The following is a 121,896-nucleotide window of genomic DNA, read 5'->3' as shown; positions in this document are numbered from 1 at the left end:
TGACTGCTTAGGCAGAGCAAAACCTTTGTGAGTGGATAATGGGGCGACAGCTTATCGGGAAGCCGGCCAAACGTGGGGAAATCATTGCCAAGGCCAGCACGATAGCTGAGATGACTACGGGCACTGGCGCTGGTAGCGGCTGGTACAGGCGCTTTATGAAGCGGCGCCGGCGTCGATTAAGCAAGCCGCTTGGCTTCACGTGAAGAAAACCGTCCAACAACAGCTTCTCGTCCTCCCACCACCACGCACGAAAGGCAGGAAGCGGAAGACAGCGACAGTTGGTGGGCGATTGCTAACCCGTGAACTACTAGAGAACCTACAAGCAAAACCTCGAAAGGCACGGCAAAAAGGTTCCCGACTGACACCGGTTCATACGGAGGTTGAAATGCTCCAGGCGCACCCGAGCAATCGCTGTTTGAAGTTTAGTCAAGAGATAAGACAGACAGGCAAATCAATGTTAGTTACTGTAAGTCAATTGCACACACAGATGAGCAGATAATCATACCTTTATAACAGTGCGGAGAATTAACGTGTCCGAGGGGACTCGAACCCGCGACAACCATGCTCCCCGTAGGGCCCTCAATAAGCCAGCGGCGTTAACCGACTGAGCTGTCAGCACTGTCGAAATGACAAATTATTTCCAAGATACATATCCTTTCAATACTGATGTGTTTGCGTTTTTATCGAGTATTATAGGTTACCTAACCACTGAACGAAAGAAACACTGTCCAAGTTTGAGAAATGCTGGTTCATACAAATACTAAGATAAAAAGGAGCACTAAACTGGCAATCAGCAGGAAATAGGTCATTCACTACAGTCCATCCCAACTACCCAATAAGAGCCTCTCCATACCAGAATTAATCTGTGAAAGAGAGTAAACAAACACCTGTCTGGGCATGCATATTGCACACTGAAACTCACAGTAGACTTTCGGCTATCGCGCCTTGACTGATGCCCTTTGAAAAGTGCACTAAATTGGCAAATTCCCTTATTTCGTCTGATGAACATAAATATTATGCCTCCTAAACTTATTAAGTACGACACGGGGACTCACGTAAACGCCAACGGGAACGGGAACAACGCCATTTCACGTAAACTGGGTTTACGTCCCCATCACTAAAGTTTACGGGACGACCCGTCAACTAACAGTTGCATTCGACAACGAGTGGCCAGGATGTGAGTAGCTACATGTACATACATGTAGTCTAGAGTACAAGAAAGTACATCTGTAAAGGCAGTTGATAGAGCCCATGTTTGCAAAAAAAAAGGAGCACAGTGAAAATTTCAAACATGGCGAAACATGACCAAACATGACCAAACAAGTTTGGTTTGCGGGACGGGAGTCATCGTCTGCAAATCTTCTACAAATCCTATGTGTCAATTACTATTAATACTTCTGTGAGAAATTCTCTGGGCAAATAGCTCTCAACGACCCATTTCAATGCCCGCGAGCTGCAGTTTGACCTGTCACGGCGTTGATGCCTCACCACCGCAGAATATAGTCCCCCTCAGAGATTCGTGAGCCACCAGATACTGGAGCAAACGCATACTACCACCTGAAATCTTGTACACCGCGGTTAACATCAACAAGTCGGAGAGTTCATCCAGAAAGGAATCGACCTCTCGCAACCGCGTCCGAGACGCGCGGTGGGAATGCCAGCCACTCACTCACCTGTGATCACACGGGCGGGCTGTGGATCCCTTGGAGGTACTGGAGGCGGAGATGAGTTCATCTTTTTGTCTTGATGCATGTTCAGCTGCTCGTGTGGTCCAAGTCTGAATGCTTCGTCGTAGTTTCCCTCCCTATTAATTAGTGTCAAAAGTCTCAACGCATTGTTTTGCAGTTCGGCTAACTTCGATTTCGCATTCGCGGATGGGGCATTCGCATGGGGCGGAGGTATTGCGGTTTTGTGGCTCGTAAAGTATATTTGACGCTACTGCCTACCGACAAACGTATAGTTCTGCTCTCTTGGAGCACCTAGAATGGCCAGGCCTTCTCGAGCTTCGGACGGAAATTACCGTCGTTCATCGGTGTGTTGGCCTTGCCAAAGCGCACCGAGTTGAGAGCACTGCGGGCGTCTTCTGTCATCTGCTCCCACATGATCAGGTCTTGGAAAGTACCGGCCTTGTCGGTGGTGTCGAGTGCGTGGTTGATCGGCCAAGCGTGTTCGTAGTTAACCTTCACACTGTTGCCGTCGAGATTGTCGGCGGGGGGCGGGGCGTACTTCTTGTAGCCGCTATGGGCTGACGCCGAAATGCCAAGAATTTTAGGCTCAGCGACGTCCGGGTTGTTAATCCAGACCACGACGTGCTCCCAGTCGTGCCGGTGACCCATTCTCGACGACGGCGAGTCCTTGGGGAAGTACCAGCAGAACATGATGGCCCAGACGTCGTTGAACCAGCCCGCGCGTCCGTAAACTTGCGAGCCGTGACCAGAGCCCCGACATCCGCCCTTGGGGCTACCAGAGATTTGAAGACCACCGCTGGTCTCGCCAACGTCGTTCACAACGGGGTATGGGACGCATCCAGAGCCAATTCGGATCTGCGGTTTGAACTTGACAGCGGCCTTCTCGGAGATGGTCACGGGCTCAGGCTGAGGGAATGGTTTCACCTCGTCGTGGCCGATAGTTTTCGTTACCCACGGTGCTGGTGGCGGGGTCGGAGCTGGAGTTGGCGCCGGGGTTGGTGGCAGGGTAGGAGATGGTGTCGGCGGTTCCGTTTGCCGCGGATCGGGTCTCGTCGGCTTAATCGTCACGTTTCGCGTAGGCCTCGGGTACTTGGTGGCAAGGGCTTTCCCAATGTCCAGGTACTTTACAGTCGGCTTCGGCGTGGCAATGTGCTCTTGCTGTTGCTCTTCGGAGGCGTCTTGGTTCTGAACGATTTCCTGGGCTTGAGAAGCATCTTGGCTTTGAAGAACACTTTGAGCTTGGGCGACGGCGAGCAGCGCTGCCGATAGGAAGACGAGCAGCTTCATCTGGAAGAGATATTCGTAGTACCGAAAGGGCTCTCGCTGTTCGGTGGGAAAATCGAGAAGTGAGAGTTTCTCGACCGGCGAGAAAACAGACGAGCATTCGCACTGCAGGTGATCTGGCCTTGGCCGTTATCAGTACGCGAATCGTTCCCTTGTGGTCCAATCCCAGCCGGTATCATCGGAAGACTTTTGTACGTACCTGTCATACCGAACAGGTGACAATCGTTTGCGAACACAATTTGCACCATCGTTCAACCACCGAGCACGCTCCTCTACCGGGTCTAGGTATTTATTCAACTTTAATATCTGGTACAGTCAGCGCTGTCACTTCCGACACGGGGGTATGCCTATAACCTTTTTCACATTTATATAAATCAAAAATCAATTTGTACAGGTAATTTTGGGTGGGAAAATGGTGGGCTCTGAGGACTGCTCACACGCGCTCGCAGTACGTTGGCGCTCACTTTAAAACAGACCAAGTCCGAGAAGCAACATGGACCGCTGGCTCAACATTGGGCACAAACGAGCCATTATACGAAAGTCCGAGATCTGCCCGTCCACGTCGCAAGCGGAGATGGCAGAGTGGGTGGCGAAGCGCTTCCGCTTGCGCACCAAACCTGCTCAAAACACAATCAGCGCCATCAAGAAGAACGCGTCAGCCATCATGAGCACCACGTAGTTTGCCCTGGACAGACGTGTGCTGACGTGTGTCTGCGTGGCGCTGACCGCGAGATGCGGGCTGCGGACCGCCACATCCTGTTACTGTTCGACAACTAGTCCTTTCATGATGTGGGCCCTCTAGCACTGACCAATGTGACCGTGCAGCATCTCCCATCCAACACAACAGCCTTCCTCCAGCCAATGGACGCTACGCTACATCCAGGATGACCTCGTCCACTTGTACGTCGTCTCCGTAGCTGGTACGGAGACGACGTCCAAGTGGACGAGGTCATTCTTCGCCTGTCAAACTTATATGCGGAATAGGATTGTCAAATCTTATCTCTAGCAAGAATACGTGTCACTTTAGAAATTTATGCATGTACCCATGTGTCGGAAGTGGGCGCGGTGTCTGTATTTTGATTAAAATCACGATTTGCCAAAGGTTAGTCTGTGTGACATACCACGGTATCCACGTACAACTACGTAGTACTACTAGTAGAAAATCTGCGAAAAAAGTATGCATCCTGTCGCCCCTAAAACCCTTCCCTGCCGGGCATACCCCTATCGGGCCGAGCGAGTTGGATCCATGTTTGGTCCTGGATTTAAGACCGCGCGCGCACGGAGCTTAACCCACAGGCGTAGTTTTGGCTTGGACCCTCCCCGGAGTTAACGTCAATTTTGGTGGAAGAGCGACGTTATGGACATAAACGCTGCGCCCATTAGCTTTGCAGGAACATCTTCGAGTAGGAAGCAGCAACGGTGAATCGTTATGCAAAGACGACGTCGGTCATCCTGTGCCCGTACCGTAATACCTGTAGGGATGGTTTCGCCTTGACGCTGTACCAGCTTGGCACCCAGCTGCAAATTTTGCGCGGTCGTTTTGAACACCAGGGCTCGCTCTGGAAGTGCCGACAACGCTCCGGCGGCGATGGGATACTCGAGAGATTCTTGCCCACAACCTCGCCGTTCTTGCAGCAACCAGAGCATCGCTGTTATGGGTGGTCAATTGTAAAGTACACGTACTGTCCTGTACTGAAGCAGCTTACATGTAAGCACCTCGTGGAACACTATTGATGTTGTTCTTGTTCGCTTCTACCCGTCGCCATCAAGCAGTGCTCGGAAAAAAAGTATTATAATAAATAATAATACTATTTGCGCACGGCATTTATTATTATTGCAAATTGAAATGACGGGGTAATATTGCAACTTTTGTAGATATATTTTTCCTAAGTCATGGGACCTCATAGTGAATGTAAGTCAGGTTGCTGCATCCACTCAATGTCCATATTCATACATTTTCCTAGTCAAACGGGCTACCAACGTGCAAATGTATACTTTACTACAGCCCGGTTCTTAGCGTCATCCCACCGACCAGTATGTAAGCTCGTGTTGACGCCGCAGAGGGCGTCGTTGCTGCCGCTCAATTATGAGATACTGGCGTTTCTGCGTTCAAATCGCAAATACTGGGACGCGCATACCCTCATGCGTGTCGGTATCGCGGACATCGAGGACACCTAGGTACAGCGAAGAGCAGTAGCGTGCGCGCAATACAATAGCTATTGTCCCGTTATTTATTATTGCTGAAGTCGCAGCGCAAGTATTTATTATTGAGTGGCGGAATTGACATTACAATTCTTTATTATAATGTCCAGGCACTGTCATCAAGTCACTTCGAGGAAGCTTGATGGGACGGCCAGCACCATCGCTAATACACCAGTCACGGTGGCGATGGGCATCGTGGGCTGCACAGCGCAACCTTAGGCACATGCATTTCGATGCGTGTGGCTTCGTGTAATACGGCTCGTCCAGCACATGGATAAATGAGAGACGACATGTATGCACATCATTTGACAGTCCTGGAAACAGTATGGGACAAATCATCACATCGACCCCGTATTCTATTGTTGGTGTGGGACACATTCTACGCAACATTCACTTGGTGCCACATTCCATTGGCGCGACCTTCCAGCAAAGCGGCGGATACATTCCAGCCGAGCGACGTCGCCACCATGGTCAGCGCTGCTGCATCTGCGCCTGCGCCTGATGCGCCTGAGTCTCCGCCTGCTCGCTAACGTTCTTCTCCTTCTGCTGCTGCTGTCTCTGCTGTGTGCGTGTCGCTCTCTCTCTATTGCCGGCAGCCAGGGTACGAGGCCGAGGAGACCATCAAGCGCATCAAGAGTCACAAGGGCGTGCAGGCCGTGCTCATCGTGAACCAGGAGGGCGTCCCCATCTACTCGAGCACGAGCGACGAGGAGTTCGCCATGGACCACGCCGCGCTCATCTCGCAGCTGGCGGCCAAGGCCAAGTCCACCATCCGCACGCTGGACCCGACCAACGACATGACGTTCCTGCGCATCCGCTCCAAGAAGCACGAGATCATGATCGCGCCAGGTGCGCCGGCCACAGAACTCCATGCTTCTCGCTGGCTTGGGAGCTGACTGCTGTGTTGTGTGGTGTTGCAATTGTCGCTGGTGTTGCTGCTGCAGACAAGGAGTACGCGCTGATCGTGATCCAGAACCCGAACCCGGGCGCCGAGCTGGACAACAACGACGCCAGCAACTAGCGTCGTCGCTCCCCCACTGCTTTGCATACAACCCACGTTTAATAGGTATCATCCATCATGAGAAAATAAAAGTTTTGCTATTGCAGCGAAGTTAGTTGCGATGCCAGCAAGTATTACCAATCTTCAGATACTAGGGTGAACCCGCCACGATCGACTGAAGGATATCAGTGCCAGTACAGTAGTGTGGCTGTCGTAAACTTCTCGCGTCGGATGAGGACTATCATGACTCGACACGGATGCCTCTTACTTCTTCCACGCTGGGGTGGTCATGTGTGCACCGCGACCTCGACCTCCAGGGCCTGGGGCCACCTGTTGCGGACCATCATTGTTGGCGCCGAACGACAACTGCATCGGCTCTTCAGACGAGAAGCCAAACCCAGCAGGGACTCCTCCAGCGTTCGGTGGCGAATTGATACCGTAATTCTCTCCATAGAACTCGTTGACCAGTGCAGCAGCCCACTTGGACAAGTGCTCTTCACCGCACTCGAACTGTACAGTCTCCAGCGCGTCAATGCCCTCGTTCACCTCAACGAGCGAGACTCCCCGAGGGGCCACACGCAACACGTTCTCGATGAACCGCAGCGAGTTACCGACGATAGCCACGTCTGCCACAGTCAGGAGGTGCAAAAAACCCTTGAGGACGTCCAGCGCTAATACCTTCTCCATGTGCGCCGCGCTGGTAAGTGCGACATTGGTCAGCGCAAATGCCACTTCGCGGCGCACTTCGTAGCTACCATCTTTGAACTGTTGGGCCAGCAGAGGGAGCAACTGAGCCTGCATCAGCAGCTCCACAACCTGAGCGTCACTCGCAGCCAAATTCGAGATCACCCACGCTGCTTCAGCAGCCAGAGACTTTTGCTGGGCTCCAGCCGCCGCGGGCTGAAGGAACTCGCGCAGCTTCGGCAGCACCACTGAATCCGCGCCGAGCAAGCGACGCACGTATGGCATCTGCCACTCGTCGGTGTGGTGGTCTGGCGAGCCGCAGCAAATGTTGCCGAAGACGCGCAGGATGGGGGTCAGCAGCAGCTCGTTGTTCGTGGAAAAGTACGGCAGCAGCAGCTCCACAAGTCCATTCTCGAGCATGAGCTTCAGGTACTCCTCCTCGCGCGCGGTCAAGAAGCTCAGCAGCCAGGCGACTTCGACCACGATATCCTCGGAAAAGGTGGCTGGCGAGCTGGACTGAGACAGTCCTCTGGCCACCACCGGAACGATTCCGGCGTCGACGAAAGGCTTGGCTGGGGTCTCGAAGCCTCGAGCCAGGTTGGACAGCGCCCACGCACTGGTCTTGGCCAGCTCCTTCTCGCTCGGGTTGCTCAGCAGCTTGACCAGCGGCACCACGGCTCCGTTGGCAATGAGCTGCTGGCGGAACTCCTCGCAGTCCGCCGCGATGTTGCCCAGCACCCAGGCGGCATGCTCCGCCAGCGAGTGGTTGGATCCTTCCAGGAACTGCAGCAGGCGGGGCACCGCCGGCAGCACCAGCTTCGTGTGCTCGTACTGGCCGCTTGCAATGTTGGTCAGGCACCACAAGATCTCGCGGTACACCTCCCCACCGGTGCGGGTGGCGCTGGCCAGCGGCGAGGCCGAGTTGAGCAGGGTCACCATGACAGGCACAATCTACCATAAATAAGCACAAAGTACCACAAATAAGAGCACCATTCCACATTTTAGTCTCAACTGCGTCCCACACAAGTGTCCCGTTGATACAAAATTTGCGTGGCACGACCACTTCAATAGGACACTACAGCGCGGACACGCACCCCGGATTCGATGATCTGCTCCACGGCCTCGTAGTCGTTCTCGTGCGTGGCCAGCAGCACGCGGATCTCCTTGAGCGTCTCGAAGCGCGCCTGGCTCTGGGCCGCCGACGCGTTGGTCGTGTCCCCCAGCACGCGCACCAGCTCGGCGATGCTGCGGCCCGTGAGCGGCGGCTGGTCGGCCGACATGAGGCGGCGCCGCTTGGTCTGCACGGCGGCGCGGCGCTTGTCCTTGCGCACCTGCGTGGTGGTGCGCTGGCGCCGCGCCTTGAGAGCGCGCGACTCGGCGGCCGCGTCGTGCTTCTTGAGCGAGCTGCGCGGCGTGCGGGGCGGCATTTTGGATCGAAAAATGGAGCACGATAGTCCGCCCGGCCTTATTTATGGCGAAACTAATTTTGGTCCGACCAAAAAGTAGTCAAGGACTTAAAAAGCGACGGACGGGGGTGGAAATGCCGAGAACGTGTTGCGTGTGGTCCCCGAGTCGGGGAGTCTCGCTCGTTGAGGTGAACGAGGGCATTGACGCGCTGGAGACCGTACAGTTCGAGTGCGGTGACAAGCACTTGTCCAAGTGGACTGCTGCACTGGTCAACGAGTTCTATGGGGAGAATTACAGTATTAATTCGCCACCAAACGCCCTGCTGGGTTTGGTTTCTCGTCTGAATAGCCGATGCAGTTGTCGTTCGGCGCCAACAATGATGGTCCGCAACAGGTGGCATCAGGTCCTGGAAGTCGAGGTCGCGGTGCATACGTGACCACCCCAGCGCGGAAGAAGTAACAGGCATCCGTGTCGAGTCATGATAGTCCTCATCCGACGCGACAAATTCACGATAGCCACACTACTGTACTGGCGCTGATATCCTTCAGTCGATCGTGGCGGGTTCACCCTAGTATCTGAAGATTGGTAATACTTGCTGGCATCGCAACTAACTTCGCTGCAATAGCAAAATTTTTATTTTATCATGATGGTACACTACACCAGAAGCATACAACGACATCAACGAGGCGACTGGCCCTTGAAGACGAGTAGGTAGCCATCGCGCACACGAAACAGAATAGACAACTCGCGTCTTTCACTCGGAACGAAGCATGCGGTACCCCTTCTGGGTGGTCGCATCAGTGCTGGCGGTGCCCGTGACGTTGGTACCCACTTTGGCTCCGCCGTTGCTGGTGACAGTCGTAGTAGGTCCGCCAGCACCGGTGTCAGCGGTTCCTCCCACACTGGTGCTCACACCCGCCTTCCCGCTAGCTCCGGCAGTTCCGCTTACACGGCCGCCGACTCCAGCGCCGCCAGCTCCTCCCACACTAGTTCCAGCACTAGCGCCCTTTCCGCCAACACCCGCCGTTCCGCCGACACCCGCCGTTCCGCCGACACCCGCCGCTCCTCCAACACCAGCGGTTCCTCCAACACCCGCCGTTCCCCCAACACCAGCGGTTCCGCTCACGCCACCGGCACCGCCCACGCTAGCACCAGCGGTAGCGCCGCCGTTTCCGCCAACACTCGCAGTTCCTCCAACACCGGTGGTTCCGCTCACGCCGCCGCCCACGCCACCAGTCCCACCCACGCTGGCAGTGGCACTGGCGCCTGCATTTCCTCCGGCACCGGCAGTTCCGCTCACGCCGCCACCGACACCGGCAGATCCTCCTACGCCGGCAGTGCCGCCAATACCAGCACCACCAGTTGCTCCAGCATTCGTATTCGCATTCGCATTGGCGCTAGCACCAGCGCCACCGTAGGCAGCGCCTCCGACGCCGGCTCCGCCGTAGGCGTTGCCGACACCTCGGCCGTACAGACCGGCGCTAGCTCCACCGTAGCCGTTGGCGATTCCCTGTCCGTAGAGGCCGAAGCCGCCAGCTCCGTACAGGCCCGCGCCGCCGTGTAGACCAGCGGCCAGTAGGCCGAACGTCTGAGCGGCCGCTTCCTCGGCCTGTGCACCGCTCGAGAGGGCCACTGCAGCGAGGCACAACGCGGCGATCTTGGTGCTGCTGAACATGGTCGAGTCGCGTGTAGTTGGAAGTCTTCAAAAGAGTTGTTGGCTGATGTGCACTCGAGTGCGGGAATTTGGAAATGAGTCCGAGGCAGCGCGACGCGCCCTGGAGTCTTGGAGTCTCAGAGTCTCGAGACATGGCAAGTGGTGCTGGCTCGGCTCAACCGATAGACGGTGGAGGCGCCAGCGAGAGAGCTATCCTGATAGATAGATACGAGGCGTCGAGTGCAGGCAGGTGGCGTGCAAGCCTCGATCCACACGATGACCAGCCTCCGCAGCAGGTACGGCGGCACCCAGCAGAATGACCACGTTAACCGTTCGCAAACCATGCGAGACTCGCCATCCGACTCGACTGATCCAAGTGCGTCCCGTATGGATTCGGTTTTGCCTTTTTGCTGTTATAGCTGTTCGCAGACGTCCGAACCAACACTCATCCTGAGTGCGCGCTAATAGATTGGTATGTCTGAGCGTGTGGCCAAATGCCGCGCTTCTCGAGTAGAGCACCTACACCGGGGAACGGACGAGCTGGTGAGAGCTTCACACGCCGTGTCGGTTTGGGCAAAAAATAGTATCGTTCTCGAGCTATCCTTCAAATCTTCAAAACGTCGATCAACTTCAACTTGGGCAATACAAAGGATAGTATTACAGCTGCAAGCCGGACGCCAATATTCCCAGCTGCAATCGATGATGGTAAACATCGCCGTCGACAGTTTCGTTGTTGTTGTTGTTGTTGTTGTTGTTATTGCCGTCGGACGATTGCCCAGGAACGGGCTGCTGCTACCGTATCTTCGGGTATCCCAGTTTTGATAGGGTGGATCTTGATGGCTACTTGTAGCGCACTATAGCGCACTATACATGGTACTTGTTCAGGTCTACTCAAACGACATGGTGGTGTCTTGAACTACTTCAAGTACTTGTAGTTTGCACGAAGAGAGTGTATGCAGATTGCAGGTGTTGGCAGTATAAGCCCAGCGCACACAATCATGCTGAATCAACGTTAGCGTTGTCGAGTCCAATCTCAGAAATGCTTACACTGTCAATAATAACTACACAAGAGCGCATGCAAGTGATTGCGTCAAAGTTAGAGCTTACGTGTCAAATCTAGACAGCTGCACTATAGATAGAACATAACATCAAATAGAACGCCGTTAATCACCATCTAGACAGCTCCACTCGTATTCTTCAGTCGATTCTGGCGAGTTCATTCTAGTATTGGGAGCACGGTATTCGCATCGCAATTCAGCAGAGCATCTCGGCACCTGCTGCCATCGCGCCAGCGCCTTGATGAATTCCAGTCTGCTTTGGCAGGCCGATATGCAAACACACGCTTCTACTATTCGAACACCGCACATTCGGACACCCGCAGCAGGCTTATCGGAATCGGAGTCACTCGCGATTGGGGACACTTGCTCTTCTATTGAGTTGCAGCGATCAAACAGACGCCCGTGTGCGTAGCAGGAGCCCGTTCCTGGGCAATCGTCCGACGGCGATAACAACAGCAACAACAACAACAACAACGAAACTGTCGACGGCGATGTTTACCATCATCGATTGCAGCTGGGAATATTGGCGTCCGGCTTGCAGCTGTAATACTATCCTTTGTATTGCCCAAGTTGAAGTTGATCGACGTGTTGAAAATTTGAAGGATAGCTCGAGAACGATACTATTTTTTGCCCAAACCGACACGGCGTGTGAAGCTCTCACCAGCTCGTCCGTTCCCCGGTGTAGGTGCTCTACTCGAGAAGCGCGGCATTTGGCCACACGCTCAGACATACCAATCCATTAGCGCGCACTCAGGATGAGTGTTGGTTCGGACGTCTATAGCAGCAAAAAGGCAAAACCGAATTCATACGGGACGCACTTGGATCAGTCGAGTCGGATGGCGAGTCTCGTATGGTTTGCGAACGGTTAACGTGGTCATTCTGCTGGGTGCCGCCGTACCTGCTGCGGAGGCTGGTCATCGTGTGGATCGAGGCTTGCACGCCACCTGCCTGCACTCGACGCCTCGTATCTATCTATCAGGATAGCTCTCTCGCTGGCGCCTCCACCGTCTATCGGTTGAGTCGAGCCAGCACCACTTGCCACGTCTCGAGACTCTGAGACTCCAAGACTCCAGGGCGCGTCGCGCTGCCTCGGACTCATTTCCAAATTCCCGCACTCGAGTGCACATCAGCCAACAACTCTTTTGAAGACTTCCAACTACACGCGACTCGACCATGTTCAGCAGCACCAAGATCGCCGCGTTGTGCCTCGCTGCAGTGGCCCTCTCGAGCGGTGCACAGGCCGAGGAAGCGGCCGCTCAGACGTTCGGCCTACTGGCCGCTGGTCTACACGGCGGCGCGGGCCTGTACGGAGCTGGCGGCTTCGGCCTCTACGGACAGGGAACCGCCACCGGCCACGGTGGAGCTAGCGCCGGTCTGTACGGCCGAGGTGTCGGCAACGCCTACGGCGGAGCCGGCGTCGGAGGCGCTGCCTACGGTGGCGCTGGTGTTAGCGCCAATGCGAATGCGAATACGAATGCTGGAGCAACTGGTGGTGCTGGTATTGGCGGCACTGCCGGCGTAGGAGGATCTGCCGGTGTCGGTGGCGGCGTGAGCGGAACTGCCGGTGCCGGAGGAAATGCAGGCGCCAGTGCCACTGCCAGCGTAGGCGGGACTGGTGGCGTGGGCGGTGGCGTGGGCGGTGGCGTGAGCGGAACCACCGGTGTTGGAGGAACTGCGAGTGTTGGCGGAAACGGCGGCGCTACCGCTGGTGCTAGCGTGGGCGGTGCCGGTGGCGTGAGCGGAACCGCTGGTGTTGGGGGAACGGCGGGTGTTGGAGGAACCGCTGGTGTTGGAGGAGCGGCGGGTGTCGGCGGAACGGCGGGTGTTGGCGGAAAGGGCGCTAGTGCTGGAACTAGTGTGGGAGGAGCTGGCGGCGCTGGAGTCAGCGGCCGTGTAAGCGGAACTGCCGGAGCTAGCGGGAAGGCGGGTGTGAGCACCAGTGTGGGAGGAACCGCTGACACCGGTGCTGGCGGAGCTACTGCGACTGTCACCGGCAACGGCGGAGCCAAAGTTGGTACCAGCGTCACGGGCACCGCCAGCACTGATGCGACCACCCAGAAGGGGTACCGCATGCTTCGTTCCGAGTGAAAGACGCGAGTTGTCTATTCTGTTTCGTGTGCGCGATGGCTACCTACTCGTCTTCAAGGGCCAGTCGCCTCGTTGATGTCGTTGTATGCTTCTAGTGTAGTGACCATCATGATAAAATAAAATTTTTGCTGTTGCAGCGAAGTTAATTGCGATGCCAGCAAGTACCAATCTTCAGATACTAGGGTGAACCCGCCACGATCGACTGAAGGATATCAGCGCCAGTACAGTAGTGTGGCTATCGTGAATTTGTCGCGTCGGATGAGGACTATCATGACTCGACACGGATGCCTGTTACTTCTTCCGCGCTGGGGTGGTCACGTATGCACCGCGACCTCGACTTCCAGAACCTGATGCCACCTGTTGCGGACCATCATTGTTGGCGCCGGACGACAACTGCATCAGCTCTTCAGATGACAGCAGGGAACCCTCAGCCTTCGGTGGCGAATTAATACCGTGATTCTCCATCTAGTGCGTTTTAAACATTAGTTGTACTAACAGCAGCCGAAGCCTGGAGCCGTTAATGTCTCCATCAGTCGAACCACGGAGCATTTATGGATTCCAATTCCGTGTAGTTATAGGAATTATAGGTACACGTGCTACATAGAGACCGGTCGAGCAGCCGCGAGTTCGAAATTGTTGGTCATGACCATGTGACCCAGACAGACCTTGCCTTGGTCTGGTACTTTGAGTATCTGGTGTAGGAGTCTGCGAACTGAACTTTGCACATTGTATTACGGCCACTCTCTCCTTAGATTTGGGTGACCACGGCTTCAACTTACAGTTGGTTAGTTTTTACTACGTAATACTAGCCGAATTTAAAATTCTGATAGTACTATTATAAATGTATTTTTTAAAAAATATGTTCTAAATATTTTTTGTGAAGCAGAGGTGAACCACTGAGTAATTGCCGTGACTAGGGACGCGTGGCTCGATTTGATTTTCACAGTCGTATGCTATGGTAAGCGAGAAAACCCCGAATGGCCGGGTGATTCGCGGCATTCGGGCTTTCTCGTCCTCTAAGGACTGCTAACTTGCCTCTAATCTGAATAACTTTTATTAATAGCTCATTTCATAGCAAATCCCTACACCCTAGTCTCGCCTATCTTATTCCCAGTTCAAGACATCCACTCGGTGAAAGGCACAATAGTATTTAATGTAGCACTACGTATTGGCCCCACCAAGGTACTCAAATGGTCCGCACATGGGTGGTTTCCGAGCAACGAGGTAAACAGTTGGCTTTCCGAATTCTTCGCACCATCCTTTGCCGAGCTCAGCTGGATATCCGACGAGAGAGACCTCTGTTTTCATGGCACTATTAAAGGATTAATAAGATTCTCCATGTGGAGGGCTCGTACTGTTCCTACACGTCACGATGGCAATGCAATGATAGCAAACGCGATGAGATTCTCTATCCGAACACACCAAAATTAATCAGTGGACTGCAAGTCAGCCCATCTGTAAGCTAACGTTAAACTTTCGGTCTCGGCTTAGCGTTCGAACCACATCTCCACTTTCCAACTCTCCAAGGCGGTCCTCAATCTCCAATACAGTGTGCCGACCAACTGCGTCATCGGTAGAAATGATGCTCGGTGCCTTCTTCGCCACCGTTGTTCTTGCTATCGCTGCGATCCAGGCCCAAGATGACACACAACAGCTACAGCAGCAACAAGATCAGCAGCAGCAACAGCAGCCCGAGTGGCAGCCCAAGACGATCCCTCACAAGGATGTCAAGCCATTCCCTCAGCTTGATCCTGTGACAATCTCCGAGAAGGCTGCACTCAAGTTTAAGCCGCAGATCGACATCGTCACCGGGTGCGTCCCATACCCCGCTGTGAACGGCATCGGCGAGACCAGCGGTGGCCTTCAAACTTCGGGTAGCCCGAGAGGTGGGTGCCGAGGTTCTGGCCACGGCTCGCAAGTCTACGGACGTTCTACTTGGTTCAACGGTGTCTGGGCCATCATGTACTCGTGGTATTTCCCTAAGGACGCGCCGTCGTCTCGAATGGGCCACCGTCACGATTGGGAGCACGTTGTGGTGTTCATCGACAACCCGGACGTACCGGAGCCCAAGATCTTGGGCTGTTCGCCGTCGTGGCACAGCGGCTACAACAAGTACGCTCCGTGCCCAGCTGACGTCATCGACGGTACCAGCGTCAAAGTCAAATATCAACACTCGTGGCCGCTTAATCACGCGCTGGACATTACCAAGAAGGCTGGCACGTTCCAGGACCTCATCATGTGGAACCAGATGACGGACCTAGCTCGCAGGGCTCTGAACGACACGAAGTTCGGCAAAGCGAATACGCCGTTGAATGACTGGAACTTCCTCGGAAAGGTTGAGAAGGCCTGGCCGTTCAAGTGATGGCACCCGCGGTTCTTAGCTGAGCGAGCGTTATTAATATCTGACCAATATATGTACCGGTAAGAGTTTTTTTGGTGAAGGTGTATCAGTCATGGTGTGACCAGGTGACTATTCCCGTTCCGCACTCCTGCATACTTGTAGTAAGTCTTACTTACCGGTAAAGTATGAGGCGGAGACCTGAATGCCACGATCAAACGCATTTTTAGTGACCGCTGCGGCTGCACATTTCCACCAGGGATAATCGGTGCAGTCCCAACCTAGCCAGTGTGGTTGCAATCCCTTCCATGGTGGTGGACATGATCCCGATACTCAACATGCGCACGAATATTTCAGTGGCTGAGTCAGACTCACTGAGCTGCTCACCTGGAAGAACACCAGTCGGCCACGCATTGAAAATCAGTTTGCAAAAAAATATTTATTTCCAACTATTTATTTATTTATTTTATCACGTCTCACTTTGTCTTGCATGTTGTATTCAAACAAAAATAACTTATTTTGCTCTTTTGTTGCACCAAATACTTTATTTTTAAAATGGTAAAATATTTTTTTGAGAAAAAGATATAGATACTAAATTTTCGGCTTCCCTGCGGTCCCACCGAGTGTGTTAAATGCAACCCGTACGACTTCACGTTGTACTTCGAAGTAGCATCGATCGCTTTGTAGAAGGGCTCGGATGGGACTGACACCTAGTAAAATAGGGCTGGCGAGAGTTTACTATGTAAACTGTACTTGTTGGTTAAGCGCGAGTAAGCTCTGTTAGAAAATCTTCAAAACCAGTCGGACAACGAGGACTTCAGCAACAACGGCCGCGTATATTTTCCAATCATTACAACTCGCTCACCCCGTACCAAGTATGGGTGACATCAGAGTGGCGGTTCGTCAACTCAATCTCTATTTCGATGGAAGAGAAGATGACAATACTAGCCGCAAACTACCCGCATGCAGTCGAACGAAAGAAGCTCAAACGCGCATCTTTTGGTGCTGCCCGTGCGCTCAAAGCTGCCGGACATGATTAACTCTGGACCGGAACAGTTATATCCGAGAATGCTTTGTCCAATTTCCGCACCCTCTGTGCCGGACGAACGGCACCGCCGATATCGAACTCTCGAAAGGCGAAAATCACGGCGCTTACTGGGCTTTATACGCAGCAACACACGGCGGCGCTAGGACGTATATGGTACGTCCTGACTACAGTGCACTTTACCACAATTTGGACGCAACGCAATCGCGTCATTTTTGAAAATAAAGCAACGTCAATGGTGGCATGTTGTGCCAATTGAAAGCAGTAGCAAAACGCGAGAGCACAAATCCGAAAACGGCGGATAAAGGTACCGTGTTAGAGCAGTGTCTAGACAACCTTTGTATGCCGACTCAATCAACAATTTAGACCTTCCGAGCAGTAAAGCCAGCAAGGAAAATCATTACTGACAGCGATGAAAAAACATTTATTACTGTAGGACTTTTTTAAAATAGGGCTAGATAAATAAAGTTTCGTCTTCGACTGCATACATACTACTAGTGTAGTGCACGAGTTTATGTATTGGCAGAACGTGAAGCCTGTGCTGGAGTAGACAGTGCTACGCTTCCGTGTATGCATTGCGATGAGAGAGTCTCCGCGGATTGCGGCACTAGAGCAAGACACTACGGTTGATTATTATTCTAATGTACCACCACCTGCTTCATGCTCTTGCAACGGAGGTCCCGATTGCGTTCGACAACGCTGTCGATTGAAGCTTTAGCGTGTGCCACCCATTCGCACCTTGCGTCGGCTTCTCCAAACCAAAAACTGGTTCGCGGGCTTGATTCGCAGTTCGATGACTTTTGTGAACGGTACCACAATCGCTGCAACTGTCGCCTCAAAACATGTAGCGTTTCAGTGCGCCTTCCTCTTGTCGACGACTCTCACGCACGGCCAGCGTGAAGCTCCTGCAATTTGCATGGCGCGATTGAATCAGTCGGATTGAGGCTGCAGCCGGCGCGAACGAGATTCGACGCCCGCGCTCTGCGCGCCTCGAGCACTGCGGGCCACAACTCGGCGCAGCTGCGCGCTTGATTCCTGCCCTGCAGCGAGCGTTTCTTAGCGCATTTCTAAGTGGGCCGATACAAAGTGACCAACTGTGCGATTTCTAAATCCCGCGTTTAGAAACGATTCTGAAATCGGCAGCGAATTAACAAACGTAGACAAGCGCTTGCAGCAATGCATTTACTGTACTGAACCTGTGCCTGACCGGCTTCAAAAAGCTGTGCACGCACGCCATGCTAGCCCCGCTGTATGTACACTGTACCTGTATGTCGCCTTGTAGGCGCGGCAGCCTGGTCCGCTTGCTGGGCGTACGTCAGCCCCGACGGCCGCCACCGCCGCCGCCGCGCGTCCAGCCAAATGTGCAGGTACACTTCGGCCGCGCAGCTACAACCACAACCAATGATGCCGCCGCTTCCCTCGTCCGAGGAGTAATCGCGGCGCTCTCTCTCTGCCTGATTCTCTGTCCAACGGAGTGGCCCCGCTCGCTCCGCTCAATGGGCGGACCGTGTGGTGTGCCGGTGCTGCCGCACACCAATATTTGGCCGAGGAAACGGCCAGCGGCTGGCGTCCGTGAAACGCTGTGGAGTCCATGCCAGGCTCCATCAGCACGCACACCTCAACGCGGACTTGAATAAATAGCGTTTGCCGAGTGTATATCGTTTTTATACACTGCCGATGTCCTATTATCCTGGTGCCTACAATTTACTCATGGGGCCGCAAAAATATACTACTTAATTCAGGCGCTGGCGCTTGATCTCCAGCAGCGCGTCCGAGTCGTCGGCCTTCCACTGCTGCGTGGAGCTCCACGAGCCCGTGGGCGCCTGCGAGTTGGCGTTGGAGGGCGTCGACTCGGCCATCTCCACGTTCTCACGGTCCTCGCCCGCCTCACTGGGCACCGGCAGCTGCTTCTTGTCCTCCGACTTCTTCTTGGAGAACACGAAGCGTCGGAGCACTTCCATGCCGGCCTCGTCCGTCTTGGGCTCGTTGCGGCGCTTGCCGTTGCCCGGGCCCTTGAGCACCGCGCCGGGAAGCGAGCTCATCTCCTCCGCCAGCTCCCAGATCGCGTCGTCCTCGGGCATGTTGCGCAGCAGCTTGGCGAAGTAGCCGTACGCGTGGGTGCGCACTTGCACGGCCGTCTTGGTCTTGACGAAGGTCTGGATCTTCTTCCACTTGCGCCCGTAACGGTTCAGGCCCTCCATGAAGCGCGCGTGCTCGTCCTCCGTCCAGCGCTCGCGCCGCTTGTTGGTTTCGCTCGTCTGGCTCACGGGTGAGGCCGCGCCCATGGGGCTTTGCAGCTCGTCGCCCATGGTGGACGTTGTTTCCATGCTCACGTTCGTGTCCACGCGCGGCGGCGCGTAGGCCGTGTAGCTGCCTTCCATGGGCTGCATCATCGGCTGCGGCTGCTGGTACACGGGGGCCATCATCTGCTCCGGCTGCGGGTGCTGCATCTGCATCTCCTCCTCCATAGGAGCCTCCATGGCGGGAGCGGGGGCCTCCACGGGCTCGCTCGACCTGCCCACGAGGTGCAGGAGGTTCGTTCTCGCCAGGATGTCAGCGAAACTGGGCAGACGGCGCGGAGCCGGGGCAGGCGCGGCGGGCGGCGACGGCGGCGTCAGCAGCGGCGCCTGCTGCGGGGGCTGCGGTGCGCTGCGGCTCCGGAAGCTGCCGGACAGCAGGTTGGACACGCTCATGCGCGGCGCGGGCTGCTCCTGCGGCAGCTTCCAGGCGGGCGTGGGCTGCGGCGTGAGCGCGAAGGGCGGCACCTGCAGGCGCGGCAGCTCCTGGAAGCGCACGGGGTGCGGCTGCATCGGCACGGGCTGCGGCTGGTACACCGGGTAGCTGTCGTTCACCGCGCTGCCGGGCGCGTTGGCCAAGTGCTTGTGCGCCATCTCCGAGTACTCCGACATGGCTCTGGCTTGCTTACGCGGCGGGTCCGGGGCCTGATTCGCGGGGTTCAACTGAGTGATAGCACACCGCACGCACGCGCCGACGCTTGCGATCTTTGCGGCGAATTGTGGAGTGAACCAGCGAGCCAGAGGGGGGCCCGTTGCGCCTTCGGGGGCGCGAGTTGCGCGAACGGGGGAGGCGCCCCCTCTCGCCCGCGCCCCTAGCCCTAGTCTAAGGTTTTACAGTACGGAGCGTCAGCCGGTTTTGTATGCGAGTTTGTATGTCGGCGGCGGTTCACCCAGGGTGCAGAAACCTCGCGCAAAAACGGTCTGAAGTGAGTGCGGGGGCTCGAGGTGCTGGTCGGCGCGAGCCGCGGCAGATGGTGGCGGGCGGAGCTGCAAGTGCAGTGGGGCTGTGCGGGGCGGCGCGCGTGGCAGGTGATTTTCCACTGCAGGCATCCAGCAGCAGAGAGCGCGGTGAAGCCTTCGCCGCTGCCTGCATACACTTCGCAAGTGTATGTGTGTTTTCGAGCACGAAATCGCAAAAAAGAGCCGCCGCGTCTGCGCACATCTTGCGCGCCGTATGACCGATCTCGGCACATTTTGCTCACGGCGAAACGGACGCCTAAGGTTGGTGGCGCTGGTAACAGCCTACCTGGATACTCGGCGCTCGTCACTCGCTGCATACGCGCGGTTTCTGAGGTAATTGATTACCGGGTCCCCGAGCCGCCCTGCGGGCCGCCCGGCCAGCGGCGTCACCTCATATGCGTCCCGACGGCGATATCGCGCGGCTTCAAAACGCGAGCTGTCCCAGCAGCATCCGGCGGGGAATGAGAAATTTAAGACCCGGGCGACGCAGGCCCGGAAGGTTCCGGCATGGAGGTCGTTACAGCGTGAAATTCGCGTATTCAGACGATCCATTTGCTGGGTTGCGTTCATTGCTCGATCTGGGGGTTTAGCGCGCGGGCGCTCGGCGCTTCGCCAACGCGTTCACCACAGGCAGGCATGCAAACTTATTAATACACCGTTGTGCGGGTGCGTCAGCGCCGTAATCGCTCCGAGGCGGATCCCAAAGTCGATCGGCGCCAGCTGCGCGATTTGTCTCGGCGACTTTAACGATAACATTTCCCTGTTGAAACGGATTTCGAGGTCCGACCAACGGTTTTCGCGGGTATTTGTATGCCTCAATGGCTGGTCTTTGTGGCGCAGTATCCACTAAATACAGGCGCTATTCTACGGTACATACGGTTCCCACAGTGGCACGCTTGCCATCCAGCAGGCTGAACCAGGAATCCCCGATTCAACTCGCGAAACGAAACGGAGGTGCCGCCACGCCATCGCCCCAACGCTGCTTCAGTCTGCCCCCAGCCTGCGAAGTCAGCATCGTGATCGGCAAATGGGCGACGGTGTGTCTCGGGGGTCTTTGCCGAGCCGATGAGCAGGAATGCGCGCCGATCACACGCAGTCTGTTACGGCGAACTTGGCTCTGCACTGACAGAGCCCCGCTCTATGCCTGCTTGAACATCTCGCGCGCGGCCCGGTCTCTTTTCATTCTGCTTCGGATCCAGTGTATGTACGTGTATCAGTGGCGGCGGCACCGCCTGCTGGAGCGCTCACTCAGCTTCACGCGGAACTGCTGCTGGCAGCGTGTAGCCGCTGCTGACGCAACCGCGATCGGGGCTGGTGTGTTTCAGCAAGATACATGTACACTTGTCGAGCGCGACAGCCGGAGCTGCTGGCATCATGCGGCGTTCACGTCGCGCTTTGAGCCGAAAGTTTGCGGCACATGTGTACTGTAGCGCGATCCTTCTTGATGTCCTCAAATCGCCGCTGCACCAACCATCAGGGCATCGCGCGCGGTCCCTTGGGCGAGAGACAAGAGAAGCGAGACGAAGCCCATGTTGTCCTCCGAAACAGGCCGCTTGCTCATGCTCTTCAACCAGCCGACGTACACTTGGGCCGAGAGCTTCCCTATCCGCGCGCCGACATACACCTCGCTTCGTCAATGCGCGCGCCGCGCATGCACTTGTCCGCCGTCCGCGTCGCGCGCATCGAGGCCCAGAAGCCGCTGTCGAGGTGACGTGGCCCTCCCGTCGGGTTCCGCTGGCGCTCCACTTTACACAAGGCACGGGGATGGTGCACTTGCATGGCTGGCTGGCAGAGAACGTTCGCAGGCGATTGCAGAGACCGCGGCGGGGCGAAAGCAACATGGCTTGCAGAAGACCGCAGTCAACAACAATGGCATGACCACGCCCGTCTGCCCCGCGGTACATGTACGCGACATCTGCGCTTGAGGTGAAGAAGACCGCGAGCGCTTTGCCCGCGCGGCGGCGCGCCGGCGACGTGGCTGCAACTGCATCGAGCGAGCTGGTCCTGCTTGGCGTGTTGCACCTCGGCGTGTCTTGAAGTGGTCTGTCCAACGGCATGTGCAGTCGATTTGGTAGGTTCCACCACCTATCCCCTCTCATCTCTGATTGGCGGATACGTTTGCTAGAGAGACTGTGTGTTGGCGCAGAGGCGGGGCGACGTCGCAAAAATAAGATTCCTTCGAGACTTGGTGCGTACCGTGACTCTGGATGCCATCTCCCTCATTCTACGTAAAGTTAGCTCCTCTGGAAACACATGGGTACCGCATATCGGGCTACCCCGAGCCCGCGACGTTCCGTTTTTCAAACTCGGTATCCCCACCGTTCGCTGCTACCAAAGCCGCTTCGCTCTAAAGAGAGGAGACCACCGCCCCCCGCGCTCGCCCCGACCCACTCGCGATGACCACCGTGGTGCTCTCCCCGCCTTCCGGGCCTGCCAGCTCACCTGCCGCGGTGCCCAGCAGCAGCAAGAGCGTGCTGATGAGCGTGGCGGTCGACGCTCCGGCGTCCAAGCCCGCCAAGGAGGCCGCGGATGCGTCGCCCTCCGACTCGGACAGCCCCACGAGCGCCGCCGCCATCGATCTGGGCCTGAACCAGGTCGATGGCGTCGACGTCGACGTGGGGGTTGAGCCTGAGGAGGAGGCCAACGACGAGAACGTCGAGCGCAGGGCCAACGGCGTCGCGGACGAGAGCTCCGCCGCCGCCGCGAACCAAGAGCGACCCAACAAGAAGCGGCGGCGCGTGTCCTTCGAGTGCGCGGACATCGTGGAGTTCGAGCCCACGGTATACACGACCAGCGTGACGTCGGGCGGCGTACCTGTGGGGTTGTCGCTGAACGAGCGATCGCGCTCTCGCCGGCGATTGGACTCGTACGAGATGGAGCGAGAGAGCGAGTACGTACTAGCGGCAATGCAGGATTGATAGTGAGACGGCGTGGCGCTGAGTCGGCCTATTCGGAATGCGGACTGACGTTGGTTTGTGTAATAGGAGGGTCGGACGACAGAGCTACATGGAGGAGGGCTACCTGGACCCGCAGGAGCGCGAGATTATCCTCAACAACGCAGGCTGCGAGGAGCCCGTGATCGCCTCAGTAGAGGCCGAGGTGAACACCATCATCCAGCACAGACGCGAGTCCAATGAGGTCGACTTCGACTTCATGTACGGCGTTGGCGAGATGGAGGAGGACGAGGACGAAGTCGAAGAGGAGGAAGTCGAGGAGTCCAACACAATGACTTTCGAACAGGACGGCGTCGATGCAGAGGATATGGACGACGGTGACGATAAGCAGGACGACGACGCAGAGGATGAAGCTGCGCCACTATCAACGGCTGACGAGGACTCGGTTGAGCTAGAGGAGAAAACGGCGTCGTCGGAGACTTCGGTACATCCATGCAGCGACGACGAGGCGGAGGCCGCATCGATATAGAGAGCGCAAGGCCACGTCCGCTACGACAGACTGAACTGAAGGGCCGTCTGCCAGCTCTCGTCGACCCTGCGCTTGAAACTCCTACTGCTGCGCTGCGCGCGTGTACATATCCGCTCCTCGTCGTCCCTAGTCGGTTGGGTTTTGTCCATTTGTATTCCTTTTTATTGGCTGTCGCTTCGACTAGCCACAGTCACGGTATCCCACATATACAGACGCCATCATTGTCTTTCGCTGTTGTTGTCTTTCATGATCGCTTTGAGTGAGTGTGTTGAAGCTGCACGATCAAGTGCCGAAAGGTACCCGGGCCAGTTCAACATCCACTTGACCCACCGTTTGATTGGCTCGCAGTTTTGCCCAATGGCGCAGCCGCTAGCCGATCTTTCCTCGTTGGTTGCCAAGATGTCACAAGCTCATTGACGTTGGCAGTCGCTCCGCCGCCTGCGCCGTCGCCTCGCGCTCTCTGCTCACTCGCTCTCGCGCCGCCGACAGCAACGCAGACGTCTGCACTCGCCACCCACACACAGACGCAATGGCCGCTGCAAGCGACGCGCCCCGAAAGCTCCGACGTGCCACCTGTACGCTCGCGCCACCGTTTCTCCTTGCTGTTTGTTGCGTTGAAGTTGTGCTGACTCGCTGCGCGCTGCGTGCCTCGACTGCAGACGTGAAGGTGCAGGACCTGACGCCGGGTTCACAAGGACACAACCTGGTGCTGCAGGTGGTCTCCATCGCGCCGACGGTGGAGAAGAAGCGTTACGACGGCACCATCTCGCGCATTGCCGAGGCGGTGATGGCCGACGAGACCGGATGCGTCACGTTCACCGCGCGAAACGGTACGCCTGTGATATTCTACTGCGTAGTGGAAAGTGGCGGCTGATTTGTGTGTGTGTGTGTGTGTGTGCGTGCGTGTTGCGATTTACTGTGGCTTGCAGACCAGATTGACATGCTGAAGGACGGGCTCGTGGTGGTGGTGCGCAACAGCAATGCCGACATCTTCAACGGCTTCATGCGACTTAACGTTACGCAGTGGGGCAAGCTGTCGCTGCACCCGGATGGCGTGGCGTCCACGCCGCCGCCGCCGCCCAGCGTCAACACAGACAACAACATCTCCGCCGTGGAGTATGAGCTCGTCACGGTCGACGACGCCGAGGAGTAAACTGGCGCGTGTGCTCGCTTGCCGAGTCCGGCGCGGCACCTCGCAGGAATAGGGTCAGTGTAGTTGCGTTCATCGACGTTAAGCTCGCAGAGCTGCTCCATACAGCAGAGAACCTGATCAGCACCGTTTTTCATCTCACCTTGTTTTGGCACAGGTTACTCTATCCTTCATGTGGTGCACATATTTTTCGCATATGAAGAGATTGTATGCCTCTTTTCAGTATCAGGGCTCTGTCCCAATAATTCCGCTAGCCAACGGTTGGTTGGCCGGCGCGCCTCTGTCTGTTTGTTGTGTGGGGTCTTCACGTTGGTCGCTCATTTCTGAAAGCAATTGCCCAAGAGAGAATTCCTAGTCAGCCATGGGTGTCCGTACCAAGACCGTGAAGGGCTCTGCCGTCAAGATCATCGAGAAGTACTACTCGCGCCTCACCCTGGACTTCGACACGAACAAGCGCGTGTGCGATGAGGTTGCCATCATCCCGTCCAAGCGCATGCGCAACAAGATCGCGGGTTACATCACGCACCTCATGAAGCGCATCCAGCACGGCCAGGTGCGCGGCATCTCGCTCAAGCTGCAGGAGGAGGAGCGCGAACGCCGCATGGACTTCGTGCCGGAGGTCTCGGCCATCGACACGGAGAACATCGAGATCGACAACGACACCAAGGACCTGCTGGCCCACCTGGACCTCAAGCTGGCCGGCGTGCACGTGCCCCAGGTACGATGAGCTCTTTTTGTGTGGAGAGAGACAATGCTGGAGCCGATGATGACCCCACGCGAGTGGTCGGAGCGGTGGACCCATTGCAGCCGGCAGTCAACACCCCGTGTTGGCTGCGTCAGGCGAAAGTGCAAAGCGGAGATCTGTAGCAGACTATCATACGCATAGTTGCAAGTTGCAGTGTGCAGCACTGCGTTGCAGTGCAACTGGGCCACCTCCATGTCATTCATTGGCTCCCTCAGCGTCGCTCCAGTCTTTGGACGATGTAGAGGTTGAGCGCTTTGCTAACGTTACCTTGTTTGTGACCACCACAGCCTAAGGCCCGTGAGCAGCACCACCACCACCGCAACTAAGCGTCTTTCGTCTGAAAGCCTAGGTTGCTATGTGCTGGTCGCTGTAGGAAGACTGTGTCGTCTCGTGGCTCTTGTCGTGAGATGAACACAGTTTTGCTATCTCGATAATCCCATGGACAATTCTTTCTTAGCTTGATGCGTTCACTATATTTCGCTCGCTCATTCTACACAGGTGCGGAAGGGTGTGTGTCTGTGCTGCAGGACTAGTTGACTAGAACTCTGTGGACTGCTTCATGATCATGAAGAACTCGTCCATGTCGATCTCGCCGTCTTGGTTCTGATCGAACTCGTCGATCATAGCCTGCGGTCGGCAGCAACAGTCAGACAGCTGCTGCTTCTGCCTACACTACACTGTAACTCTGCAACATTGTGCACACACACCTGCAGCTCGTCGTCGCCGAGGTTCTCACCTAGCTCCTTCGCCACCCTACGCATTTTCTGCTCAGAGAGAGGATCGAACGCCAAGAAAGCGACTCCATTCAGCAACTCCACATAGTTTATCAACAGCAAGACGGCATCAGCCGCCAGAAAACACACCCGCAGTGTGATGGCGCCTGACCCGTCTTCATCGAACAGCTCGAACGCCTAGAGGCAAGCGGCACAGTCAGCCCGAGTCCACGTCCGTGTCTGTGTCCGAGTTGGTGGGGTCGTGCGGCGAGCGGCCCACGCGTCCTACCCGCGCGATCTCCTCGTCCGGGTCTCGCGCCAGCACCTTCCGCCGCACTGCAACAAATGCACCACACAGAGACACACACTCGTTAGCCTCCAGAGCCACACTTCTCGCCCTGCTTGCTGCCTTACTGATCTCCATGTAGTCGTTGAAGTCCACGCGGCCGCTGCGCTGCACGTCCACGTCCTCCACGAGGTCCAGCACCTCGCGCTTGGTCACCTGGAAGCCCAGCGCGCGCATGAGCACCTTGAGCTCGTGGTAGTCGATGGAGCCCACTTTGTCCGTGTCGAAGAGCTCGAAGGCCTCGCGCAGCTCCTTCTTCTGCTCGTCAGGCAGCTCCTGCTTGGCCCTGCGTCCTGTGCGCGACGTGCGCGAGCTGACTGCAGATCTGGACGTGCGGCTCAGCGGATACAGCGGCACGGCGCCGTCCCCACGTTCCTGATGGCTGCGCTGCACGCGCGTCGAGCTCATGGTCTGGTCCTGCGTCCCTGACTCCTTCGTGCCTCTTCGCAATACTGAGCCACAGAGAATCGCCCGTAACGGTTAGAAACATCGCTGATTGGTGGAAAGTGACTCTTCAACCGCCTTTTCGATCGGTTTGGACGGGGACCTCTTCGCATGCAGCAAGTCAAGTATCTACTGGTACCAGGGGCCAATGGAGGCGGCACCCTTCTCCACGGGCGTGTCGATCCAGTACCCGCACGGCCGCCTGCCTGCGGGCCACTCGGCGGCCCATCGAAGCGGCCCCATTGAGTACCCGTTCGCGTTTCCTGCAGACTCGAGCGCGGCCGCGAAGCGCCAGTTCAGGTCCGACACCGAGGCCTACAGCGTGTGCCAGGAGCTCGCCTACCACTTCGCCTGCGAGAAGACGCGCCGGGCTGTGCAGGAGCTGCTGCGCAAGAACAACGACACCAGCTACAGCCACGTGCTCCGCTTCTTCGAGAAGTACTGCGTGCGCGACGAGGCGGCGGACGTCAATGGATCTACTGCTGTTGTGTCACAGTCGCCGTCGGGGAGGCGACTGCGCGACCCCAACGCGCCCGTGCTGCTGCCTCAGTTCCACGCGTTCCCCACAGCCGCGGTCATTGCTGGAACCGACGCCACGTCGAGTGATCTCTGGGTGGAGCCGCTGACGCACAAGCTCAGACGCACGTTCCCGCTGTGCGTGCCGGTGCAGCGCGACGTGTCCACTGCTCGGCGGTTCGTGGAGTGGCTGGCTGCTAGGATGGCCAAGTTGCGCGAGGCGAAGAAGAGAGAGGAGAAGTGGATCGAGGGCCTGGTAGACAATTTCGATCTGCTGCCGTTGGATCAACCGCCCGTGGGGGCAGGCAGTGTGGGTCAGAGGGTGACGAGGCAACAGCAAGCCAAGGCGAACGCGACTGCGACGACTGAGATACTGAAGGACGAAGACGACAAGGACGCGCAGAGCGATGCCAGCTTCTTTTCGGAGTCGAGCTCAGATGGTAGTGATAGCGAGGAGGGCGTAGCGAGGAGGGGGAAGCGAAAACGACGACTGCCGACTGTGGCGTACGGGCGATGGACAATGTCGAAACTGTTGACGACAATTCAAAATGATGTGGACGAACTGGTCTCGCCCAATAGTGGAGATAGCGCTCGTGAGTGGGTTTCGATGCTTGGTGAACTGGTGCACGCTCGAATTGCGGAGGCGTTGACCGTTGTGAAGGAAGTTCAAGAGAAGGAAGACGCCGTGGTTATCCAAACTATTGCGTGTTACGACGAAGCGGTCATGTGGCTGCAGCGGAAAATTTCGACATGTCAAGTCACAGCAGCAAAACTGCTAAATGTAGCACGAGAGTTGGGACCAAATAACCCCACCACTGGTCACATCGGCAGCACCGAGATGGCGTTGGCACTAATGTTGCAGCGCGTACTGTACCAATTCACAGCATTTTTGGAGGCCTGCACTCTTGATCGGGAGGTGGTCCGTGAACGACGGAAATCGGTGAAGCAGCTCGTTTTTAACCAAGAGAGTGACTACAGCCTCAAGTTAAATGGCACACAAGCGCAAGTCCTAGCATCCCCGTCGTCTTCGTCCTCTCCGCGGCCATTTTTGCTGCTCTGTATCGAGCAACTTGAAGCGTTTTCGCAGCAGGTACTTGGTGAATTCCTGGAGATTTGGACAAATTTCATGCGACAGCAGCAAGAAAATCATCTAGCAAAAGAAGTGGGGTGCACTTTGGGGTTCGTAATTGGAGTGGCTTCTGCGACTTCGCCGGCGCTTCGACGTTTAGATCTGACGGTGACTAACAGGCTCGAGTTGCAGTTCTTCTCGCTTGTTGACTCACGGAAGTGCTTTGACGATGTTCTGGAGTCGCTAGTCGTGAAAGCAAGATTGCCGCTTGCACTCAGCGGTGAAGTGCTTCGAGGTATTGCAAGCCGGCATCACCGCTTACCAAGCGTTCCGCGTCTCCTGCTAGCGCTGCGCTTCTTGCTCTTCACACATTTTCGACGTTGCCCCTGGAGCTTTCTTGCGCTCGCTGTAGATGGTATATCTTCGCCTGGTGTATCCCCCATCCTTGCAGCAGCTAACGGTACTCCGATGCCTAGCCGTGTCTCCACTTGGGTAAGGCGGCAACGTCGTCGTCTAACCCGCGAAGCACAAGGTAAGCCTATTGACTCCGATTCTTCTTTGGCGTCGTGGCTTGCTCCATGCAGCGCTTTGGAATTGGAGGACTTGGCTTCACGAGTGTTGCCTCCTGAAACTGCGACTGGTGAGGAAAACTGGTTAACGGTGTTAGAGGGAGCATTGCTCCGTGAGCACCACCGCCATGCTCGTTGGCGCATGGGTTGGCAGTGCTTTCGATCTGCTTGCACGTGGTTGGACGTGCGCATTGAAGGCAACATGGAAGGAGGCCACTATGCTGGGAAACAGGAGCAAATGGCAGTGTTGCACTTAGCGTTAGCTCTTGAGGGCCGACTTGGTGAAGCACCGCGCTTTATGGAAGTGCTTCGTCGGCTCCAGAATTGTACGCGGTGGGCAGCGCTTTCGGTGATGATAGAAGACTGGCGATCTTCAGTTCGCGCATCAGGTTTGTACGAGGATGATCTTGAAACGACGCTGAGCGAGCTAGCAATGTTGTGTGCTTATGCAAGAACCGAGAAAACTCCTGTCAAGATGTTGGAGGCATTACGGGAAGAGCTCGTGACTGTGTTCACCACCCGTCTCATCACTGCATTATTGCATCCACCGACGCCTGGCACAACAAGATCGACTGCCGATGTACTGGTTGAAAGGTGGTCGGTGTTGACAGACGCGAACGTATTGGAGGAGCGACTGCAGTTCGAGTACCACGACAACCTCCGGAACGTTCTCCAAGAAGCTGGAATTGGCGAAGACATCGACCCCAACAACGACGAAGACGTCAAAACGTCGTGGGTGCACGATGTGGGGCTCGCCTTCTTGTTCTATCAGGAGAGCGCGAGCGCGAGCATGAGTCTTCGCGAGTGGTACGAGAGTTTCTCTGCGGAGCTGAAGGAGGAGTCCAAGTCTGCTTCCAAAAGCAAGAAGAGGAAGGCGGGGGTCAACGGCGAGGACGCAGCCATCAAGGCACGCTTCGTACGGGCCGTCTGCACGCTGCGGCATTGGGGCTTCATCAAGCACGACGCGCCTCGCGACGCCGAGCAGGATATCATCGAGAAGCTCGTCTTCATCTAGCTGCACAATAGAGGTTAGCTGTATGGTCAGAGAGTGAGAGAGGAGGGACAAGGCTGAGTCGAGTCAAGATGAACAGTGCTGCTGGGTGCGATTTAAAGTAGGGAAGGAAGACTATAATACTGTCACAAGAGCGGCCGTAGCTCTTCGGTCTCCATGCTCTCACGCGTCGACGTCAGGTCAGCTCAGCACACTCAGTCGTCGCCTCTCTCGATGGCTGCAGCAAAACAACACAACACAGTACAGCGGCAAACAAGTCAGCTACAACGTCCGCAATGTGTCGTAGGTATTCAGGGGACAGGGGGCTCGTACCGCCCGTGTTGTAGTGCAGCAGCTTCTCGATCAGGTCCACGTGCGTGAGCATCATGCGGCGGCAGCAGTAGCGCTTGAGCGACAGCTCGTCCAGCGCGTCGCGCTCCGTGTAGTCGGCGCGCAGCAGACCCAGGTACGTCTCCCACTTGTTGGCCAGCACCTTGCCACACGTGAAGCAGCGCACAGGGACGATCATGGCGACGTGAGTACTTAGCTCCTCCGGAGGCGAATTACCGAGTGACACCGGCCAGCCAGTGGTCGCCCCGATAACCGTTTCAGCCAATCGCCGTGCAGAAAATGTTTTCAGCGAATCACGCGCCGAGCGACGCTTCGACGTGGTTTTGCACCAATCGGGCGAGTTTTTGACTCGATTAAGTACGATATTGTTCTCGTCCTGTTAGCGTCGAGTGGCTACAGAAAGAAAAAAGAAGCGGCGGATCCAAGGCAGGAAGCGGCGACGGCCTCGGGGAATGTGAGTATGGCGGCGGCGGAAGAGCACCAGCAGCGGCCGCACGCGGCCTCTCCGACGGGCGAGAACGCAGCACATGTGGCCAACCAGGTTTCATCCAAGTCGGCGCAGAAACCGCTCGGCAATGGCGTCGAGAAGGGTAGAGAACAGGCTCCCAGTGCATTGGATACGGAGAAAAACACGCAAAAGTCGGCGAAGGAGGCTGGTACGGAGCTCGCACCGAGTGCAGAAGATGCTCCACAGACGCAGCTACGTGATGAAGGCTCGGTGGGCTCCGTGCGAGCAGATCCGGCGACAACAGACACCGAGAAGGAGACAGACGGGAAGACGGCGGATTCGGTGGCTCTGGAGGACGTACCCGTGCCTATGGACGTGGACACTGGTGGACATGAGCTGCAGGAGGACGCGGCGTTGTCTGCGCAGCCTGTAGAGCGCGTTGAAGCAGGCGGAGAGAAACAGGAAGGCGTTGAAGCGCTTCAGCAGTCTACGAAGCAGCCACTGGAAGGTGGAATCGATGGTGGAGCAGCGAAGGAGAGCCTTGACGATGAAGCTGCTGCTTTGAAGGAGACGGCGGCGGCTATGGAGGTGGATGAGAGTGAGAAGCACGAGGATAGTGCAGTGGCGGGAGGTGAGACTGGTGCAGCTACACCGTTGCTCGGTGGAGGGGCCAGCCCTGCAGTTGTTGCAGGTGAGGTGGATGGAGCTAATGCTGACAAGATGACGGAGGAGCTCACAGTTGCCATGGAAGTGGACGGCAAGGAGAAGGACACGAATAATGCGCTGGTGGGAGACAGTTTGGAAGAAAAGAGAAAGGTTGAAGGATCAGCTGTGCTGCACAAGGAGGAAGAAAAGCGCGCTCCAAGTGAGGAACGCAAGGATGTTGCAGCTGCTGGAAATGTCGAGATGGCTGTGGAGGACGCGACACCGACGTCAGCGGAAACTCAAGTTGGCGTTGCGCAGCAGACGAACGACGCAGGGTCTCGACGTAAGGAGGCGGAGGTGACAGAGGTGGTGGAGCAGATTGTCACCTCGCTTGTGGACAACGTGGTGGAGTTTGTGGATGAGACCGTGTCCATGGACACCGAGTCGATAAAGTTGATCAACAGCCCAAAGATGCTTAGCAGTCCGAATATGCATCATCTTAGTGCTGATGAGGCGATCGAACTACTCGAAGTGCACCAAGGTGACGACCACGAGCTACTTCCGGAGCACGACGATGGCGCAGATGCTGATGTGGAGGGTGAACCGTCGAAGAATCGTGAGTATCAATGGTTTGATGGGGATGAAGATGATGACGAGGGGGTTGCTATCGAAGCGCCCTCGGTGTTAGACGTGCCAGAAACCACCGACGATGTGTTTGGCCTCGGTGGCGTCGTCGATCTGACGGGTGCCACCCCTCCTGATAATGTTGGCATGAACAGTGACGGGAGCGCAGATACACTCGTCATTCGCTCTAGCAGCAGCAGCAGTAACAGCAGCTCGAGTGCAGCATCATCCAGATCGTCATCATCGTCATCGTCGTCTTCGTCTAGCAGTGCAAGCTCGGCGTCAGAAGATGAGAGTGTTCATCGCGGATCTAAAAAGCGGCTGGCGTCGGGAAGTAGCGGCCCTCGCAAGCTGCTAAAGTATAAGAAGCAAAAGCGATCACGTCATTCGGAGCCTCAGTCGTCACGGAGACGCCCCAAGCGCAAGCGCAAGATTCCCCAACCGGATGTTCCACCGGAGTTTGACGTTTTCCTAACTGAGGCTGCTGATCCGATTCTCAGAGGCTCATATGCTGTGCGCAACAACCGACGTGCATGCTTTGTGGGAAACTGGGGCTTCAGCGATGAGGCATTTACCAATATCGAGAGTGTTAGCCCGTTCGAGTATACTTCGCGCACTCGCGTTCCTCAATCACGTCGCAAGAATGACAAGCGTCCAATATCGGGCAAGTACGGGGGGTTCTTCAAGTTGCGTCAGTTTAACGGGACCCTCGTCAAGATCCGAGAAGATCAAGTGGACTTGCAATTTTTGCCCATGCCACCGTCGGATGAAGAGGATGATGACGAAGATATGGAGGGCTACGAGAGCGATAGTGACGACGGCGAAGAACCAGCAGCTAGTCGCTACATTGTGCTTGGTAAGGGTAAGAACCGCTTTGGCCGGTTCCTCATCCGAGGATACCTCAACCCAGAAAGTGGGCGGCTTACGGTGAAGCGCCGGTATTTGGAGTAGCGCTGTTCGTGTAGGTGATGTGTCAAACAGTCGAGCTCGCTGGTTCGGTGGAAGAGGAGGAGGTATTGGTGCAAAATGCAGTAATGCAGAGTTTATGAAGAAAATTGGGTGCCGTTGATACCACGTCTACTACCGTAGTAAGCTAGCAGGGCGTTGTCGTTTGCGCATGTCGTGCCATGACTTCACGAATTCCTGCGAGGTGAATGGGTCGTTTTCAAGATCAAGGCTGGCTTGTTACGATGCAGGAACTGTTAAACGTGTCAGAAATACATACACAGTTCGGATGCAAGTATTGAGGTTGAAGTGCACCGTCCAATCACACGTGTCGGTCTTCGCTTCGTGAGCAAGCCTGCTCCACTTGATACACATACACCCGCCGGCACCAGCTTGCCCGGTCGTTGCAGAGATCGATATTCTGCCGTGGGTCTGGAGTTTTGGCGCTAGACCGATGGCGTATGGTCGACAACGCGTCAAGACGGGGTCCGGACACCAGAGCGCTCGACAACAGAACTCATTCTTCAATTCGCGACCTCTTCAACACTTCAACCTAGTCGACTTCTGCTCAAGGTGCTGCTTCGTGTCAGGCTGGCAGTCAGCCGCACTACACTCCGCCGTGGCGCTCGGTCGCTTCATATTGCCAAGGACATCACCGAGCTGGTGGGCAACACGCCGCTGGTCTATCTCAACGCATTGCGGAGGGAAGCCACGCCAAGATCTGTCAAGTGTGAATTCATGGAGCCGCGGAAGATCGCATAGCCATTGCTATGATCCTCGACGCCGAGAGGAGCGGGCGCTTGAAAAAGGGTTCGCACATCATCGAGTCAACACTGGCATTGCGCTCGCCGCTGCGGCGGCCATCCGCGGGTACAAGCTCACACTGACGATACCCGGGTCGATGTCGCTGGAGCGCCGCATGGTCCTCAAGGCATTCGGTGCAAACCTGGTCCTCTCTCCGGCGGAAAGGGTCTGCACAGTGCAGTGCACTGGTGCGCTGATCAAGGCGGAGGAGTTGGCTGCCCAGGAACCGGACACGGCGCTGATGCTGGGGGCAGTTCTTCACCCCGGCCAACCCGCAGATCCACTACGACACGACGGCCCCTGAGATATGGAGCGACGCGGACGGCCTCGTGGACATTTTCGTGGCGGGCAGCGGCACGGGCGGGACTATCACGGGCACGAGCCGCTATTTGAAGTCCAAGAAGCCGGGCCTGCAGGCCGTCCGCTGTACTATCCGGCGGAGAGCCGGGTCTGCACGGCATCCCTGGTATCGGCCCTGGCTTCGTGCCGGATATCCTCGGGCGCGAGCTCATCGACGACGTCTTCACGCTCTCCACGGAGGACGCGTTCACCACGGCCAAGCGGCTCGCGCTGGAGGAGGGCATCCTCGTCGGCTCATCATCGCGCGCTTCCGAGTACGCGACTCTGCAGATCGCCAAGCGCCCGGAAAACGCCGGCAAACTCATCGTGGGTATCCTGCCCAGCTTCGGAGAGCGATACCTGTCGTCAACGCTGTTCGACGAGTTCGCGGCCAGTTTACCACTTCCGAGCTGCCCTACGCTAGCGGTGCAGTTCGTTGCTTAACTTCTGCATAGCTCTTCTTCCTCTATTGCACTGCAGCTTCACCTTCAAGGGGCAAATGGCGATGCAAATCAGCGGTGATGGTCGACTAGCGGAGACCTTTGCCCTCAGCCAATCGCCGGCCCGCTGCGGGCCACTTCAACTTCGGAGGGCCATTTGCGGCCAGGATTCGTCGATAATAAACGCGTTTTTGACCAATGCCGGCGCTCCGTATCACTTCGTGTATATCTTTACATAGCCGGGACATCCTACGTCACACCTGCACCCACGGTTGCTGTTGGGTCCAGAGAGTTTTAGCACACCGAGCTCACTCTGCAATCCGCGCCGTACCCAAGACTCGCCTCGCATCCACCCCCCCCCCCCACCACCACCACTCAAGATGGCCCCCAAGATCGCCAAGGACATGACGGAGCTGATCGGCAACACGCCGCTGGTGTACCTGAACCACGTGACTGAGGGCTGCCACGCCAAGATCGCCGTCAAGTGCGAGTTCATGGAGCCCTGCGCCTCGGTCAAGGACCGCATCGGCCTGAGCATGATCCTGGACGCCGAGAAGAGCGGCCGCCTCACCAAGGATACGCACATCATCGAGCCCACGAGCGGCAACACGGGCATCGGCCTGGCCTTCGCGTCGGCCGTGCGCGGCTACAAGCTGACGCTGGTGATGCCCGACACCATGTCGATGGAGCGCCGCATCCTGCTCAAGTCGTTCGGCTGCGACGTGGTCCTTACCCCTGGTGCTAAGGGCATGACCGGTGCTGTGGCCAAGGCCAACGAGCTCGTGGCCAAGGAGCCCGGCAAGGCCCTGATCCTCGGCCAGTTCGACAACCCGGCCAACCCGCAGATCCACTTCGAGACCACCGGTCCGGAGATCTGGCGCGACACTGACGGCGAGATCGACATCTTCATCGCTGGCGTGGGCACGGGCGGCACCCTCACGGGCACGGCCCGCTACCTCAAGCCGAAGAAGGACTCTGTGAAGATCATCGCCGTGGAGCCCGAGGAGAGCCCCGTGCTGTCTGGCGGCAAGGCGGGCCCGCACAAGATCCAGGGCATTGGCGCCGGTTTCGTGCCCAGGGTCCTGGAGACCGACCTGATCGATGAGGTCGTGACGGCCAACAGTACGGAGGCCTTCGCCATGTCCAAGCGCCTTGCTCTGGAGGAGGGCATCTTGGTGGGACCCTCGTCGGGTGCCGCTGTGACAGCGAGCATCAAGGTCGCCCAGCGCCCCGAGAACGCTGGCAAGTTGATCGTGGTCATTCTGCCCAGCTTCGGTGAGCGTTACCTGTCCTCGGTCCTGTTCGAGAAGGAACGCGAGTACGCTGCCAACCTGCAGACGTCGGAGCTGGCGGCCTAAGTCGTACAACCGTAACGGCTCCAAGTCGGAGTGTGCAGGTGCCAAGCCTATGATGCCCTTGGCACCACCATGCTTTGTGTTATTGTAAGTAGTGACAGATCTAGAGGAGTAGAGCACACTAGTGTCGGTAGCTTTTCCTAAATACACGTGGGCTTGCGTCTCTTACACCGATGCTAACAATAACGTCGCGCCAGTCGACTGCTGTAGACGAAGCAAACTACGTGTACCGCGGCGTTGGCGTGCGTCCGACGGGATCGACATTGCCACCAGGCCAAAGGGAAGATTCGGCCTGGGTACTATCCGCGTAGATTGGCACTGTCGACGGTACATCTACGGTCACGTAGAGGCAGCAGAGCACTGGAGGCTTCATCGTTCCATTATGGAGCACGCACCCGTGAATTGCCTTCACCCGGGCAGCACTGCAGGAAAAGAATAAGACCAAGTCGTGCTCGACGGGTGCGAATCAGCAAGTTGAAGTTGATGGAATACGTGCGTTTGATTGGCCGCGAAATTCGGATCGAAGTGATGCGATTCGCGAAAAACTGCAGTCGCCACGTACTTGTCCCTCGAGGACGCCCCACTTGCGGACGGCGAACCATGTCGAATCCGTCTTGGTGGACAGCGTGTCCTTGCATCCGAAGCAGCCTGTCCAAGTCTCTTCACTTTGACTCGGTCTCGGTAGGATTGCGCGCACCTCCCATTTTATCCAATCATATTCCGCATAGCACACGTTGAAGTGGGCCGCACACCTATTGGCCCAAACAGTCCAATACATTTTCCGAATGAGTCTTTCGTGGCACGCAGACGTACCCCCACCCCTCATATCGGATACCGGTACGTGTACCAGCGCCGCCCGATCCATCACCGGCCTCATTCTTGAACCCGCGGCGTCCCGGACACACCGTTCCTCCTCCTCCTCCGCCATGCTGGCCCGCTCGCTCCTCTCCGGCCGCCGCGCCCTGCTGCGCAACGCTCGCTCGCTCCACATCGCCAAGGACATGACGGAGCTGATCGGCAACACGCCGCTGGTGTACCTGAACCACGTGACCGAGGGCTGCCACGCCAAGATCGCCGTCAAGTGCGAGTTCATGGAGCCCTGCGCCTCGGTCAAGGACCGCATCGGCCTGAGCATGATCCTGGACGCCGAGAAGAGCGGCCGCCTCACCAAGGATACGCACATCATCGAGCCCACGAGCGGCAACACGGGCATCGGCCTGGCCTTCGCGTCGGCCGTGCGCGGCTACAAGCTGACGCTGGTGATGCCCGACACCATGTCGATGGAGCGCCGCATCCTGCTCAAGTCGTTCGGCTGCGACGTGGTCCTTACCCCTGGTGCTAAGGGCATGACCGGTGCTGTGGCCAAGGCCAACGAGCTCGTGGCCAAGGAGCCCGGCAAGGCCCTGATCCTCGGCCAGTTCGACAACCCGGCCAACCCGCAGATCCACTTCGAGACCACCGGTCCGGAGATCTGGCGCGACACTGACGGCGAGATCGACATCTTCATCGCTGGCGTGGGCACGGGCGGCACCCTCACGGGCACGGCCCGCTACCTCAAGCCGAAGAAGGACTCTGTGAAGATCATCGCCGTGGAGCCCGAGGAGAGCCCCGTGCTGTCTGGCGGCAAGGCGGGCCCGCACAAGATCCAGGGCATTGGCGCCGGTTTCGTGCCCAGGGTCCTGGAGACCGACCTGATCGATGAGGTCGTGACGGCCAACAGTACGGAGGCCTTCGCCATGTCCAAGCGCCTTGCTCTGGAGGAGGGCATCTTGGTGGGACCCTCGTCGGGTGCCGCTGTGACAGCGAGCATCAAGGTCGCCCAGCGCCCCGAGAACGCTGGCAAGTTGATCGTGGTCATTCTGCCCAGCTTCGGTGAGCGTTACCTGTCCTCGGTCCTGTTCGAGAAGGAACGCGAGTACGCTGCCAACCTGCAGACGTCGGAGCTGGCGGCCTAAGTCGTACAACCGTAACGGCTCCAAGTCGGAGTGTGCAGGTGCCAAGCCTATGATGCCCTTGGCACCACCATGCTTTGTGTTATTGTAAGTAGTGACAGATCTAGAGGAGTAGAGCACACTAGTGTCGGTAGCTTTTCCTAAATACACGTGGGCTTGCGTCTCTTACACCGATGCTAACAATAACGTCGCGCCAGTCGACTGCTGTAGACGAAGCAAACTACGTGTACCGCGGCGTTGGCGTGCGTCCGACGGGATCGACATTGCCACCAGGCCAAAGGGAAGATTCGGCCTGGGTACTATCCGCGTAGATTGGCACTGTCGACGGTACATCTACGGTCACGTAGAGGCAGCAGAGCACTGGAGGCTTCATCGTTCCATTATGGAGCACGCACCCGTGAATTGCCTTCACCCGGGCAGCACTGCAGGAAAAGAATAAGACCAAGTCGTGCTCGACGGGTGCGAATCAGCAAGTTGAAGTTGATGGAATACGTGCGTTTGATTGGCCGCGAAATTCGGATCGAAGTGATGCGATTCGCGAAAAACTGCAGTCGCCACGTACTTGTCCCTCGAGGACGCCCCACTTGCGGACGGCGAACCATGTCGAATCCGTCTTGGTGGACAGCGTGTCCTTGCATCCGAAGCAGCCTGTCCAAGTCTCTTCACTTTGACTCGGTCTCGGTAGGATTGCGCGCACCTCCCATTTTATCCAATCATATTCCGCATAGCACACGTTGAAGTGGGCCGCACACCTATTGGCCCAAACAGTCCAATACATTTTCCGAATGAGTCTTTCGTGGCACGCAGACGTACCCCCACCCCTCATATCGGATACCGGTACGTGTACCAGCGCCGCCCGATCCATCACCGGCCTCATTCTTGAACCCGCGGCGTCCCGGACACACCGTTCCTCCTCCTCCTCCGCCATGCTGGCCCGCTCGCTCCTCTCCGGCCGCCGCGCCCTGCTGCGCAACGCTCGCTCGCTCCACATCGCCAAGGACATGACGGAGCTGATCGGCAACACGCCGCTGGTGTACCTGAACCACGTGACCGAGGGCTGCCACGCCAAGATCGCCGTCAAGTGCGAGTTCATGGAGCCCTGCGCCTCGGTCAAGGACCGCATCGGCCTGAGCATGATCCTGGACGCCGAGAAGAGCGGCCGCCTCACCAAGGACACGCACATCATCGAGCCCACGAGCGGCAATACGGGCATCGGCCTGGCCTTCGCGTCGGCCGTGCGCGGCTACAAGCTGACGCTGGTGATGCCCGACACCATGTCGATGGAGCGCCGCATCCTGCTCAAGTCGTTCGGCTGCGACGTGGTCCTTACCCCTGGTGCTAAGGGCATGACGGGCGCCGTGGCCAAGGCCGAGGACATGGTCAAGAAGGAGTCTGGCAAGGCCCTGACCCTCGGCCAGTTCGACAACCCGGCCAACCCGCAGATCCACTTCGAGACCACGGGCCCCGAGGTTTGGCGCGACACCGACGGCCAGGTGGACTTCTTCGTGTCCGGCGTGGGCACGGGCGGCACCCTTACGGGAACGGCCCGCTACCTGAAGCCCAAGAAGCCCAGTGTCAAGATCGTGGCCGTGGAGCCCGAGGAGAGCCCCGTGCTGTCCGGCGGCAACCCCGCTCCGCACAAGATCCAGGGCATCGGCGCCGGCTTCGTGCCGCGCGTGCTCGAGCGCGACCTGATCGACGAGGTCATCACGGCCAGCAGCCCGGACGCCTTCGCCATGGCCAAGCGCCTGGCTCTGGAGGAGGGCATCTTGGTCGGCCCCTCGTCCGGCGCCGCGGTCGTGGCCAGTCTGGAGCTGGCCAAGCGCCCGGAGAACAAGGGCAAGCTGATCGTGACCATCCTGCCCAGCTTCGGTGAGCGCTACCTGTCGTCGGCCCTGTTCGAGAAGGAGCGCGAGTTCGCCGCCAACCTGCCGACATCGGAGCTGCCCTAAGCAGGCAGACGGACAGGCCGCTTGCCCCAAAGCACTGTTGCCTTGAGTTCCTTAACGTACGTAGTTATCGATCTGCTGTAGATCACTAGACAGGGAGGGATCCTTCGTGTCGACAACAAGTGCCGCGCGCACAATCCAATATATTCCACTCGAACTACAGCCTTGCGTTACAGCCAACACTTGTTGCTATAGTCGTGCAGGTCTGGGACAACCACAACGTGACTCACAATTCCGGTGCCGTTTGATCACCACAGCTGAGCTAAAAGGTGTCGTCACTTCAGATGACCATTTTGCAATTTTTGCAGCTCCTCAATTGCGCTCCTCATTAAAATAATAACGTGCATCTGTCCTCCTCCGTCTACGCTAGACCAAAAGGCTAGACCCGTGGGCCCTTGAGCATCGACGCGGCCTCGTCTGCATGTCGCTCCAAGTAGCTGGCGCGCGCGCGGCCGCGCTCCGCCTGGAACTTGCGCAGCTGCCGCAGGTAGTGGAACTCGCGTAGCATGGCATTGGCCTCCGTGTAGTCGCTGCGCACCGCCCGGGCCCGCGGCACCTCCATCTCCGTGTCCATGGCAGTGGCTTCCCCCGCCCACCGCACGCCATGGGCTCCTGCACTCAAATGCACAAAATAAGTTCAACCTGGCGATTTGGTGTGGGATTTCGGACTATTGTGTACCGTCGTAGTTGTAGGCGACGCGCAGCCGCTTCATGTCGTTCTCGATGGCCTCGCCGCCCTCCGAGCTGCTGTCGTGCGGGTCGGTGGACGTGGATGTATCGCTCTCGTACGCGTTCAGTCGCGGGGCGTCGCTCCACTCGCGCTTGCGGCTCATGGTGATGCACTCTTCCGATGCAAGAAGACTTTCCGAAGAAGACTTGCGATTTGATCGCTTTTAGTCTTTAGTCTATCTAAAATAGTACTTGATCCATTTTGGTATTTGTAATTTGGTCCATTTCAAATCTAGTCTTAGATCCAATTTGGTATTTGGTCCAGTATGGTCTTTGGTCCAGATTGAACGCCTGTGGTCGGAACTGACGAATTGCTGCTGATCCCGAATAACATAGATGACATGGGCCCGCTTAGCCTTACATCGCACTTCAGGAATGAGTATATGCAGCACCAAATTCAAAACTACACCTTCTCCATCAGTACACCATCACTCCCTCGTCTATCGAAACTACTTGGCCCCACAATCCGGTCTTGAGTGGGAGGCCGTGCTAGTTCTACTGGCAGATTTGTATTGATGATCCCCGCATTGCTTTCGAGTTCAAGGAATGTAAAACCTAGACAGCCACTTACAGCAACTACTAATAGTCGTACTACAGTAGCACGATTACACTAGTATTTTTCTCGCAACGTTACAGTAACCTACACGTACGGGACTACACTGTGGAGTCGACTAAAGCAAAAAGGAGCTCTCGACTTTGGTCCCCAGGCTGACAGATCAAGCCTGGTCATCTCTTAAATGTCGACCACCCTCGCTCCTGCTGCACCTGCCGTTGTGCCGCACGGTATATCCCTTGTTGTCGCTTATTCGCGTAGGTGACGCCGTTACTTGCACAGACGAGCTCATCTGGGCCGTCGCAGGTGATGTAAGGAAGCGCGGCACAGGTAAAACCTATGTCAGCCGCTGCCTCAGCGGAGTTTCTGACGACCAGGAGCGAAGCGAGTACGGCTGCGATGACAAACTTCATGGCTTCGGACTTCGGGCGTGTGGTGGTAGGTCTTCAGTTCTTGGGGAGTCGGGGAGGCCCCGGAAGTTTGGCTGTAGCTTGTAGCTGGTAAATAGCTAACTGAATAGGACACGAGCTACTGCACTCCTATGTACATACGTATTATAGTGCTACGCCTCCTGTAACCGAGGAAGCCGCACAGACGTAATCTACATTTCTGGTCATCTAGTTTGCCGTTACCTGGAAGTACGTGGTATGGTATGCAAATTCGTTGCGTCGCAGTCAGTCATCTAGCATTTCGTTATTGACTGAGAACAACTGTGGTTTGCGACTGTGTTGGCACATCCGATTTGTTCTTACCGATCTGAAGCCTCCAGGTCTGATTTATCTAAATCAGAGTCCTTGGGCTCTAACTTCAACAGTTAGTATTGCGATCGTGGTCAGCATCTTATCGGAGCTTGTCTACTGCGGCCTAGCTACTTGACTGGCAAGACGGAATGGACTGGCTAGTTGGATGTTGAAGATCGTTAGTTAGTTAAATGAACCAGACCCCATTATTTCTAAAATGGTAGAATTGAATTCCATAACTAGGGCTATGCCTAGGCTGGGATAGCAAAGCTCTCATGACTGGATGATAGGAGAAAGAAAATACTTCTTACAGGGACTGGGTTGTTTCTCACCGGGGAAAATTGCAATGTGTACATGATAGCAATTAAGAAAGGCATTTGAACTGCAGTGCGGAAGCTTTAGTTTATCTCAACACGCGGAAGAACCGCTAAATTCCTCACAACAATCTCATATTTCGTTTTCTGAACTCGACGCGATTCAATGAGTGTCACTCGAGGCACTATTGAATGGCCACCTGCGTGACTCCGACGCACACAAGTTTCATCAATTTGCGGCAAAACACGAGTTAGTTCACGCCAGAGCTTGTAAATGGCGGACGGAATTGAAAAATGAATTTGCTCACACGCGAGCAGTAGGAATTGTGCACCCCGCGTTGCGATTTTCCTGGAATGTCAACATGCATAAGTCGATCATACGAGAAAGCACTTCTCCGTACGTCAACTCCTCCGGTTCGGCAGAAACGCGTTCACCCATCTTGGCATTCATCCTGGAACCAAAAGTACGGTTTCTGGAATCCGTGTAATGATGCCGTTCATGTTGAGTCAAAGGGGCAACGCTAGTTGTTCACGTGGGATGGAGAAGTACTTGTCGTCAAACTCCTTCCACAGGAGAGCACAACGGTTTGCTATGACGTGAATGTGTTCGCCCAGCAGTGACCACGCCACCAACAACTCCCGAATAGCGCGTCTTCCACTCGAGCTCTGATGAGTTTCCACCACCAACAACTGCGTAACTTCCGGTGCGGTCGCAGCTTCTTTTGCTGTCATAAAGCGAGACCCGAGTAGAATGCTGTCCGCCGGCATTTTGTACAGATAACCTCGAGCCAGACTCCACTCGCCTGTAATGTACTGCTACGAGTCCTCCCATTTACCAAAACCTGATCCGACAACCAACAGCACGTTCTTCGATCGACGAGTAGCGGCGTAGATCCCCTCCAGGGGCTGGTGGAAATCCTCGAAGCTGTGGTGACCACCACAGCTTCGAGGGCGGCCACCGATCCACTGCATCATCCATCATCACGTTCATTGTTGGCACAGCAACTGGAATTTCCAGTGACTGGGTTTGAAGCTCACCAACTTGATGCCGGCGGTGTCGTAGTGTCAAGCGCATGCTCTTTCGTCGGAACTTCAGCACCGATCGTGATACCCTCAATCGGAACACCGTCGCGGCGCATACGGAGCACCATTGGGAACTGAAATCCTCATCGCTTCGTGTTCAGGTACAGCATGTTTATCGAAATGCTGACGCAGAGTTTCACCTTTGGCACCAGGTTCATCACCGTGTACTCGAAAAAAATTGACCGCGACAAACCACCCGCGGCAAGCTTGTAGTGTAACCCAGCGTTCAAAGTGGTTGTCACGAGTTCAACACCTTTGAGACTGGTAGTCGGCGTCATTCCAGTGACCATAGCAGGCGGTCTATTGAGCACGAGCGTGGACTTGTTGCGCAGCTTGCCCGACTCGGTCACCTGTGGGCCGCATTTCTTCGCCTTGGTCGGCGCAAAAGTTGGTAATGTGTCGCTGAATTGGTGGAGGCCCACCAAAGGAGCTTGTTGCTTCGAAGACTTCGTGGTCAGGTGCTTTGCCGTTGGGATGACGACTTCCATGCCCAAACCTTCCGCCACCTTGTTGTTAAATTTGGTCGCTCCAAAATCAGGACCGAGAGAGTAGCACTCGATTAGTGCTTGTTCTCGTGGGCCACACCAGTGAAGTCAAGGCAGTTGAGGTAGATGGCGCACTGCGTGAGCATCAGCAGCGGCACGCTGAAGAACGCTCTGTTCAGCTCCAAGCTCTCGGGGTAGTCCCCGATCTCCAGACCCTGCAGCCAGCTGCGCAAGTCAATGACAGCTTCAAAGGCGAGTGAAGCATTGGCAATGTCCGAACGAACTCAACTCCTCCAGCAGAGCCTGTGCCGCATCGTCGATAAACACCCGACCCGCGCGCTGCTGGTCTCCGATACAGCATACAACTGCTGCAACTCCGCATGCGTCCGTAGCAGAGCCAACGGGGTCACCGAATTTTTCGCAGGAAATTTGGTGGTCTCGTTCCTGCTGATGGCTTGGTTTCGACGTGAGTTTTGGAGGGAGGCACGCTTTTCAAGTGGTGGTGTTGCTGGTTAAAAGCGGTGGATCGAATTGTGTATGTGGCTTGACCCCGTTTCTTCGATTAGCTTGTTATCGCGAGACCTCTCGCGTCGCTTTCGATCATGGAGAGATAGAACCATCGTACTGTTGCTGACTATCATACCACGGCGACTTCGACATGGGCAGCGTCATGCACTGGGCCGGCCCGGAGTCCCTCGACGCAGTGCGCGGCACCATAACAATCACGCCGCGACTGCCATCGATATCTGCACCTTAACAATCAAAATCGCGATTACTATAATATTATATCACCAGCTGCGCCAAAGTGTCCCATCCGAATAGTACGTGGCATGGAGTGAATGGGCTACACTCCCAATTGTCGTACATGTACTTGGCCAGGGTCACCGCTATGTAATAACGCGATGATGCCTCGACAATTTACCTAATCTAGGTAGTCCGCGAGTTACTACTATCACTTATCACGACAAACAGAAGTGCAACTGTCAACTCCAGCATTGCTCAGCCAGCCCACGAGAATCTAACGTCAATATAGCAGGGCTGAGCGTATTCCGGGGGCCCCTCTCACTTTCGGTGAGCAAATGGTACCAACGACTCACCATACAACAAGGAAAACTCATGGGATCGCAGTCTGGTGATCGTGGCGCCCTGCACAGGGTTTTCGCACTGCTTTATCGCTTTATAGAGGCGTTCAGAATCGCGCGCGCTCATTGGCCCACTCGGGCGTGGTTCAGCAACCAAAACCAAACCACCTGCCCGCCTTGGACTCAGTACCGGTATTAGCACCGACGCAGCACCAGCGCAACATGACGCAGAGCCCGAGCGTGTCGCTGCGGTCCACGCCGGCCGCGGCCGCGGGCGAGCTGCGCCTGTCGGCCAAGTCACGCGCGTCCTCGGCCTCGTCGGTGGCCTTCTCGCCCAGCCACGCGCGCGGCCTGGCCACGCCCGCGCCGGCGCCGCACGACGTGCCGCTGCGCTTCCACTGGGAGGGCTACCTGCAGAAGCGCAGCGACTGGCTCAAGCACTGGGAGACCTACTACTTCGTGCTGCGCGGACGCTCGCTGTACTGCTACCTGTCGGAGGAGGACGCGCGCCGCCAGAACGCCAAGTCCAAGATCAAGAAGGGCAAGTTCGGCTTCTCGGACCGCGTGTCGCTCGTCAAGGCCTGGGACGTGGAGGAGTCCCCGGCCGCGGCCGGCGCCGGCCAGACGGGCTCCGCGGCCTCTACACCCGTGGCCGGCGCTGGCCCGCAGGCCGAGGCCGGGGCCGGGGCCGACTCGGCGGCGGCCGCTACGAGCCCCTCGTCGGCCGCGGCCGCCGACTCCGAGTCCGCCTTCCGGTTCTCCATGGCCACGCACAAGGGCCACCAGCTGCACTTCCGCACCAACTCGGAGGCCAGCAAGCACGTGTGGCTGCAGCTCGTGGCCAACGCCATCGCCGACTACGACCTCGCGGGCCACATGCGGCCGCCCGTGCAGCGCCTCCGCACCAACGTGGCCGACTTCTACACGGGCTACGAGTACTTCTACGCGGCCCTGTGCGCGCGCGTGACGGCCGACGAGAGGGGAGTGGTCATGGAGGTGCCCCCCTCGCCGTCCGCGGCCGGGCCGGGCACCCCCGGCGTCGCATCGTCAGAGGACACGGACAGATCCAGCCTGACGCTGACGCTGCCGAGCGGCAAGAAGCCCTCCGCGTCGTTCATGCCGGTCACACCCAACCAGCCCATGGCCAAGACCAATGTGGTCGCTCCGATGGATCACGCGCTGCTGCGCTTTTTCTCGCTGCTCAAGTCCGACGTGATCCTGCGCAGCAACTACTTGCCTATGGTGCCCTTCGAGGGCAAGTATCGCGGATATGCAGGTGTACTCGAGTACTTTTCCAGGCTGTCCCAGTCCGTGCAGATGGAGCAGTTCATTGTCGAGAGCATCCAGATGGAGGAAGATGAGGAGGGAGGTGAGGCCCCGGATTTTGAGTCACTTCCCCGCCGGAACCGCAACAGAGTGGTCGTCATTTCTGGGAGAGAAACCATGCAGGTGCGGTACAACCAAACTACGTTTATGCAGCAGTGGACACACAAGCTGCACTTCAAGCCGAACGACAACGGCCGCGTATGCCGCTGGGAAATCTTCGGCGACGTCGTGGCCTCCAGTGTGGTGTTCAAAGTTCCTGGCTGCACGACAAACCTCACATTACCGTCGCTGGCGGAGCGTATTCGCGAATCGGTGGTTGGCGGGTATGTTGTTTCAATTAATTTGCACCAGATTACGGACGTTCGGTCGCGCGAGTTGCGAGGGGACGAATTCTTTGTGCGCTGCTCGCTGGATACCAACGAATTTGAAGGCGTATGGCACACAGAGGCACAGTCTCGAGCTGCGGCCCCTGTGGAGATTCCGGGAGACTCATCCGGAAGTGAGTTAGCGTCGTGGTCCTACAACTACCACCAGGAGCTGTTTTTGCAGTTTGATCGACTGTCGCGCGATGACAATACGGTGCTACTCGTTGAGTGTTGCCGCAACTCAAACCACGAGGTTGTAGCTCGTACCCACGTCAATCTTGCAAGTTTCTTGAATGGTAACGGTGGTGTTAGCAGCATCAGCACTGCTAGTGGAACAATCTCCAGTCGTTTGATGGGTCGACGAAGTCGACGAAAAAACAACAGCAATGCGTCAAGAGCAGGCGAGATGCACTCCTACGTGCTGTCCAACGACCACCAGAGCTTCTTCGGTAAATTGCTGCTGGGTATTACAATCTCCGCTATGTCCCATCGCTCGGTGTCACAGCGGTCCTCGACGTCGAGCTTCCGCGATAGTTACCGGGACAGTATTGGCTCGGATGATGGTAGTTTGGGCCCTGCTTCGTTCGCTTCGGTCACATCGTTTGAAAGTCCATCGGCGCGCAACAGTTTCCGCTCGTTTACCAAGCAGTTTTCCCCTCCCGGTGAGGATGTTATGCACCAGTTTGTTATCAACGGCGTACGGTATCAGTTGGCTGAAAAGTACCGAATGGTGAAGATCGTAGGAAAGGGTACGTATGGTGAGGTGATCGCAGCGAGCGATTTTGTTAACGGCGGCACCTTCGCAATCAAAAAGCTGGGCCAGTTCCTGCGGCACCCGAAGGTGGCTCTGTTGGCTCTACGCGAGATCAAGCTCATGAGTGAAATCGGCACACACCCATGCCTCATGGGTTTCCACGAACTGCAGCGGCCACTGGATTACGAACACTTCGAAGATCTATACATCATTCAGCCTCTCATGGAGACAGACCTGTGCCGCATTATCCACTCGAAGGAGAGTTTGAGCGATGACCAAGTGCAGTATTTCTTGTACCAGATGCTGTGCGGTATCCACTACCTGCACTCGGCGGATGTCTTGCACCGAGACATCAAGCCGAGCAATATTCTTGTGAACTCGGACTGTCGGATCAAAATCTGCGATTTCGGGCTTGCGCGGCATGCAAACGACCGGGACCTGGCCGAAGGTCTATCAGAGTACGTGGTCACCCGATGGTACAGAGCACCGGAACTTCTGCTCGCCAACGCGTACACAAAGGCTATTGACATGTGGTCTATCGGGTGCATCTTCGCCGAGCTGCTGGGTCGGCGCATCATGTTCCCCGGAACGTCCTATGTCGATCAGCTCAAGGTGATTGTGGACATTGTGGGCACGCCCACGACCTTCAGCTTCTGCGATAACCCGGTGGCGCGCCGCTACGCTGGACGGCAGTTTCTCATCCAGAGTCAGAAGGTACCCAAGGTGGATTGGGAGCAAGTCTTCCCGGAGGCCAACCCGGACGGACTGGACCTACTGGACAAGTTGCTGCAGTTTGACCCAGCCAAGCGAATCACGGCCGCCGAGGCGCTGGAGCACCCGTACGTGAGCCAGTGGCGCGACCCGCAGCTGGAGATGCCGTGCCACACCGACGTCGCGACGAAGCTGACGCAGTTCGACTACGCACAGGTGTCGTACGACCCGCAGACGCTCAAGGACCTGCTCTACCAGGAGGTCATGAAGGCGCAGCGCCCGCCGCCGCAGCAGCCTCAGACCATCGCCGAGTGAGCGGCGCTGTAGACCTGTACCATGTAGAGAAATAGGGCACGGAGTCAGAAACACTAAAAACAATCGTCATCAATAAAGTACCAAAAACATGGGGCAAGTTGCACTTGTACATGCGCTGTAAGATGGCTACACACTCAGCCCTCTCTTAATGCATACACTATCCCTACCAAATATCATATGCATCTTTTTCGACCAATGGCATGGCGTTATTCCTCTCCTCCACACACCCGCCGAGCCATTTCACGCCTCTCAATCCCCCAGACCCACTGGCGATGAAGCTGCTGCTGCTGACGGCGCGTCGCGTGGCGCGCGCGGCGGCCCCCGCGGCGGCCAGCGCGCTGCGTCCGTGTGCGCGTCCCGTGCTCAACGCCGTGTCGGTGCCTGGCGCGCGCTTCCTGAGCGACAAGCCCGGCGACAAGAAGAACGCGGACGCCGCCAAGCTCTTCGCGTCCAAGGACGACAGCGATTCGGACTCGGACGGTGACTCGGACAGCGACTCGGACTCGGAGGACGAGGAGCAGGAGGCTGAGGAGCAGGAGGTGGTGGAGCTGCTGCCCATCGACGAGGAGGGCATCTCCACGGCCGAGCGGCGGCGCCGCCTGGACGCGTTCCTCGAGCACAACGCCACGTACTTCGACGAGGAGCGCTGGGGCGCCCAGGACGGCGACAAGTGGTTCGGCTTCGACGGAGACCTGGACGCCGTGACGGAGGAAGGCGTGCCCACGTGGCTGCAGTCCGTGCGCAACATGATCAGCGTGGAGGAGGAGCGCGCGATCCGCGCCAAGTCGGCGCGCATCGCCTTCCACGATGCCAGGAACAAGATCGTGCGCACGCGCAAGCTGGACGAGAAGGGCCGCGCGTACGGCACGGGCCGCCGCAAAACCAGCACGGCCCGCGTGTGGGTCAAGCCCGCCCCGCAGCCCTTCACGGGCCGCATCAAGGTGAACAAGAAGGACCTGGTGGACTACTTCGTGCGCGACACGCACCGCGAGGACGTGCTCAAGCCCTTCTCGGTGGTGGAGCAGATCGGCGGCTTTGACGTGTACTGCACGGTCAAGGGAGGAGGTATGACGGGGCAGGCCGGCGCCGTGCGCCACGGCATCGCCCGCGCGCTGCAGAACTTCGACCCAGAGATGCGCCCGGCGCTCAAGAAGGCGGGCCTGCTCACGCGTGACCCGCGTATGGTCGAGAGGAAGAAGGCTGGTCAGGCCAAGGCCCGTAAGAAATTCCAGTGGGTCAAGAGATAGATGCACACGCAGTCAGGCAGGAGAGGAGGCTGCTGTCAGACAGGAGCCTCAAAAGAGGCAGGCAGCGAGGCGACGAGAGGAGAGAGAGAGAGCTGGCTTCGCAATGCATTGCAATGCAGTGCACTGCAGCCACGTTGTATCTGCCCAACTCAAAGCATTACCCGTCTGCCAGCCGTGTGTCCGATTTTCCGTTTATTGCCATACATATCTGAAGAAGCTTCAGCTCGCTCATAGTTCGTCACCATGCACCGAGCTCGTTCCTCTTCAACCTGCTCTTTTCTTTCGACTACAACGCCATAGACGCCTCGAGCTTCCGCAGCGCCTCCAGTTCGTCTTCGTCCGCGTTGCCCACCACGTTGATGTTGGATTCCACGGCGTGTGTCGGCACGTCCGGCAGATTATACTGCGCCAGCGGTGCGGGCGGCGCCGACGGCGCAGAAGCTGCAGCTGCAACGGGCGCGGGCGGCGCTCTGGCCGCGGCCGCAGTGGCAGCAGCTTCTGCAGGCGCGATGACGACCGGCTCGAGCGTCTTCTCCTCCAGCTCGAGCTCCTCCATCTCGCGCAGCTCGTCCTCGAGCTCGTCGTCGTCGTAGAGCTGCGAGCCGAGCGGCTGCGAGATGGCGCGGCCGATCTCGTCGGCCGTGGCCATCTCCTCCTGGATGTCGTCCATGATGTTGTCCACCTTGTCCACGTTCATCTGGCCGTGGATGGCCTTCATCTGCTCGGCGCCCGAGCGCAGCGCCGTGAAGGTCTCCATGTTGACGTGCGCGCTCTCGAGCGTCATGACCTGCGTCTCCAGCGTCATGCGCGCGCCCTGCAGCTTCTCCACCTCGGCTTCGTACATCTTCTTGCGCTTGAGCGCGAAGATGGCGCCGCGCTTGTCCTTGGCCGCGCTCTTCTGCTTGGCCTCCTGCAGCTGCAGCGCGATCTTCTTCACGATGTGCAGCTCGCGCTTCTCCAGCGACTCCAGCTGCTCGCGCAGCTTGCGGATCGTCTCGGCCGTCGCCACGGGCCCCGTGCGCGCGGGCGCCGCCGACTTGCGCCCGAACAGGTTCATCCCCGCCCTCGGTATAATTTGCGTGCTGATTGATACCGGCGCTGAGTCGAGAATCCAGGTGTTACTTCACGTTTTGGGTACAGTTGGTGTGACCACTTAACAGTTACTTCTCTCGGTTGTTGGCACCGCATAACCTGTAATCACTCATACCCTACTTCACAGCATACCGAAAGAATCGCCGAACTGCTTAGCTAAACCCATGGCCTAGAATCTTCGGAAAGAATACACCTGCGCTAACGCCTGTTGTGCTACAATGACGCGACGGTTGCAGCCACATGGCCCGTGTGACACATGAAGGCATCCATTTTCGGGTCGCGCGGCCTTCAGTTCCCGAGCGAGTTTCTCCCTCTTATGCTCGCGCGCATGGCCCGCGAGTGGAGCGTGTTCATGCGGCAGCCCGTGCTGCCGCGCCACAGCAAGCACCCGCACTCGTGGCTGCGCCAGGTGACGCTGCTGCGCGCGCTGCTGCTGGGCGCCGCGCTCTTCCTGTGCTGGGGCTACACGCAGCTGCTGGTGCGCTACGGCAGCATCTCGCCCGCGGCCACGGCGCTCTTCACCACGGCGTACGACGGCCGCCTGGCCGACGACCTGCCGCCGGCGTCGCCGCCCTGGCGCCCGCCATTCCGCGTCGTGGTGTCGCTCACCACGACGCCCAGCCGCCTGGACAAGGTCATGGACAGCGTGCGCTCGCTCACGCGGCAGTCGCTGCGCCCCGACCAGATCTACGTCAACATCCCCGAGGGCCCCATGAAGCGCCACCCGGAGCGCTCGTACGACGAGACGGAGATCCCGGCGGAGCTCGCGGGCCTCGCGCCGCTCGTCAAGGTCAACCGCTGCGTGGACGACGGCCCGGCCACCAAGCTGCTGGGCGCCTTGCGGCTCGAGAGCGACCCGGCCACGCTCATCATCACGCTGGACGACGACTTCGAGTACCCGCCGGAGCTGGTGGCGTCGCTGGCCTGGGAGGCCGTGGCCAAGCCCGACGACGCGCTGGGCGTGTGCGGATGGGGCATGCTCCCCATGTGGCACGAGGTGGGCGTCGTGCCCGCCTACGTGCCGTACTTCATGCGCCCCCGCGGCCGCTACGTGGACATCCTGCAGGCCTGCTGCGGCAACGCCTACCGCCGTGGATTCTTCTCGGACGTGGAGGCGCTCGCCGACATCCCGTCGGTCTGTGTGACAGTCGACGATGTGTGGATCGCTGGATACTTGCGGACGGTGGAGCAGCGTCACAGCGCGCTGATCAGCAAGAGGCTGGATCCGTCCGACCCGGAGTGGAAGAAGGAGGAGGCCCGCTCCTCGGAGCGCCAGATGACGCTCTCGAGCTTCAATCACGAGCACCAGGTGCACTACAAGTGCGTGCAGGCCCTCGAGGACAAGTTCCAGCGGCGGTGGACGCGCAACTTTGAGGAGTAGGCAACAGGTAGCATAGCTTGATAGGTAGATGAACAGACGACCATGGTCCGTCTGTAGCCCATAGATAACCGCATAAACATTGGGTAGGTATGTACGCATGTGTATTACTCGAGTTCTTGCTACCGTGCTGTGCGGCGTCACCATGCAGCCGCAGTCCTTCACCTCTCCTCATTCCAACGGAGGAGGATACCCCACCACGGATCGATCACCTGCCGTCTAAATCAATGCGCAGGCAACCGGAAACACAGAAAGGGAAGCGTAAGGCAAACTTGAGTGACCCAACGCCTTTTACACCGGGGCTTTCAGTCTCCTAACAGCGCAAGACGCATCTACTCGTTGCCGTTGTGGATGGCACCAGCCTCGTCCACGGACGAAATTTGACTGCAAATAATACGCAACATCAGTCTCTGCAAAACACAACGAATGCAGATGAGCAAGGAAAACGTACATCCACTTCTTGTCGAGCGTCTCCTTCCACAGCGTAACCTTGTGGTCGCCGGATGACACGGCCAACACGTTACCGGTGACAGACCAGCTCACACGCCACACAGGAGCGTCGAACGTGTGCAGCAGCTCGCGCTTCCAGGTAGAGTCCTCGGCAGTCTGCGACCAGATGTACACGTGCTTGTCCTCCGAGCAACTGGCAATGAGGTTCACGGGGAGACCCGTGCTCGGGGCCCAAGCCACATCACGGACCCAGTCGCTGTGCGCCGGAACTGAGCTCAGCTCCTGCTTCGTCCACTCGGTCTCGCCCTCCGCAAGGCTCCAGATCTTGATCGTCTTGTCGCACGAAGCCGTCACCACGCGGCGGATCGGGCCCGCGGGGCCCTGCGAGCCCACCGAGTTGAACGGCGCCCAGCTCACGGCGTTGCAGCCCAGCGCGCTGTCCTTGAAGTGGCTCACACTCCAGCCCTCCGCTGCAGCAATCACACACAGCATAAAGCAAAATCAACAATATGCCATGCAATACCAACTGGAGCTAAACACGTACGCGAGTAGCTGAGGACGGAGACGGTGCCATCTGCCGAGGCGCAGGCGAGCGCGAGTCCGTACTCGTGCGGCGCCCAGGCGATGCTGTTGACCGAGGACTCGTGGAAGGCGTGCACGTAGGCCTGCGTCCACTGGTTCAGGCTCTGCTCGCGGTAGATGATCACCTTGCCGTCATACGAGCAGGCCGCCAGGAGCACGCCGAACTTGGGGTGCGCCCACGCCACCTGCCACACGGGGCCCTCGTGACTGCGTAGCCCAGCACCACACCACAACCACCAACGAATTAATTGCCGCGTCCGAATTGAATTGCCCATGGATCCATCCGCTGCCACGTACCCCGTCAAGATCTGCTCGTTGTTCTGCACGTCGCCCGTGACGTCGTACACCTTGATGGTGCGGTCCGAGGAGCACGTGGCCAGACGCTTGCCGTAGTAGTCCAGCTGCGCGTCGTGCTGTCAGACGCGAGAAGTGCAATTGGCAGTGGGAAATCGTCAGTTTGCGGGCGTTAGAGGCGCCTCAAGAGCACGCGGGAGGAGGCAGGAGGCGGAGCATGTAACGCACGATCATGTCCTCATGCTGCGTGTCGATGGAGAGGATGGGGGCGCTCATGGTGGCCGCGCGGGGGTCGAGTCTGGGCTGGCGGTGGGTGCTTCGCTGGCAGCTCGGGCCTTTCGTGAACTTTTGTTGTCAGCGAGGGGAGCGAGATCCGGCCGGAAATTTTACGTTATGTGCGCCACATAATGCTGCAGCCAACCAATTAGACCGCGAAAAAGCGAAGTTTAACATTGCTTTTTTGGCTAGAGAAACTAGGACGCACACTGGTAAAATGTGTGAAGAGAGCTTTAGATTGCTTTGAGCCGCTGGACGGCACCACCTTGCCTCTGCAACGAAATGAAGTGGGGATGCATAGTACAGTGTCGACAGACAGCTAAAGTGGTGCTGGGGGGCTGCTTTCCGTTGAGACGCCGACAAAGCGCTGCTTTACCAACCCGCGTTCTCGTCCTCGTCGGGCACGACCATGACGAGCCTCTGCCAGCCGAACTCCTTCCAGTTGAGCTGGAAGAGCAGCACCCACGACACGAAGAGCACCGTCCAGAAGCAGAAGCCCATGAACGACCGGCGTACCCCTAGCAACAGCGAAAGAGAGATATCTCAACGTCAGCACGATCGTAACAGCCACGGTGGTCACTACTACAGCGAATAACTGCTTCGGAGCTGTGTACGCACACATGGTGACGGTAGCGTCGATGGACGGGTCCACGAACTGCTTGCGGTAGAAGATGACGTTCACCAGGTGCAACCACGGCAGACACGCCATGCCGCCGATAAACATCTTCTTGGCGATGCTCTCGTCCGCCTCCTTGTTCAGGTTGCGCGTGAAGTTGCCGCGGTTGTTGGACTCGGCGGGCGGCTCCACGCGCGGGGCCTCCTCCAGCACGGGCGTGTCGGTCACGGACTCGGTCTGCTCGTGCCTCGCCATCTTCGCCTTCCTGTCTGGCTTTTGGCCGGCTTCTGGCGAAACCTGTGTAACACTGGTGTAACGCTGGGTAACCCCGACCGAAAAAAAAGGTAACCCCTACGGTTACGTTTCTGCGCAAAGACGGCCAGAGTTGAAGCCACACACAAATCCAGTCGACTAAAGACAGCGCCGCGCCTCCAAGTACCGAGCGAGCTCTGCGACGACATGTACGGCGGCAACTACCCTCCTCCGCCGGGAGGTGGCTACCCCCCACCTGGGCAGCCGGGCTACCCGCCTCCACCCGGAGGCTATCCTCCGCAGCCAGGTTACCCTCCCGGCCAGCCGTACCCACCAGGTTACGCTTACCCGCCTCAGCCGGGATATCCGCCCCAGCAGGGCTATCCGCCCGCCGCAGGATACCCGCCCGCGCCAGGCGCGTACCCGCCCCCGCCGCAACAAGCACAGGCCTACTACGCGGCTCAAGGTCGGCAGCTGTTCGTGCAGGCGACGCTGACGCCTGTGGCCCCGCAGCCAGCCTACGTCGCGTACCCGGGCGTCGTGTACGCCGGCGGCCACTACAAGCACAAGCACTACAAGCACTACAAGCACAAGCACAAGGGCTTCAAGTTCAAATGAGTAAAGCTTAGGTAGCGAGTCTGCAGCCGCAGACTCGAGCAGGTTGAGCAGCTACAGTGGCTAAAATGCGGTAATGCAGCGTACCCCGCCGCGTAACCCCGGGTTACGATCGGGCAACAATTGGTACTTTCGCGATGGCCGGCACGCGGCTGCAGATCGTCGGCGCCTTCGTGCTGTTCGCGCTGCTAGCGGCACCCGTGGCCTGGCATCTCACGCAGGTGGAGCGCGTGGAGCTGCCCGTGTCGCGCATCCAGCGGCTCTCGTGGGCCGCGTCGCGCTTCGGCGGGCCGGACGCATTCCAGGTAGACGTCTACAGTCTGGGGAGTAACAGGCCAGGAGGACCCTCCGCGCTGCCCTCCAGCGCCCCCAACGTCGTGTACAATACGCACCACTTGGAGCTAAGTGCCGGGCAGAAGCAGACGCTGCAGACGGCCGCGCAATCAGGTCTGCAGGCCACGGACGATGCACTGCAGACGCTCGTGAAGACGCGGCACAAGCGCTTCAGTGTCTTCCTGCTCTGCGACGACAAGGCGGCGGCGGGTGCTGCGTCTGTGTTGACGGTGGGGAAGCACCGCCACGCTTGGTCGTCGCAGTGCCAAGTGACAGAGGGAGATGCGGTGCATTCGGCTATTGAGACGCTGGTGGGGCGACATGTGTACCCCCGAGCGGACGAGAAGAGCGAGAAGAAGAGCATCGACACCAAGACGGCACGGAGGGCGCTGCACTACCGGCTGCAGTTCTCGCTGCTGAAAGAAAACCCAGTGACCCCGTGGACGGAGAACCTGCAGACGCTCGTGGATCGGTATTTGGGGAGGTTCGTGCAGAAGGTTGGCGCGGTCGCCAACTTTACAGTCGAGACGCAGGTTGTGCAGTACGCGAGGCTGGCGAGAGAGGTCACGCCCAGTGCGGATGGGAAGGAGTTTTATCTCAACGCTGAGGATTTGAAACAGGTGAGGTCTTTGTGTGGATGGAGTGAGTATACCAGCGACTGATGTGCTGCCTGTTGGGTTATGCTGTGTAGTTTAAAAGTGCGAACGACTTCCTGGACACCTCGGTTCTGGATGACGGGGAGCAAGTGCTGCATTTCATGGCGGCGCTGCCCGATCCTATGCATGCCCCACTGTTTATCCGTCCAGCAGACCAAGAGAAGAGTCCGGCGACGTCGTTCGAGCTGCCTGGGTGGGGCATCGTCGTCATCTTGAACCCTCACGCGCTCAACAGCGAGCCTTCTGTCAACGCTTTAGAAGAGAAGATAGCTGCAACAGCTGCCAAGACTAAGGAGCAGGAACTGCAGCGGGTCATGGGGCTATTCGTATCGGAGTTCCGCACTCTGCTCGGCGTTCCGTCCTTCGGTCGCCGGCAGCGAGAGGAGGATGCGGCAAGCCGGCGGCTGCAATTCCTGCCCTCGCCAGCAGACGGTATCGCTGACTGGGAGCTGGACGTCGTCATGCGCGACCGGTTCACCAAGCTCATGCAAACGGCGATTGAGACGCTGCAGTCGACTGTCGAGCTCGTGGAGACCCTGCCTGAGTTGAGCGTGCTCGAGCGCGTGCAGACGCGCGTGGAGACGGCCGTCACCCGACTCGAGGCCATCCTGTGCGACAGCAACGTGGAGCAGCAGCAAGAGTGCGCGGAGGCGTCGGATCTGCGCAGTCTGCTGGCCATGGCGCGCCAGGCGTCGGAACTCACGGACGCCGCATACTACGACCACACCATGATCCGCCAGCTCTACTTCCCGCAGGAGCAGATGCTGGGCGTGTACGCGCCGTTGCTCGCGCCGCTCATCCTGCCGTTCCTGCTGGGGTTCGTGCGCGAGCTCAAGCGCTTCAAGGCCAAGCGCGCGGCCAAGCAGGTCAAGTTGCAGTAGCGTCCACATCGCTACAAAATGGCTACAGTAGGTGGACACAGCCAACTCCCTTTCAAAATTGATAATTCTCCTCTCAGAATCGTTATAGGCGAGGCTCTCCCCACAAAGCCAAAGTGGAGGGCCACAACATCCACGTAGCTTCGTTCCAGTAGCTCAGGTACGCCGCTCTCTCCTGCTGCCCACGATTGCCGCTTCGGCGGGGGAGTGACAGCACCATGTCCGTCTGTGTCTGCGCTCTCCGGCCATGCAAATTTCATCTCCGCTCGCGCTCTGTGTCTCCCGCAAAGTGCTAATCTGCATTTGTATCTGTCCGCTGCGCAGCCTTCTTCCCCCCTCGCCTTCGCAGCAGCCCCAGACGCCCGCCCGCCATGGCCTCGGGGGAGTCGCTGTTCGGCTCGTCCCTGGACGGGCTGCCGGCCTTCTTCACCAACGGCAGCGTGGACGACACCAAGTACGAGTCGCTGCTGGCCGATCTGCGCGCGCACGACCTGCTGGGGCCCGTGGAGAGCGGCGCCCAGGCCAGCGACGCCGGCGGCTCCTCGCTCTTCTTCAACGACGCGTTCTCCGCCGTGTTCATGGGCAACTTCCAGTCCGGCGCCGCTCCGGCCGGCGGCAAGTCTAGTGGAGGCGCGGCCGGCCGCGCGCCGCCCGGACTGAGCGCGCCGCCTGGACTGGCCGCGCCCTCGGAGGACCTCAACTGGGCCCGAGGCCAGCAGGAGTTCTCGAGACTCGAGGAGAAGTTCCACGGGTCGACGGCCGACAAGACGGCGGCTTCGGCCACCGGCGGACGCGCCCCGCCCCCCGGGTTGAGCCTGGAACAGGACTCCGAGCTCGATGAAAGCCAGGTGCCGGGCCTTAGCGGCCTCGGGCTGGATGACGACGACTCAGTTGTGGATTCGGTGCCCCCGCCGTCGAAGCAGACGCAGGCGCCGCCTCCACTTCCGCAGGCCCCGCCGGTCCCGGCGCCGCCGATGCCTCCCACGCAGAATGCTCAGCCGCCTAACGCGTGGGGCGCACCGCCGATCGCTCCTCCGATGTCACCACCCAACCAGCAGCAGCAGCACCAGCAGATGCAGTTCATGCCGCCCCCGCCACCGCAAATGCAAGGACAGCCTCCGCACCCGATGTACATGCAGGGTCCTCCGATGCCCCCTCCGCCGCAGGGAATGTACCCCAGCCCGCCGCCCCCGCAGTTTTTCGGACGTGGCCCGCCGCCTCCTATGCGCCCGCCGTTCCCTGGACCACCTGGAGCGTTTGGACGCAATGGTATGCCTCACCCGCCCCCGCACATGCAGCCGCCTGCATTCAAGATGATGACCCCGCGCGACGTGAACTTCGTGATGCAACAGCAAATGAAGTGGCTGCGCTCGAGCGACCCGTTCAGTGATGACTACTATTTCCACAACTACATGCAGAAGCGTGCCCGTGCTGGCGTCCCAGGCCGCCCGTCGGTCCCGCTTCCGTCATGGAAGCTTCAGCACGTGAAGTCTGTGGACCCGCGTGACGTACAGCGTGAAGTCAAATCTCGCAACTGGGAGTCGGAGTACCATGTTCTGGGACGCAACGCCAAGAGTAGTCTGTACCGACCGAAGCAGTTGCTGAACCTGGCAGGTACCGACGAGACGTCCTCTCCGCCCGCTTCGTCACCGACAAATGCTGCCGATCCGGAGTGCACTCCTTCCAGTGCGAGCGAGGAAGAGACTGCGGCCCAAGTGTCCGCAACGGCTGAATCGAGCAGTGAAGCTGCCAGCTCTAAGCATGTTCGCGGTTCGAGCCCTGGTGCTCAGGCCGTCGCTGCTGAAGCTCAGGCTGCTAAGGTTCTTCGCATGAGCGATGATGCGGGCCGAAACTCTGTGTTCGCGAACGATACCTGGAAGCTGCGCCTGCAACTTGACCGCGGTATGCAGTGCCTATTGTCGCTGCAGGACGCTCGCCACTTGCTGGACGCGCGCGGTATCAATGTGCAGCAGTTCCACTCGATGAACGAGGACGAGATGGATCCTGCGCTTGTCGAACTGCGCTCGCGCACTACGTCACTGCTGATTGAGCTGGCAGGTTTGCTGGGAGTAACTGTTACACAGCCTGCCGACGCTAACAGTGAAGCTGCTTCCCGTGGAGTCATGAGTTGTGATGTCCAGCAGCTGCAAAGGATGCTGACGGCGACCAAGGGTAAGATGTTGGTGAGTCGCGCGCTACCGTTGCTGCACCCGTCTGCACGGTTCGTGTTGCTGCCTCACCTGGTGGACTACCTCTTGTCTGGACGGACCGATGGAGGACGCCAAATGGACGTCAATGATGCGGGCGATGACCGCTTGTGCCAGACGCTGGTGCTCATGCTGCTGTACATCCCGCCTGCGCCGCCTGCCGAGCTGCTGACCGAATGCCTGCAGCGGGCACTGAGCGGACACGACGTGCAGTCACTGTCAATTGTCCTGCACAACCGCGCGCGTGCTGAGTCCCTCCAGGCCCTTCTGCAACGTGGTGGATCAGCCGTCCAACAGCTGACTGAAGGTGAAGGAGCCAACGCCGAGCACGCGAGTAGTGTCAAGCAGCAGTGGGAGCACCACCAGGGCGTGTTCGTGCAGCTTGCCACCGCTATCAAGCAGGCGGCTTAATCCAAGGTGTCGCGTCCATTTCTTCATGCGTCGACAGAGCGATGCCTACTGCAGGAAACGCTGAATTACATACAATGCCTATTGCATTTGCGTTTATGGAAGTTTATCCAAATAGTCGGTGTTTGCATCGGAGCGATTTTTGAGTGCTGCACCCAACTCGTGCACACCCCAGTTTCCCCTAACCCTTGGAAACCGTATCCGTCCTGCGGGTATACGTCGTATAGCGTATAGCGGCACTCCCCCCACTCATTTTTAAAGCGGGGGAAATCACCAGCAGCCAGGAAGCCATGGCGCCGCGCGTCAAAGCGGTGGTGCGACCGCCGCGCCACGGGTGGGCGACTGACACGGAAGTAGTTGTGGACAGCGACGAGGAGTGGGTTGACTCGTCGGCGGAGTCGTCGGGTACCGGCAGCTCCACGTCCAAGCAGCGTCGTTCGGATGATTTCGACCGTCTCCAGACAATACAGAGCGACAAACAGCCAGTTGTGATGGCGCCGTCCCCCGAGATGACCGGGTTTGTTTCCTGGGGAGCGTTGGACGAGTATCTAAAAGGATATTTAGCCGAGACGTACCAGGTAACGTTTGCTGTTCTGAATAGGACAACTGCAGCGGTTTCGCATAATCTAACTTGTTATCCATTCAACTGCTTCATGCAGAGCTTCCGTGTTCGCACAAATAACAAGGTCGAGACGCGAAACAAGAAGATTCAAGATTCCGGGTCCACGAAGCCGCTTGTGCCTGAGGAGTGAGTTCACTACTCGAAGACATTCGTCTGCACCCACGCAGGAAGGTATAAGCCGCGAGGCCAAGGAAAGAGAACGCGACAAGAGTCGCGAGCTCTTGGTTGTGGCGTACAGGTATGTATGGTGCTCACTTGGGCTCGTTTGGGTTCACACGGGTTCGAATGGTGTACAATTGGGTGCTGGGTGGTCGTTCATGGGCTCATGTGGGATTTGTATCGTTTCGTAGATCAATGCATGCGTGCAAGTGGTCGATTCGGCGGCAGCTGTTCCCACGTTCGTGCTGTGAATTACTGGGGCAAGTTTGGAGCATAACCACCCGCTCTCTATACATACGTTTGACCATTATTAGCACAACCGGACTTCTTTCGAGCCTGAGCTGGCGAGGACTGTCAGAGAGCTTGTTAAAGCCGAAGCCAAGAAGAAACGCATCCTACAATTCATCCACGAGAATTCCAGCTGCAACCCAACCAGCCAGGACGTACACAATTTGGTGCGCAGGCTGAAGAAGCAGACCTATACAGCTCAAACATCCGCAAAAAGATTGAAGCAATGGATGGCCGAGTTCACGCAAGAGCCAGGGAATGTTGGAGGCGTCTTCGTCGACACCGTCCATGATAAGGTGCGAATGCTATTGCAACTGCTGCTTGGTTATCCTTCGTTTAACTTGTTCTTATATTGTAGACTATTGCTACCTGTATCACGTTACAGACGAAGCACATGCGGGAGCTCTTCGCCCGCTTCCCAGAGGTCGTGATGATTGACGCCACGCACGGCACCAACTTGTCGAAGTACAAGGTTTTCTCGATCATGGCTCACGACGCATTCGGCAAGGGTCAGCATCAAATGCATTTTGATCGACAAGGATTTCGGCGAGATCAGCGTGCTGAAAAAAGTTTCCCGGACGCGACGTTGCTGTTGTGTCAGTTTCACGTGTTGAAATATCTGCGAGAGCAGATAGCGTCAAAGGACTATGGGTTCAACGCATGGCAGAAGCAGCAACTAAACGGATTGATCAACTTGCTGGTGTACGCAAAGACAGAGCGGCAGTACATGCGACTGCGCGAGTACATGCGCCATATTATCGATGTCGGGACTGGTAGAGTGTCAGCTGTGTCGGCTTGGTCTGGAGGTATTGAGTTGGGCACCAGTCGGGCGGAGTTGGGCATCGTTGGTGACCAGTTGGGCACCAGTCGGGCGGAGTTGGGCATCGTTGGTGACCAGTTGGGCACCCGTCAGACGGAGTTGGGCACCGTTGGTGGAGCGCGTGATGAGCACCCGTTTGAGGCGTACTTCGTGAAAAACTGGGATAATTGTCGTCATATGGGTGCTCGTTTGAAAGGCAGAATGCTTGCACCCTGGGCAACAACACAAATAACCGTCTCGAATCTTCGTGGAAGCAGCTGAAAGAGCTTGTGGACTCCTTCATGCAAGTGGATGAGTGCATCGTGTCGATAATGGTCTACCAAGCCCAGGCGGAGAGGAAGTTTCTGGACGCGGTCTACAAACTATCTGTCGTGCATCATCCGAAGTACCATCACGAGATGAATTTTCTCTCGATGTTGGTGAGCGAGCACGCGTGTGAGCTTGTGTACGAGCAGTACGGCGTTGCGATCACCACGGCAAAGTATAATTTTCACGAGGCGGCCCCTGGAGTATACTTGATCCAGTGCAATACAGACGATTAAGACTCATTGGATGAGCCGCGCAGCGAGTACTCTGTCACGAAATCGAATTGGTCTTGCTCGTGTTTGTTCATGGCTTCGCGTTTGTTGCCATGTCGTCATGTGTTCTTCATTCGGAAGGCACTCGACTTTGAGAACATTATTCCTACTCAGCTTCTGGATTCTCGCTGGCTACTCTCGTCGCTTCGGGTGGAATCCGAATTGCCCCAGCTGTCCGACGAACCGTTTCGTGTGTCAAGAGTGTTGAAGGAGGCCAATACGTCTTGGGATTCCAACCGGAAATTCCGCGAAGCAAACTTCGTGGCAACTTCGATTAGTGAGCACTTGAGTGGATTGGGGATGGTAGACTACCGGACAGCGATGAAGGCTTTGCGAGGCGTTGCTACACTTTTCAGGCATGGGAAGTACAGTAGCATCACTGAGATAGCTGGTGGTCGCGAACACGAAGACGACTTGAGTGGTGAGGGTATGGACACGACTGGTGGCGTGAGTGAACAGACTACAGACAGCGAATTGGTGACCGAGGCAACAGAGGTAGTTCAAGATATCCCGTCTAGACAAGTGGATACTGTAATCCAAACTGTGGCGTCTGCTTCTTCGCTGGAGAGCACTCAAGTCTGCGCAGACCCACCGGATTCGGGCACCGGGGATGAGCAGTTGGGCACAGGTGGTGACGAGTTTGGCTCAGTTGGGAACGAGACGTACACGGGTGGTGACGAAATGGTAGAGGATCCGACATCGATTGCTACGGAAGCCGAACATGCCAGCTTTCAAAGCGAGACGCCTCACGAAAAAGACGACCACGGCTCGACACTTACCCTTGCAAACGCGACCGACGATTTCCAGATCATGAGTCCTCCAAAGTCCAAGGGGCGCCCGAAGCAAAAGCCACGGACTGTCAAAGCAAAGCAAAATCAGGCTATCGCAATGGTACAGGAAGACTTGGGCGTGCACAAGCGCCAAATGAGTTTCCTGACAGTTTACGAACTACTTGATGGTGAACCCAACTACAAATCGACACACGAGAAGCTGCTGCAGTTCAAGGGGTTCGTGTTCGCCAACAAGCTCAACCCCCCATCGCCCACGAGATAACCAAACTACCCCTCACCAAACTCCTGACGCGACCAGAAGAGGTGGTGCGAATCTTTCCCAAGCAATTAATTAACAAGTGCACATCCAAGGTCACGGCCTACCAAGCAAAAAAAAGGAACTTTGGAGATGCAGTTGGCACTTGAGATCGTTGGCGTTGGAGTGTTCGCGAACTCTACAATAGCGCTCATGCGAAAGTGGCACACAGCAGTAAAATTCGTCAAGAAGATCAAAAGAGCGCTGACCTGGATTGATCGGTTAGAATTCACGCGTCACGTAAACTCTAGTTCTACGTCGAGGAGGACCCCACTATACCTACGCTGCTAGAAGGTCTGTCAATTCTGTCGAGCGAGTATGCAGACATGGTGGACCTAGCTGCGAAGGAAACTCTTAGCGCCCAAGTCATGCAGATGATCCTACACAAACTATTTGGTGCGGATCCTAGTGTTCGAGTGATCGATCCGTCTAACCTGGGGATTTCAAATGGAGCTGTAACGACAGACAGTGTGCATTTTAAACGGGCGTTGGCCGGCACTACGAAGAAGATGAAAGTGCTGTTTCCAATCAACTGCAACAACAACCACTGGTGCGCTGTGCTGATGAATTTGGAGAAAGGCAGAGTGTACGTCTACGACTCGATGGCGTCCTCCTACGCTACCACTATCCGACCTGTGGCACAGCAGATGATCACTATGCTACCAGACGGTGTCAGACCCAGTGCTCGCTTGGTGACCCACGATCCTGGCCTTGGCATTCAGAGCGACAGCTACAACTGCGGTGTGTACGTCCTGCTGGCCTTCGAGATGTTCTGCGGGTCAGAGCCGCTCGGCCACCTCGACAAGAAGACTCTGCAATGCATGCGCTACCGCTACTTGCGCATGTGCATGAATGGAGAAAGAAGTAGCAGTAGCTAAGGGCTGTTAGCACGAAATAAGTAGGAGTAGCTGCAGCTAAGTCACTGAAATCGTTGCACTGAACTATGTTTGTAGAGTTATATGTTTGATGTGGGCTTTAGAAATCGAAGGAGAAAACCTGCCCAGCAGAACATTTCTCCTGCCTCGGACTCTGGCTGTCGCCACTTATCAATGCCATGCCGCTCTGGCTCTTTTAAACCTTCCGGATATACGCGTATAGTGTATAACTTTTACGCAGGCTCTCACGAGTTGGGTGCTGTAGTGGGCACAGAATGGGTGCCAAACGGTCACAACTGGGTTGGGATGGGTGCTGCTTGGGTGTCGTAACTCCATCCTGTCCCGTCCCATGTGCACGGATTGGGTACAGGAATGAGTGCCATTTTTTATGGGTCAACCGCTGCGCATGTCAAAATTGGGTCAACACTTTTCTTTGGTCAACCATGAATCAACTTTGACCATATTTGATCCGGAGCAAATCATGTGATTGTATAACTTCGATACATCTTATAATTTATAATTTATAATGTTCAAGATATATTATGCTTTTCAAGAAAATGTATTAGTAGCACTTGTTTTGTCATGAAAATTTCAGTATGTCCATAGGGCTTGTGCCTAGATAGACAGGAGTCGGTATGGACTGGGGCACGGACTCTACGGCTCGAAATGTCTCCCAGTAGACGAACATTCTCGCGACTTTGCTGCCTGATCACATTGATGAATTGGGTGGTGTCGGGGTGAGCTCCAGAGAAAGCTGAATTAAGGGTGCGATTGCAGCGTTCGAGTGGATTGTTAGTCCGATGTACGATATCCTTGCTCACACTGCTAATGTTCCACCACTCTGGGACAAACTTGTGGATCCAGCCTTTCTTGAAATATTTCCAAAACTTCTTCCAGTTGGCCCTGAAGTAACTGATTCTCCTGTCGCGGCAGTCGCGTTTAATCATCGACCGGACGTCATGGACGCCTCGAAGGGTGATATCCATGCGTCGAATCAGTGTCAACCTGTCCATGCAGCCTTCCCGCATAGCCAAATCAACTTCAGGTTCTGAAATTTTCAACTTCAACATCTTTAGACGGAGGGCTTGCTTGAAGTGAAACTAACATCCGACGATTCTTGATTCTGGAAATCGGCTCTGAACGGCTTTAATCATGGCGAACTCAAAATCGCACACAACATGTGCAGGGACCTCCTTTTTCTTGACGAGATATAAATGTTGTGAAACAGCTGATCGTAGACTTGAGACGTTTTTCCAGTCGTGAGGATGTACCAAACTGGTAAATAGAGCTCCAATATAGAGTCGTAAAGCATCACGATAACCAATTGGTAGAAGGGCACCGGCACACACCGACATGTTGCGTCGACAAAACTTGAACTCTGGCGCTGCTTCATGCGATCCATAAGCTGCAGATGAGTCCCGTCAATCAGTCGATGTTGTACTTCGTCTTCGTAATAAGTCGCATGGAAGCCGAAGAACTTCAATCCAGCACTCTCTTTTATGTCATAAAGTGGTTCCCGCTCCAACCGACCAAAAATCTCCCGGCCAAAGAGCTTCGCATGGGTCCGATATAGTCGACCCAAAACTTGCTTTTTGTCGCCCTACGCACTATTTCATTTTCAGTCCCGTAAAATTGGTCACGCACCATACGCTAGACTTCCGACGAAGTCAAAGTAACATCTCGGACACAGATTTTATCCGTAACCAGCAACATCTCCTCCTTGCGATCGCTGATAGGTGGTGCCGGTCCAGTCGGGATTCGGTGAAAGCCAGGGACACAATCGTGCATGTGCTCGCCGGTCTGTGTGGTACCAAGGGGCCCCACAAAGAGCTTCGCCTTGCACTTGGTGCGTCGGTAGGCGCTGCAGCGATAGTGGTTGGTGTCCGATCGGACGTTGAAATGGTACCGAGCGTAGGAATATTGTCGTGTAGGAACACGCGCTAAATTATATATTGGCACACTTTCCCCACCAACAACACCCACCAAGTCACCAAAGACTCGATGGGCTTGTTAGGGTTAGAACCTGAAGGCCCAGAAACTTTCCCTTGCACCGGGTTGGTGTTTCCTCTGTGCACCGAACTTCCGCTAGTCGACCGACGGAAGACTCAGCGTCACTAGCCACGAGCAAAGGCTAGCACGCTCTCGCACACAAAATATACCTCGCAGGCCCTCAGAAGGAAGGGTCCTGGCCTTTTACGGCGTGATACGAGGGTGCCGGAGCTATACTCCGGCGGGAAAAAATAAATGGAGTGCGCTCTCGCTCCTCCAGTTCCTGGCGACAACTCGTCGCTACCAATACACCGGCCACTAACTCTTGGACCTGCCAGGGATACACGCTACACTAGTAGATGTGCCCACCGACAGTCATAATCCTACCTACCGGGTTTACCTTGAGCTGCAGGTCGTTCACTGCAGGCACCGGTGTCGCTCTTGCGTGGTTGGGAGGAAAAGCTGTTCTGTTATTGTTGCCCGAAGGCTTATCTTGTCTTCTCTTAAGTTTCCTATCGATCAATACAAATATCAAGTATAAACGCGTCCGTTTTTGGACCGCCAGTTGTAACTCACGACTCTTCGGCGCTTTCTCTGCGATGTGGCGGCGTTACCGACGACTCAAACGGCCGCTGAAACGCCACCGACGACTGGGGACAGGCGCCGATGACTCATAGGTTCGGATCTTGCCAGTAGGTTCGCACCGTACTTAGCGAGCTGCACCCGCCCGCGCTTGACTTGGGACCGTCGACGAGTCATCGTCACCGGCCAATTTAGGCCAATCAGCGATCGGAGGTTTTGGTCCAATGACTGGCGATGGGTTTTGACTTGCCAGTTGGCGCCGGCGCCTCGAGTCTTCTGCGCACCCTGTCCCGGCTGCATTTCTCGACACCATACTGGCGCCGCTGCTGCTGCTGTCCGGGGTGGCGGGTGATGCCCTCTTGTCTCCGGCGGGGCGCTGGTGTGAGATTGGGTTTTGACTGTGGAGTGGAGACGCCAGACCGAGGTCTAACGGCGTCGAGACTTTGAGAGAAGATGACCGAGGTCTCCTATTGACCACTCACATTTACCGCGCCAGAGTGGATCAGACCGAAAGCTCGGTCTATATTAGATATTTGTATAGACATTAGGGATTAGTTATAGTCGAGGCCTCACTGCCTCTAACTATTAAATCAGAGCAGACTATTCCCCCCAAGCCATCAGGGTCAAGTCCGTCTACGGTAAGTCTAGCTAGCTTAGCTGTAGGGCCTGGATACGCTCGGCCGACGCGGGGTATGTCTGCCGGTGAGCTTAAGGTACATTGACCGAGTGTTCGCCCTCGTAAGGCCAAGAGTGGATAGTGGCCGAGTGTTGCGAAGTAGAGAGTCCTCACTGTATGTTTGTACGTTGTCCTGGGTGCGTGCCCCCCCCCCCCCCCCAGTGTATTTGACGCTTTGGCCGAGGTTTCACCTCGGCGCCTCTGTTAACCCTTTAACGCCTTGATTTGCCCGGTACCCTTCCTTTCTGGGGGACCACAGTGGGTTTAGCGCGATAGCGTTTATAATTACGCACCCCAGCCGTTGCTCGTGGCTGGCGGTGCTTGTGTGTGGGCTCCACCTACCTGACCGATACTTCAACACAAGGCATATTTCCAGCCCGATGTAAGGGATTGGACCTGGTCTTCAGGTTTAATCCCATCAATCTTCGCTGACTTTCCTAAATCGACGCAATGGCTATGCTCGTATCGCGGGCCTCCAGTTTGAGAAGGATGGTCTCAATGCAAAGAACCACGTGCACCGATTCCTCGACTCGCGTGGGGACCGAGGGCTCGAACGACGGCTCTGCCACGTTCGAGTGAAGGACATTCACGAGTTGGGAGATATAATTAACGACATCTTGAAGTTGGAAGAGCGTGGGCAGTCCCGGGAGACTTCGGCTTACCCGCCGAGCAGCCGCGAGAGTACTCGCCGACGCGATGATAAACGCCCCGGGGCTTCGCGGGACAGTTACCGCCGCGAGGACCGACGCGCCGAGTCTTCGCGCGACGGTTACCGTCGCGACGATACGATCATCGGGACAGAGACTTTGACCGTCGTCGTGATGGCTCACGGCATGGATGTTAGGCTAGCAGTAGCAATTCATTATTAAATAAACCATATACCCCACACATCGACCACAACTACCGCGCTTCTCGACAGGACCAACACTCGCACCCACTTCAACGACAAACACTCTTCTGGCCCAGCGCGACATTCCACGAACCCGTACACGACATCATGCTCACTAGGTGACATTAGTGTTGGGTCTCTAATGTTGCTGCGATTACCGATGTGGCGGCTCCAGTTAGTTTTCTTCGTCGAAGCAGATTGGTGATAGGGCAGTGCCAGGGATTTCCAAGGCCGTCGACCTGCGCGACGCCAGCCAGACCAGGCGCTGTTCGAGCAAATGCGCCCCCACGCACGTGCTGTACCTGGCGGTGCTCGTGGGCGGCCTGTTCCGGGGAGGTGGACTTGACCGAGACAGCATGACCATCAATGACTTGGTGTTGTAGAGCTGCCAGCGCTACGGCGCGCACAAGCTCGTGTCGTGCCTGCCCACGAGCGTCTTCCCGGCTACCTGCTGGACGAGATCATGCTACACAACGGCTGCGTGCACAGCTCCAACGAGGCCTACGCCATGGCCAAGAGGGTCATCGACACGCCCAACCGCTGCTACGCCGACCAGTTCAGCTGCCACTTCACGTCCGTCATCCGCACAGCTCGCACGACAACTTCAACATTGATGACGGCCACGCGGTGACCGGAGACTTCCACAAGTGCTTCCTTCTCAAGAGAGACTCGACGCCGGCCGTGACCTGGGGTAGTGGCAAGCCACTGCAGCAGTTCATCTCGACCCACGACGCGGCCACGCTCATGCTGTGGGTGTTGGGCCACTACGACAATGTGGAGCCGCCGATCCTGTCGGTTGACAAGGAGAACAAGGTGTCGATTGGGGACGTTGTTCAAGAAATCACGCGGCCATGGACTTCAAGGGAGAAATCGACTTTGATGAGCGCACAACGGACGGCCACTTCAAAATGACTGCTGGCAACACCAAGCTGCTTCAAGAAGCATGCGTGCAGAGCACGCCATAGTTATGATGTCCGATTTACCAAAAACAAAAAGAAGAAGGGAAAGGGTGAGTGCCAGAGAGCTAGAAACAAAGGCATTCTGCCCACTACCAGCACAATGAAACTTTACACTACAGGTGTCCCCGCTGACATAAGGTTAACCGCACATACAAAATTAGGAAATGCACAGAGCCAGATACGTTAAATCCACAGATACACAATACGCTGTACTGCGTCATCCCACTTAGGGCGATGACGCAGTGCCGCAGCTCAGCAACTCTGGCCCTCTCACTTACCTTTCTCCACCACGGCGCACACGCGTTTTCGGTCCTTTCCGGGACCCACCGCCCCGCGCTCGCCGCCGCCGCCCCGCACTCGCCGCCAGCTGCCACCGCAGCCCCGCACTCGCCGCCAGCCGCCACCGCCGCCCCACACTCGTCGCTTTCAGCCACCGCCGCCTCACATCGGCGACGCGTTGTGACACGTCGCAGCTGGCGTATCGTCCGCCGCGCATTGCGCCGCTGTTGGAGGCGGAGGTTTCGCTGTCGGTTTCCATAGCAACCATTCACTAAACAAGTTTTTTTTTATCGAAGAAGTATGGTACTGGGTTTCTCTATGGGGGATTTGGCTGCCTTCTGGAACGTTGGGTACACTATCAAACGAAAGGTCTTTCGTGGGTCGTTGTGCGATGAGGCTCTACATGAAGTTGAGCATTTGGACTTCGAGCCTGTATTTCGCAAGGTGTATGCGAAGAGGCTTGACCCTATCGGGGCCAGGCGAACTTAGACGTGAATAGCAATGGTTTGGCAAACATTCACAGCGTGGTGGCCGGACTTGTGGAGGCAGCTAATACCCAGTGGGAAGTGAATGAAGGTACATGGTATGCAATGAAATCGTTACCAGGAGGTAGAACGCAGGCACCGCCTTGAGACTTTCCGACTTTTGAGATCACGCGGGCATTTTTACGCCATAGAGTTGTGCAAGGGTCGGTGATCGTGGCGTTAATGGATAATACAGCCATACATGTTTATCCGGGTTGCTTTGGAGGTCCGGTGGAAAAGGGTGGAATAGTTACGCTGCTACTAAGCCGAGGATTTTGAGCTGCTCTCTCTTACCTTTGAGGTTATTATTTCCGTCTTTTGTCTTGCAGGACACTTCTCTGGTTGATGTGCCCGTTGGTAATGCTGCCGGCGACTCGGTTGCGATCCAGTCGTCGCAGCTAGTTGCTCGGCGTTCTACTTCGAGCGCTGAAGCTGGCCGTTCCACCACCGGCGACTCGCTGATCACGATGTCGCGTGAAGTTCTCGAACAGATTGTCATGGATGCCAGTGCTGAGGCGTCAGAGCGCGTGATCGCGGTGTCGGGTCCTCGGCTAGATCTCATCGGCCATCTTAATGTCACCCTGCACCAGGGTCCCAACATTCGTGGGGACCGCCACGTGGGCTCTCGCTTGGCTGCTGCTCGCTCGCTGGAAGAAGTGGTGGCGGCGGCTTAGCCCAACATGGGGGTCCACGATGACATCAACTTAGAGTTGGCTGTGATGCGAGGCCATTTGCATTCCGCTGAAGCTGCGCGTGCTGCCACCGAAAACTCGGCGATGAAGGAATCGTTCAAACACGAGAATACCATGGTGTTCCTCAGGCAAGCAAGCGCGGAGCTCGAGCACTCCAAGAAGGAGGTCAAGCGTTTGCGGGTCTTGGAGGCTCACTACCTCCAGGAGATGGAGGGTCTTCATGGAGCCGTGGATGCGCACACCGAGACGACCGCCCGCTGGGGAACCGCGTTAGAGCTGCTGACGACGAGTGTAAGCGTCTGGCTCTCCAGCTCACTCGCGAGCAGACGGCGTTCAAGGCTGCCGTGGCGTCGTCGACTGCACAAAGCAAGCGTCTTCATGATCTTCTGGCTCGCTTGGATGCCGGCGATGACTCGTCGTCGACTCGCCTCCAGCGCCGAAATGAAAACCTTCAAGAGCAGGTGAAGCGGCTAACGCGCGCCAACCGGACTCTTCGGGCGCACGTCAAGTTTGAAGACATGGACCCAGACGTCCTTGTGAGGTTCGTACTGGTTGTTGAGTTGCTGCATGTGCTGGCTTGTGTTGCGATTCTGGTCGATGACTTATGGCTTACAGGTTTGTCGACTGGCGAGTTGAACTGGAATCTGCTGGACATTAGCCACGAGACTCGGCGGATCCTCAAGGACATGCTGGCTAATGCGGATACGTCTCGCACCGAGGATGCCATTGCCGTTGACGTGGCCCACGCTGCCTTCCTGGAATCGGATTCTCACGTTGAGTTGTCGTCGGAGGAGCGGTCGGCTGAGGCGAATAAGACAACGCCTGGAACTCGTACTGCCGATGTCGAAGCGGACCGGGCTTTACGCGCCGCGCAGGTTGGTTGCTCACGCAATCGCTCCTCGCAAGGGGAGGCCGGTTCCCGTCATGTGCGTGGTCGGTCAAGCTATGTTTCTCGTTCGGTGTCGCAAAAGCGTGTTCGTTCTTCGTCACTCCGTCGCAGTCCGTCCGCCAGTCGTCCGGGCAAGAGACCTCGCCGCCCCGCCGAAGACTCAGCTTCTGCTGCCCGTGGATCTCGTATGTCTTCTTCTCGTCGAGGTGGTAGCCGTGAGTCTTCGGTGACAGCTCCTGGTGATTCTCGGACCTCTTCTCAAGACGGTGAGCACTTGGAAGCGGAGGTGGAGGTTGTCGAGTCTTCCGGAAGTGTTCCTGCGGCTGCAGAGTCTCCGTCCGCGCTGGCGGTGCCAACCTCGAGTGCTTCTGGGGCTTCGTCGTCCAAGGGCAAGTCGAAGCGGAAACCCAAGGGGCAATGGGCTCGTTCTCAGCCATCTACCGGTCCGCCAGCTCGCGCCGTCTTCTCCGGGACCGCTGCCAAGTCTTCGTCCGATAGCTCACCTGTTGTTCCTTCCCGCAAGCCTACTCGTGTGATGGAGTCATCGGATGAAGATGCTGTCTCGTCAAGCCCTCTTTCTCCTCCTTCCGAGCAAGTTCACGTCGACTCTGGCGCTTCTCTCGAATGGTTTCCAGACACTGGTTCGGAGGTGGAGAATTTGGTCGTTGGATCAGTAATTGAGTTGTAGGAGGGCGTTCCCCAATCCTCTTCTCTCTTGGAGCTTCCAGGTTCCGAGTCGTCGGGAGCTATCTCGGGTGTTGGTGTGGAGCCTAAGAAGACACCTCCTGCTCCACCGAAGACTCAAACGAGTCACCGTCGACACCGCCGTCGTCCTTTCGTTCCACGCCAGCCTGCGTCTTCCGGAAGCAGTCGAGTCGTCGCCACTTTGTCGTCCACCCTTGGCTCAGATCCGAGCTCCCAGCGTCCTCCTGTGGTGCCGTCGCCGGTGCGGGGTCAGTTACCCCTCGTCCGATTTTCCAAGCAAATGACCAAGTGGGCTGTGCCTTACATCGAGCCACCCTTTACGCGTCCTGGGGCTCTCAAGTGCTGGGCCCAGATGCTGAATGCTCGGTTGCCTGCCCCGGTGCCCCGGGATCTCCGAATTATTTCTAGTCCTGAAGGCATCGCAGCATTCGCGGATTACAAGAACCCCGATCATCCGTGGCAGAAGCTTCGCCGGCGACTCCCGTCTCAAACGTGTCTTTTTGACACTTCAGAGTTCGATCCCGACTCCAAGGTGTCTCAGCGGGCTTCGCCGATGACTCGGGTGATGGGATATTGGAGCAATTTCCGTGGGAGCAGCGACTCGGACAACGCCGACCTTGGTTTCTCCGATCACTGGATCCTTCCGAAGGCCGTGGAGACTACGTTCTTCCGCAGTTGCTGCTGACTTGGATATGATGGACTGGACTGCCGCGCGGATGACTCGGACGAGGAAGGACTTGGATGCTTTGAAAGCTGCCTGGTCGAGATACGTGGTCGCGCGCAACAAACAAAGCGACCGTCTCCGCGCTAAGGTGGTCCCGTACATCTGGAAGTGGGGCAGCAGCCAGGATCCTGGCTTCTCGGAGGTGAAGCCCGAGTTCATGCTCGAGCCGACCATGCCCGGGTATTCTCTGGAGTACTTGCCTTGGGAGCCCAAGACTGTCGACTGGTTGAGCGAGGTCGCGGCCCTGGACGCTGCGGAGCCTTGGCGGAACGGCTGGATCGATGTGCCAGAACAGCACCCCTACGACACCACGTTCGTCCCGTGCAACCTGTCGGTTCCGCTCTTTGTCCCGGCTGGTTCTTCGCGCGCCGATGCTGGTCGTCGAGTTGTTCCAAGTTCGTTGCTGCAACCGGGTGAATTGCGCTCAGAATGGGTGGCCGAGTTTGGTGATGCTCGTGTTCCTGCTGTGTCTGAATCCTCGCCGAATGCTGCGTCTGTTCCGGGTGGACAAACTCCGGATGCTGCTGGTGGCTCCGACGACTCGAGTTTGCTTGGTGTCTTGGCTCGGGCAGCTGTTGCCTCCGATCCTGATTGAGTTGAAGTCGGGTTCAAGCGAGTCGTCAGCAGCGTCTTCTATCCATTTGGCTTTCATTTCCAATCCCGATTCTGAGTTGGCGTTGAGTTAGCTGTCCGTCTTGATAGCGTTTTAATTTTTCAAATGCAAAAGATAATGCCGCAGTAGCTGTTTTCGTCTGTGGTCTTGGGCTGCGTTTCCCCAAGTACAGGTCATCATGGCGGTGACTCATAGCCACCTAGTCTTCGTCGGCAACTTGAACCATCTGCAGGCGCTGTTCACTTCATTTTCGCCGTAGGTAATCATAGAGGAGCCCCCCGCAAGAAAGGTTAGCGGCTGGCTCTCACGTTGGTTCATCGTAGCCGACCCATTTGACTCTAAACTCGCGCACTGCTCTTTCAGTTCCCGTGGACAACGGCACGCGGTCGTCGAGGATGGCTTCAACTTCATATTTTCCTGCCACGTGATCTGGCTGCCAACTATCTTTAGGGAGCAGTTCTTCGTCAAAGCCTAGTCGCGTGTCGTCGACACGTCCGGGCGCGAGACGAGTCTTCGGTCGATCTCCAAACTCATCAACCAGCTTCAGTCGGGAGATATGGACGACTGGATAGAATCGGTATCCACTGCTGTCCGGTAACTCGAGTTCGAAGGCATAGTCTTCGATCCTCTTTTTGATCCGGAAGGGTCCATGCCACCGGTGTGCCAGTTTCTTGGTAAGGCCGGGCTTGACTCTCTCCATGTACAACCAGACCCTGCTGCCGACATCAAACGGGGTTGGCAGCATTGATTTCCGACCTGCAATCGGCTCAATTCCGCCAGTCTTCGGTGGATCCACCCTGTCCCGCAAGCGGTAGGTTTGGGGCACTCGCCGACGACTCGCGAGTCGTCGGTGGCTCATGCGTACTTGGTTTGAGCGACAGGTGACTTGGGACGGGGGTGTCTTGTCCCGTAGACGGTTGGTCTTGTGCCGCCGCCGGCGACTCGGGATCCCGAGTCTTCGCCAGTGTCGCCTTCTCTTTCCTGCTGAGTTTGGCGTTGTGTTCCCGTGCTCTGCGAGTCTTCTCGGTGGCTTGGTATTCCCTGACCATCTCCATAGCAATCTGTTGTTGCCTGTTGACCTCGCGGCGCCACGCCAGTGCGTCTGACTGCTTCGGCGTGCCGTGTCGGAGCGAGGATGACATGGCTTTCAGGGTTGACTGGGCATCCCACCCGTGCACCAAGTAGAATGGTGTTTCCTTCCGAGTCGTGTCTTGTAAGTTGTTGATGGCGATGACTAAGCGCTCCACGATCTCGTCCCAGTCTTGTTGGAGCGGATCTTCGGCGTATACCTTGACGGATTGCATTACAGTTTTGACTGACCGTTCTTGCTGTCCGTTGGCTTGCGGCCGGTAACTCAGCGTTGCTCGGGACCTTGACTGCATCATTTCTGCAAACGCTTGGAACACTTCGCTCATGAACCGTGGGTCGCGGTCATGGCGGATGAGTGATGGCGCACCGAATCGTCGGTATATGCATTCTTCGAATGCTTGTGCCACCTTGAGTGCGCTCGTATCCGCCATGGCTTTCGCAATGATGAAACCCGTAAAAGAACATTGGAAGAGCAACAAGGCTGTGTTGCCCCTCCGAGTCTTCGGCAGTGGTATCACAAAGTCCATAGACACTATCTGGAAAGGCCGTTCCGCCAGCACGTTACCAGGAGAGGATCCTTTAAGTTGGGGGCGGCTCTTGCTGGTGCTGCAATCGGGGCACGATCTCGCGTGCTTCTCCACGTCGGTGTAGAGTCCCAACCAGTAGTAATCTCGCTTGAATCACTGGTAGGTTCTCACCACACCTTGATGGCCACCTTCCAGCGAGTCATGACAATTCTGGAGTACTTCTTGAATCATCGTGGTGGGTACCACCAGACGCAGCGAGATCTCCTCTTGTGACTCAGCGTCACGCCGACGACTCGTTCCCATGTAGTGTAGCAAATTGTCCTCCGACAACACGAACTTATCTGCGTTTTCCATGCATCTCTGGCGGCTCGGTATCCAAGGTTCTCGACATCTCCACGTAACAAGGTCTTCAGGTTAGCCCATCGCAATTCCTCGTCTTGTGCAGAAGCTATACGCCGTCGTCTCTCTTCTTGGACTTCCACAGGATCAATGTCTTGTGCGTTAGGACCCGCTGGTTGAGCTTGAGTTGGTTCTGGAAGTCGAATCTCGGGAGGTTTCCGGTTAGGGTGTGTCTTCGGCGGTGGCTTCAGCTTGTCGTGTGTGAATCAGACATGTTTTTTCTTGCTCAACCCTGCTTTCCGGTTTTCACTCAGAATGACCTTGGAAACCTTTGACTCTAAGGCTTCTGTTGCCAACGAGTCCGCGGCAGCATTGTATTCGCGTACCACGTGCAGGTATTTGACTGACCGCAATCGTGCCGTGATATCCTTGTGATGATTCAGCTGTGTCGTCAGTGATTCCTTCCGGCAAGCTATCACCCCTAGGGATTGCTGGATCGTGAGACTCGAGTCTCTCACGACCACTAAGTCTTCGGCACCGCGTTCGATCGCGGCGAGAACGCCGTTGTTCATGCTGGTGTACTCGGCGATGTTGACCGGGGTTTTCTCGAGGTAAGCGCTCGCTGCAATAACTACTTTCCACTCCGGAAGGCTCCACACATCCATGAACAACTGCCGTAACCACCGTACTTCTCAGTCTTCGCTGACCCATCAAAAGAGACCACGAAGCCTGTATGAGTCGTCGGTAGGCGTGCATAGAGCAAGTTTGGGTCCATGCGAGTCGTCGGTGACCCTTTAGTCGGCGGGGCAACCAGTTCCAGTGAGTCATCGAGATCCACGAAGTTGGTCACCGTCGACTGGAGCAACTGGGTGAAGGCACAGTCCTTCTCCTTGACTCGTTGGACGATCAGGTGCCACGGGGAGAGCAATACCGCGAATTGTACAGCTCTCCCAAAGAGTGACTTCGACTTGGTAATCCACTCCAATGTGGAGAAGCGAGTGTAGACTCGTATTGTCCGTTCCGCCAACTGGGTTTAGCAAGTCTTCAGTAGTAGCAACAGCGCTAGCACCTCTTTTTCCGCCGCATGGTAGTTCATTTCTGCGTCCTTCAAAACACGTCCGCAGAAGCGAACAGGGTGCAACTTGTCATCGTGCAACTGTAGCAGCGTGGAGCTCAATGCCCACTCATTTGCGAACAGCATGACGTGCACTTCCTTGGTGCGGTCGAAGAGGCGGAGTATCGGCGCTGCCGTAACCTTGTCTTGGAGAGCTTGGAAACTCCGGTGGGCAACTGTGAGGTCACCCTCCGGCGCGAAATCGTCTTCCTTCAGCTGGTACAGCGCCGCGCCGTAGACCGCGAAGTCTTGGATGAAGCGGCTGCAATAATTTAGCGCACCTAGGAAAGACTGCATTCCCTTCTTCGTTCGTGGGAAAGACAGCTTAGTGATCGCGTCCAGCTTCTTCGGATCGGGCCGAATGCCGTCTGTTGACACTTCATGGGACAGGAAGTCGACGCGTCCTTGCACGAAAATACTCTTGGTAAAGCTGACGCTGATCCGGCACTCTTCAAAACGACTGAGGTACCGATCTAGCGTCGCCAAACAACTGTCGAAGTCTTCACCACCGAAACAGATATCGTCCACGAAGGATCGCCGGTCGAACACAGGCACCAGCGACGACTCGTCGGCTTCGTTGGTCGTAAACATATCGCCCTCTGGGCAGTTAACGAGCCAAGTAATGGGTTCAGCCGTCTCTGAGTCATCGCGGGCGGCTGCAAACTTGGTTCGAGTCGTCGCTGTGGTGCCTGGTAGGCGAGGTGACGATTCGAGTCGTCGGCAGTGCTCTGCCGAGTCTTCGGCGGCCTTCATCTTTGCTGCAAAGGCGTTCCAGCCGCCCTTCGGTTGCACAAATCCCCATAGCGCGTTGTCTATCATCCGTTGGTAGATCATCGGCGAAAGGCATTCGCAGCCACTCGAAGTGCCCCAGAGGACACACAAATGCCGAAATCTTGCGCGCACGTAGAGTCATCAGGATAGCCCAGAATCCGCTGGCCGCGTCGAGCGAGCAGAACCAAAGGTAAGTTTCCAGGTCCGCGAGCAAGTCGTCGACGAGCGGCATGGCATACTCCAGGATTGTCGTTACCGCGTTGACCATCTTGTAGTCGATGCAGAGGCGGATGTCTTGGCCATTCTTCTTGAGGACAATTACGATTGGCGAGGCCCACGGGCCGTCCGAGAACGCGATGAGCCCTGCCTTGAGCAGTCCTTTGAGTAGTTCGTACAATTTCTTGAGATGCTTGAATGGGATCCGTCGGGCCCGTTGTTCGGCGCGTGCCCCTGCACATCTATGTCGCAGACAACGCCATATGCTGGTGGTGGGAGTGCATTCCCGCTGGCAATCATGATACTTTCATGGCGTCGGAGTACCTCGATTAGACTCCCTTGCTGGTCGGCCGACAACTCGGGATTCTTGACGTTCACCGCCGAGTAGTCGAGTGTTGTCGGCGCCGGTTCCGATAAATCGGGGAGGAACGCTAATTCATGCGCGTAGTCCTCCAGTTCGATGTCCGCCGCCGGGTGCTCAGTCGTCTCGTCGCTTCTGTCGGCGGTACCTTCCGTGGCCAGTACGCGCATTACTGCTATGAGCGTCTGGTCGAGCGTCGTCGAAATGGCTCCGGTCGAGCGTTGTCGGCGCTGTTTCCGATAAATCGGGGAGGAATGCTAATTCATGCGCGTAGTCCTCCAGTTCGATGTCCGCCGCCGGGTGCTCAGTCGTCTCGTCGCTTCTGTCGGCGGTACCTTCCGTGGCCAGTACGCGCATTACTGCTATGAGCGTCTGGTCGAGCGTCGTCGAAATGGCTCCGGTCGAGCGTTGTCGGCGCTGTTTCCGATAAATCGGGGAGGAATGCTAATTCATGCGCGTAGTCCTCCAGTTCGATGTCCGCCGCCGGGTGCTCAGTCGTCTCGTCGTCTCTGTCGACGGTACCTTCTGTGGCCAGTACGCGCATTACTGCTATGAACGTCTGGTCGAGAGTCGATGAAATGGCTCCGGCTTCTCGGCTGGATGTAGTCTGAGTCATCGGTGGATGCCTCTTCGGACTGCACTCTAGTCCTTGATCTTCGTCGCGGCGCACCGTCGACTCAGCAGTCTCCAGTCCTGATCCAACTGCTTCTGGAGTCATGGCTTCATCGTCAGTCGTCGTCACCCCCGTCGAGTCGCCGGCAGTAGCGTCGAGTCGTCGGTGATGTTCTTCCGCTATCCATTCTGAGTCATCCGTCACCGACGAGTCGTCGGCACTGTCACGTTCACTGTTGACGGGTGGTTTCTCGGCCGAGTCTTCGTCAGGTCGCTGCAAGATACCTTTGGGTGTCGGGTAACGCACTTGTTCCACCGCTGGAGGCTGCTTGGCCAACCATTGTTGGTAGAGTTCAGCTTCCCCACTTGAGTAGCGTCTTGTCTCGTGCGGCAGCGTATGCGAGTACCTGCCACTCCTTGTACTTTGCGGAATCTAGCCGCACGTAGCCTTCAGTCTTCGGCAGCGACCCAATCGGAACCCAGACTATCACCGGGAAGTGTACCGGACAACTCGCCAGCCTATCCGTGGCGTTGGTAAGTCGAATCCTGACCGGACGTCCCTTGTAGAACCTGGTGACAGTCGGGATGAACGTCTTAGTTCGGCGAATCAAAGGCACGTGAGTCGTCGGCTCGGGTTGTCGCCGCTGTAGTTTGAACTCGTCCCATTCGTGGTCCGGTATTTGCATTGGTTCCGTCGGACCGTACGTGACGTAGCTTCCTCCGGCCTCGTCCATCATGTTTTGAGTCTTGATCAGCGGGATCATTACCTCGTCGGAAATCTTGGCCGTCGCGTTAAGAAGGTCCAGACGGATACCGGCCGGGATCATAAAGTCGGTGCCAAGCACCACCTCTACCCCGGCGCAGTGATCCATTATCCAGACTTCAAAAACATAAACGCGCTCCCATCCAAGGGTGACTTTCACCTTCGCTCGGCGAGTCGGCATCATCTTACCCTTGGTGATCCCTTGTACATCCATGCAACGTCCATGCCCCACTACTTCGCGGAGCTGCAGTCGCTTGGCAAGTTTCTCCGAGATGACACTGACGTTTGCCCCAGTGTCCAGCAATATCTACGTGCGCGAGTCGTTCACGGCTCCGTTCACCAGTGTCCGCATCCTTACGCGCTTGTCAAATTTCTGCGCCGACCACCATCCCATCCGTTCTCCAGCTAAGAGTCGTACCTCCGGAGCGAGTCGTCGGCGCGAGTCCCCTTGTACTGCGCTTGTCAGCCAGTCTCCGGCGGTATCTCCAACCTCTTCCTTATCGCTTCTTCACACCATACATCTCCACCGATGCAGTCGCCTATCTCCTTTTCAAATTCCGTCGTTTTCATGTCGTTATCTTGCTCAGTCTTCGTCCATTCGCACTCGCCCACAAATGCAAAGATGCACTCTGCTTCAATTGCGGGCTCGGCTAACTGTGGCAGCCCGATTGGGACCAACCCAGTCGTAGTTGGCGGGCTGCCTAGTTTAAATGGTCCGAAAACAGTTGTTCTTGGAGCTCGGGTGTGAGGTCTTTCTTGTCCACCTTGGACTTGACGATCTTGGTGATTTCGTGGAATATTTCACATTTTCCGGCGTCGTGCACTTGTTTGCACAGCTTGCACCGGCGCCGGCAGTAGTGCGCCGAGTGGTAGAGGCCTCCGCAGGCTGCGCATGACCCATACTGGCGAGATTTCTCGTCGCGGTAACCGCGGTTCTAGAATCGATTTTCCCGTCCTTGGCTGCGGCCCGCTGAGTTACCCATGGGTTGTCGGTTGTCAGACCGGACGTACGTGCCTTCAGCGGCGACTCGGCGTTCGTTGTCGTTGGCCGCTGCAAGGTAGTAGTCGCTTCCATCTGATGAATAGCTATTACCCCAGTCTTCGCCGTAACGCTGTGAGCCGTCGCTGCCGTGTTCACTTCCATCTTCGATGTTGCTGTCGCCATCATATCTGTGGCGTTGTTGCTGCAGCTCGCTCCGCGTGTCTCGCGTGTCCCGTCCATGAAGTTCGGTGACGATGTCGGCGACAGATGCTTCAGCTAAGCTCACGCGAGGCATGTTGCGTGAGTCTTCGCGACGACGCTCGTAATCTCGTTCGCGTCGGTCGCGGCGGTTGTAAGCATCTCGCGAGTCGTCGCGACGGCGGTCATCACGTCGGCGAGTGTCTTCCGAGCGCTCGTGGCGGCGCGAGCCATCGCGACGACTGTCATCACGTCGTCGGGAGGCATCCCGAGCTCGAGAGTGAGGCAGCGACGACTCGCGGGACGAATTGCGCTCGTCAATCTTCAATATCGCTCGGATCACCTCTTCCAACTCATATATATCTGAGATGCGCAGGTGGCACAGGCGCCGTTCGAGTCCTCGGTTGCCGCAAGTCTCGAGGGACCGCTTGACGTGGTCGCGTGCTTTGCGGCCGTTGCTCTCAAACCGAATTCCGGCGTTCCTGGCATAGCCATTGAGCCGGTTTAGGTAGTCGCAAACATGTTCCTTGTCCTCGCGCTTGGCTGAGTAGTAGCGAGTCTCCGAGGACTGGCTGAACTGGGAGCAGTAGTAGTTGATGAAGGCTTCGCTTAAGAGGCTCCACGTTCGCTTGGTCTTCTTGGGCAGTTGTCGGTACCAATGTAGAGCACCGTCCCGAAGACTCAGCTCGAAAGGCATGCACCGTTCGTTGGGCGATACTCGCGTTCCTTTCTTCTCATAGACAAAGGCGCGAAGCCATTGTATCGAGTTCTCGCTCTTGTTTCTGGTGCCCTAGAACGCCTTGATCTGCCCCAGTGGGCGATGCGTTGCCACCTCGATCCTCGGAGTCGCGTTAAGCAACTCGAATTCGGTCACCTCACGGATTTGGCGCAGGTATTCGCCCATCTGCGCTCCTCCATAACCGGTAACGTCTGCTTCTTCGTCCGACGAGTCGTCGGTGGGCTCGTAGCGGCGGCCCCTGCTCCGTCCTGAACTGCTTTTCGTGCTCCTGGCCGATTTTGAGTCACCGGTGGTGCGTCCAGCGCGGTCTGAGTAGCCCGTAATTGGTGGAGTCACCATGTGGGAGTCTTAAACCTACGGGGATCGCTCCCCTGACGCGCTAAACACCCCTCCGGTGGGTTTCGGCTGGGGTTTTCGCGGATTACCCTCTTCGGAGTCGTCGGCAGCGGTACGCTAGTCGGGTCGACCACTTCGCGAGCCGCACGAGTCTTCCGCAAGTCATCCAGAGTGAACGAGTTCACGCCGAACGCTGTGCGGAGTCGCTTCTTCCATTTCCAGAGCTCCGCGCCCGCTTTGGCCGGCATCCAGCACTCCAGAGTCGACTGCGAAGGGTGCTCCAGAGGCCGAAGCCCCAATGCTTTCAGAAATCGCTCGGTTTCTTTCACCACTTGTTCGATTGTTACGTAACGCACTGGGCGAGCCAACTCGTGACACAAATCGGCCCAAACCGCTTGGCGAGTCATCGTTGGCTAGAATAGCTCACCCCAGTCGCTCTTTTTCATCTCTTCGTACAGTCGACCGAGAACCTTGTTGGCCGTCGGCGTGTCACCGTTGAGTGGTGGTCGGTTGCCGGAGGTTTGCACGGTCACCTGAGTCGTCAGGATCGGCGACCTTGAGTCGTCGGCAGCGTCCCCGAAGTCTTCCAAGTCATCATACGCTCGCCCAGGGCCATCCACATCATCCAGTTCATCCGCGAGGTTGCGCGTCACGGAGCGCGTGTCACCGTCCAGCTCAACCGCGAGGTTTCGCGACAACGAACGCGTGCCCGCACTGCGTACCGCAGACAGCACTGCATCTTCCGGAGTCTCGGGTGTCACCGCCGCTGGCGCAGGCGCCTTCTCCTCCAGGTAATCGTCGTAGTCTTCATGCATTTCTTCGTCCTTGGCGTCGGATCCAGTCATCGAGTCGTCGAAGCTGACGGTCCGCTCAGCAATCGGGTCGAGGTGCGGCGTGATCAGGGCCGCAGTCGAGTCGTCGCCACGCGTTCCGCCAGTCTTCATTGGAGTTGCTGGTACCGCTGAACGTGATCCTTTCGCCATTTTCTTCTTTCTTCTTTTCTTCTTCTTTTTCTTGTTCTTCTTGTTCTTGGTTGCTCGTAAAGTCGATCGACCTGCAGTAGCACGAAACACAGAAGGTCACACCAATCCCGGGTCGCGGCAGCAGTTGTCGTGTAGGAACACGCGCTAAATTATATATTGGCACACTTTCCCCACCAACAACACCCACCAAGTCACCGAAGACTCAATGGGCTTGTTAGGGTTAGAACCTGAAGGCCCAGAAACTTTCCCTTGCACCGGGTTGGTGTTTCCCCTGTGCACCGAACTTCCGCTAGTCGACCGACGGAAGACTCAGCGTCACTAGCCACGAGCAAAGGCTAGCACGCTCACACACACAAAATATACCTCGCAGGCCCTCAGAAGGAAGGGTCCTGGTCTTTTACGGCGTGATACGAGGGTGCCGGAGCTATACTCCGGCGGGAAGAAATAAATGGAGTGCGCTCTCGCTCCTCCAGTTCCTGGCGACAACTCGTCGCTACCAATACACCGGCCACTAACTCTTGGACCTGCCAGGGATACACGCTACACTAGTAGATGTGCCCACCGACAGTCATAATCCTACCTACCAGGTTTACCTTGAGCTGCAGGTCGTTCACTGCAGGCACCGGTGTCGCTCTTGCGTGGTTGGGAGGAAAAGCTGTTCTGTTATTGTTGCCCGAAGGCTTATCTTGTCTTCTCTTAAGTTTCCTATCGATCAATACAAATATCAAGTATAAACGCGTCCGTTTTTGGACCGCCAGTTGTAACTCACGACTCTTCGGCGCTTTCTCTGCGATGTGGCGGCGTTACCGACGACTCAAACGGCCGCTGAAACGCCACCGACGACTGGGGACAGGCGCCGATGACTCATAGGTTCGGATCTTGCCAGTAGGTTCGCACCGTACTTAGCGAGCTGCACCCGCCCGCGCTTGACTTGGGACCGTCGACGAGTCATCGTCACCGGCCTATTTAGGCCAATCAGCGATCGGGGAGTTTGGTCCAATGACTGGCGATGGGTTTTGACTTGCCAGTTAGCGCCGGCGCCTCGAGTCTTCTTCGCCCCTCGTCCCGCCTTTGGGTTTTGGCTTCGGCTTCATTTTCCGATACCACAATAGCCTCCAAAATGGACAGTTCACGTTTACAATCCGGCGGCGGGGGGATCGGCTGAACTGGCGCGATTAGCAGATTGGGTATCTTCGGATGACGTCGGCGCTTCAACTTGGTTACAATCACTCTCTTCGACTCCCGAGCTTGATGATTGACCCCGCAATATAACCGTTTCTGTGTCGCTGAACTCAGATCCTTCGGACAGGAGCGAGTTGGACATCGATTCATCGGAGGCGTATCCTGCGTTCATGGGGCTTGGTGCTTAGGTGTGGTGTGGTTGTGGTGGTGGTGGTCTTTTGAACTTGGTAGATTTCAAAATGACCGCTTATGCGCTGTACGAATAACACCAAGATTTCTGACCACCCACGTTACGAAACGACTTAGCGAGCAACCAGACTACTGGCAATCGCGATGGAGCAATGACGATAGTGCGAACGAAATAACAATTCTCAGCAACCTTACAATAGTGGGGTAGATATGAAGTCACAGCAACACACAAAAATCCAGCGAATTCACAACTGTCTAGTTATCCCACAACAATCTTAACATATAGTTAACGGCCACGCAAACGCACGGCGATGTTGTGAAGTGATTTCTCGCCCGTCGTCGAGCTGCCTACAGCCGAAGGTCAAGTATTTCGCCGATGTTCCAACGTCGACGAGCTAAGCCTGTGCGGTGAAGCGATCTCTGAGTCTACATCAAGGCACTTAATTCGGTGACCAGAACCAGTCCGACCCAAGTTTGTACACATGACACCGACCCGAGGAGTTTCGCCGAGGAGATCGGCGAGCTAAGGGGCCGGCCAGCGAATTGACTTCATTAGATATTTGTATAGGGACCCTAGCGGGGGGGGGGGGGTTGAGCCCAGCAAAGCAAACATAAATACAGAGTGGAATTTTCGGGGTCCAACACAAGCGGCACGCGGCGACTCTTCGAGGTACGACCGTCCCTGTAGGACTAACTAGATCATGCCCACCGCTGAGATCGGCTTACCGAAGTGACGGAAGTGATCTCGGCCACCCTGCAAGTCCAAGAAGCGTGTGTGAGTGTGCGGTGGTTTCTGAACATCTGCCCCCAGGGTAAGGAGCTCGTCGAACATACGAGCGCGGGTTTTCGGCCCGGCAGCGAATTAAGGTCGGTGCGGCTTTGCACCGACGGCCCGTCAAGGCGAAAGCCGCCGTCCATCCTGTGGTGGAGGGCACGGGTTCAAGGAGGAGAAGGAGAAGAAGGAGAAGAAGAGGTGGACGAAGTAAGGGGAGCGTGCTGTGTGCTCGTGGCACGTCTCCTAGTAGGGCTTGGCAGGTGTCTGGGAAGGAGCCACTACACCGCTGTAAACGGACTGGGCGATCTTCGGATCACCCGAGAAGCCTACCGTCGACGGTCGTAGGTGTTGTTGGTGTGGGAGTGGGAAGCTAACGATTTTGGCACGTATGCTACACCACAACGACATGAGAAACCGCAGGTCTTCCACTTTTGTACAGCTAGAAGAATACCCTCTTCCTGGTGATAAAAATTGATTCAATTTTGACCATAACAAAATGTTGCCCCCTTTTAACCACTTTTGACCCATAAAAAGTGTTGACCCAATTTTGACCTGCGCAGCGGCTGACCCATAAAAAAGTTATCTTAGCGACACCGACTGGGCGCTGCCCACATTAAACCCCTACGGATAACGTACACAGTGGCCGCTAACCACCCAACCTTCTGCAGCTGTGGTGGAGGTAGCCACGTACGACGAGAAACTGTCCGTGGTCCCGAACTTGGGGGGGAGGGAGGGAGGGAGAGGGGGGGATAAGCGTCTCCACCACGCGCGGTCTCTCTCTCTCTCTCTCTCTCTCTCTCTCTCTCTCTCTCTCTCTCTCTCTCTCTCTCTCTCTCTCTCTCTCTCTCTCTCTCTCCCACCTTCACTAGCGTTTGTGTTGCGTCTGTAGTACGGGGTGGTATTGAGTTTCGTGTATTACGGTAGCATCTCACGCCAAAGAAATCATGAGAACTCTGGATTGTCGATCCGAATAACAGTGGTTGTATTGAAACGTCGCCAGGGATAAAACGAATTCGTGTGCGCACAAACGCAAAAGTTTTGATACAAAAAGGAAGTTAGACGCCAACGAATTGAAGAGGATTTTAGGTAGAGGATGAGTCGGTGCGCCGCCTTGACGAGCTTGGTCTACTCACTGCGGACGTTACTCCTGAAGAAGATTTCGAGTCCCAATCTTATGACTACCAGTAAAGGAACCAGACTTTCCATAATTTTAACTGGTCAAGAATTTCGTTGGACCGATGGATAGCATCTCCCGGTGGGAAACAATCCTATCAAACACCGACTTGCACATGTTAAAAATGTCGAGCTCCCGCGGACAGCTCGGGTACAGGCTGCATTGAACGGGAGCGTATTATTGTTATTATTATTCTGGGATAGCAGTGTGTGATGAAGTTGGTCCAAATTCTGTGGTCTCAACCCATCAACGCATGTCAGTGACCCCCCTTGGTCCCAGAATCGAGTGATGTGGGACATTTCAAGTACGTTTGGCAACAGGTTCGATAGTGTGCGACAAAGTGTGCACCAGCAGGGCGACCTCCCAGTTAGGTCTCCGGATCCCAGAACTGAGAAGCGAGGTGGTGAGCTTGCGCCTGAGCGCTACAGGTATACTGTTGTGACGCGGTGACTTTCTGGGAGCCGACAAGGTGTGTGGAGTCTGTGCGTACAACCTTGGATCCCAGAGTCTGATGGCGATCCCAGAGTACGATAGCGTGATGAAGGCCTTGAAATCTGGGAAAACCAGCGAGGTTGCGGTGGGGCCACGGCGCCATGGGAGAGTGTTTGGTGTGCTGGAGTGTCTGCAAGTACTTTCGGATCCCAGAGTTGCATGACGATCCCAGGGTTATCTTAGATTGGTCGCCCGGATCTCGGATTCCAGTGTAGGCATGAACGCATTGCGAGGGATTCCAGATCGACTTGGTCGATGCCAGAGTTACGCGGTGATCCCAGTATTTTCGCACATCCCAGCGTGGACCCTCAGATCTCGGAGTGTTGTTGTGTGGGTCTGAACGTGGCTTGGCGGATCCCAGATCGGCGTAGTTGATCCCAGCTCCAGATGGTTCGTCCCACCTGTGAGTGCCCGATCCCAGATCGCCATACACCTATGCGACATGAATTGGGTCGTTGTCGGGGATCCCAGTATCAATGGTCGATCCCAGGAAGCGACATCCGAGTTCCAGGTATCGTGGTGTGGGCCACTCCAATTTGGTAGAGATTTCGTGTGAATGGTATCTCTGCCGAAGGAACGATCAGCGCAATCACTCCCAGTCGAATGGCCAATGTGGGTACAACTCAGGTGAGGCGCACCCGGCAAGATTCGATGACCTCACCACGGCCAGCCTATCAGGTCGCCAGATCTGGGTGACAGCACTTAGCGCCTAACTTAGGTCCTGGCTTTTGACCAATCCTGGGATGATAAGACGCTCGTCAGGATGATACGCCTAGGTTGCCCCGGCTTTCGGCCAATCCCGGGACGGGTTGAACATTACTTTTGACCAATTCCGGGATTGATGGGAAGATCCGGGATAGGATGCGAACTCAGTAACTTCGTTTTGTAGCCGTTTGATGCGGAGCGGCGCCCGCGCGCCGGTAGGTCTCCGTCTACATGTGCTAATTATAATCAGAGTTCGATTTGCCCCCAAGGACGTACGAGAGTGCTGCGGATTCGCAAAGGGCTCAAGCGGCATAAGGACCAAGCACGCGCCGGTGTAAATACCGACTCCAAATAAATTCAAGATCGTCAATAAGTTATTTTCGAGTTTATTTCGTTATTGGCTTGGTTGACGTGCGCCCCCAATCATCGGTTGACTGGTTTCAGTTGGGTTGCCGGTGGTGCTTCATATTTCGGGTCGAAGGTGATCGGCTCTGAGGTTTCGGCAGAGCAGCGCCTCGTGTTAGCGGTTCGCGAGCGTTGCTGGGAATACGTGTAGCTCGGATCCCAGGATAGTGGTTCCTGGGTCCGCTTTTGTTTCGCCCAAGTCGGCGTGGTGCGCGGTTACCCCCAGAGTGCAGACGCAGGGCGCTGGGACTGGTAGATCCATCCCAATTTTCTCTGGCTCCTTCGGATCAAGAAGCGAATGTAGATCCCGTCCGCGGTTCCCAGTCTGAACCGCCTGGAGGAATTGGAGTGACTGAATCGACTCGAACCCGGAGTCGCGGGGAAAGTGGAGGCTGTTAAGAACCGAATCCAGCGACTGAGAAGAAGCAGACAAGAGTTTGTGTGGAGAGTGAAGTTTGTATAAATTAAAGGGAAAAATCCGGGGACATTACGGGTTCGAGTGGACTCGTGCAAATTGAGATCTACTGGGCCAGGGCCAAGCTTCGCTCAATTGGTTTGGAGATCTCTGGGATCAAGCAGCAGCTGGTGTCGCCGACCCACGTCTTGGCCCACATCGTAGTTCCCGTCAAGAACCACCCAAGGGATTACAAGCGAGGGAACACACACGTCCTCTCGACGCGGTCCGAGCGTCGAGTGATTCTGGGATCACGCACTGGTTATGGAATTCTTGGGTTTTTAACCTGGGATTCTATGATCCGAGTTTGCTATTTCTGGAAGGCGCGTCGCCACAATTATTTTGGGATAGCAGTGACCCCGGAGGGAGTGTCGGCTTATATCAAGCCACCTCCTGCGAGCTTACCAGCAGAGGACAGTGCGGAGGTCGACATCATGAAATCATGACAGCATGTAGAAGAAGAAGACGAAGTTCTAGAGGTCAGCAAGAATGTAGGAGGTCCAGGACGCAGGTCAAAGGTCAAAGGTCAAAGGTCCACTAGTGAATAACGAAACAGTTTGACTTGAGCTCGGTAGAGAGCGCGCAGCCTGGTAGAGGGCCGCGGCAAAATCAGTGCTGTGGCCAGCCCAACACACGTTAATCAGGCGTCGCCAGTAACTTTCTGGGATAGCAGTGACCCCGGAGGGATTGCGAATCAGTGTACAAACGACAGATCTAAACGAACAGCGAAATGTACCGAAAGAATGGTCAGGGAGGTGTGAGGGGCGACTTCAACGGCAACTACAGTACTGCCGAAAGCGGACGTGTGATTCTCCTGAATTTGTATGCGCCGCTCGCAATGCTGACCCAGCAATCTCAATTTTGTCGGTCACCTCAAATGTTATACCTGTATAGTGTTCGAAAGGAAGTACCAGAAATGCCAGCAGTCGTATAATTCGCGGCGAGCAGTACCGATGCAGGTGTCCCCAGGCAAGTCGCAGACGACCCAGTCAATTGCCGCCGCATTACCACCAATCGAGGTATGCGGACACTACTTTATGGCAAGTAAATAGGCCAAGCGTAACCGGGCTAAGCGAAAACGTAGTACTAGTACATTACATTATCCGCTACGTGATGGGAATACATCCACACCCCAGAGTTTCCCCCGTTTCGAGTCATCTAGTCATCAAAGGCCCCGACGCGCTCCCGTGTTGCACTCACTGGTTTGAGGACTGTAGTTCGGGTAGTTACTTCCAGCCTTTTGCTGGTTGCAAGCGTCGACGAAATTATTGATGCGAGATAGGGCGACGCGGCAGCACTTGTCGTTGCCCTTTCCGTTAGAAAGGATCGTGCCGCCTACCCTGGCGCAGGACTTTTGGGTGAAGTCGGCGGTCAAGAAGCCAGAGCTCTCATAGCCGACGCGAGTAGTTGCGTTGAAGTCAGCGGTGCCTCCAGCACACTGAAGGTCGTCACCGTGACTGGATGCAGAAGTCAGTAAAACGCTATGTGCGTGTAGTATCGACCAGTACTTACACGAGGGACAGCAAAGTGGCGAGGGCAGCAATAACGATCTGGGCCTTCATCTTGAGCAGTGTCGAGTCGCAAGTTGGGGCGGGTGGAGTTTTCGAAAATGATCCTGGCTGGTCGACCCCGTGTCGGTGATTATTCTCCCAAGCACAAATACAATGCGATCCCAATGGCAGACGCTGACCAATCAGCTCCCTCGTTATGACAACACTGCTGGCGGGCTGCGAGTACGAATTGTACACAGTGAGAACGGCTTGGTTGCCCACACTGGATGTTTCAGATCGCATTCCTCTCAACGTTGAGTGAGAGCAAGCCACTTCTAATCTCCTGTGTCAATGCCAAGATAGAGGCCACTCGTCGACGGGTCGTCCCGTAAGTCGTCCGCTAGCCGTCCCGTAAGTCGTCCCGTAATACCGAATTTGAGATTTCCTACAGCAGACATAACTCCTAAAGCACACCCCTCACTAGCCAATCATGTTCAGCGGTGCGTCCGCCTCACCACTCGAGATCTCCTAAATGACAGCATGCAATGCAACAGAACCGAGCCAAAACAGCCAGCTATTTTTCAAAGAGCGAGCAGAATGCCGAGATCCTCCGAAAAAGTGGCAGATTTACTCGTGGTTTATGCAGCGTGACTTCATAGCAAAGCAAAGTAGTCGGGGACAGCCTCCCATTTTAATGCTCGTACAATGAGGGCGAGAGTTTTTTTAAATTTTCTAGCAGTACTGAAAGAGTTAACGACGACGCGCAGAGTGGTACTCTCTACGCCTCACCGCCCTCCCAGCCTACCGCTCCGTTAAGAACGGCCCTCACACTCTGTGAGTCGCACCAGGGTTGTGCATATTCCCATCCTAAACTGCATCGGACGCGCCATCTTTTGACGCCAGGCCAAGTGTGCAACATGATTGCGTGAATTTGTATCTACTGTAGTACATGTAACGTACCATCTTCTCAACAAATAAAAAAGGTTCGCAGCGTAATCATCATATAATCATTTGCTTTACAATTATTACCAAATTTTCTTTGTACCAGTAATAGTGCATCCCCGACCGAGCAAGAGTTCAACCCACCATCCAGCTTCCTTGGCGTAGCCCGGTCTCTGGCCGGCCTGTAGCGTGGTCGCAACACATCCTAACTGTACACGGTAACTTAGCCCCAACCTCGCGAGGCGGTGTTAAGTGGAGAAGTATACACTGGTACTCGTGTGCCCTTTGACAAACGATTATCCCAATGGAACCGAAGGTATCCAAGTAACCAGGTACTCGTCACAATCAAGCAGGATTTCCCTACATGTACCTATCTATCCTAACTACTTTATCATCTTCCATTTCATTCGCCTCCCTCGTCCGCAAACAACTGATGGGTCAGCGTCAGCCATTGGGATCGCATTGTATTTGCGCTTGGGAGAATAATCACCGACACGGGGTCGACCAGCCAGGATCATTTTCGAAAACTCCACCCGCCCCAACTTGCGACTCGACACTGCTCAAGATGAAGGCCCAGATCGTTATTGCTGCCCTCGCCACTTTGCTGTCCCTCGTGTAAGCACTGGTCGATACTACACGCACATAGCGTTTTACTGACTTCTGCATTCAGTCACGGTGCCGACCTTAGGTGTGCTGGAGGCACCGCTGACTTCAACGCAAGTACTCGCGTCGGCTATGAGATCTCTGGCTTCTTGACCGCCGACTTCACCCAAAAGTCCTGCGCCAGGGTAGGCGGCTCGATCCTTCTTGACACAAAGGGCAACGACAAGTGCTGCCGCCTCCCCAATTCTCGCAACAATAATTTCGTCGACGCTTGCAACCAGCAAAAGGCTGGAAGTAACTACCCGAACTACAGTCCCCATATCAGTTATTGCATGCCGGTAGTGCGTCGGGGCCTTTGATGACTAGATGACTCGAAACGGGGGAAACTCTGGGGTGTGGATGTATTCCCATCACGTAGCGGATAATGTAATGTACTAGTACTACGTTTTCGCTTAGCCCGGTTACGCTTGGCCTATTTACTTGCCATAAAGTAGTGTCCGCATACCTCGATTGGTGGTAATGCGGCGGCAATTGACTGGGTCGTCTGCGACTTGCCTGGGGACACCTGCATCGGTACTGCTCGCCGCGAATTATACGACTGCTGGCATTTCTGGTACTTCCTTTCGAACACTATACAGGTATAACATTTGAGGTGACCGACAAAATTGAGATTGCTGGGTCAGCATTGCGAGCGGCGCATACAAATTCAGGAGAATCACACGTCCGCTTTCGGCAGTACTGTAGTTGCCGTTGAAGTCGCCCCTCACACCTCCCTGACCATTCTTTCGGTACATTTCGCTGTTCGTTTAGATCTGTCGTTTGTACACTGATTCGCAATCCCTCCGGGGTCACTGCTATCCCAGAAAGTTACTGGCGACGCCTGATTAACGTGTGTTGGGCTGGCCACAGCACTGATTTTGCCGCGGCCCTCTACCAGGCTGCGCGCTCTCTACCGAGCTCAAGTCAAACTGTTTCGTTATTCACTAGTGGACCTTTGACCTTTGACCTTTGACCTGCGTCCTGGACCTCCTACATTCTTGCTGACCTCTAGAACTTCGTCTTCTTCTTCTACCTGCTGTCATGATTTCATGATGTCGACCTCCGCACTGTCCTCTGAACGCCTGCGCCTCTCTGGACTGTGTCTTGCTTAGTGTCAACTCTAGATCTCCAGCCCTCCCACACTTTAAACGCCTGCGCCTCTCTGGACTGTGCCTCGCTTGGTGTCAACTCTAGATCTCCAGCACTCCCACAATTTTATAATCAGGAAAATGAACGAGGCGGAGCGCTGCGCAAAAAATAACAAATTGTCATCTATTTCGGAACGGAGGTAGCACCTGTATAGTGTTCGAAAGGAAGTACCAGAAATGCCAGCAGTCGTATAATTCGCGGCGAGCAGTACCGATGCAGGTGTCCCCAGGCAAGTCGCAGACGACCCAGTCAATTGCCGCCGCATTACCACCAATCGAGGTATGCGGACACTACTTTATGGCAAGTAAATAGGCCAAGCGTAACCGGGCTAAGCGAAAACGTAGTACTAGTACATTACATTATCCGCTACGTGATGGGAATACATCCACACCCCAGAGTTTCCCCCGTTTCGAGTCATCTAGTCATCAAAGGCCCCGACGCGCTCCCGTGTTGCACTCACTGGTTTGAGGACTGTAGTTCGGGTAGTTACTTCCAGCCTTTTGCTGGTTGCAAGCGTCGACGAAATTATTGATGCGAGAAAGGGAGACGCGGCAGCACTTGTCGTTGCCGTTTCTGTTAGGAAGGATCGTGCCGCCTACCCTGGCGCAGGACTTTTGGGTGAAGTCGGCGGTCAAGAAGCCAGAGCTCTCATAGCCGACGCGAGTAGTTGCGTTGAAGTCAGCGGTGCCTCCAGCACACTGAAGGTCGTCACCGTGACTGGATGCAGAAGTCAGTAAAACGCTATGTGCGTGTAGTATCGACCAGTACTTACACGAGGGACAGCAAAGTGGCGAGGGCAGCAATAACGATCTGGGCCTTCATCTTGAGCAGTGTCGAGTCGCAAGTTGGGGCGGGTGGAGTTTTCGAAAATGATCCTGGCTGGTCGACCCCGTGTCGGTGATTATTCTCCCAAGCACAAATACAATGCGATCCCAATGGCAGACGCTGACCAATCAGCTCCCTCGTTATGACAACACTGCTGGCGGGCTGCGAGTACGAATTGTACACAGTGAGAACGGCTTGGTTGCCCACACTGGATGTTTCAGATCGCATTCCTCTCAACGTTGAGTGAGAGCAAGCCACTTCTAATCTCCTGTGTCAATGCCAAGATAGAGGCCACTCGTCGACGGGTCGTCCCGTAAGTCGTCCGCTAGCCGTCCCGTAAGTCGTCCCGTAATACCGAATTTGAGATTTCCTACAACAGACATAACTCCTAAAGCACACCCCTCACTAGCCAATCATGTTCAGCGGTGCGTCCGCCTCACCACTCGAGATCTCCTAAATGACAGCATGCAATGCAACAGAACCGAGCCAAAACAGCCAGCTATTTTGCAAAGAGCGAGCAGAATGCCGAGATCCTCCGAAAAAGTGGCAGATTTACTCGTGGTTTATGCAGCGTGACTTCATAGCAAAGCAAAGTAGTCGGGGACAGCCTCCCATTTTAATGCTCGTACAATGAGGGCGAGAGTTTTTTTAAATTTTCTAGCAGTACTGAAAGAGTTAACGACGACGCGCAGAGTGGTACTCTCTACGCCTCACCGCCCTCCCAGCCTACCGCTCCGTTAAGAACGGCCCTCACACTCTGTGAGTCGCACCAGGGTTGTGCATATTCCCATCCTAAACTGCATCGGACGCGCCATCTTTTGACGCCAGGCCAAGTGTGCAACATGATTGCGTGAATTTGTATCTACTGTAGTACATGTAACGTACCATCTTCTCAACAAATAAAAAAGGTTCGCAGCGTAATCATCATATAATCATTTGCTTTACAATTATTACCAAATTTTCTTTGTACCAGTAATAGTGCATCCCCGACCGAGCAAGAGTTCAATCCACCATCCAGCTCCCTTGGCGTAGCCCGGTCTCTGGCCGGCAACGCAAAAGTCGATTTTACCAGCAAAATCGCCGAATACTGCATAACTGTTTTCATCATCTTCATCTTTTTACAGCCAAATGCACAATAACATAGTCCGGTACTTGATCTGGTTATCTCGCTGATATTGTTTTTTGGCTTCTTGCTCAGTAGCACGTTTCGCACGTCCGAGTTCGTCAGAAGAGCTTGCTGAACTTCGACAGTGTATATGTCAACACTGGAGCTACCGTAGAACAGCGCATAAAGCAACCATGACCATGCAACATCGCTCGTAGGCGCCTTGGCTGAAAAATGGAGTCCGTTCTTGGTTGAACATAATTCCGCTACCGCCCAGCAGATCGCTGGAACACCTTTTTCATATGCCATGCACTGGGGGGGGGGGGGGGGGGGGCTCGCTTGTGCTGACGAAGGTTATCACTGCGCTTTAGAAATCTGGCACACGGGACAGCAGCGAACCCCAGCTCGAATTAACTCGGTTCGTTCGGCTTTCCCGATCTAGCGCCGTATTTGGAAGCCCCACGCATAGGCATTATTAGTGTATCAATAGGATAGATAGGTACAGGTGATTATTCTCCGTAGCGCTAATACAATGCAATCATCAGTTGTTTGCGGACGAGGGAGGCGAATGAAATGGAAGATGATAAAGTAGTTAGGATAGATAGGTACATGTAGGGAAATCCTGCTTGATTGTGAGGAGTACCTGGTTACTTGGATACCCTCGGTTCCATTGGGATAATCGTTTGTCAAAGGGCAGTGTATACTTCTCCACTTAACACCACCTCGCGAGGTTGGGGCTAAGTTACCGTGTACAGTTAGGATGTGTTGCGACCACGCTACAGGCCCTCAACTTCTCTATACCCAAAGTGTCCAACCTTTCACATTAAGGAAAAAACACTGTCGTTCTCCTTCGGAGTTTCCTCGATGCTTCTAAAGTACACATTGCTGTCTGGAACTTCGGCGAATTTTCCCGTGGGTCGTCCGGGAAAATCGATTTGAAACGAGCCGTGCTCGTTCCCGTGAGCAGTGCTCCCGCTCATCCTTGGTCAACACTGCTGACACACTTTGCATCCCACAACTTATCCTTCTTTAACAGCTGACTTCCGAATTCCAGCATGTCCACCACCCATATGACGCGATCGTAAGACAGCCAGAACATTGTACAGGTGTCCCCGCTGAATCTGCAAAGGTGGGACCAAAAAAAAACTTCGAGGTTACAATATCTGCACAGGTTGCGCATAGACGCGAATGTACTGATTTTATAGACGCTAATGTACTGCTTTTTAATGAAGAATGTTACGGATCGACATAGCTGAGTTTGCGCTAGATACGATGCCAGGATGCATCCAGCAGTTCCTGATAGTGGCCGGAGTTACAGCATTCCAAGCCTGTGACGCCCAACTTAAGGCTGTGTAGATTGAGATCTTCTCCTGCGGCAGCCCTACTATATACGAATCAATGCTATCCTCGACCTTAATGCGCGTGAAGTGACTCTTGATGCACGCAATGATGCCCTGATCTAAGATATTATGTTCACTGTGGGCCTTTCATTTTCTACCGACCTAGCAATTCGATGTTTCCCACAAAGAGACATTTTCCCGTAATGATCTTACTGATTCAGTACGTCTCACCAGACAGCTGTGGCAAATCTTGTGCACTGGCAGACTCCCGCACACTCTGTGTTCGCGCTAGATAGCCGATGGTAGTAGCAGATTCAGCGGGGACGAGAACGGTAGAATTGCACAGACAATACACGTAAATCGCACATCCGAAGCGGTAAATCCACAGACAATTGAGGAATCGCACAGGTAAACTGGTCACATGGTTGAAATCCACAGATATTAACGTGAAAAGCACAGACAGTTTGTAACTATTAAGTGGTTCACCTTAAAAGAGTACAGCCACAACTAGTATAATGTGAAGAGTCCCGAAATTAGTGTGGATTTCAATCGATCTCAGGCCACTCCTTTCTTGGCCGATTGCCGGTGACGCGTGGTGCTTTAGGAGAAGCGTTTTGGTAACCAGTTGCGGATTAGAGCACTCGTAGACGAGTGGGGGCGTGTAGGTGAGGTGACGACTGGAGACGAGGTGACCAGTGGAGACGTGGTGACGTGGTGACCGGTGTAGGCGAGGGGGCCAGTGGAAGCGAGGTGGCCAGTGGAAGCGAGGTGACGAGGGGAGGAGACTAGTGGAGACGGTTGGAGTCGTGGTGACAAGTGTGTATGGGAGTGGGAGAGACCAGAGATGACGCGCGTATCGTACAACTGGGAGAGCCTCTGTACTCTGGATTCTGCAGAAGCACTGGGAGAATTCTTGTGTATCGAGTTTTGTTGCGCTCGCGTAGGGCACACGGCCCCAGCTCGTCGATGTCGAATTTGCGATGGTGTAGATCACACGATGGTAGAGCACCGAATGCGGTGTGGAAGCAAAACGTGTAAGCTGTATGGGAAATGCAAGTTCGTTATGAAGATTTGGTTGTGCGAGACGACCAACGCTTGTCAAGTATTTCACAACCGAATTGACCATGCTCGTGATGGCCAGTTAGACTGTGAAGGTCCTCACAACGCTATTATAACTGACCAAATGAAGAAGTTCAATTTACAACAAGACGAATGTGCCATTCCCCCGCAGCTCATCCTAAGCAGCATGAGGCGATCAGTAGACATTGTGGAGCCGACGAGAGGCTACCCTACGCTGCGCCAAGTATCAAACTGCGCTATATATTTACGGCGCTTACAAGGCACGAAGAATTCCGTTCAAGTTGTACGCAAACTAGTTCGTGAAAACGCATTTGACCCGACCGGAAATCTGAACAGAGCCTTTTGTTTTCGAAATCGAGAAGATGATGACGGACATGTGTTCGTTGGCAAGGGTACTGACGACGACTCTTTCGTTGTCGAAGTAACCAGTCTAGCTCTGATGAGTGCTTGTATTGAGTACGCGTCGTCGAGTCGATTCATGCTGATTCATGCGGACGCAACGTTCAAGTTGAGTGCTTTGGGGTATCCGCTGATCACGTGCGGCTTCTCGGATTCTTCCAGGTCGTATCAGCTAGCTGCAATACAGTCGTGCACCTCTAATTCGGCAGGGTGGACCATATCAAAGCTGAGAAGCCACCAATTACACAAGGAGACAAGAAACAGCCGCTTCAATGGAACCACTGAGATTTATTACATTAACTCAGTAGAAACCCATGTCAGTCTTTGACACAATTCCTGTGTGGCACTAACAAATACGGATTGCCTTCGTATACAGATCACGCTAGCCTTCAGACAGCCACTTCATAAAGAAGATTCCACTGGTGTGTATGCAATTCCGCTGGAGAACATGTCGAGCTCGGCGTCTTCCTTCTTGTCGTGGTACTGGACCTTCAGGCTAATTGAAAGAGAGTCAACTAGACGTAGGAGGATGGTCGACGTGTCACGGCTTTTGCGGCGAAAATTAAACTGAACTTTTGTATTGATGGTATTTGCACCAAGATTTGAAACGAGATCCTTGAACGTGTCATCCCTCCTTTAAGAGGGATAAAAATCGTTGAGGTTAATCATCTGAAGGTGATGGGCAGAGGTACCGGCGCAGCCAGTTGGGCGTTATCATTAGATCTCGCAGGCTATAGGCTGATACCGGTGCCGAATTAGAGGTGCACGACTGTATTCATTGTTAGCCGCCGCACAGCTAAGGAATATGCGATGTGTTTAAGTGCATTTGTTCGCATGGTGAAACGAATACGACCGTCATCTATCCTTCACATCGACGCGGTAATGGATGATGCTGTAGATGCCCAACTTAACGGATTTCAACAGGTGTCGCCCTTTGATTCGGCTACTTACTTGATGTGCTTCTTTCACGTACTCTACAACGTCCGCAAACGCACCAAACACATGCAGCTAAAACATCGGAGAGCTGTTATGGATGGAATTGTGAAAATACATCACGCAGAGAGCATGAACGCGTACTACGCCTTGAAGGATGGAATTTTAGGAGAATGGAAAGATATCCCGGAGCTAACGAAATTTACAAAGTATTTTAAGGAACAATGGCTCGACAGTCGTTATTGGCGGTGGCAAGTTTTTCATACGCCCGTTGGCTATGCAACTACGAATAATCCCTGCGAGACGTTCAACGCTATTTTGAAGAAGTATACCGGACGACGCAGATATTTCATGCAACGACTTCTCTCGGTCACCATGACAGTCACTCAGGACGCAAACATTCATACACCCACTGCGGATACCAAAACCCACGCACCTACGACTGCAGCGTTGAAAGCTGCAGCATCAATGATTGCTACCGGGCGTATTGTTGCCTTTGCTGCCGACAACCCGACTTTGTGCCGTGTGAAGCAATTTCCTAAAGCCGACGACAACGAAGTACAAGAGTTAGAGGATCTCTCCCTCGCACTGGACAGCCCGTTTAATACCGGTGCTGAATCGACGGAGCAAGATGAAGCTGAACTCAGTGTAGGAAACGTTCTTCTTGTTCGAGAGCAACGCAGTCGTGATGCGCGTCTGTACAACAACGTGGTCACGTGGTCTTTATGGTATGCACACTCTGCCACGATGCCTGAAGATGGGTGGATTGTAGATGTTGGGAAGTGCGTCTGTGGGTGTAAATTTTACACCAAGTTCAAGACGTGCTGCCACATCATTGTCGGCCGAAAAGCAAAGCGACTTTCGCGCCCTGGTGTCGAGGATAAGTCGGAAAAGCTCTTCAACCGACAACTTAGAAAGGCTAAGCCCACATCATCAGCAAAGAAGCAGAAGCAAACACAACCAGATCACGCTACGGACGCGAAAGCACTAACGCTTACAGACCCGAGTCGAGGGCGTCCACTGCTCGTTTCACGCGTGTTGGATGTGCAGTATATACTTTGCACGGATACATAGTTTGCCGTCTGGGTGGAGCGAAACAGGATACGATGCAGCACCGACGCCAAAGCTAGTGCCCGTACCTAATTCATGTCATCCGTTCGTGTATCGAGTTTGTAGTGTTTGTGTGGTCTGATCGCTGCAACCGTGTTCACCTTCTCTCCGGGCACCTACTTTGCATAGGTAATGTAGTTATTAGTATCGCTGTTCACTTATTTTCCGCCGGTCATCTACATTCTGCCGGTCACCTACTCTCTGTCTGTCCCCTCTTTTATGCCAGTCACCAACGTTTATGCCGGTCACCTATTTTATGCCGGTCACCAACTTTTTGCCGGTCACCAACTTTTTGCCGGTCACCAATTTATGCCAGTCACCTATTCTATGCCGGTCACCTACTCTTTGCCGGTCACTAATTTTATGCCAGTCACCTAAGGGCGTCTTTGTTTCAGTTTTCAGTCTGGTTAAGTTAAATGGAGTCTTAATTCGACGAGCTCCTGATTGGCTCAAGCTGCTTCACCATACGGTTACGACTTAACTACCTCGGCGAGGTAGTTAAGTCGGAAAATAGTCTGGTTAATCCGGATCGCTACATCCATGAGCACGAAGGCCGCCGCACTGAGTGTGTGCACTGCCGCTGCTGTAGCAGCTCTTGCTGCGGTATTAGTGACTGACAGAGCACCGAAGACAAACATTTTCACTGCGACGAGGTTGGACTTTGAGAGGTTGCTAGCAAAGGACGAGGGGAATGAGTGGTTCCCGCGGAACTTGCGATGCAGCAAGAAGACCTTTGTGGCGCTCGTCAGCTTTTTGAATTCCAGAAACTTCGAGTTTAAAAATCTCACAGCGAGGGAGCACAGTTTTTCTAAAAAGGTGGCCGGAGTGCTCAATTTTTTAGCGTCCTCGGCAAGCTATCGTACTATTGGAGACGCAATGGGAATGAACGAGTCTGTCCATTTTGAGGCTGTTGACGACCTATCAGAGTTTCTAGCAGATCTTTTGAGTGAGGTTGTAAGATTTCCTGATACCATGGCAGAGTGGAGACGAATTGAGCAGCAGTTCAGGTGTAAGAGAGGTTTTCCTGGTGTGGTTGGCGCTGTTGACGGGTCTCTCATCGCTATTCAGAGACCCGCCGACTTTAACGGATTTTACTGTAGGAAGAACTACCCGGCGATTAATGTACAAGGGATTGTTGATGCTGATCAGAAGTTCATGGCGATTGACATGTATCCCGGTTCGTGGTCTGACAAAAAAATGTGGAAATATGCGTCATCAAGCCGTCGATTTCGTGAGAATATGCCAATTGAAACTCATTTATTAGGAGACTCCGGATACACGCTTTATCCCTGGTTTATTACCCCGTTTCTCGAGCGCGAGGAGGGTGGTCAGCTTTCTCGGATGCAAAGTCGCTTTAATTTCCTTCCCTCAAGCACTAGAATGACGGTGGAATGTACTTTCGGAAAGTGGAAAGGGAGATTTCGTAAATTGATGACAGTTATGAGCGAGAAAGATGTAAAGAAAGCATGCCGACTAATTGCTGCAACCGCTGTGCTTCACAATCTGTTCGAAATGCTAGCTGACGATACCCAAATTGAAATTGTTCGTGAACCTCCCGATGATGAAGTTGATTTTGGACCCGTCTCCGCGACAACATTACGCGCTATAGCAGTTTCCAAGCGCAACGCTATTATGTCACTGATTACTCGATAATTTGTCACTGATTTTGGCTAGCTGTGCTAGCATTTGCTGCATAGCCTCTGATTGCAGCTGTTGCTGCTGTAGTAGTTGAGTTGATATCTGCGTTTGCTGCTGTTGCTGTTCAATTATATTCTCCATAACACGCGTGCTGGCAGGAGCATCATCTCTTGGAGTCTTATCATTAGTATGCGAAATCGATGACGCCACTTTAGCAATGCTGCTAGACAAAAGTTCTATTCCTTTGAGGACATGTTCACCTTGCGTCTTTGCTTTTTTCCGCGGCTGTTTCGTGTTTTTGGTGCTCTGGCGCGAAGCATGTGCTGTTTTCGGGGGTGCAGGCGATGTTGTTGTCGTACCGACGGAGACACGCATGGTTGACGTGATGCTGCTTGGCACTCCAATGCTCGGGCTGCTGTTCGGGCAGCTGATCGGTGCTGGTGTGTCCGTGCCCACCTCACTGACCCGATTTACCGTCGTCGCACCATCATCTGTCGAAGCTCGGCGTGCCGCAGATGTTGAACTAGGACATGAGGAAATAAACGGCTCGGAGCTGAAGCCATCTTTGTCGGCCCAGAGATCTCTCATGAGACCAAGGCAGGGTGGATCATCAAGAGGACCAGCGTTTCCCGTTTGCTGCAAGTCGTTATTGTAGTCATCCCAGAGACGCTTCATGTGCTTGAGCTACCAAGAAAACATAATACAAGTAGTGAGTCATGATATTAAACAAAAAGCATAGACGGTTTGCTCTCTACCTTGTTCTTGCATTGCTCGCTGTCGATGTTCTCACCGATCTTAGTACCAACTGCTGCAGTTAGCAAATCCCAGCATTCCTTTACTTGTTGGATTGATTTTGCATTGTCAAAGCGGTCTTGTAGTGTCCTGAAGCGAATCTTAAGTAGGTGCTCAATCCGGTCTTCCGTCCACACAAAAGGCGCCTTGCCCTTGCCTTTGGGTGGGAGGCCACGTTTTGACCCACCCCGGCGCGCCTTTGGCTGTGGAGGTGGATCCCCCTGCTCCCTGCAATGAATCTGTCTGCATGCGCGGAGCCCCCACCAGATGCTCCTGCGTCGTGCTATCGTTTTGCATGGACGGCGCCTGCTCCTGCAGAGATGGCTGTGCCAGCCACCCAGACCCGAGAGCCCCACTCCAGTCGAGAGCTCCACTCAAGTCTTGCTGCGCAGAGGGGGCTGGGAAGACTGCAGAGCCATCAGCCGGCTGGCTCGAATCCGAGTCCTCGCCGCCGCTCGACATCTTCGCCGCCCGCGCGCGAATGACTGCTATTGGCTGATTGACCGTTCACCAAACAAAGACCCTCATACTTTAACCATGTGGTGAAGACATAACCAAACCAGATAGATCAGCGTGACAAAGACGCCCTAAATGCATTAGTCCTTCGCTAGTCCAGTTCAGCAAATTAATTGAAATTATCTGCTAAATGCTGTTGTTTACCCGAAGCTCAACTCTACAAATCGAACTCGTCGTCCATCTCGTCTTCGCTTTCCTCGCTCATTTCACTGCCGCTTGCGCCGTTCATCACTTCGTCTCTCTCTTCTTCCATGCTCTCCTCCGCCGAGCTTTCGTCGATCTCACTCAGATCGCTGTCTTCCTCGTCGTCATCGTCCTCTTCATCGTCGTCCTCCTCGTCGTCGTTGGGATCCTCTCCGTCCTCGTTGTCGACCTCTTCGCCCTTGTAACGGGGTTACACACACAAGTGACAACAGTCACTTGTGCACGACAACGGTCACAAGTGACAACTGTCACTTGTGCATGACATTTGTCACTTATGGTTTAACAGATAAATATCTGTTAAAGGTTTTAGATACTTCCTCACATTGGTGTAAGGCACACCAATGGATACATTGAAGTGCGCCACCACAATGAGTGATCCACACATACTCAAAGATCCTATTGGTAGAAAGCAGCATCTTTCTACCAATCAAAGACATGCATATTAGCGGGGCTCTGACAGCCAGCCGCTGTCAACCCCTTTCATAGATGATAAACAATTTTTAGCAGATTTAGGAGGAAGATCAATTTACAAACAATACAGTTCTCATTTTACCTTAAACTAGCTGCTTGGTGTTTTATTTGGTTTATATTATACTTGTGGACTCAAGTATAATTAATTCAAATTATTAATAAACTCCTACGCTTCCTCATACACGTAGCGCGACGTGTAAGCTAAGTAGTGAGCCAAAGTAGGCCCACTACAGCCCTCCTCTGCATTACGTGCGCGGACTCGGCGGGGCTGATGCTAATTGCGATGCTCACGGCCAATGTGCTTTGTGAGGGAGTTTCGAATGTTGTAGCTGCTGTCGCAGTAAGGGCAGGGAAATGTCCCTCGGGTAGTGCACGCAGACTTGTGTTCTCTAAGGTCGCGGCGAGAATAAAACATGTGCATGCAATTCTTGCAGCCGTAGGTTTTAAACAGAACAGCCTCCGTTGCATTTGGCTTTTGCGGAATACCTATCACCCGTACGTAGCAGTGAAGACGGATATTCTCCTCTTCGTACTTGGCTCCTGCATGAGCGAGATCTCCACGGAACAAAAGGAGATCGCCTCGGCTTAGTAGCGACGTAACTATTCCACCCTTTTCCACCGGACCTCCAAAGCAACCCGGATAAACATGTATGGCTGTGTTATCCATTAACGCCACGATCACCGACCCTTGCACAAGTCTATGGCGTAAAAATGCCCGCGTGATCTCAAAAGTCGGAAAGTCTCAATGCGGTGCCTGCGTTCTACCTCCTGGTAACGATTTCATTGCATACCATGTACCTTCATTCACTTCCCACTGGGTATTAGCTGCCTCCACAAGTCCGGCCACCACGCTGTGAATGTTTGCCAAACCATTGCTATTCACGTCTAAGTTCACCTGGCCCCGATAGGTGTCAAGCCTCTTCGCATACACCTTGCGAAATACAGGCTCGAAGTCCAAATGCTCAACTTCATGTAGAGCCTCATCGCACAACGACCCACGAAAGACCTTTCGTTTGATAGTGTACCCAACGTTCCAGAAGGCAGCCAAATCCCCCATAGAGAAACCCAGTACCATACTTCTTCGATAAAAAAAAACTTGTTTAGTGAATGGTTGCTATGGAAACCGACAGCGAAACCTCCGCCTCCAACAGCGGCGCAATGCGCGGCGGACGATACGCCAGCTGCGACGCGTCACAACGCGTCACCGATGTGAGGCGGCGGTGGCTGAAAGCGACGAGTGTGGGGCGGCGGCGGTGGTGGTGGCTGGCGGCGAGCGCGGGGCGGCGGCGGCGAGCGCGGGGCGGCGGCGGCGAGCGCGGGGCGGCGGTCCCGGAAAGGACCGAAAACGCGTGTGCGCCGTGGTGGAGAAAGGTAAGTGAGAGGACCAGAGTTGCTGAGCTGCGGCACTGCGTCATCGCCCTAAGTGCGATGACGCAGTACAGCGTATTGTGTATCTGTGGATTTAACGTATCTGGCTCTGTGCATTTCCTAATTTTTTATGTGCGGTTAACCTTATGTCAGCGGGGACACCTGTAGTGTAAAGTTTCATTGTGCTGGTAGTGGGCAGAATGCCTTTGTTTCTAGCTCTCTGTCACTCACCCTTTCCCTTCTTCTTTTTGTTTTTGGTAAATCGGACATCATAACTATGGCGTGCTCTGCACGCATGCTTCTTGAAGCAGCTTGGTGTTGCCAGCAGTCATTTTGAAGTGGCCGCCCGTTGTACGCTCATCAAAGTCGATTTCTCCCTTGAAGTCCATGGCCGCGTGATTTCTTGAACAACGTCCCCAATCGACACCTCGTTCTCCTTGTCAACCGACAGGATCGGCGGCACCACATTGTCGTAGTGGCCCAACACCCACAGCATGAGCGTGGCCGCGTCGTGGGTCGAGATGAACTGCTGCAGTGGCTTGCCACTACCCCAGGTCACGGCCAGCGTCGCGTCTCTCTTGAGAAGGAAGCACTTGTGGAAGTCTCCGGTCACCACGTGGCCGTCATCAATGTTGAAGTTGTCGTGCGAGCTGTGCGGATGACGGACGTGAAGTTGCAGCTGAACTGGTCGGCGTAGCAGCGGTTGGGCGTGTCGATGACCCTCTTGACCATGGCGTAGGCCTCGTTGGAGCTGTGCACGCAGCCGTTGTGTAGCAAGATCTCGTCCAGCGGGTAGCCGGGAAGACGCTCGTGGGCACACACGACACGAGCTTGTGCGCGCCGTAGCGCTGGCAGCTCTACAACACCAAGTCATTGATGGTCATGCTGTCTCGGTCAAGTCCACCTCCCCGGAACAGGCCGCCCACGAGCACCGCCAGGTACAGCACGTGCGTGGGGGCGCATTTGCTCGAACAGCGCCTGGTCTGGCTGGAGTCGCGCAGGTCGACGGCCTTGGAAATCCCTGGCACTGCCCTATCACCAATCTGCTTCGACGAAGAAAACTAACTGGAACCGCCACATCGGCAATCGCAGCAACATTAGAGACCCAACACTAATGTCACCTAGTGAGCATGATGTCGTGTACGGGTTCGTGGAATGTCGCGCTGGGCCAGAAGAGTGTTTGTCGTTGAAGTGGGTGCGAGTGTTGGTCCTGTCGAGAAGCGCGGTAGTTGTGGTCGATGTGTGGGGTATACGGTTTATTTAATAATGAATTGCTACTGCTAGCCTAACATCCATGCCGTGAGCCATCACGACGACGGTCAAAGTCTCTGTCCCGATGATCGTATCGTCGCGACGGTAACCGTCGCGCGAAGACTCGGCGCGTCGGTCCTCGCGGCGGTAACTGTCCCGCGAAGCCCCGGGGCGTTTATCATCGCGTCGGCGAGTACTCTCGCGGCTGCTCGGCGGGTAAGCCGAAGTCTCCCGGGACTGCCCACGCTCTTCCAACTTCAAGATGTCGTTAATTATATCTCCCAACTCGTGAATGTCCTTCACTCGAACGTGGCAGAGCCGTCGTTCGAGCCCTCGGTCCCCACGCGAGTCGAGGAATCGGTGCACGTGGTTCTTTGCATCGAGACCATCCTTCTCAAACTGGAGGCCCGCGATACGAGCATAGCCATTGCGTCGATTTAGGAAAGTCAGCGAAGATTGATGGGATTAAACCTGAAGACCAGGTCCAATCCCTTACATCGGGCTGGAAATATGCCTTGTGTTGAAGTATCGGTCAGGTAGGTGGAGCCCACACACAAGCACCGCCAGCCACGAGCAACGGCTGGGGTGCGTAATTATAAACCCTCTCGGGTAACTGCCACAGGAACTTCAAGCCTCTGGCGGCGAGCAAGCAAGCCAGAGCCTTTGCGCCGCATCGCTCTGGCTTGCTTGCACAGCAGGCCAGAGGTGGGTCTGACATCTCCCCCTGGTTGACTTCGCGTTGGCGGAGTCGATACCCATCCAGGAGTTGACGCCAATGCGAAACGTGCTTAATCTGCGCTTCGCTTTCCCAGGTTGCCTCATGCTCCGGCAACCCATGCCATTTCACGAGCCATTGACGTTTGCGACGTCTAGTTCGTTTCTTGAGCAGCTTCTCCCCAATGTAGATTTCTTCTCCAGTGTCCTCGTCCACGATTAGAGGTACATCCTTCGGAAGCGGTCGATTCGGAAAATCCTCATGATTCGTTTGGTAAAGGGTCAGTAACTCCACGTTGAATGTCGGATTAAGACGTTTCATCGTGCGCGGAAGTATCAACTTCGCCCCGTTGTCGTTCACCATACGTTAAATCACGAACGGTCCAACCTTCTTAGCCGCTAATTTCGCTTTCTTCAATTCCGTGTTCTTGTTTACGGTTTTCAGCGGTAAGTTCTTCGTGTCGAGCAGCACTAAGTCACCTCTTTTAAAGACAACTTGTCTGCGCTTGCGATCGTAGTACTCCTTTTGTCTTGCTTGAGCTTCTTCCAAATTCTTCTGAGCACGTTCTACGATCTCCTGTCGCTCCTTCGCAAAGTTCTTCGCGAGCTCCGCGAGCGTCACATCATTCTCTGATTGCAGCAGGTCTTTCATCTCCTCTGCCACAACGTTTGACACCTTACGTCCTGTGTCAGTTCGAATGGCGCGAACTTCGTAGACGCGTTGACGAGGGTCGAATGCGCATATTCGATAGTCCCTAGGTGCTGAACCCAATCGTCACCGTGATACGAGATCATACATATCAATGCATCTTCGAGCACGAGGTTCTGGCGCTCTGTCTGGCCATTTTCCTGAGCTCGGTGCGCAGTTGTCATGCTGAGTTAGATACCCATTAACTTCACCAATGACTTCCAAAAGTCCAAGATGAACTTCGAGCCGCGATCACTGATGATGACCTTCGGCAATCCGTGATGCCGAACAACTGCATCAAAGAACACTTTAGCTGTGTCCTTCGCGTCAGCTGTCGAATACGTTGGTGCATACTTCGCTCGCTTGGACAACTTGTCCACTGCAACCAGTATTGCATCAAACCCTTCCGACACTGGCAAACCCGTGATGAAATTCATTGACACCACTTCCCAGCATTCCTTTGGCACTGGTATCGGCATCAGTAGTCCTTTTTTCTTCTGGCTACTGGACTTCCATCGTGCACAAGTCTCACATGTGCGAACGTATTCCCTTACGTCGCGGTCCATAGTCGGCCAGTAGTACCATTGCGCTGCTTGCAGGTACATAAGTCGACTTCCAGGATGCACGGACGTCTTTCCATCATGAAATTCGATCATGACATTTGTGCGAAGCTCTTTTACCTTCGGTACACAAAGTCGGTAGACAGTTTCGCCTTTCGTCTGTTTGAAAAACAGAAGCCCATTGTGCTTGATGAACTTCTCCTTTCCTGCTCCATTAGACCACTGTTGCTTGAAAGCAAGGTCTGATTCGTATCCTTCCTGAAACGCTCTTTTCGTCTCAGGTGCCAAGTGCGGACTTACAAAATGATAGTCGACGCTGTTGACTTGCTGCTGTGCTACCCTAATCGTGCGACCCTCCCCCCTGTAAGTCGACATCGCCGAGTAACAGGTGAGTATCATCCGTTGACAAGTTGCGCAACACTGCAGACTTAATACGGTGGTCATGACCTGGTGCGGCATTCTTGCGCATTCGTCGTCGCAGTCATGAACGGTATACGTCACATCCGGAAGAGGTGCTTCTTTCTCCTCTTCGTCTTCCAGTCCATCCGGTGGAGGCCGTGAGAGCGCATCCGCTACAACGTTCATCTTACCTCGCACATGATGCAAAGTAAACGTGTAGTGCGAGAAGTGCGTCAAAAAGCGAGCCATCTTTGGTGACACTCGTGGGTGATGCAACATCCACGAACACGCTGCGTTATCCGTGTAGACGTCGAATGGGCGTCCATGCAGATAGTGTCTCCACTTCTCCGTAGCCACTTTGATAGCTAGTAGCTCCTTCTCATGCGTAGGCCATCCACGCTCATGTTTATCCAACTTCTTCGAATAGAAGGCAATCGGATGATCTGCTCCGTCATACTTCTGTGACAGAACTCCACCAATACAATGTCCTGACGCGTCCGTCGTCACGATAAACGGTCGCTCAAAGTCCGGCAACTTCAGCGTAGGCGCTTGCTGAAGTGCGAGCTTGAGATGCAAATACGCGTCCTCCACAGGCTTCGCCCAACTCCATGGGACATCTCCCTTCGTCAAATCCCTCAACGGACGAGCAATCTCGGCAAAATCACAGATAAATCTGCGATAATATCCTGCCAAACCCAAGAAACTCAGCAACTCCTTTCGATTCGTCGGAGTCAGATACTTGGCTATCGCTTCCTTTTTACGCGGATCAACGCTTACTCCTGCCTGCGACACAACATGTCCTAGGAAAGCCACTTCGGACTGACCAAACGAACACTTTGCCATGTGCGCAAAAATCTTCTCGCGACGCAGTACCATACAAACTGCACGCAGATGCTCCACATGCTCCTCCATACTCTTTGATAAGACGCAGATGTCATCGAGATACACGACGACACATTCGTACTTGTCGAACAGCTTGTGCATGAGCCTGGACCATGTCCCTGGCATTCTAGCCACTCCCATGGACGCTACACACCACTGATACGTTTCATTGTGTGTTAGAAACGCAGTGTACGGACGACTTGACCTCACCACCAGCATTTGATGATATCCCTGCGCAAGGTCGATCAACGTGTAGATGACACAACCTACCATCTTATCGGACAACTCCTCGATTACTGGCAACGGGATCTTGGCAATGACAGTCACGCTGTTGAGATAGCGGTAGGCGAATACCCAACGCAACGGAATCTTCAAATTGCCGCTACGCAACCATTCAGCCCTTTTCGGCATTTGACCTGTGACTGGGTCCTTCTTCGGGATAGCGAAGATGTTCGAAACCCACGGCGAGTTCGACACTGCAATCCATCCTTTCTTCAACTTGTCTTTGACAAATTCTTCGAAAGCATCCTGTTCCATCTTCGACATGCGGACGGTGATCGAGAACTTGGTTGATCCCCCTTCTTCAACGTCACTTCAAAGTTGACTTCACGCATCGGAGGCAATCCGTCTGGTAATTGCTCCGGAAACACATCCTTGAACTCCTTACCGACTACGTTGAAGATCGGTACTGGAATTCCTTCCACTTCGGGCACAAGATGTATCTTCACCCAAAACACCTGCTCATACTCGCCTTCCTTCAAGTTGTGCGAGAACGACGGTGCATCGACGTCGATGAATTGCATCCGGTCAGGTATGACAGCCTCCTCCTTTTGCCAATCCACTTGAGGGTTGTAGTCTTTAAACCACGGTTTCCTCAAAATGACGTCGTGCGACTCCGGCAACTTCCATTCCACGAACTCGATCGCTGGAAAGAAGTACCCATCCATGCTCACTGGCGCGTCCACGTGTTTGACATCCGTCGCCGGCGTTAACGTGCCATCAAAGCGCTGAGATTGAAGTCGTCTTGACAGAAGCACATTACTAGCCAACCCGGGCATAATCATGTTCGTGCTTGCACCCGTGTCCAACAGAATTCGGACATCTCTGCCATTAATGCGACCCTTCCTGATGAAAAGGCTACTCGTACGTTCGGACTTCACTGCGTTCACCTTCAAGGTCTCCGTTGTACTTGTTGGTTGCGATCCTTGCTGAACCAACTTCACCGGCAGCTTCTCATGCAACGCAGCTTCCTGCTCTGGCGGCGATCCACACACACCAGACTCCAATTCCGGTAGCATCGCATGTAAACTCGGTTCTTCAACTAGCTGTAGTCCACACGAGCCAGCATCTTCCGTCATTTCTGAGCTGCAGTGACAGTCTCTTCCACTTGTACACGTGCCTTGTCCATGAATGCCTGTAATTCATCCGCTTGTTCCTGGATGTAACGGGGTTACACGTACAAGTGGCTGCAAGCCACTTGTGAATTTAACAGATAGGTTATCTGTTAAAAGTTTTGGATACTTCCTCACCTTGGTGTAAGACACACCAATGGATACATTGAAGTGCGCCACCACAATGAGTGGTCCATACCTACCCGAAGATCCTATTGGTAGAAAGCAGCATCTTTCTACCAATCAGAGACATGCATATTAGCGGGGCTCTGACAGCCAGCCGCTGCCAACCCCTTTCATAGATGATAAACAGTTTTAACAGTTCTAGGAGGAAGATCAATTTACAAACAAATACAGTTCTCATTTTACCTCATCTAAGTCACTTGGAATCCTTTCTTACTTAACTTATATTTGTGTATTCAAATATAATTAACCTAAGTAATTACGAAGCACTTACGCTTCCTCATACACGTTGCGCAACGTGTAAGCTAAAGTAGTGAGTCAAGTTAGACCCACTACACCTGGTAGCACTTTGTAGTCCATCCAACGACCGACTGCTTGACGTTCGTACGCGGTGTACGAACGCGGAGCCGAGAACCCCATGAGCATGGAGGTGCCCATGGAGAGCTCCAGTACGGCTGCAATGCATGTTGCACGCGCTGACTGCCCCCACCTGTCTGACCCAGAGTGGGAAGCCCTCCAACGACTGTCAACAGTCATTGGAGAAGCGCGATAGCTACGATGCTGCGTACGCTATCGCCGACGGAGCAACATGGTGTTGCTCTTGGATTCATCTTGAAGGAGCAGCGTGACGCTGCTTCCTCAGTGACGGCGTCGTCAGGGACGACACCGCGTGCTCAATCATTGAAATTGAGCGTAAGCAATTATGTAGGAAGAGAGGGCGAACCTCTCCTCCGATGGCTTGTCGAGCTCGACACAGCCATAGCGGCTCGACGCATCGTCGACCCGCTGTCGAAGGTCGCGTTCGCCATGTCCTGCCTTGGCGGACGCGCAAGGAGTTGGGCGTATGGACGCCGACTCTCAGATCCTACGTGCTTCAGCACGTACGAAGTATTGAAAGAGGAACTCAGACAAGCGTTTGAGCCCCCGCAAAACGAGTTCCGGTCGAGGGCGGAGTTCCTCGACCTTCAGCAGGGTAAGCATGACGTCCATGCTTACGCGCAGCGTGCACGGTACTTGGTCTCGAACATCGTGACCAACCCGATAGACGAGGCGACTAAAGTCGTCACGTTCATGAAGGGACTGAGAGATGGGCCTGTGAAGACCTATCTCTTCCGAGAGTACCCGAGTACTCTCGAAGCTGCGATTACCCTCGCAATGCAAGAAGAGTTTAGCCTGCGGCAGGCTAAACTGCATGCGAACGTGCCGAGGTCGCAACCGCGCCCGGTAGTGAGCACGGGAGGTCCGGAACCAATGGACCTCTCGAATGCAACGGCTGCTGGTCACCAGCAGCACGGAAGTAATGCGCGATGCTTCCGTTGCGGAAGGATCGGTCACTTTGCCAGAGAGTGCACAGCTCCCATGCCCCCTGGAGGTGGCCGTCGTGGCGATGCTAGGCATCGCCGCGAACAAACAAAAAACGCGAACATCCAGTAGGCGCGGGGCGCCCTACTGGTAACACAGTCACGCGTGCCGACATCGGGAACGCGACCCTGAGGACTGCAGCCCCCAGTGAGACCAGATCTCGCTGCAAGAAGCAAGATGACAGGCCGAACCTGGTCATGTTGAAGGTAACGTCGAAGAGAGCGAGCGACTCTCTTCGCGCTCAGGTAGATTCAGGCGCGTTGAACAACTTTGTTCGACTACGAAGCCTGCCGAGACTTGACTTCGAGGAGGTAAATGTACCTCGAAGTCTTCTGGAGGTACGACTGGCAACAGGTGCCATCGTGAAGACCGAGAAGCGCGTCGTAAACGTGCGCTTCTCGTACAAACAACGAGTGTTTGTCGAACCCTTTATCGTCCTGGACCTGGACGATACGTTCGACGTGGTAATGGGCATGCCGTGGCTTGCACGGCATGATCCGGTGATAGACTGGAAGAAGCGCACGCTCGTGCGCTTCGGTCGCGACAGCGGAACAGAGAGCGATGGCCCTGTTACCGCAGCGCACGCACCAGCAGGTGCGCGCGGCTCACCAGTCGAGACAGCGCTTTATGCTGCTGTCCCGGAGTGCCCAAGAAGTGCGCGAGGGCGCGCACAAGTGAGACCCACGACCGCAATGCTGCCGACGTCGGAAGAAAAAGATGTGCTGGTTACGGGAACCAACACTCGCGTTCAAGTACGCATGGGACAGTCCCTGACGCGAAGAGGTCAGGTCGACGACGACGAGTCGGCTCCGGGAGTCGACGCACCCTCGGTCATGAGGGGCTCCGCCAATGAATGGCGTCGAGGTGACGAAGGCGTGTCAACTCCGGGAGTTGACGCTGCAAACAGTGCGGACGGTTGCAAATGTACCGCACTGACGCAATTTGCATGCTGTCGTGCAGCCGGGCTGCACGACGAAGCGCCATGCGATCAAGCCGGGCTTGATACCGCGCGCCCGCGGACAGGGTCCGCCGGCGAACAACTGTCCACGGCCGGGCCTGGACCAGAAGAACAACTGTGCGAAGCCGGGCTCCGCACAACAAGAAGACGGCGCATGCGAAAAACGCTGCGCAAGTCTCGGTCCGGGACCGAGACGCCACGAGAACCGTCTGCTGAGCGGACTGAGGCGGTGACGCCGGACGTCGAGACGCTAAGCGTCTTGACGCGCACCGATACTGGATTCCAGTGTCGTGAAATGGAACTCGCTAGTCCTCCGATGACGGCGTCGGAGTTGACTTCGCTTCCAGCCATGAGCTGGAAGCGCTTCACGCGCGACTTGCACGATGGACGCATCGAGCAAGTCTGCGTTCTTTCGGACAGCGAAAGAACGGCGAGCGAGAGCGAAGAGCTGAGGCAGCTCTTCCTGGGAAGTACCACTGAGAGTGAAGACACTCTCAGTGCGAAGACGAAGCGAGAGCGCTTCGAGGAACAAGGTTGGGACTCGCTGAAGTCGAGTCCCTATTACGAATTGTTGAGGGAGTACAAAGACGTACTCCCGGAAGAGATTCCTGCGGAGCTTCCGCAGGATAAGGGCATTCAGCACGAGATTGATCTCGTGCCGGGCACGAAGTATTGCGTTACGCGACATTGGCCACTGCCGCGAGAGCAAGTAAAAGCAATCGACGACTTCATTGAAAGTCGTCGCAAAGCTGGACAAGTGCGGGAATCGAAGTCCCCGCACAGTGCTCCGACGTTCTGTGTCAAAAAGCCACAGGGCGGATGGTGCATCGTTCATGCGTATAACAAGCTGAACGATGCGACGGTACCGGCGCAGACGCCGATACCACGAAAAGATGTTATCATCGATTCGATGGCCGGGAGCACCGTTTACAGTGCTCTCGACTTGCGAGATGGATTCTATCAGATCCTAATGCGTGAGGGCGACATCCCTCTCACGGCAGTGAGCACGCCAAGCGGCATGCTCTGGGAATGGCTAGTAATGCCGCAGGGGCTTAAGAACGCCCCTGCGACCTTCAACAGGTGCGTGACGCACTTGTTGCGCTCGGTGCGCGACTTCGCGCCGAGCTACTTCGATGATGTGTTCATCCACAGCCGGGCTGTGGACGGGAAGATCGACGTAGAGATGCGCAGGGTGCATCTCCGGAAGCTACTTGAGCTTACACGGGCAAGAGCCGCCCGCTGTCACAGCTTCTTAAGAAGGAAGCTGTGTGGAATTGGACAGCCGATTGCCAAAAGGCATTCGATGCAGTCAAGCGGGGCTTGACTGAGGCGCCGATCTTGGCAGTGGCTGACCAAGATCGCCCATTTCACGTAGTGTGTGACGCATCCGATTTCGCGATCGGATGTGCGTTGATGCAGCACGATCACGAGGGCCGTGATCGTGTCGTCTACTACCAATCGCGTCAGCTGAGGCAAGCTGAGCGCAACTATCCGGGACATGACAAGGAACTCCTTGCCATGAAATACGCACTCGCAAAGTTCCGAGTGTATTGGCTTGGAAGTAGACCGTTTGTGGTCTACACCGACCATGCTTCACTGCGCACCGCAGTGAAGTCGCCACACATATCACAACGAATGGCGAGATGGCTCTCATTCTTTGCAGAGAGTAACTTCCGGGTCGAATGCAAACCCGGAAGATTGAATGTGGTGGCCGACGCGTTATCACGTCGGCCGGACTACGCAGAAGCTGCTGACGTCAATGCCAATGACGCCATGCGATCGAGCAAACCCACATCGTCTCTGTTGGACGATGTGAAGGCCGCGTACGCTCGCGACGCGGACGCGAAGCACTTGCTGGCTTATGGCACAACACCTTCTGACAAGGCTCGTCACAAGTTGTCCAAGCACCTTCGTGCGCGTGCACACCGCTTTCGTGTGCACGACGGAATACTGCTCTATAATGCAGTCGACGACAACGCGGATTGCGTTGTCGTGCCGAATGAGGATGACATGCGACTCAGGATCATCTACGAATATCATGATGCCCCGACTGCGGGACATCTCGGACGTGAGAAGACATACGTCCTTCTCACGCGCGACTTCTACTGACACCACCAGTAGAAGTGGGTGCGCAAGTACATCCGTGCTTGCGAGGTATGCCAACGCGTAAAGCCTGCGCCATTCGCGCAGGCTCCGTTACAATCACTACCGACGCCGTCGGAGTGTTGGAAGTCCATGTCTTTGGACTTCATCTTTGGTCTTCCCCCGGACAGCGGAGGGAATACCGGTGTTGTGGTCTTCGTCGACCGCTTCAGCAAGATGGTACATCTTGCTGCGGTGCCGGCAGAGGTGACCGCGAAGCAGACGGCCCGTCTGTTCGTCGACATGGTGTTCAAATACCATGGTATGCCGACCGACATCGTGTCGGACAGAGACCCGTGCTTCACAGCGCACTTGTGGCAAGAAGTGTTTACACTTCTTGGGAGCCAACTTTTAAGGTCGACTGCGGATCATCCGCAGACGGACGGTCAAACCGAGCGCGTGAACCGCGTGCTCGTCGACATTTTGACCTCGTTCCACTACTGGAGCGAGTGCTTATCGATGGCAGAGTTTGCCATCAACAACTCAGTGCATGCCTCGACCGGGCATACACCGTTCTACGCGAATGCCATGCGGCATCCATGTCTACCGAGTTTACTCGGAGTGATGGCTCACACTTTAAGTGGAGGAGGATCTACGACTGCAATACAGCAGCAGCCGAAAACCGCTGACACTTGCACAGTGTCAGCTGCAACAATGGACAAACCACATGAGTCTGCGCAGGGCGCAGACTCCCCCAACAACAAGGCCAACGACCACGGATCTGCGCAGGGCGCAGACACCGCAAAGAACCACGCAGAGGCCGGGCCTCTAGCGGAGAGCGAGCTGAATGACTTCAGCTCGGACGCAATCAACTTCCTTACCAAAAGACAAGCCGTGATTTGGTTTGTCCAAGACGCAATAGCAGCTTCTGTTGACCAACAGAAGCTGAACGCAGACAATGTGGGCAGAGGCAACACAAATGAATTCAAAGTTGGTTCATTGGTTTTGCTAGCTACTCAAAACCTGCCTAAACACGCAGTTTCGGATTTTGGACCAAGCAAGCTTGCTCCGCGCTTCATCGGGTCGTTCACTGTGTTGGCACGGCACGGCAACGCATACACGCTAGACATACCGTCTAGCATGCGCCTCCATCCGACCTTTTACGCCGGACGGCTGAAGCCATACCTGCAGCACGAGCCATCTAGCTCGGCTGACCCGAAGCCTCGGCAGGAGCCGAGACAGAAGTGGAGGACTTGGCCTCGGCGGCGAGCAGCCTCTCCTCCAGCGCGCGGGCGCGCTGGAGCAACCCCTTCATCCGGGTCCCCAACTCGACCTGGATATTCGAGGGTCTGTGAGACCGCCGCGACTTGTGCCTTCTGGTTCGCCAGCTCCTGCTTCAGGGCGGCGAACTAAGCGCCCTGCAGACGCTCCACGGCGGTCACCCGGTCGTGGAGAGACGCGTACTGATCAGCCCGGGGCTGATCATACCCGGGGCGTGTTACCACCCCCGCCACCGCCGATCCGTGACGCCCGCGGCTCAACCCGCTGGATTGTTGAGCGGATTGTTGACCATAGTATCCCGAAAACGAACCCTCAAGGGGCTCGTTTTCGTATTCGTTGGAGAGGATTTCCTCCCCATCAAGATACATGGGAGCTGCGGAACGTCTTGCTGGAGGACGTTCCGGAAATGATGAGGGCGTATGAAGAGCGGTACGCGCTGGCGCAGCGGAAGTAGTGCGAGCGCTGCGATCATCGCCAGCGCCCGAACCCTCACGTGCTAAGAACTTAGCACGGAGCTCTTTGAGACTCTCGGGCACACGGAACGACGTGTACCCGTTCAGATCGCGGTCGCTCAAGCGGACCGCGCCTGGGAAGCACTTCGTGCACTGAAAGCCCTCGGGCACAGCGCACGGCACATTTGCCTCCTCAGCAGCAACATGAAGTTGCTCCAGCTTTCCACGCTTCGAGTACGTCGATCACGCGCTTGCTTAATCCGATCACGGTAAGCACTCGGCTTCTTGTTGAAGTTCTCAACAAAAGCGTTCCAACTTTGATAAGGTGCCTGCCACTCGGGCACTTTGCTACGAGAAGAGGTCTTCTTGCTTTGAAACCATCGGAGCTCATGAAAGCGTCCGATGTAGTAATCGCGCCTTTGATGCGTTTCCGCATCAAAGTGCAGCTCGGCAGCCACAGCGTCATCTTTGACGGCGCTGTATACGTACAGCGGCACCTCATTCGGAGGTACCGAGTTCCCAAATCGGTCCGCGATCTCGGACGCGGACGGCATCCATGGATCGCGCGCTGCAGGCGCTGCGCGCGGAGAGCCTTGAGCTTTAACATCACGCGCTGCAGCAGCAGCGCGCGGAGTACTGAGAGCCCCAGCTGAAGCGAGTGGGGTATCACTCTCAGTACGCGAACGCTTCGAACTCGAAGCGTCCGATTCGTCCCCTTCACGCGAGCGAATGTTCTTCGCATGAGGGTCGAGCGATTCGCTCGACACTGAGTCTTTACGCTTTGAGGGCGAGTCCTCCTCGCCCTCCATATATTCATCGTCGTCGTCGAAGTCGACGACGTCGCCATACTTCGCCTTCTGGCGTTCGGAGTAGTCGTCGATGGAGAGATGACTCCCCACCGACTTTGCGGACTTCTTCTGAGGCGCGCTCATCGTTGAATGAGCGCGGGTTTCTTCTCCAAACGCGGAGAATTGACGAATGGTCAATTCCAAAAGATTGACGTGCGGGGACCCCGCGCGTCTAACCTTAAGGGGGGGGGGGATGGTGTAACGGGGTTACACGTACAAGTGGCTGCAAGCCACTTGTGAATTTAACAGATAGGTTATCTGTTAAAAGTTTTGGATACTTCCTCACCTTGGTGTAAGACACACCAATGGATACATTGAAGTGGGTCACCACAATGAGTGGTCCACACCAACCCGAAGATCCTATTGGTAGAAAGCAGCATCTTTCTACCAATAAGAGACGTGCATATTGGCGGGGTTCTGACAACCAACCGCTGACAACCCCTTTCATAGATGGTAAACGGTTTTAGCAGTTCTAGGAGGAAGATCAGTTTACGAACAATACAGTTCTCACTTTACCTAATCGAAGTCACTTGGCGTCTTTGTTGAAATGGACCACCACAGTGAGTGGTCCACACATACCCAAAGATCCTATTGGTAGAAAGCAGCATCTTTCTACCAATCAGAGACATGCATATTAGCGGGGCTCTGACAGCCAGCCGCTGCCAACCCCTTTCATAGATGATAAACAATTTTTAGCAGATTTTAGAGGAAGATCAATTTACAAGCAATACAGTTCTCATTTTACCTTAAACTAGCTACTTGGAGTCTTGTCTAAGTTAACTTATATTTGTGTACTCAAATATAATTAACCTAAGTAATTGCTAAGTACTTACGCTTCCTCATACACGTTGCGCAACGTGTAAGCTAAAGTAGTGAGTCAAGTTAGGCCCACTACACCTGGTAGCACTTAGTAGTCTGTCCAACGACCGACTGCTGGACGTTCGTACGCGGTGTACGAACGCGGAGCCGAGAACCACATGAGCACGGAGGTGCCCATGGAGAGCTCCAACACGCCTGCAACGCATGTTGCACGCGCTGACTGTCCCCACCTGTCTGACCCAGAATGGGAGGTCCTCCAACAACTGTCAACAGTCATTGGGGAGGCGGCTATAGCTACGATGCTGCGTACGCTATCGCCGACGGAGCAACATGGTGTTGCTCTTGGATTCATCTTGAAGGAGCAGCGTGATGCTGCTTCCTCAGTGACGGCGTCGTCAGGGACGACACCGCTTGCTCAATCATTGAAATTGAGCGTAAGCAATTACGTGGGAAGAGAGGGCGAGCCTCTCCTCCGGTGGCTTGTCGAGCTCGACACAGCCATAGCGGCTCGACGCATCGTCGACCCGCTGTCGAAGGTTGCGTTCGCCATGTCCTGCCTTGGCGGACGCGCGAGGAGTTGGGCGTATGGACGCCGACTCTCCGATCCTACGTGCTTCAGCACGTACGAAGTATTCAAAGAGGAGCTCAAACAAGCGTTTGAGCCCTCGCAAAACGAGTTCCGGTCGAGGGCGGAGTTCCTCGACCTTCAGTAGGGTAAGCATGACGCTCGTGCTTACGCGCAGCGCGCACGATATTTGGTATCAAATATCGTGACTAACCCGATTGGCGAGGCGACCAAGGTCGTCACGTTCATGAAAGGACTTAGAGATGGGCCCGTGAAGACCTATCTCTTCCGAGCGTACCCGAGTACTCTCGAAGCTGCAATCACTCTTGCCATGCAAGAAGAATTTAGCCTGCGGCAGACTAAACTCCATGTAAACGTACCGAGGCCGCAACCGCGCCCGGTAGTGAGGACGGGAGGCCCAGAACCAATGGACCTCTCGAATGCAACACCTGCTGGTTACCAGCAACAGGGAGGTAACGTGCGATGCTTCCGTTGCGGAAGGATTGGTCACTTTGCACGGGAGTGCACAGCTTCCATGCCCCTTGGAGGTGGCCGTCGTGGCGATCCTAGGCATCGCCGCGGACCAAAAAAAAAACGCGAACATCCAGTAGGCGCGGGGCGCCCTACTGGTAACACAGTCACGCGTGCCGACATCGGGAACGCGACCCTGAGGACTGCAGCCCCCAGTGAGACCAGATCTCGCTGCAAGAAGCAAGATGACAGGCCGAACCTGGTCATGTTGAAGGTAACGTCGAAGAGAGCGAGCGACTCTCTTCGCGCTCAGGTAGATTCAGGCGCGTTGAACAACTTTGTTCGACTACGAAGCCTGCCGAGACTTGACTTCGAGGAGGTAAATGTACCTCGAAGTCTTCTGGAGGTACGACTGGCAACAGGTGCCATCGTGAAGACCGAGAAGCGCGTCGTAAACGTGCGCTTCTCGTACAAACAACGAGTGTTTGTCGAACCCTTTATCGTCCTGGACCTGGACGATAAGTTCGACGTAGTAATGGGCATGTCGTGGCTTGCACGGCATGATCCGGTGATAGACTGGAAGAAGCGCACGCTCGTGCGCTTCGGTCGCGACAGCGGAACAGAGAGCGATGGCCCTGTTACCGCAGCGCACGCACCAGCAGGTGCGCGCGGCTCACCAGTCGAGACAGCGCTTTATGCTGCTGTCCCGGAGTGCCCAAGAAGTGCGCGAGGGCGCGCACAAGTGAGACCCACGACCGCAATGCTGCCGACGTCGGAAGAAAAAGATGTGCTGGTTACGGGAACCAACACTCGCGTTCAAGTACGCATGGGACAGTCCCTGACGCGAAGAGGTCAGGTCGACGACGACGAGTCGGCTCCGGGAGTCGACGCACCCTCGGTCATGAGGGGTCCGCCAATGAATGGCGTCGAGGTGACGAAGGCGTGTCAACTCCGGGAGTTGACGCTGCAAACAGTGCGGACGGTTGCAAATGTACCGCACTGACGCAATTTGCATGCTGTCGTGCAGCCGGGCTGCACGACGAAGCGCCATGCGATCAAGCCGGGCTTGATACCGCGCGCCCGCGGACAGGGTCCGCCGGCGAACAACTGTCCACGGCCGGGCCTGGACCAGAAGAACAACTGTGCGAAGCCGGGCTCCGCACAACAAGAAGACGGCGCATGCGAAAAACGCTGCGCAAGTCTCGGTCCGGGACCGAGACGCCACGAGAACCGTCTGCTGAGCGGACTGAGGCGGTGACGCCGGACGTCGAGACGCTAAGCGTCTTGACGCGCACCGATACTGGATTCCAGTGTCGTGAAATGGAACTCGCTAGTCCTCCGATGACGGCGTCGGAGTTGACTTCGCTTCCAGCCATGAGCTGGAAGCGCTTCACGCGCGACTTGCACGATGGACGCATCGAGCAAGTCTGCGTTCTTTCGGACAGCGAAAGAACGGCGAGCGAGAGCGAAGAGCTGAGGCAGCTCTTCCTGGGAAGTACCACTGAGAGTGAAGACACTCTCAGTGCGAAGACGAAGCGAGAGCGCTTCGAGGAACAAGGTTGGGACTCGCTGAAGTCGAGTCCCTATTACGAATTGTTGAGGGAGTACAAAGACGTACTCCCGGAAGAGATTCCTGCGGAGCTTCCGCAGGATAAGGGCATTCAGCACGAGATTGATCTCGTGCCGGGCACGAAGTACTGTGTCACGCGACATTGGCCACTGCCGCGAGAGCAAGTAAAAGCAATCGACGACTTCATTGAAAGTCGTCGCAAAGCTGGACAAGTGCGGGAATCAAAGTCCCCGCACAGTGCTCCGACGTTCTGTGTCAAGAAGCCACAGGGCGGATGGCGCATCGTTCATGCCTATAACAAGCTGAACGATGCGACAGTACCGGCGCAGACGCCGATACCACGAAATGATGTTATCATCGATTCGATGGCCGGGAGCACCGTTTACAGTGCTCTCGACTTGCGAGATGGATTTTATCAAATCCTAATGCGTGAGAGCGATATCCCTCTCACGGCAGTGAGCACGCCAAGCGGTATGCTCTGGGAATGGCTAGTAATGCCACAGGGGCTTAAGAACGCCCCTGCGACTTTCAACAGGTGCGTGACGCACTTGTTGCGCTCGGTGCGCGACTTCGCACCGAGCTACTTCGATGATGTATTCATCCACAGCCGGGCTGTGGACGGGAAGACCGACGTAGAGATGCACAGGGTGCATCTCCGGAAGCTACTTGAGCTTATGCGAAAGCATAAGCTCTACGCGAACCTGAAGAAGTGTATCTTCGGGGCGAGCGAGATACCCGTCCTCGGATGTCTCGTAGGAAAAAAACCGTGTTCGCCCTGACCCGGAAAAGGTCAGAGTGATTAATGAATGGCCAACGCCTTCAAGTGTCAAGGAACTGAGGCAGTTCCTTGGCTTGGCCACGTACTTGTGCAAGTACGTGGAGGATTATGCGGGCAAGATCCGCCCGCTGTCACAGCTTCTTAAGAAAGAAGCTATGTGGAATTGGACACCCGATTGCCAAATGGCATTCGATGCAGTCAAGCGGGGCTTGACTGAGGCGCCGATCTTGGCAGTGGCTGACCAAGATCGCCCATTTCACGTAGTGTGTGACGCATCCGATTTCGCGATCGGATGTGCGTTAATGCAGCACGATCACGAGGGCCGTGATCGTGTCGTCTACTACCAATCGCGTCAGCTGAAGCCAGCTGAGCGCAACTATCCGGTGCATGACAAGGAACTCCTTGCCATGAAGTATGCACTCGCAAAGTTCCGAGTGTACTTGCTTGGGAGTAGACCGTTTGTGGTCTACACCGACCATGCTTCACTGCGCACCGCAGTGAAGTCGCCACACATATCACAACGAATGGCGAGATGGCTCTCATTCTTTGCAGAGAGTAACTTCCGGGTCGAATGCAAACCCGGAAGATTGAATGTGGTGGCCGACGCGTTATCACGTCGGCCGGACTATGCAGAAGCTGCTGACGTCAATGCCATTGACGCCATGCGATCGAGCAAACCCACATCATCTCTGTTGGATGACGTGAAGGCCGCGTACGCGCACGACGCGGACGCGAAGCTCTTGCTGGCCTATGGCACAGCGCCTTCTGACAAGTCCCGTCAGAAGCTGCCCAAGCACCTTCGAGCGCGTGCACAACGCTTTCGTGTGCACGACGGACCGCTACTCTACAACGCAGTCGACGACAACGCGATCCGCGTTGTCGTGCCAAATGACCATGACCTGCGACTCAGGATCATGTACGAGTATCGGACGTGAGAAGACTTACGTCCTTCTCACGCGCGACTTCTACTGGCACCACCAGTATAAGTGGGTGCGCAAGTACATCCGTGCTTGCAAGGT

At 55.5% G+C, this 121,896-nt stretch overlaps 32 protein-coding genes across 34 annotated transcripts; 19 read left to right on the top strand and 13 right to left on the bottom strand.

Moving 5' to 3' along the window:
* Positions 1 to 1,979: 1,979 nt before the first annotated feature.
* On the bottom strand, positions 1,980 to 2,975 carry IUM83_08685 (NPP1 protein; the record flags this gene model as incomplete). The annotated part of the gene is made up of 1 exon (XM_067933074.1): positions 1,980 to 2,975. One exon carries the CDS (start codon positions 2,973 to 2,975, stop codon positions 1,980 to 1,982), a length of 996 nt encoding a protein of 331 aa, XP_067794059.1.
* A 2,666-nt stretch (positions 2,976 to 5,641) lies between these two features.
* On the top strand, positions 5,642 to 6,195 carry IUM83_08684 (dynein light chain 2B; the record flags this gene model as incomplete). Its single annotated transcript, XM_067933073.1, has 3 exons — positions 5,642 to 5,644; positions 5,771 to 6,023; positions 6,119 to 6,195. 3 exons carry the CDS (start codon positions 5,642 to 5,644, stop codon positions 6,193 to 6,195), a joined length of 333 nt encoding a protein of 110 aa, XP_067794058.1.
* A 243-nt stretch (positions 6,196 to 6,438) lies between these two features.
* IUM83_08683 (Importin subunit alpha) lies at positions 6,439 to 8,285 on the bottom strand (the record flags this gene model as incomplete). The annotated part of the gene is made up of 2 exons (XM_067933072.1): positions 6,439 to 7,809; positions 7,953 to 8,285. 2 exons carry the CDS (start codon positions 8,283 to 8,285, stop codon positions 6,439 to 6,441), a joined length of 1,704 nt encoding a protein of 567 aa, XP_067794065.1.
* A 734-nt stretch (positions 8,286 to 9,019) lies between these two features.
* On the bottom strand, positions 9,020 to 9,940 carry IUM83_08682 (uncharacterized protein; the record flags this gene model as incomplete). The annotated part of the gene is made up of 1 exon (XM_067933071.1): positions 9,020 to 9,940. One exon carries the CDS (start codon positions 9,938 to 9,940, stop codon positions 9,020 to 9,022), a length of 921 nt encoding a protein of 306 aa, XP_067794064.1.
* A 2,210-nt stretch (positions 9,941 to 12,150) lies between these two features.
* IUM83_08681 (uncharacterized protein) lies at positions 12,151 to 13,065 on the top strand (the record flags this gene model as incomplete). Its single annotated transcript, XM_067933070.1, has 1 exon — positions 12,151 to 13,065. The coding sequence occupies one exon, from the start codon at positions 12,151 to 12,153 to the stop codon at positions 13,063 to 13,065; it is 915 nt and encodes a 304-aa protein (XP_067794063.1).
* A 1,579-nt stretch (positions 13,066 to 14,644) lies between these two features.
* IUM83_08680 (NPP1 protein) lies at positions 14,645 to 15,427 on the top strand (the record flags this gene model as incomplete). Its single annotated transcript, XM_067933069.1, has 1 exon — positions 14,645 to 15,427. The coding sequence occupies one exon, from the start codon at positions 14,645 to 14,647 to the stop codon at positions 15,425 to 15,427; it is 783 nt and encodes a 260-aa protein (XP_067794062.1).
* Positions 15,428 to 18,181: 2,754 nt separating this feature from the next.
* IUM83_08679 (early-phytochrome-responsive1 family protein) lies at positions 18,182 to 19,357 on the bottom strand (the record flags this gene model as incomplete). Of its 2 annotated transcripts, XM_067933067.1 has the most annotated exons (2): positions 18,637 to 18,706; positions 18,765 to 19,357. In XM_067933067.1, the coding sequence occupies 2 exons, from the start codon at positions 19,355 to 19,357 to the stop codon at positions 18,637 to 18,639; spliced, it is 663 nt and encodes a 220-aa protein (XP_067794095.1). The 2 variants fall into 2 exon arrangements, with proteins under 2 accessions (XP_067794096.1, XP_067794095.1); XM_067933068.1 differs by having other exon boundaries at positions 18,182 to 19,357.
* Positions 19,358 to 22,101: 2,744 nt separating this feature from the next.
* IUM83_08678 (uncharacterized protein) lies at positions 22,102 to 23,128 on the top strand (the record flags this gene model as incomplete). Its single annotated transcript, XM_067933066.1, has 2 exons — positions 22,102 to 22,595; positions 22,690 to 23,128. 2 exons carry the CDS (start codon positions 22,102 to 22,104, stop codon positions 23,126 to 23,128), a joined length of 933 nt encoding a protein of 310 aa, XP_067794227.1.
* A 529-nt stretch (positions 23,129 to 23,657) lies between these two features.
* IUM83_08677 (RFA1, RPA1, rpa) lies at positions 23,658 to 24,281 on the top strand (the record flags this gene model as incomplete). The annotated part of the gene is made up of 3 exons (XM_067933065.1): positions 23,658 to 23,703; positions 23,788 to 23,958; positions 24,058 to 24,281. 3 exons carry the CDS (start codon positions 23,658 to 23,660, stop codon positions 24,279 to 24,281), a joined length of 441 nt encoding a protein of 146 aa, XP_067794094.1.
* Positions 24,282 to 24,639: 358 nt separating this feature from the next.
* IUM83_08676 (40S ribosomal protein S17) lies at positions 24,640 to 25,349 on the top strand (the record flags this gene model as incomplete). The annotated part of the gene is made up of 2 exons (XM_067933064.1): positions 24,640 to 24,996; positions 25,311 to 25,349. The coding sequence occupies 2 exons, from the start codon at positions 24,640 to 24,642 to the stop codon at positions 25,347 to 25,349; spliced, it is 396 nt and encodes a 131-aa protein (XP_067794224.1).
* A 211-nt stretch (positions 25,350 to 25,560) lies between these two features.
* IUM83_08675 (caltractin-like protein) lies at positions 25,561 to 26,639 on the bottom strand (the record flags this gene model as incomplete). The annotated part of the gene is made up of 6 exons (XM_067933063.1): positions 25,561 to 25,650; positions 25,731 to 25,787; positions 25,887 to 25,934; positions 26,026 to 26,072; positions 26,151 to 26,534; positions 26,630 to 26,639. The coding sequence occupies 6 exons, from the start codon at positions 26,637 to 26,639 to the stop codon at positions 25,561 to 25,563; spliced, it is 636 nt and encodes a 211-aa protein (XP_067794093.1).
* Positions 26,640 to 26,674: 35 nt separating this feature from the next.
* Positions 26,675 to 29,695, top strand: IUM83_08674 (Origin recognition complex, subunit 3; the record flags this gene model as incomplete). The annotated part of the gene is made up of 2 exons (XM_067933062.1): positions 26,675 to 27,749; positions 29,292 to 29,695. 2 exons carry the CDS (start codon positions 26,675 to 26,677, stop codon positions 29,693 to 29,695), a joined length of 1,479 nt encoding a protein of 492 aa, XP_067794223.1.
* A 191-nt stretch (positions 29,696 to 29,886) lies between these two features.
* On the bottom strand, positions 29,887 to 30,200 carry IUM83_08673 (DNA-directed RNA polymerase I, II, and III subunit RPABC5; the record flags this gene model as incomplete). Its single annotated transcript, XM_067933061.1, has 2 exons — positions 29,887 to 29,909; positions 30,005 to 30,200. The coding sequence occupies 2 exons, from the start codon at positions 30,198 to 30,200 to the stop codon at positions 29,887 to 29,889; spliced, it is 219 nt and encodes a 72-aa protein (XP_067794170.1).
* A 282-nt stretch (positions 30,201 to 30,482) lies between these two features.
* On the top strand, positions 30,483 to 31,194 carry IUM83_08672 (Proteasome subunit beta type-3; the record flags this gene model as incomplete). The annotated part of the gene is made up of 2 exons (XM_067933060.1): positions 30,483 to 31,068; positions 31,145 to 31,194. The coding sequence occupies 2 exons, from the start codon at positions 30,483 to 30,485 to the stop codon at positions 31,192 to 31,194; spliced, it is 636 nt and encodes a 211-aa protein (XP_067794117.1).
* Positions 31,195 to 33,938: 2,744 nt separating this feature from the next.
* IUM83_08671 (Cysteine synthase A) lies at positions 33,939 to 34,271 on the top strand (the record flags this gene model as incomplete). The annotated part of the gene is made up of 1 exon (XM_067933059.1): positions 33,939 to 34,271. One exon carries the CDS (start codon positions 33,939 to 33,941, stop codon positions 34,269 to 34,271), a length of 333 nt encoding a protein of 110 aa, XP_067794225.1.
* A 376-nt stretch (positions 34,272 to 34,647) lies between these two features.
* Positions 34,648 to 35,625, top strand: IUM83_08670 (cysteine synthase A; the record flags this gene model as incomplete). The annotated part of the gene is made up of 1 exon (XM_067933058.1): positions 34,648 to 35,625. The coding sequence occupies one exon, from the start codon at positions 34,648 to 34,650 to the stop codon at positions 35,623 to 35,625; it is 978 nt and encodes a 325-aa protein (XP_067794226.1).
* A 923-nt stretch (positions 35,626 to 36,548) lies between these two features.
* Positions 36,549 to 36,972, top strand: IUM83_08669 (cysteine synthase A; the record flags this gene model as incomplete). Its single annotated transcript, XM_067933057.1, has 2 exons — positions 36,549 to 36,898; positions 36,966 to 36,972. The coding sequence occupies 2 exons, from the start codon at positions 36,549 to 36,551 to the stop codon at positions 36,970 to 36,972; spliced, it is 357 nt and encodes a 118-aa protein (XP_067794247.1).
* Positions 36,973 to 38,500: 1,528 nt separating this feature from the next.
* On the top strand, positions 38,501 to 39,526 carry IUM83_08668 (Cysteine synthase A; the record flags this gene model as incomplete). Its single annotated transcript, XM_067933056.1, has 1 exon — positions 38,501 to 39,526. The coding sequence occupies one exon, from the start codon at positions 38,501 to 38,503 to the stop codon at positions 39,524 to 39,526; it is 1,026 nt and encodes a 341-aa protein (XP_067794219.1).
* Positions 39,527 to 39,902: 376 nt separating this feature from the next.
* IUM83_08667 (Serine/threonine protein Kinase) lies at positions 39,903 to 40,356 on the bottom strand (the record flags this gene model as incomplete). The annotated part of the gene is made up of 2 exons (XM_067933055.1): positions 39,903 to 40,135; positions 40,203 to 40,356. 2 exons carry the CDS (start codon positions 40,354 to 40,356, stop codon positions 39,903 to 39,905), a joined length of 387 nt encoding a protein of 128 aa, XP_067794100.1.
* A 4,375-nt stretch (positions 40,357 to 44,731) lies between these two features.
* IUM83_08666 (CMGC/MAPK protein kinase) lies at positions 44,732 to 47,980 on the top strand (the record flags this gene model as incomplete). The annotated part of the gene is made up of 1 exon (XM_067933054.1): positions 44,732 to 47,980. One exon carries the CDS (start codon positions 44,732 to 44,734, stop codon positions 47,978 to 47,980), a length of 3,249 nt encoding a protein of 1,082 aa, XP_067794099.1.
* Positions 47,981 to 48,252: 272 nt separating this feature from the next.
* IUM83_08665 (30S ribosomal protein S9) lies at positions 48,253 to 49,227 on the top strand (the record flags this gene model as incomplete). Its single annotated transcript, XM_067933053.1, has 1 exon — positions 48,253 to 49,227. The coding sequence occupies one exon, from the start codon at positions 48,253 to 48,255 to the stop codon at positions 49,225 to 49,227; it is 975 nt and encodes a 324-aa protein (XP_067794101.1).
* Positions 49,228 to 49,513: 286 nt separating this feature from the next.
* IUM83_08664 (snf7-domain-containing protein) lies at positions 49,514 to 50,284 on the bottom strand (the record flags this gene model as incomplete). The annotated part of the gene is made up of 1 exon (XM_067933052.1): positions 49,514 to 50,284. One exon carries the CDS (start codon positions 50,282 to 50,284, stop codon positions 49,514 to 49,516), a length of 771 nt encoding a protein of 256 aa, XP_067794131.1.
* A 351-nt stretch (positions 50,285 to 50,635) lies between these two features.
* Positions 50,636 to 51,700, top strand: IUM83_08662 (uncharacterized protein; the record flags this gene model as incomplete). Its single annotated transcript, XM_067933050.1, has 1 exon — positions 50,636 to 51,700. The coding sequence occupies one exon, from the start codon at positions 50,636 to 50,638 to the stop codon at positions 51,698 to 51,700; it is 1,065 nt and encodes a 354-aa protein (XP_067794098.1).
* Positions 50,803 to 51,306, bottom strand: IUM83_08663 (uncharacterized protein; the record flags this gene model as incomplete). Its single annotated transcript, XM_067933051.1, has 2 exons — positions 50,803 to 50,989; positions 51,059 to 51,306. The coding sequence occupies 2 exons, from the start codon at positions 51,304 to 51,306 to the stop codon at positions 50,803 to 50,805; spliced, it is 435 nt and encodes a 144-aa protein (XP_067794129.1).
* A 329-nt stretch (positions 51,701 to 52,029) lies between the features above and the next one.
* IUM83_08661 (protein transport protein SEC13) lies at positions 52,030 to 53,299 on the bottom strand (the record flags this gene model as incomplete). The annotated part of the gene is made up of 5 exons (XM_067933049.1): positions 52,030 to 52,081; positions 52,149 to 52,617; positions 52,692 to 52,936; positions 53,027 to 53,142; positions 53,252 to 53,299. 5 exons carry the CDS (start codon positions 53,297 to 53,299, stop codon positions 52,030 to 52,032), a joined length of 930 nt encoding a protein of 309 aa, XP_067794130.1.
* Positions 53,300 to 53,671: 372 nt separating this feature from the next.
* IUM83_08660 (Gamma-secretase subunit PEN-2) lies at positions 53,672 to 54,170 on the bottom strand (the record flags this gene model as incomplete). The annotated part of the gene is made up of 2 exons (XM_067933048.1): positions 53,672 to 53,817; positions 53,918 to 54,170. 2 exons carry the CDS (start codon positions 54,168 to 54,170, stop codon positions 53,672 to 53,674), a joined length of 399 nt encoding a protein of 132 aa, XP_067794252.1.
* A 204-nt stretch (positions 54,171 to 54,374) lies between these two features.
* On the top strand, positions 54,375 to 54,785 carry IUM83_08659 (glycine-rich protein A3-like; the record flags this gene model as incomplete). Its single annotated transcript, XM_067933047.1, has 1 exon — positions 54,375 to 54,785. The coding sequence occupies one exon, from the start codon at positions 54,375 to 54,377 to the stop codon at positions 54,783 to 54,785; it is 411 nt and encodes a 136-aa protein (XP_067794213.1).
* Positions 54,786 to 54,919: 134 nt separating this feature from the next.
* Positions 54,920 to 56,652, top strand: IUM83_08658 (GPI transamidase component PIG-S; the record flags this gene model as incomplete). Its single annotated transcript, XM_067933046.1, has 2 exons — positions 54,920 to 55,735; positions 55,807 to 56,652. The coding sequence occupies 2 exons, from the start codon at positions 54,920 to 54,922 to the stop codon at positions 56,650 to 56,652; spliced, it is 1,662 nt and encodes a 553-aa protein (XP_067794135.1).
* A 368-nt stretch (positions 56,653 to 57,020) lies between these two features.
* On the top strand, positions 57,021 to 59,267 carry IUM83_08657 (uncharacterized protein; the record flags this gene model as incomplete). Of its 2 annotated transcripts, none has more annotated exons than XM_067933044.1 (4): positions 57,021 to 57,562; positions 57,639 to 57,727; positions 57,846 to 57,904; positions 58,002 to 59,267. In XM_067933044.1, the coding sequence occupies 4 exons, from the start codon at positions 57,021 to 57,023 to the stop codon at positions 59,265 to 59,267; spliced, it is 1,956 nt and encodes a 651-aa protein (XP_067794304.1). The 2 variants fall into 2 exon arrangements, with proteins under 2 accessions (XP_067794304.1, XP_067794303.1); XM_067933045.1 differs by having other exon boundaries at positions 57,021 to 57,658; positions 57,708 to 57,727.
* An 8,838-nt stretch (positions 59,268 to 68,105) lies between these two features.
* IUM83_08656 (GDP-L-fucose synthetase) lies at positions 68,106 to 68,740 on the top strand (the record flags this gene model as incomplete). The annotated part of the gene is made up of 3 exons (XM_067933043.1): positions 68,106 to 68,121; positions 68,212 to 68,455; positions 68,524 to 68,740. 3 exons carry the CDS (start codon positions 68,106 to 68,108, stop codon positions 68,738 to 68,740), a joined length of 477 nt encoding a protein of 158 aa, XP_067794132.1.
* A 32,997-nt stretch (positions 68,741 to 101,737) lies between these two features.
* Positions 101,738 to 104,323, bottom strand: IUM83_08655 (GDP-L-fucose synthetase; the record flags this gene model as incomplete). Its single annotated transcript, XM_067933042.1, has 2 exons — positions 101,738 to 101,962; positions 104,051 to 104,323. 2 exons carry the CDS (start codon positions 104,321 to 104,323, stop codon positions 101,738 to 101,740), a joined length of 498 nt encoding a protein of 165 aa, XP_067794212.1.
* A 1,632-nt stretch (positions 104,324 to 105,955) lies between these two features.
* On the bottom strand, positions 105,956 to 106,461 carry IUM83_08654 (Retrotransposon protein; the record flags this gene model as incomplete). Its single annotated transcript, XM_067933041.1, has 2 exons — positions 105,956 to 106,272; positions 106,368 to 106,461. 2 exons carry the CDS (start codon positions 106,459 to 106,461, stop codon positions 105,956 to 105,958), a joined length of 411 nt encoding a protein of 136 aa, XP_067794134.1.
* Between the last annotated feature and the right edge of the window lie 15,435 nt (positions 106,462 to 121,896).

Source organism: Phytophthora cinnamomi, assembly GCF_018691715.1.
Source record: "Phytophthora cinnamomi strain GKB4 chromosome Unknown Contig26, whole genome shotgun sequence".
Classification (NCBI taxonomy): Eukaryota; Oomycota; class Peronosporomycetes; order Peronosporales; family Peronosporaceae; genus Phytophthora; species Phytophthora cinnamomi.
This window is presented reverse-complemented; position numbering and strand designations above follow the sequence as displayed.